The sequence below is a fragment of the Rhinopithecus roxellana genome, chromosome 18 (genome assembly GCF_007565055.1).
Source record: "Rhinopithecus roxellana isolate Shanxi Qingling chromosome 18, ASM756505v1, whole genome shotgun sequence".
In the NCBI taxonomy this organism is placed as follows: domain Eukaryota; kingdom Metazoa; phylum Chordata; class Mammalia; order Primates; family Cercopithecidae; genus Rhinopithecus; species Rhinopithecus roxellana.
In genome coordinates, this window is record NC_044566.1 from 28707596 (window position 1) to 28851774 (window position 144179).

Sequence of the window (144179 nt, forward strand, 5' to 3'; positions counted from 1 at the left end):
CAAGAACTCCGACACTGAAAGTGAACAGGTGTGGTGAAGCCAAGTTATTCCAAGCATGCCCAAGGCTTCCCAGTTAAAGACCTGAGTGAAACTAATGCCCAGCCTATTTGGCTACCTCCACACCTGAAAACATTCTTGAGTCAACCTCTTCACATTTGAGATTTTAAATTTTAGGCAGTCATGTCTGATTAGCATGAAGAGGTCTGAATTTTGCTCAATGGTTTAGAATTATCCCTTTTTATACCAGAGATTTGATTCTAAATGAAAAAACACTGGTTTGGCTTAGCAGTGTGGATGGTCTGGTGTATAAAGCAAGAGAAACCCTTAATTGCATGCAGAAATAATTCCTTGGAAGCTCAAAATTCATAACTTGGGCAGCTGCACTTTACTTCATTGTAAGATAAGAACTTATCTTTCAGGTTCTGTGTTTTATGAAGTAATATATTTCAACATTCTATAATGTAAATTACAACTTATCCCTACAAGGGAGCTCTTAAACTGTGTTTGCCTTTCATTTTGGCTAAGTTCTAAGGCTGAAGATCGCTTCTAGTTTATCTTTTGAGTTAAATCATATCTTTGTTTTTCAACTTTATCATTTGTAATATTAATGTTCAAACCAAGATTTTTGGGCATCACAGAAACTTAAAGCATATTTTAAAAATATTTTGCATGTATAAAATTCCATAAAAAGGCAGAGTAGACACATATATATATTTTACTTTGAAAGAACATTTTCCATTTTAGATTTCAAATTCCTCAGCCCAGAATAAGGGAGCATCAGGGAACATAAAGGAAGTGGTCTCCCAGTCACAATGACCACATACTGCAACTGCCTTGCTCTCCAGTCTGGGTTTCTGCTTCGTGTTACAGTCATTTCAGTGGGCACCACTCAGCTGCTTTGTAGTTTTCAGGAGCAGTTGTTCAGGGAGGATTTGGTTCATTGCTGGTGTGACATATGAGTGATGATGACCCAGGAAGTTCTGATGACGTGGCTTCTCTCAGCAATGTTCTGGGTTTGCTAAGCGTCCTCAAAGCCTCTTTGGCTCTTATGGAAGTTGCATTTCAAAACCTGTAACAGGAGTCCCCTGCCTAGGATGGCTCTTCAGTGGTACTCCTTCCTCCCAGTAGAAGCAACCTTTGTTTTTTTTTTTTGTTTGTTTTTTTGTTTTGTTTTGTTTTTCGTTTATTGAGATAGGGTCTCACTCTGTCACCCAGACTGGAATGCGGTGGTGTGATCACAGCTCACTGTGGCTTGGTCCTTCCATGCTCAAGAGACTCTCCTGCCTCAGCCTCCTGAGTAACTGGGAACAAATACATGCACTATCACACCCAGCTGATTTTTTATTTTCAGTAGAGATGAGATCTCTCTCACTATGTTGCTCGGTTTGTCTCAAACTTCTTGGCTCAAGTGATCCTCCCACCTTGGCCTCCCAAAGTGCAAGTGAAAGCCACTGCAACTGGCCAGAAGCAGCCTTTGACATTGGGTCTACTGCTGCCCTCAGTTATGAGAGAAGTTTCAACCATCCTTTTCACATTTTTTTTTTTTTTTTTTTTTTCTGAGAGAGTCTCACTCTGTTGTCTAGGCTAGAGTGCAGTGGCATAATCTTGGCTCACTGTAACCTCCACCTCCCTGGTTCAAGTGATTCTCCTGCCTCCACCTGCCAGAGTGGATGAATGGTTCTTCTTGACCATCTAATCACTGTCTACTAAGACTTTAAAACTCTGCATCAACATCACCTTCCAGGTTCTTCCTTCTCTCCCCTATGCGATGCCTGGCATTGAAGATTTCTGTTTATGACTTTATCATGGTATGTTACTGTTATTAAATATAGCTGGCTTTACAGGTGTGCACCATCATGCCCAGCTAATTTTTGTATTTTTAATAGAGATGGGGTTTTACCATGTTGGCCAGGCTGATCTTGAACTCCTGATCTCAGGTGATCTGCCTGCCTCCGCCTCCCAAAGTCCTAGGATTACAGGTATAAGCTACCACGCCTGGCCCTTTTTCACATTTTTTAATACATGGATAAATAAGGTAGAGATTAGAATTCTTACATGCTAGGTGTATTTTCCCTTTGATAGTTTTACAAAATATTCTAGGTGTAGAATGTGTGGAACAGACTTCTTTCGTGTTTTCTGATCCTAGGGTTCCTGAGTTTCTGAGAACTTGTTTGTCTTGAAGTTTCCTTTAAGCCATGTACTCTTTGCATGCTTGTCTGCCCCTGCCTTCCAGGTACTGTGGGCATATGGGGGTTCCTTCTGTCTTGAGTTTTCAGTTTTATTTTTTGAAAGAGAATGCAAAATAGGTTGGGTCCTATGCCACCTTGTCAGTGATATGGTTGTGCATATTGTTGATATCAGTTAAAAGGGTAATCACAGGAGCGTGTATATATATATATATATATATATATATATATATATCCGCATAACAAGGCCGTAAGTTAAAGAATTCACCAAACAAAGGCTGTAGGTTCATGAGTGAGACTGTTTTAACTGAACTGGTATTTGTACAAGGTGACACCCTGTTGCATACCACAGACCTCCTCCCTGAGTGACTCAGCTGCTGAGAAAGAAACCTCTGAACTGTTCATTAATACAGTCAGGTAGAGGTTGAGACTCCACTGAATAAACTCTAGGTTCCCATTTCTTTCAGTCAGATCCTCCCAGGGAATCACTACAGGCCGGTTAGCCAAAAAGTCCTGGTTTTCTTCTCAATAGAGGTAAGTAGAATTATACTTGCAAACAGAAATACATCTGCTGTATGTGCACAGCTTTCTCTGTGTTCCTTCCAAATGATTAAAATTTGGAAGTTACTTACTTACTATATTATCTTTGTATTTTCTTCCTGTAAATTTTGACAGCCTCCAGCTGACTGTTAGCTCTGCTCTTCCTTGCTGTACTTTTAGGCCACATTGCATTGAACTTCTTGGCAATTTTACACATTATGGGCATCACAGAAATGAGCACCTATTTGATTTTCTGGGTGGGAGCTGTCAGCTGGTGAATCCTGCCACACAAAGGATAATAAATTCTTTAAGTGAAGGGACCAGCACCTGCTGGTTTATTTTCCAAGTGACTATACAAACATTTTTTAAAGGAACTTTCTGTTTTCATAAATGATGCTTTTAGTGAAATAGTGAACTCAAACGTTGCTTTATAGTTAATAAGTCGTATTTTTTCTCTACTGCTAAAAATATTGCAAGTTGTTGAGCTATGAGAACGAGAGGTTTATTTTTATGAGGTTTTTGTCTCCACCCTATCTTCCCCAAATAAGAAAATCGCCATTTCTTACTTGAAAGTACCAAGGAGTAAAGGCAGGGTGTGGGGGCAGAATTAGCGGTACATGGTTCCTTACAGGGATCTGTGGACATCTGGCCAACTTCTCTACAGTATATTCTGCATTCTAACCTAAGGAGTGATTAATATATATGGGGGCAATTTTCAAACTTTATTCGTAGCTTAGTCCTGAAAAACCAGTTTTGGGAGACTTTTGGTAAGGATAGAAGAGTCCTTTTATAATGAATTGTTAAGCTGACTTGTCTGATTTGTGTGTGTGTGTGTGTTTTTTTTTATCATTTCTATTTATGATACAGAGCTGTGGAATTCAAATGCAGGGGCCACTCACAGCTTGCAAATTGCAGGTTTGTGTCCTCCAGAGAGGCGCCCCCACAGCATACTTGGCTCTATCTTTAGTTCTTGAGTTCTCATGGCTTCCTATTGCTGACCAGGTCACCTGCAGTCTGAGAGGGGTTTAGACACACCAGTGCTCAGTGCTCATTTCCCAGAGGTTTACCGAAGAATTTTATAACTTGGCTTTCAAGTGTTTATAGTAACCAGAAAGCTAAAGCATAGCATGTGTGGGCAATTTTATTTTTCATAACATGTGATTACATTTAAAACTGTCTTTCACTGTCACAGTTTATAACGTAGATATAGCCTTCCTAATATTTGCGGTGCTCCAGTGTTTAAAGTATCAGAAACATCAATTTGAGAAAACTGAGAAATGACAACAGTAAAAATTTTAGTAAAACATTCAGATGATCCTAAAGGTTGGGATATGCAGAGAATGCCAACAACAGGTCAGAATTTTTATTGGAATGTTAGCTTCATGTAAATCTTAGATCTAATTGACCGAATATTTCAACTGAAATGGAGCATAGGCCCATCTAGTCTAAGGCCTGAATTTTCTAGATGAGAAAAACAAAGCATAAATGTTAAGTAACTTGTGAAGATCAGTGTAATAGAACCAGAACATGAAGCCAGATTGCTTGTCTTTTGTCTTACTGAATTTTCTCAATATTTTTTTCAAATACTTTTTATTATAAAATATGTAGTAGCAATAAACGAGCCATACTGCATCATGGACTGTGGTTATCCAGCAATATGTGGAAATATTATACTGTGTATGCTGTGACTAAGACATAATGGAATATGTTTCCAACTTGTGGCTTGTGGAATCAGTGTTGCCATTTATTATATTTATGAGATTTTCATCTCAGGAGCCAGTAGCCCCTCAGCAGGAAGGGGATCTGATGTATGTGTGTTAGCTGTGGTCTGTACAGTCAGAACCCCCTCGCCCCGAATGCCATTCTGTAGATGATGCTTACCTGACTGCCTTCTCAGACTACCAGAATTATGATGAAATACCTGAGAAGTTCATATTCCTGGGGACTATGTAAACAAAACAAAGAATATGTTTTGAATGACTGAGCTCATACTGTGGAATGAACTAAGCAGTCAACTTAAGCAAACATTGTTTAACTGAGAGCATCCTATATGGTTCAGACATCAACTCCCACCATTTCTTAAGAGTGAGGGGATCAAATCTTTGGCCCTGAAGTCCAAGGGAAATCTTTATTGGTTTCACTTGGCTTCACTTTCTGTCATTATCCTGCTTCTAGACCATTTGTTGATCATTTTCCATTTTCTCTGGCTAGGGACTTTGAAATAAAGATTTTATATATTAATTGCTGCATACATAGCTGGAGTTGTTCAAAGTTCACTTCTGACTCAAAAGTCGTTTTTGTTGTTCCTTTTTTTTTTTTTTTTTTGAGATGGTGTCTCGCTCTTTTCCCCAGCCTGGAGTGCAATGGCATGATCTTGGCTCACTGCAGCCTCCGCCTCCCATGTTCAAGCGATTCTCCTGCTTCAGCTTCTCAAGTAGCTGGGACTACACGTGTGCACCACCACACCTGACTAATTTTGTATTTTTAGTAGAGATGGGGTTTCACCATATTGGCCAGGCTGGTCTCGAACTCCTGACCTCAGGTGATATACCCGCCTCGGCCTCCCAAAGTGCTGGGATTATAGGCATAACCAATGCACCTGGCCTTAGTCAAAAGTCTTTATCAGTTATATTCCTTAAGTGTTTCCAGCTTACCACTGTACAAATGGTAAACTGTGATTTTTCCATGAACTTGTGATTTTGGGGCTCGGGAGAAGCTCTTCCTTACATGGATGCTTTGCCAAATGACAGCTACATTTACTAGACTTTCATTTCATGTTGATGACTAAATTTTTTAAGGGCATGAGTCATCCTTTTATTGTAATACTTAACTGAAAGAGTGAATTTTATAGCTATCTATTAAATGACAACTGGTTTGCTTCTAGATACAAGAACTGATCGTCCTGAATCCTCATTATAATAGTATAATTGAGAGTTCTAAAAATCTAAATAATTTATTCTTTGTCTGTAGACCCAAGTTTCCCTGACTCTAAAATGTGATTACATATCCTTCATATGAAACCTCCTGGGGAAAGACAGTGAACTCTAAGCCGTGTTTTTCAAATTGAGATATATACATCCCAGGAGACTGTGTCAATGTCCTAGAAAATGCAATACAATTATGAAATAAGCATGGCACATGTCTGTATGGGGAGCTAATTGTAGTTAAAAAGCTTTGGAGAAAACTATCCCTATTGCCCTGCCCTCTCGCCAGTTGTCCCCAGGATTCCCTCTTTTGTCATTAGAAATGCTGTGTGTAAAAGTTTAAAAGAAATTTGTATACAAATGCATGCAGGGATCTGAAATCTAGATAGACTTGAATTTGAACCATGATCCCATGTGGACAAACGGTGACAAATATGAGTATGCCTAACTCACAGCACCAGCAGATAAAAAGAAAAATTAGGATTCTTGCTGAATAATTAATAGATACATAAAGTTATATAATGGTATATTATATACATATTTTATAATATACATAGCATATTACATAATGGGATATATATGTATAATATGATTCACAATAGCACAAAAATATAGAAATCTAGAAAAAATCTCTACAAGAAAAATTTAAAATCCAGATTTAGAAAAGAACAACATTTTATAGTAAGACATAAAGGTGAAAGTTGACCTTAAATGTCAGTTCTTCCCAAACTCTTTTGTACAATCTGTACAATTCTAGTCAAAAGTTCCAAGAGTATTTGTTTTGGAACCTTAGACAATAATTTAAAGTTATCTTAAAGAAATGAATAAATGAGAATAGCTGATAGAATTTCTAAAAGGAAATTAATGAAGGGTGCTGTGCTACTAGATATTAAAAATGTATGTATCAGAAAAACACAATAATAAAAGTAGTTTGTTTTTATTGTAAGAAACTAAAGACAGATATCTTGAGAAAAACAGCCACAAAGCACATTTGAGAATATGTAAGAATTTAAAGTGTGACAAAGGACGAATCATCTATCAATGAGAAAGGGATTTATTCTCCCATTACCAAAGTAAATCCACATGGATTAGAGAGATTACATAAAACAACAAAATACATTGTAAAAATTAAAAGAAAAGTAAATATTTAGTTAACCTCATGTTTGTTCAACAAATATTCCTCTAGAACTGATTATGTACCAGGTACTGTGATAAGTTTTGAAAATCATCTGTGGAGAAGATGGGCTTCGCCACTACTCTTAAGATGTACAGTGTGTGAGTGTGTGCGAGTGTGAGTGTGTGAGTGTGTGAGTGTGTGTGTATATGCACGTGTTGGGGGTAGGGGAAGATTATTCAGCCACACACACAGACAGTCTTAGGTGATGTTATGGAAAGAAACTCTGCTATTTGAACACACAGTAGGGCTCATAACTTAGCCTGGGGAGGAAGGAGTGGGGCAAGTGGCGATGGTGTCACGGAATGATTTCTGGAGGATATAGAATGTGTGATCTGGAAGGTGAATGGAAGTCTTTCCTGAAGGAAAAGGAGGGGTTGAGGGAAGTTCAGAAAGAAGAGTGTTTCAGGCATAGATAGAATAAGCAATAGCTCACAGGTGATCAAAAGGATGGAGCACCAGACACTGGAAGGAGTTGCTGTGGGGAGCGGGAAGCAATGAGGCTGCAGAGTATGGCCTTGTTAACCTTGTTAAAAATTCCATTTTATCCTGACAGAAATGGAACACCCCTGAACAGCTTTAAGCAAGGTGATGACTACTTTGGCACCAGTGAGGAGAATGGATTAAAATTGAGGAAGTCTGGAGACTGAGAATGTAGCTGGGAAGCCGTTGGAATAGTCAGGAGATTACGGTAGTTTGAATTGGTGTCTTGGAAATAGAAAGATACATAACAAGAGATGTTGAATTATAGGACTTGACGATTGCTTGGACTTCAAGGTCAGAAAGAAGACTGATGGATGGTCTGCAAAGATGGCTTTTAAAGAGTGAAAGTGGAAGAAATTATAAAGGGAAAAATAGGGAATGCAAAATTGAAAGCTTCTGATACAAAATTATAATTAGAAGCTAAATGAAAAACTAGGAAAGTAAAGATGAATGTTCCTGACATATAAAGAAAATGAGAAATCAGTAAGAAATATATAATAATTATCAATGGATAATTTATAAAATAAACAAAAAATGCCCTGTAAAGTGAAGACAAATATGCAAGTAAAACAAAATGATTCTACTTTCACTTATTATATTATTAAAAAGATTAATGAATGATAATTCTAAATGCTGGCAAATGCATGGACACTCATATGCTGCTGGTGGATGATAAACTACTATACGATTTATGGAAAGAAACTGGACAATAGGGATCAATAATATTTTAGAAATAATACATCTTGGCAAGTAATTGCACTTCTAGGATCCATTCAAAGAAAATAATCAGATATTTGGTGAAAGACTTTTGTATGGTTTTTTAGAAACAACAGAGGAATGATGTTACATTAATAAATAAAATGGGCTGGGCACGGTGGCTCATGTCTGTAATCCCAGCACTTTGGGAGGCCAAGGCAGGTGGATCACAAGGTCAGGAGATGGAGACCATCCTGATTAACATGGTAAAACCCTGTCTCTACTAAAAATACAAAAAATTAGCCGGGTGTGGTGGCGGGCACCTGTAGTCCTAGCTACTCGGGAGGCTGAGGCAGGAGAATGGCATGAAACCCAGGAGGCAGAGCTTGCAGTGAGCCAAGATCGCACCACTGCACTCCATCCAGCCTGGGTGACAGAGCAACACTCCGTCTCAAAAAAATAAAAAATAAAAAATAAAAAATAAATAAATAAAATGAGATATCTTGTAGCTGTAAAATAAATATTTAAATATTCTTAAATGGCATTGGAAAAATGCATACCAGTAGGCTCTAAATGGGCAAAGAAAAACCCTGGAAGAAAATTGCAGTGATTGATTAAAGGTGTCTGATTTTTTTTTCTTTCTTTATGCTTTCTTGTATTTTCCACATTTTATATATGCTTTCTTGTATTTCCACATAAGTTCTAAATATAGTGAGAAAGATTTATGTTGCGTAAAATTGGGATAGAGAATAGCTACATGCCAGAGCTTTCGTGAATATGAAATCCAGTAAAGTATTTAAGATAACTAACAGGGTTTTGGCTCATAGTCTATGGTCAAAATTGAGTTTTTAGTCATTTAACTCATATTTTCAGCTAGAACTGAAAATAGCCCCTCGTGGGGCTCAGGTGGTAGATAACTTCTATTGGATAGCTTTTTTATCAATGAATGTTAGACTAGTGTTTTTTGTAAAATGAAATAAATAATTATAGGTCACTATTCACATTAAAGCTTACTGTTATCATTCTGCAGAAAAGATGGGCCATAAGAAAAAGAGCTGGTGAGGGTTGCGTATTAAAAACCAGAATCAGGCAGAAGCAGGCGGATCACGAGGTCACGAGTTCGAGACTAGCCTGACCAACATGGTGAAACTCCGTCTCTACTAAAAATACAAAAATTAGCCAGGCATGGTGGTGCGTGCCTATAAACCCAGCTACTCAGGAGGCTGAGGCAGGAGAATAGCTTGAACCCAGAGGTAGAGGTTGCAGTGAGCCGAGATCACGCCATTGCACTCCAGCCTGGGCTACAGAGCAAGATTCCATCTCAACAAGCAAACAAACAAACCCCAGAATCAACAGTGAGAAAATTGTATGGTAGGGTCTTTCATTTGTGCTACATTCTGGACTCTGTTTCACCATCAGTAAACAAGTTTCCCAATGCTAAGCTTAGATTGTGAGGTTATGTGACTGAAGAAATAGCTGCTTTCTAACCATCACAGAAGGCTAAATGAATCTTTCCCAGCCTAATGATTTTTGCATTTCCTTTTAGGCTGTGTATTCAGGCTAAACACAGTTGTTTGTTTCTGAGAGATCATTTAAAAATGGATTTAAATAGACTTGTTAATATTACACTTCATGAAGCACTGTTTGTTTTCCCCTTACATATATTTCTTGTACTTTTAGGTGGTAATTAGTTGTTTGATGGTTTGTTTTATTTATCTTCCAAAAGATAATGCTTCTGTTTATTGGTCTGTAATTATAGAGCCCCTCTTATACTTCTACTGAAAATGGTTTTATGGCATTTGTCCTTTTCCAGTTCCTAGGGATTTTCGCTATTTCATTGATTTCTGGGAAACAAGTAATGGTGGGGTTGGCACTGTTACTGTGCCCTGAAACCCTCAGGACATTTTCAGAAGCAAAAGTGAATACCACCAGGGCGATTTGCCACCCTGTGTCATTTTCTAGACCCCTTTTCTGTATTTGTTCTACTTTAGCTTTTTTGTATTCTCCATCACTAAAGAGATTTGCCCTGGGCAACTATTGACATTTGGTCTTTCATAAAGATAGTAATTTATAAAAATATACTAGAAGCTTGATAAATTGATTGAAAGATTTTGGTTTAGTTAAAATATCCAAATGTCACTCTATGTAGATTTTATGATACTTTGGTAAAATGGTCAAAGAAAGTCTGCTCCAATTCTTCTTTTCCATTGAGCTCCACCATGGATCTCTATTGTTGCCATCTTTATGTCCATGAGTACCCAATGTTTAGTTCCCACTTATAAGGGGAAACACTTGGTATTTGGTTTTCTGTTTCTGCATTAATTCGCTTAGGATAATGACCTCCAGCTGCATCCATGTTGTTGCAAAGAACATGGTTTCATTCTTTTTTTATCCACCACTTTTTAGTCTAGTAAATTTCTTCCTGTTGATTCCTTCTTGTTTCTCAGGCTTCTAAGATAGGTACTCTCGTGTCAGGTTGATTTGAGTTTGAATCCCAACTGGGCGACTCACTAGTTATGTAACCTCAGGCAAACTACTTATCTTGAGACTCCTTCCAGAAAAAAAAACTGCCTACATTTCGCCCACTGCCCACATTTCCAACTCCTGCCCTATCCTTCTGCAAAAAGACTCTGACTTCACTGAAACCATTCATCATTAAGTTTCATGTAAAGAGCAAGTATAATAATAGTAACAACCTAGAGGCATGTAAGGCTTAAATGAGACAACACCTGTGAAATATAAGCTCGAAATAGTTATTATTATTGTGGGACCCCAAATCTAAACAGTCAGAATTGAAGTCCTTGTTTTTTCTCTTTTCTTCCATCATCCTTTATTTTGTTAATTTAGTTTCTGCGGCATGTTTTTTTTTTTTTTTTTTTCTTTTCTGCCTTATTTCTCCTATTCTTTTTCCTCTATGAGCCCTTCTTTAACCAATTTTAGTTTCTTTGTTCACACAATCTTTCTCTTAAGAAGGTTAGCAGGGAGTGCTAAAGACTTCCTCAGGTAAGCCAAGAGGCATTATGTCCTTGGGTGGGAAGGGAAGAGTGAGATTTTAAAAGTCTTCATGCTGAGAGAACCCAAAAGATGACGAAGATTCTAGCTGAGCTGGGAACTGGCCCAGGAAATTCTTGGCACTGGGACAGGAAGAGCTGGGGCTGCGATCCCGCTGGGGGACTGAAGTGAAAGTTGGCTCAGGGAATTCTTGGCATGGGGACAAGAGGAGCTGGGGCTCAGATTGGGCTGGTGGGGAGAGCGGCAGTTGGGTCACTTAATGGACGTAAATGCTCCCAGAGGAAGTGTTCTTATTAGAGATAGAAAATACTGAAGGAGGCCGGGAGCGGTGGCTCAAGCCTGTAATCCCAGCACTTTGGGAGGCCGAGACGGGCGGATCACGAGGTCAGGAGATCGAGACCATCCTGGCTAACACGGTGAAACCCCGTCTCTACTAAAAAATACAAAAAAAAAAAAAAAAAAACTAGCCGGGCCAGGTGGCGGGCGCCTGTAGTCCCAGCTACTCGGGAGGCTGAGGCAGGAGAATGGCGTAAACCCGGGAGGCGGAGCTTGCAGTGAGCTGAGATCCGGCCACTGCACTCCAGCCCGGGCGACAGAGCGAGACTCCGCCTCAAAAAAAAAAAAAAAAAATACTGAAGGAAATTGATTAAGGGCATAGAGAGATGAGGAGAAGCTGAAAAGAAGACAAATGTAAGAAATAGGAGATGCTGATAGTTTCAAATGCATACAAAAAGAGCTAAGAAAGTTGATTGATTTCATGATTTAGAACTTGAGCAGTGATTTCATGTAAAACCTAAAGACAAATGTCCTTGGGCAGAAGCATTAGGCAGCAGATAAAACTAGCTGTTTCTGGTGTTTGGCCACAAAGAGGAAATGAAAGATGGGCCAGTAATTGAAAATATTTTTTCCCTCTCTCCTCATAGACTTTGACGTTGTGATTTCACATCATGATTTTCAACACATGCGTTCAGTGCTTCATAGGTAAATGGTTTTCTACTTCCCAGCATAGGAGAGACAGTGTTCACACGTCTTTTCTCATAATATTACACTTCTAAAACACACTTGCTGGTGTCTGTAATCAGTAGGCATATGTACTGGCAACAGTCTTTTGAGAAGCCAAGATTAGAGTTTTATCTTTTTTGTGAGAAGCTAAAAACCTAATTGGAATGAAACTGAAATGTGGCACTTAGAAATAAATCCAGTTAGCTGAACCGGAGTCCAGTCGGGAACCATGTCAAGCCACTTCTGGCTGCAGTGTGGTCATCGGAGAGTGAGTTTTGAGGCTGAGCTGTCAGGAAATGTTGGGGCCGTCGTTCATTCCTGCTGTTCCTCTCACCTGTTCTCCCATGAGCATCCATCATCTGGGACTCCAAGCATTTCTCTGAGTGCCTGATATGGGTCATATCACATGGCACTTTGAGGTACATATAGTATCACTTATGGAAAAGAGCTCTGGTGCTGCAGTCACACAGACCTAACTGCAGTTTCTGATTCTTCCTCTAACTGTGTACTTTGGGCAGGTTATTTCACCTCTCTGAGGTTTGGACTCCCATAATTATAGATAATAGTACTGACCTGGAAGGATTAAATAAGATAATGTGCATAAAACATGTGGTACAGCAGGTGGTACATGGTAGGGGCTTAACATGTGACCCTTCTTTCTAGGAACATTGAACACATATCTTTTGTTGATAAAAGAATCACACATCCTTGCAATTACATATGAATTTTGAGGAGTGACATTCACCACTACCAAAACTAGAGAGAGAGAGAGAAAAAAAAGAATCACACATATCATTTGTAGACTCCTGTCAACATTTGGACCTTTTATTTGCTGCACGATGGCTTAGTGACATGGAGGAAGAGCATTAGGCTTAAGTAACAAAAAAAAAAAAAAAAAAAAAGAAAAGAAAAAAGGAAAATAAATCTCTTAAACAAATGAGGAGGTTTATTTTTCTCTTGGAAGGAGAAGCTCAGAGATAGATAATACAGGGCTATTGTGGCAACTCTATGACACTGTCAAGGAACCAGGTCCCTTCTAACTTCCTGCTCTGCTATTTTTCGTGTGTGAATTTAGTCCCTATGGTTGCCCACAGTCCCTAAGGTCCAAGAGGACTGCTCCTCCCTCCTGCAAGCCACCTTAGTTTCAGAAAAGAGTCGGGGAGCACAAAAGCACACATTCTTCCCAGGGACTTGCACTTCAATTGTAATAGTCAGAACTACAAATGTGTCTACTGCTAGCTTCAGAGAGCCTGAGAAATGTGGCTTTAGCTATCAGTAAGAAAGAAGGGGAGAATGGATATCGGATATGCAGTCATTGTCTGCTATGAGTCTCTACTTGGAAATCTCCAGATCATCATGACTGGACCTTTCCTTATTGTCGTCTCCCATTGGAACATACCGCCCCCCAGCCCCCCCAAAATTTAAGATAAATCTTAAACATTAAAAAAAATGTGAGTAACATTTGTAATTTTAAAGACAGAGGCATGGCATTCTGGAATAATTCTTAAAATAAAAATTTAGATTTACCCCAAAATCTATAGTAATGATTACTGACTGTTTTCAGAATGAAAATTCATTTTTAAAATAAAAAAATTCATGATGTTTCACATATAAGACTAATTATATTTTCAGTAATTTACTGGTTGACAAAAGGGTATGATGGATTTGGTATAAAAATGCTTGGATGCTGAGTGCAGAAGGATTTGCAAGCAGACCCTTTGCAATGAACTCAGTGCCACTGCCTTCCATCCCTCACTCCCTCATCCTCTGCCCATCTGGAGGTCTGCACCCAGAGTTATGTACCCTGCTGGGAGGGCTGAAGTCTTAATCAACTCTTGGATCATCAGAAATTCCTGCAAAAAGATGTGTAGAAGAAAACAGGTATCTCTTCATCATTTTATGTTTAGGGACAGCTCCAATCCGCCATAGGGTCTGATATTTCATGCTTTTGTCAGCTAGGTGTTTTCCAGAAGACCTGGTTAAATGAAAACCAGTGAAATAAGACGTTTGAACAAGCTCATGGGCCTTACCCTCTTTCTCTCTGTTAATGACTAGCCTCAGGTATCCTATAAACACCCCCACTGGCTTCATCCCAGAACCTCTGGGATATTCCCTAGGAATAGTTTCCAGTAAACCCACTTTCTTTCTCTGGGACATCCCAGCTGCCTCTTCCATAGTACATAGCTCTCTGGCCAAAAACCCAGATTTTGCTGTGTTTTAAATTTTCTTTGGTATTCTACCCATATCCCACCTCAGTCCTCCTCTGACCTAGGCTTCTGCTGCCCTTTTAGGGTCTGTGAGGTAGGGAGGAAAGTTCAAACAATAAAATGCTTTAGATGATTTTATAGGAATTTGTAATTTACAAAGCATTATCTCATTTAATTTCCATAACAACCTTTTAAGATTGCTATAACTTCCTCTTTGCAGAGGCAGAAGCAGAGACTTGGTCCAAGTAGCTAATGAGTGATGAAGCTGGGACACATACAATCTGGGACTTTCTTGCTCAAGGGCTGTCAATCATTTTTCCTCATATGCCACTGCTAACACATTAACATGTCACCTGTTCAGGCACATTTTACTTCAGATTGGCTAGTAGACAGAAAGATCCTGAGGCCTTGAGGGTCAGATGAATTTTGAGGGTTTGAGGGAGATGGAAAGTTCTGGAGCATAAAGGGAAGCTAAGGATAAGATGTAATGGGGAAAAGAAGGGTGTTGACATTAAGATGGGCAGGAAGTCTGTATAAAGATCAGCGTGTATCTTTAACTCTCTGATAGGATTTGGCTCTGTGTCCCCACCCAAATCTCACCTTGAATTGTAAGAATCCCCACATGTCGTGGGGGGGACCTGGTGGGATGTAATTTAAGCACGGGGGTGGGGTTTTTCTCATGCTGTTCTCGTGATAGTGAATAAGTCTCGTGAGATCTGATGGCTTTATGAAGGGCAGTTCCCCTGCACATGCTCTCTTGCCTGCCCTCATGTAAGATGTGACTTTGCTTGTCATTTGCCTTCTACCATCATTGTGAGGTCTCCCCAGACATGTGGAACTGTGAGCCAATTAAACTTCTTTCCTTTATAAATTACCCAGTCTGGGGTATGTCTTTATTAGCAGCATGAGAACAGACTAATACACTTTCTAAAAGAAAATAAGGGAAATTTTCACATGCACAGGATATTTATTCAGGGAGGTTGGCATAAGTAGCATGAGTGGAAGAATATGGCATGCATAAGATAAATTTATGTGTTTTAATAAGTATGTTTTCTAAAAACTGAATTCTAATTTTATAGCTAGAGGGATAGCTCTCCACTAAGACCTTCAGAATCAGCTATTCATGCAGCGAACAGCTTCTGGTCCCTGTGAAGGTAATGGTCGTAATGAATACATTGGTTCTTAATCCACATCTTAGGTTAGGTTTCCCAGAAGCCATTTCTGAGAGGCATTTGGGTGCTTGTAAATACTTATAAGTAAATTATTTATATATAGACTGTATTTACTAACTATATACTACATATATAGTTTATGTATTTTATCTTTTATTGATATAAAGTATTTTACATATTTGTGGTATACGTGTGTGTTACATGCATAGAGTGTATAGTGATCGTGTCAAGGTATCCATCACCTGAATGTTTAACATTTTTCTGCATTAGCTTCATTCTGAGTCTTCTGATTACTTTGAAATATCCATAATGTTGTTGCTTACTCACCCTAGCCTGATATCAAACATTAGAGCTATTACTCATAACCAACCTTTCTTCATTCCCCTTTCCACCCATACTCCTACCTGTCTCCGGTATCTATCATTCTACTCTCCACTTCTATGAGATTAAGTTTTTTAGCTCCCACATATGAATGAGAACATGCAGCACTTGTCCTTCTGTGCCTGGCTTATTTCACTTAACATAATGGCCTCTGGTTCCATCCATGTTGCTACAAATGACAGGATCTCATTCTTTTTTATGGTCAAAGAGTATTCCACTGTGTATAGTTCCATTGTGCATATATACTCTATTTGCTTTATCCATTTGTCTGTTGATGGGCACTTAGGTTGATTCAATATCTTTGCTATTGTGAATAGTGCTGCAATAAACACATGAGTGCAGGTATCCCTTTAATATACTGATTTCTTTTCTTTGGGATAGATACCTAGCAGTGGGATTGCTGGATCATATGGTAGTTCTACTGTTAGTTTTTTGAGAAATGTTCACACTATTTTGCATAGAGGTTGTACTGATTAATATTCCCACCAACAGTGTATGAGAGTTCTCTTTTCTCTGCATCCTTGCCAGCATCTGTCATTTTGGTCCTTTTAATAATAGTCATTCTAACTGGGGTAAGATGGTATCTCATTTAGTTTCGATTTGCCTTCGTTGATGATTAGTGGTGTTGAGCATTTTACCTGTTAGCTATTTGTATGTCTTTATATGTAATATATATTTTAAAATAGCATGTGCTCAATTGAAATAACAGAACACACTACCCAATGGTTCCATGTTTTGGTAACGTGGTAGAATATTACATTCTCTTATTGTCACATAATCTGCTATACTGCATTGTTAATTCACATAGACATGCTCTTGCCTGGGATTGACTTTATCCTTACAAGTCTCATTCTGCTTTCCTGTACAATAGTGTGACTCTTTTTAAACCACAATTGGGAACTAAGATCCAATCAGAAGACAGAAAGTTTTAAACTAGGATGTTCCTGAATATGTGTGTTTATATTATTTATGTGGTTTCTGTTTGTGAGTTCTGCAGAAGCCTAGGCCTGCTTGTCCCTATTGTATAAATTTGACAGCTTCCTGCATAGTTCAGGATCAGAGAGCATATTTTCAGGCCACAATGATGAATGATCCATCAGTCACTCAAGACACCAGTTTAACATTTAGGAGTTGATACAGATGCATACCAGAGAGGGCTCAATTGTTAGCAGTGTATGGAGGTGCACAAATCCTCATGGGACTGAGATAATCTTGTAAAATATAATCTGATTCCATTTTATTCTGGCAAAACCACACGGGACATATAAGAGTGTCTTTTCTACCTCTCTAGCTCAAAGACGGCCTGGCCTGCTGCCAGTTTTTGTTTTTGTAGTTGAGATATAATTTACATACCATAAAATTCACCATTTTAAAGTGTAAAATTCAGTGCTTTTAAAAAAATATATTCACAGCTGGGTGCGGTGGCTCACACCTGTAATCCCAGCACTTTGGGAGGCTAAGGTAGGTGGATTGTTTGAGGCCGGGACTTTGAGAACAGCCTGGCCAACATGGCAAAACTCCATGTCTACTAAAAATACAAAAATCAGCCAGATGTGGTGGCACACACCTATAGTCCAAGCTACTCAGGAGACTGAGGCACGAGAATTGCTTGAACCCAGGAGGCAGAGGTTGCAGTGAGGCGAGATCGTGCCACAGCACTCCAGCCTGGGTGAAGAGTGAGACTCTGTCTAAAAAAAAAATGTATATATATATATATTATTTATATCATAAATATAAAATATATAATATGGCATATTATTTTATATTTATCATATAATAATTACATATTATATATTATATTATTTATTAAATATATATTATATAATAAATAATAATATATTATATATTATTTAATAAATATAGAATATATTATATATTATTTTATATTTATTATGTTATATATTATTCGCAAGATTGTGCAACCATCACCACTATCTAATTCCAGTGTGTTTTAATTTTACCCCAAAAAGAAACCCATTCCCTTTAGCAGTCACTCTTCATTCACCTCTCCCCTTAACCCCTGGAAAATACTAATCCACTTTCTTTTCTATGGATGTGACTGTTCTGTACATTTCATATCAATGGAGCCGTACAGTGTGTCCTCTTCTGTGCCTGGCTTCTTTCATTTAGCTTAATGTTTCAAGTTTCATTCACGTTGTAGGATGAATCAGTGTTTTGTTCCCTTTTATGCTGAGTAATATTCTGTTGCACAGAGATGCCATGCTGTGTATCCATTCATCCACTGATGGACATTTGGGTCATTTCTACTTTTTGGCTGTTATGTGCTACCATGACCATTCGTGTACAAGTTTTTGTGTGGCCATGTTTTTAACCAAAGGAATATTGGGGAACACACAGAGAAGGCTGTCCTGTGAAGGTTTGTTTGCTGCAGCAGTTCATTGAGAGGCTGCCCTGGTACCAAGCACTTGACGGAGGTCATGGGACTTCCAAGGAGTGAGATGCCCAGCACCAGGCAAGCCCCTGCATCCACGTTCCTGCTTTCGCTCTAACACCAGGGCAGCAGCCTAGTCTTGCAGTGACTACTGATGGGCATTAGTGCTGTTTGCTGAGGAGGACGTGGCTTGGTTTAGAAGCCCGACACAGCCCCTTAACACTTTGGACATGTTTCATCCTCTCTCTGAGCTCCAGTAGTCTCACCTTGGAGTTGGAGGTACCAAGAGCCACCCTGCAGAGTTTATGTGAAAAATGAGAGACAATGCCTGGGAGGTACCCTGTTCAGGGCAGGGACTCGACCAGTGGATCTTTATTCTAATAGCAATTATCCTGTGCAGTAAACCATTTGAAGACACAGAGGGCACAGATCAGGTGCAGTGTGGACCAAAGCTCTTTGAATGACTTGGCTATCTTATAACTCTTCAAATTACTTTTTTCATAAGGATTCCATAGTTTGCTCAGGCTGTTATAACAAAATACCACAGATGGGTGACTTAAATAACAGAAAATCATTGTCTCACAGTTTTGGGGCCTGGGCACCCAAGATCAAGGTATTGGCAGATTTGGATTTCTCCTGAGGCCTCTCTCCTTGGCCTGCAGATGGCCACCTCCTTACTGTGTCCTCAAAGTGGCCTTTCCTCTGGTGTCTCTTTGTGTTTCTAAATTTTCTCTTCTTACAAGGTCACCAGTCAGGTTGAATTAATGCCCACCTTAAGGGCATTGTTTTAACTTAATCACCTCTTATTTATTTATATTTTATTTATACTTTAAGTTCTAGGGTACATGTGCACAACGTGCAGGTTTGTTACATATGTATACATGTGCCATGTTGGTGTGCTGCACCCATTAACTCGTCATTTACATTAGGTATATCTCCTAATGCTATCCCTCCCCCCCTCCCCACCCCACAACAGGCCCGGGTGTGTGATGTTCCCCTTCCTGTGTCCAAGTGTTCTCATTGTTCAATTCCCACCTATGAGTGAGAACAGGCGGTGTTTGGTTTTCTGTTCTCGCGATAGTTTGCTCAGGGGCATGGATGTAACTTAATCACCCCTTTAAAGACCCTATCTCCAAATATAGTCACCTTCTGAGATACTAGCGATGGAAACTTCAACATACGAATTTTGGAGGAACATGACTTGGCCAGTAACAAGCACCCGGGGGAGACCTACTCTCTCCCAGATGCTGGGAATGGAAGGAAAAGATTTAGGCCTTGCCCACTGGAAACACAGTCTCTTGGGAGGGACAGAAAAATAAGCAGGTAATTGTAAAACACCCTTTCTCCATTTACCCTGTCTTTTGTCTCACAATTGCATTACTGTCTCTGCAGATATATCACTAATTATGCAATCAGCATTTTGACCACCTGAGAATTCTAGTGCAATCAACTGAGAACTCTCCAGGTCTTTATCGGCTAAGAGGAAAAAAAATATATCAGAGCCCATTTAGAAACAGGAAAAAGGTTAGCCAAAAGTCCTGAGACACACTCCCAGAGAGAGGCAAAATAGTCACTAGTTGAGCTTTAAGTTTGCCTTTAGGTGCTTCTTTACCTTCATTTTGCCAGAGTTTATCTATGCAGCCTCCAAACATAGCCAGCCAGGGGATCCCTGACACTCCTGGTGTGCCCAGCTGCCCAAGTTCAAGTCTGTTCCATCCCTTCCCACATCCAACCATACTTCTCCTATGTCTTTGCTCTCTGCTTGCCAAGGTGATGGAGTATGGAGTTAAAAATTATCAAGCACCTACTGTGTGCTGGGCAATAATTAGACACTTTACATATGTTATCTAGTAATATTTGAACCTCATAATGTTCCTATTTCACCTCATTATACAAATAAGAGACCTGAGCTAATAACATACCTAAGGTGACATAGTCAGTAAACAGCATCACTTAGATGCAGTTCTTTCTAACTCCACTAAGACCTTCAGAATCAGCTATTCATGCAGCGAACAGCTTCTGGTCCCTGTGAAGGTAATGGTCGTAATGAATACATTGGTTCTTAATCCACATCTTAGGTTAGGTTTCCCAGAAGCCATTTCTGAGAGGCATTTGGGTGCTTGTGAGTTATTGAGGGTGTGCTTTCAGGAGAAGGGAGAGAGGCAGGGGAAGGCCAGGGAAGGAAGTGAGCAAGGATGTGCTCTCTGCTGGCTGATCTACTGCCGGATCCCAGCTCTGAAGTGCAAGTCACTGGATAAAATTGATTCTATCTTGAGGCAAGGGACTGACCTTTTTTATCCCGGTCAGTCAGCCACCAGCTCCAGGTTGTAGTGAGTGGGGAGGCTGTGCAACCAGCCAGGCGGAGTGAAGGGCAAATCCTCAGGAAAGGTGCATTCATGAGCCTGTAGCTGCCAAGCTTCAGACTGGCGAGGGGGAGCTGGTCTGGACACTTACAGCCTCCACCTCTGATCTTCTGCAGTGCTACTGACATTCTAAAAAGAGACCCCAAGGAAAATAATACCTTGATCCAGAGAAGTGTGTCTTTCCCGCTTCAGGTCCTATGGCAAGTTGTTGCAGGAAATACTTTCCCATTAGAGGACAGGAAGTGGGGGCTTTTAGAACCCCAAGTTATACCTATAGACAGTTGTCCAATAATATTTCCTTAAGTCCAATAGCATTGATTGTTTAACAAAGTGTTTTTTTCTGTACATTATTCATTTGATCATCACAGCAACTTAGGAAGCAGATGGCAGGTTTCAATAGCCTCATTTTGCAGGGAGATTAAGTGGTTCATTTTCTAGACATTGAATGTGATAAATATGGACCTAAAACTTGCTTCTGACTTGAGCTTGAATGCCCCTCCTATGTTCCATATACAGTCTGGGTGAGATAGACACTGGAAAGGACATAATAACCCCACGTAGGGTGACCAGCCATCCAGGTTTGCCCAGGACTTTTCTGGTTTCCACTTTCAGGAAGACGCAGGGTTAACTTAGGCTCACAAAGGCCCACAATACATTTATGATCCACAAAAGCATTCTAATTTTTATTTCTTTCAATAACAGAAGAAAAATATTGATATAACAATAATAACAATGAAGCCAGCCAGGATCATATTCATACTAACACAGTCATAAGATATAATTTTAAATTTGTGTGTGTGTGTATGTCTGTGTAAGAAGGGACCCTGAAGGCAAAAGTACCTAGGACCCACAAAGTCATAACTCAGTTCTGGGGAACTGGATCAGTCCTGGGCAGACTGGTGCTGTGGGTTACCTTAACCCCTTAACACCAGAAGAGTAGTTCAGTAACTTTGAGTTTTCCATGTGGCGGTTGCCTAAAATCACCAGTGCTTCTCAAAGTCTGTGATTTCCATGTGCCTGGCTGCTTTCCTTCTAATTACACAGCAATTTCCTGAGTTTGCTTTGGCTTTTTTCAGGAAGGAGCTGAGGAGCCCTTCTTTGGGCATTCATAGTGCGCTGTGGGTTCAGCACAATCTCTCTCTCTTCCTCTTGACCATGACCAGACACTTGTCTAACTCATTTTTCTGCCCCCAGCACCAGGCTCAGTGCCAGGGACAGTGTAAGCATTCCATGCGTAATTATTGATTGAACACATGAATTAATTGATGGCCTGATTCTACCAATTGCTTATGATATAACGCTGGAATCACAAAACGCCCTGGGCCTTATTTTCTCCATCTGTAAAATAAATATGTTGGAAGAGATGAACTCTCAGGGGCATTTTATGTCATGCATTTGTTATGACAGACCATGTGACTGTCACTGTTATTGAAAAGTGAATCTCAGTCATGAAACAGTCACTTACAGGTTCTTAGAGTCATTGTTGTGCTTTCTCTATTTCCCATTTTTCTTTTAGGTCCTTACTGGAAGGCAGCATGTCCAATGTTACCATGAGAAAAATGTCTCCCACAGGAAATGGTAATGTACATGATATTTCTCTTACTCAGAAAACTTTAAAATTTCAGAAAAACAACTCACAGATCTCAATTCTTTAATACAGACATTGAATGCTTAGAAACAACAGTCTAATTTAATTAGCATTGCAAAGTTAGGCTTAAGGAAAAGTATACATGCCACAGCTTTTAGTCATGTAATTGGAATTCATTTTTTTAAAATCAATAAAAATATATTTTTTTAAAATATGACCTTCTTTGTGTTTGGCTCTTACAGGATACAAGAATTAAGTTACTTAGAATCAAATGACCAGGACTTATTGACTATTACTAGGTATTATAAAAACAGTCTTTTGTGGGCTTCCAAGGTATATTTCTTATGGGGTAAAATGGCCAGCCCACTAAATCCTGGCTCGGTTTATCCCAGGCTGGGAGTTCTCCTTTCCCAGGAACTGGATGGGGCCTCATAAGTGGCACTGGCAGTTTCAGTTGGCACCTGAGCAGCTTTATGTGTTATCTTTGGTGATGGGGTGTGGGATCTGTTCTTTCTTGCTGGTGCATCCTACTTAGAATCAGTACTGGACTTGCCAGCCTAGAAGATTGATGCTGGCCAATCAGTTGTGCCTCTCAGGATTTTCAGGTTAACAAGCCCACGCTCAACTCCACAGTATTACATCTTCCAGTCTTTCATGTTTCTGTTGATAGAGATGAAGAGCACCACTCTGGGAACCACAAGGAAGCAGCAGGATTTTTACGAGGTGAACAAAAGAAGAACTTTCTTACAGGATAACAGTTGGATAAAGAAACGCCCTGAAGAAGAAAAGTAAGCTGGTGTGGAGCGTGGTGGGTGGATGGAGGGGCAGAGAGAGGCATTCTCTGTTTGGGAAGCTAATGCTCATCTGAAAAGTGAATGCTTTTCTCCTGAAACACTTTGTTGCATGGTCTAATTTTTGGTAAGACTTAGTAAGCATAAATAGGTTACACATCAGAGTTTCAAGAATATCTCTGCCATTTTAAATATCCACATACATAAGAGAATGTGAGTCATTACTGAGAGAGAGCCTGGTTATTACCTAGGATAGATGTTTGTGCTTACTTGGTAAATTGAAAAGAAAACACGACTTTCCAGTTTCCAAAAAGGTAACAGTTAATCTATGATTGGACAATTCCTGCTATGTTGATCATGTCAGCTGAAATAAACAAAAATAGTATAATTCCAAATTTAGTATATAAAATTTTGATATGTACAAGAGAAATTTAAAAAATTACCAACTTATTTTAATGTCATCTACTTCTAGGTACTGGGAAGGTGGGATATATGGTATTACTTTGTAAGTACTTACCACCAACAAAATTTTGTTTGTTTTGAGCATTACTTCTACTAGCTGAGAGGTTTAAAGATTTGAAAACTATGGCCACAGGCATATAGCCTCATTGCCAATATAGATTTGCAATAGGTGTTTGTCCAGCCCGGATATATATGATGTGTGTATGTTATAAATTATGTAGACATTTTATAATTTCTTTATTATTAAGCTTGATGTTGGATACTTTATGTATAAAGCACTAATAATTTTACAATAAAACACAAGGTAGGTGTTATATCTCCTGATTTTACAGAAGAGGGATCTGAGCTCAGAGAAGCTAAGTAACTTGTCTAGTGGCACATAGCTATTTAGTGGTAGAGATGAGATTTTAACATGGTTCATTGTTTTTCCATTACACAAATGTTTCTCAACCAGGGACAATTTTACCTCCAGGAGACATTTGGCAAGGTTGGAAGACATTTTTGTTGTTAAAATTGGGGAGTGCTTCTGGTATTTAATGTGCAGAGAACAGGGATGCTGGTAAACATCCTATAAATCACAGGACAGCTCTCACACAAAAAATTATCAAACCCAAAGTGTCAACAGTCCTGAAGTTGGGAAATCTTGCATTATAGGATACTTACTCTAAACTATCTACAAGCTGTGCAGATATGGTTATTTGAGGGTCATTCATGTAAATGTTAAATTTAAAATATCTATTAATTTCTGTTATTGAATATTATTATTTCAAGGAAATATACAGGAGTTTAGAGATTTAGAGACTCACACTAACTTCTGGAGTTAGCACTATTGGACAACAATCATTTCCTTCCGTGAAACAGCATTTATTGCTTCTGTCAGAGCAATTCCAATTTTCTGTGGTGATAGTGTCATGTCAAATGTAGACCATACATTTTGGATTGCCAATATTTACACAGACGAGTGAAGATAGAACGTATAAGACAAATCATAGTTGGGAGGAATGTTGCTTTTATACCAGGCATGCCTCCCCAAGAAAACCCAGGGAAGCCAACTTGGATGGCATAGGAGCTGCTGAATGAAGGGAAAATTGGCTTTGATGCTTCCCTGATTTTCCCTGGCCCAGTTCTGGGCTGTGTGTTATAATTCTGCCTCAGATAAAAACATGCCTGGTATCTGCTGCTCTTTCAAAAATTTCAGTAAGAGATATGGAGGAAGATAGGAAAGTTCTCTTGGGGTCTTTGAGAGTATATATTTGCTGGCATTGTTTCACTTTTACTGTTCATCTTTCTATTTAATTGTCTACTACAGTTCTTTTATAGCTTCACTAAAAATGGTACCAGAGGCCGGGCGTGGTGGCTCAGGCCTGTAATCCCAGCACTTTGGGAGGCTAAGGTGGGCAAGTCAGGAGTTCGAGACCACCCTGGCCAACATGAAGAAACCCCATCTCCACTTTAAAAACACAAAAATTAGCTGGGCGTGATGGCGGGCACCTGTAATCCCAGCTACTCGGGAGGCTGAGACAGGAGAATTGCTTGAACCCAGGAGGCAGAGGTTTCAGTGAGCAAAGATATTGCACCACTGCATTCCAGCCTGGAAGACAGCGCAAGACTCTGTCAAAAAAAAAAAAAAAAAAAAAGAAGAAGTACCAGAGGGTTGAGTAATGTTACTGGAGCATAACCAGGAAATTGTGGTATTTCAGGTTTGGTTGGGTTGACATGAAATAGGTTCAGGTACTTTCTGTCTTGGCTCAAATCCAAAGGCTTCACTACATGTTTTGACATTTCCTGAAAGGGCCTGTACTTTCAGTTCCACTGTACAAAACAAGAATGATATTACTTTGAGATTTTACATATGAAGGTTGATTGCAGGGTTGACCAGTTGGAATAGCAATGGTTTGCAATGAAAAGATCTGGGTCCTAAACCCATGTCTGTTACTTGCTAACCTTGTGGTCTTAGGAAAGCCACAAAATCCCCAATCAATTTTCTCATCTGTGAACTGGATATGACAGTGTCTTCACTGCCTAATTCATAGGATTATTTTAATGATTAACTAGAGCAAACTGTATTCTCATGGTTCAAAAATGGTCTAGGTCTCCTGTGAATTATTAATCTCCTTAACCACAAATATTGGTACTGAGTTTCCCACATTTTATGAAGGAGAACTGTCAAGTCCACCAACATATCCAGACATAATGAGCTTGCTTAAATTTCAACACAATTTGTGGAAAGCTTTTGTATTTGACTTCAAGCCAAAAGGGACTCTTCTAATACATATAAAGCAAATGGGCTCATATTCCCACAGTCTGATAAAACAAAACACATCACAACACTCATTCATTGTTGAATCATGTGCAAACCTCATGGGATAAATGATCATTTGTACTGACAAACTTGTTTCTTTTCTCATGCTCTTTCAAGTGGTGACTGGTTAAAATAGATACATAATTTTGTGTTCTCACAACTGAAGTAAAATGAATTAACCTTGCCAAAAATTGTGAGCTTGCCCTCATGTCTCTCATTTGGTGCTTAGCCAATATTGTGGTAACTTTCTATGTGACATACTTTTGTTCTTTCTTTGCAGAGATGAAAATTATGGTAGGGTGGTGCTCAACCGACATAATTCCCATGATGCATTGGACAGGTGGGTGTTCAGGTGTGTTACATCATGAGCAGAAACACAAAGATGATAGTTTTCAGAGAAGACTTGTTTAAGACAGCTGAATATTTTCAGCATGCCTCGGGCTTTCTCCGATGTTCTGGGCATGTGAAGGAGAATCTGTGATATCATCAGAGGTTTCCACAAGGAAACTCTGCCTCTCCAGAACCATGACTTGGAGGCAGAACATAACCAACCCTCTGTGCATCCCACAGAGGTGGTCCTCCTGACAGGCAGAGAAAGGACTCTCATAGAAACACGATCAGATCAGGCAGGGTGCCATGGCTCATGCCTGTAATCCCAAAACTTTGGGAGGCCAAAGTGGGAGGATCACTTGAGCCTAGGGGTTCGAGACCAGCCTGGGTAACATGGCAAGACCCTGTGTCTAAAAAATAAATAAATAAATAAAAATTAATTAGCTAGGTGTGATGGTACACACCTGTCATCCCAGCTGCTCCAGGGGCTGAGGTGGGAGGATTGCCTGAGCTTGAGACACTGAGGCTGCAGTGGGCAGTGATGCTCCATTGTACTCCAGCCTGGGTGATGGAAGAAGACCCTATTTCTCAAACAAACAAATGAACAAACAAACAAACAAACAACAACAGCAACATGACCACATTAGATATCTCTGAACCTTAGGGAAAGGAATCCTAAAACACAGAAATAACAACTCCAGAGTTCACTTGCTTTGTGGTACAGTACCTTTCTTTTTGGAAACTCCTGGGCTAGTGGGAAAACATGAACTGATCCTCAGTGGCAAATAGACTGATCAAAGCAACTTAGTAGAAAAATTAAGACAAAACAGTAATCACAACGATGTAAATAATCTCGGATTGATAAAAAATAGAGAATATTGTTACTAAAACACACCTGTACTCACATACATACAAACAACCACACCCATCAGAAGAACCTAATTATTTATCAGACACAAGTTTTATCTGGTCTAGTAGCTTGTGTCTGTTTGTCATTAAAATGTAATTAGAAAGGGAGTGTGGATGTTTTCTATGGCATGGATCTTAAAAAGTTAAGCAGACACCTGGGACATGTCTATTTTGGAAACTTTTGTTTATGAATTTCTCTCAACCCTTTTAAACTTTTTAATAATTTTGACCTGTTTTAAGGGTGCTGAGCATATAACCCTCTACACAGAGTTGCCATTTCATTTTCCCGATGCCAGCTTTTTAGTTCATCTGATTTACTGTTCTGTGATCTGGCAGACTCTGCCGAGGCCCTGTCCTTAGTCTTTATGGTTTTGAAGATCAGAGCCTGGTTCTCAGCTGGCTCTGATCTCACCAACAAAGGAGAGGCTCATCATTTGAGTCCAGCCACCCAGTGGAAATTGCTGCCTGTATGTTATTCACCTTTCTCTGGAATGATTAAAGAACACAGACCCTTGTGTTTTTTAAGTGTGAAATATGCTTCATATTCTTAATGTACATACAATGTGTTTTAGGTTAACAGGAGCATAATCCCTTTCATGCTTATTTCATATTTTAAATTGTATTGGTTTCCTGAACCCTTCCTCGTGGTGGCCAGCATTGTGGCTAAAGTAGCATATCAGTCTTTTAAGGAACAAAAATCTGTAAGCCCTAGACATTTCCCCCTTGACCTATAACTAACATCACAGAATCAATCTCCCTAAAAGAGTTGGGCAGATTGTTTTTCTCCTGGTACTTGCTCAGAGGGTGTCACTTGTCATTTTTCTGCTCTACAGAGGCTGTCTTTACCTTGATGCCCACCCAACAGCCACTTTGGAGCGCCCACTATGTGCCAGCATTGTGCCAGGTTCCAGGAATACAAAGATGCATAGAACATAATCTTTGACCTTAAGGAGCTCTTGTATTCATGAAAACATATCCACAAATGAAAATACTAAAGTTTGTCACGGGAAGTGCTATAGTAGAGGTGTGTGAGTGCACTATGGGAATAGAAAGGAGGGGAGACTAACTCTACCTAAATAATCAGAGACCTCACCATGAAAGTGGTCTTTGGTGTTGGTGATGATGCTTGAAGGATTATGAGGAAAAATTTCCCAAATGGGCAAGACCGGCTGGTGGGCATGGAGCAAGGAAAGAAACACTTCCAGCAGAGATGACAATGTGTGCAGAGAGCTGACATGAGTGGGGTCTGAAAATAAAGGAAAATAAATAATATACTGTCATCACCTTAGATAATACCTTCATATTATCCACAATTGGAAAGTCGCTGCTTTCACAGAACTTGCATCCTAGTTGAAAGTGAGGGAGGGGAGAGAATGAAAATAACATGTTGAAACTTGTCTTACAAGTTTGATAAGCAGTAGGAAGACAACGGCCACCAAGAGACATAGTGATAGTGTCTTGGGAGGGGCTGTTTTCTGGAAGGGGTCAGATGGCCCTCCAGCACCTGCTTGCATTTACACATTACACACTATGGTGAACCACGCCATGATTTCACTCTGGGGTTGTATTAAACTTTGGGGGAGTTGTATCTGGCATTTTTCTTCACTTTTTTTCTTGACTCAACTGATACTGTTCCCTCTACCTCTATTCGAAAATGTTCACATCTATTCCACATCTATTTCCCCTCCAAGGCCCAGCTCAAACTGCACTTCATTCCATAAAGCCTTCTCTGGTTTGCATACCTAGAAATCAGCTTTCTCGACTTAGAACTTCCTTACACCTTACCTAAACCTCTTTTATGGCACTCACTACTTTCTGTCTTTGGAGATACATTCCTGATTTGTTCGTCTTACTCTGTAGATGGCAGCTATAGTTATTTTATTCTAGATTTCCTTATATTTATTAGTACAACTGTGTTGATTAATATAGCAAATGTTACTTTCTCCACTACTAATACAGCAAATATACTTTTTGCACTATTTGTAGTACTTTTTATATTGAATACATCCAAATAGTTGCTTAGTGAAAATATGCCACATCAAGTTTAAAATTAAATCTTTAGTACCTAGTCTTAGTACTTCTTCTAATGCAATACTTTGGATAGGACGGCTTTAAATGATACTTGAAAAAAGAAACAATAAATAATGGAGAATTCTCCAAAAAGCTTGCTTGCTTTATATCATAGGGTTATAGGAGGCATTAAACAGGCTTTTTTATGTTTGATCAAGATCTTTCTTTTGCTTCCATGATCATGATTCCTTCTATTGAGCCTTCTATCCTCTTTTCTGTTATTTTCTAAATCCCTCCCCCCATTTTTGCTCATCTGTCTTGCCCTCCTCTCTTTGCCCTTGTCTCTCTTCTCCTTCTTCTTGTCACTCTTCTCTCTTCCTCTTTTCCTCCTACCCTTCCCTTCTCTTGCTTCCCACTTTCTCCTTTTCATTTTCCCCAGCTTTTCCTGTTTCCTTCCTTTCCTTTCTTTGCTGTCTTTCCCCTCCTTCTCCCTGTAAGTTCCCTTCTTTCAACCCTGTCCATGGTGCTGAATATTAAACAAAGCATTTATGGATTTAGTCCATGGTGCTGGTTTATGGCACTGCTAAAATTCTGCAAACAAAATATAGTTGAGTATAAAAGATTGAGTTCCTATTATGTAGAAATAAACAACATTGACAAGAGTACATATTAGTTATTAACCATTTTGCGTGTTGTGTTGTATGATTTACATATCCTTATCCCTAATTTGAATATGTTACATTGTTGTTTGAAATAATTGAAGCCAGAGAAGAATCTTTTATTAGCATAGGATATCGGATTTTCCATAATTTATTCCATCCAAGTTGGAAGATTTGGGTACTCCAAATCTATCTTTCCTTGGTAACGTGTACATTTCCTACTCAAATAGGTCAAAATATTGCCATATAGGTTTTATAAACTTTTTAATAATTATTTGACTTTTTTTTGGTAATTATTTTTGCTACAGGAAAGTAAATGAGAGAGATGTGTCAAAAGCTACAATTAGTCGGTATAGTTCTGATGACACTTTGGACAGGTAAGGTTCTTTTGAACCATGTAAGTAGAATGCATGACATATGAAATTCCTTTTCTTATAAAGTTATGAAGAATTTAAACGTTTACCAAAATAAGGTTTGAATTGCTGGTATTTTATTCCCAGGGATGGAGGGCTCTAAGAATTGAATTACTTTCTTCAAATCTCACTAAATCTTGACTAGATGCATTTCTAAAATCTTGCTAATAGTAGGTTGATGTGAACAATTCTTAGAGACACTGATTTGCGTACAGCTAGGGTGAGTACTGCGCGGAATCCGTTAGTTCAATTTAAAATGAAGAATATAGGGTTTTTTTGTGAATATGTGTAATCCTTGTTCCAACATTTGGTTCTTCCACACTGAGGGTGGAAAAACATCAGTCCGTGCAACTGCTTTATGGAGAGACTGTAAATTTTAATAATACAATAGTTTCAATACACTCCAGGACAGAGACATTAGCTCTTTACTTTCTCTTTAGAAAGTGAAAATACTCTTTCGACACTGGAGTCTCCATAGGGCTGATAGAATGAGTCCAATGTATGTGCCTGCTGTTAGTTCCTTCTTACATGGAGGGAAAGCGCTCATCTCTACAGGGAAAATAGGGCAACTTCTATTCAGGTTGAAGTATAAATGCCACAAATCACATTTTTAGTTTAGATTTGGTAGAGATGCTTAGTAAACAGAAGTAAAGGACGAAGTTAGCATCTTTAATAGGAGTCTTTTGGACTCCTATTAAATAGGTACCATGAATACCCAAAGCCAGTGCTAGTTGAGTTTACTCCTTGCAGCTGAAGATGTGCTGCAATTGTAGGCAAAAATGGCACCTACTGGGTTTTAAGAAAATACATGGTAACTTACAGCATCCAATAGATTCTAAACTCAGACGGTGCCAGTGTTGATTAATGTAGCAAATGTATATCCCTTCTGCACTATTCCTAGGCTTTTAAGTCAGTCACCCTAATAGAGGACAATCAACACTGGTATCCTAAAGAGTTGGTCTTTCTCTTTTAAAAATTATCATCCTTGTCAAAAATGAGTTTGTAGTATATGTACAAGACCTCATCTCCACAACGGTGCATAGAGAAGAGGTAGATAAAATACCTCTGTCCATTCATCCTGGACTTGCAGATGGTTAATTGAAGAAGGAAACCTTATTTCTAGGAATGAATTTTAAAGTGAGATAATTGAGCCTCAAGTAAGGTGGAAGACCTAAGCTTTTGTAGGCTATGTGTCTGAACGTTTATGTCAGGTCTGCTGAGACACCGCCTACAAATGCTGGAAATAGACTAGACCTCGCAGGCAATGTAGTTAGGTCATTCTCAGCCTTAGTTATAAATTAGAACCACTGACGGAGCTCTTAAACTTTATTGGTGCCTTCTATCCTACTACCCCTCACTCCTCAAATTCTGATTTAATTAGCCTGAGGTGGAACTCAAGCATTTTTTTCAAGCTTATAAAGTAATTCTATGTGCAGCTGAGATTCAGAATCACCAATATATCCCAAGCCCTTCATTTTATACCCTCGAAAGCAGGCCCAGAGATTACATGATTTATTTATACACTTTAGTGGTATGTTTGGAAAAAGTATTCTGGCAGCTCATTCCCAAGGTACTAGATGTGGAAATAGCTTTGAGGAAGAGAACACAGGCGTCAGTAAAGAAAGGCAAGTCCTGTTAGCAGGAGCCGAACTTCTGTAATGTGGGCCACTCCAAAATGTAAGACATGAAATAATTTTAGGAGGAGGATGATCAAATATATCCGGTATGTGTGCATTTGCATTTTAATAATGATGCAGATAAATTGTTTTAATGAATATGAGAAAATTACTGGGTTTGCATTTGAAAAGTTCCCTTTAAAATATACTTATGTGTGTAAAAGACGAGGTGTGAAAAAGAAACATAAACAAACGTGTATGTAGCATGCAGAGATAGTGGGTTATAACTAATTTGGAAAACCTAGGTTAGGAGGCCCCCTAGTGCTCCATTGTGAAAGTATAACTTTTCCTTCAGCTTTTCTGATCATGTTGCTAATTACATTGTTGGGTATTCCAAGTCTCCAAAACCGATTTTTATTAAAATAACCTAATTTATATCACTAGTTGACAGAAATTTAATTTCCAGGATAAATGCAAAATTAATATCCCCCAGCAATATGAAATCAACATACATATTGAAATGGTGGTTTAGAGTTCTCTCCATTACCATTGATAGACTTATCCCCTAGGTAGCATGAAAGTGATTGTGAGAGGTGAAGAATAAAGACTAAAGGAAGATGTGTTAACCTCATATATGAGTTTTGGGAACAATCATACTACAGAATCGAATATATGACATTGGATCCCAGTGAATGACTTGGGAGATAGACTACTTTCTATTTGTGTTGCCAAGAGAAAGCCACACAATGACTCTGAGACTCCATTTCTTTATCTATAAAATGAAAATCATTATACCTACCTTGCAGGGATGTTCTGGACAGTAGAGAAAGCATATCAAATGACCAGCAAACAGTAGTAGGTATGAGACAAGGAAAGAAGGAACAGGGGCCGAAGTTATGAGATCCCACCATTGGCAGAGAATGATAACCTTCCTTATTTGTCCTTTCTAACTCAAGAAGCAGATGAACACAGCTTTTCTAGATCTATGAGATTAGAATGATTAAAATCTCTAATGATCATTTGGACTCATTACATGTATTAGTCAAAGTAAACTAATTTGTCAAGGTAGAGTAACTTTTTAACAAGTCTGCTTCCTCTCTTCCAAATCTAGATGGTTTAACACACTATAAGGTACTGCTCGACACATCAGAGTCCAGTGTGATTTGCTGGAGTCCATGAAGTGACTCAGGGACCTAAGTTCTTTCCATATTTTAATGCTGCCATCTTTATGCTGCCATGCGTACCAAAGCCATAGTAGAAGGGGGAAGAAAGAACACGGAAGATCACCAGGAGGTTTTACAATGGGTCTGGAAGTGGCAGATAACACATCTGCCCACACTCTTTAGTCTAGAGCTCAATCACATGGTCCCAATTTAATTGCAATGAAGGTTGGGAAATGTGGTCTCCCTGATTGCTCAGAAAGAAAAGAAAATGTGTTTGGCAAACATATCATATTGTTTATGCCACAAACCATTAAAAAAACAAAAAAGTATTTCATTGACACCTTTCACTGACTTAGGAAGTACTGTCATTGACAAGATATATCATTAGACAATAATGAAAATGAAAATAGTTAATGAGTTAAATGCTCGACGAGTCAGAAAGACAAACAGGCAAAAGGCATAACACTTTTAATATTTCAGGCTGGGCGCAGTGGCTCACACCTGTAATCTCAGCACTTTAGGATGTGGAGGCGGGTGGGTTACCTGAGGTCAAGAGTTCAAGACTAGTGTGGCCAACGTGGTGAAACATCTTCTCTACTAAAACTACAAAAATTAACTGGGCGTGGGGGTGAGTGGCTATAGTTCCAGTTACTCAGGAGGCTGAAGCAGTAGAATAGTTTGAACCCTGTGGGCGGAGGTTGCAGTGAGCTGAGATCACACTACTGCACTCCAGCCTGGGCGACAGAGCAAGAGTCTGTCTCAAAAAATAAAATAAATAAAATAAAATAAAATAAAATAAAATAAAATAAAAAAAATAAAAATTTCAAACTCTATTAAAACAACGTCATAAGTAGATTTTGTCATAAGTAGTTTCTTTTTATTTACAAATTTTCTAAAATGTAACACTTGAAAAATAGTTCTCTTTATGGGAGAAAGGTTATGTTGTTAAGCTATTCTAGCATGAAAATGGTCTGAAAGGAGTTTGACAATTTAAATGTTTATTCAGACTTTTGTCTTGTTTCTTTATAAAGGATCTCAGACAGAAATGATGCTGCTAAAACATATAAGGCCAATACCTTGGATAAACAACTAACCAATAGGTACCAGTATCTACTAACTATGGGAAAGGCTCAAGTATAACATTTTTCTAAGTGTTACCTATGTACTTGCAATTCTTCAATCCTACTTGATATCTTTCTGTAAATTCCTAGTCTCTATATTTTTATTGCAGAAATTCAGGAGTAAAAATCATTACTCCTGTGCATGGCTAGAATAAAATCTTGTTGTTTAGCTTAAAAATCAAGAGCATTAGTAGCTCCAAATCACCATTCTTACCACATTTATGTTTCTGTTTAAGTTGTCCTGGTGGCAAAATTATGAAATAGGTGCAAATGCAAATTTTACATTATTATTGTTAAGGAAAATTACTGAATCCAACAAATAAAAACACTGGGCTTAAACGACACTAAATTTTCAGAAGAAAAAAAATTCTTTGGATTCTAGTACAAGAGACAAAATCATGAAATGATCTTACGAAATTTATTAAAATATAATACTTTCTATTTCTTTCTCTCACCATTGTCTAACTTTTAATAACTCTAAATTCAAGAATAATTCCAAATAGATGCAAATGTTCATTCTTCATTGTTCAAACTTTGCTTTCTTTCTCTTTTACCAGGAGCACGTCCATGTTTAGATCACCAGAAGTAACAAAGTTGTATGTATTCTTTCTAATTGTAGTATATTTCTTTTTATGTGTTCAAGAAAAACCAGGGAAAACCACCTCAGGCCAATTTTATTGGAATACAGCCATGCCCCTATTGCTCTGGCAGAGTTGAGTAGTAGAAGACAATACCAAAATGGTCTGCAAAGGTCCAAATGTGACTATCTGGACTTTTGCAGAAAAAAAGATTTCCAATCATTACTCTAACCAAACAACAAAACTTAGGTGATCCTTTCTTTCTTCTTCTTTATTAAAATCTAGACTCCTTATTTTTTCCCCCACAGGACTTTTCTTCTCTCTACTCCCACAATAATTAACCCTTCCTCCACATCTCACTTCCTTCCCTACCCACCCTTCACATCTACGCCTCCTCCTTCAGAGAAAATTGAGTTGGGAAATCATAGGGTGAGCTAAAAATCTATTTAAATGAAATACATTTTCCCTGGAGTGTACTACTGGTGGTTACAAGCAGCCCAAATCAGACATATTTGTAAACTTATTTTATTTTTGAATTCCTATTTATGTATAAAGTGATTTATACACTGGATCACACCTCTCAGAGCTTGCAACGGGCCTGGGTCACTTCCATTTTTGAGGATCTGCATATATGAATAAATGCTAGATAGAGACTTAAGATGGTATGATTTTAAAATTTTTCTAATGCAAAAAACTGCAACATAATTAGTCACAATACAATCACAGGAATAAAAGAAATCTGAATCTGTAGCATGCCAGAATTGATTGGTGTGAATTTCAGACAGTTAATGTCATTTTATGAATCACTTCTTTATTCCTTTAGTTTTAGCTAGTTCTATGAGAACCTGACAACTTCTAAAATATGTCAACTAAGGGAGAAGATTTTTGGCTGTTTTTCCATCCTCAAGTGAAACATTTTGTGATGAACAGAGAGCAGGCAGGAATATGAGTAGAATTTAAGACTTTTCAAAGGTAGGCTGAAATGAAAAAGTTTGAGAGTGTGATTAATTGTTGTTCTTGTCATTAAACAGGCAACCTGGCGGTTCATTGAATGCAAACACCTCCAACACCATAGCATCCACTTCTGCTACTACTCCTGTAAAAAAGAAGAGGTACAATGAACTCACTGTGTCTGCCTCTTGCTGATATACTATGAAAGACTGTTCTTTATTAATTTCTGAAGCAAGTCATCCACCAAACTCCCAGGCAGCATTAGAAAGCTTCCTCCTCTCTTTGGCGGGGATCCAGCATCTACATTCTGCTGTTCCCGAACTTCAGCTCTTTCCCCCAACAATCTCTTTCTCAAATGTAGAGTCTTGTTTTCAGTTCCTTTAGGGCCTTGAATTTCTGGAAATGTTTTAGATGATAGAGCTCACATGTTAAAAGGCAAACTACTTGAGGTAGCATGTTTCATGGAGAGTTGCTGCTGGGAATGCCTTAACCTGAAATAATGATGAATGTAGGGCCACATGCTGCCATGCTCCTGAAACAGGCCTGTATGTGGAGATGCCGCCTCCACTCTGTGGATTGGGCTGGTCTTGCTTCCAAATGCAGAGTCAAAGACCCTTTCTGGAGACATCCATCTGTATTTGTTTGATTCTTGCCTCCTCCACCGACCTCCTTTGCATGGTCTCCCACATTCTGCTGGTGCTGAGTCCTATGTAATTACCAGGCACGGAGGAGTAGTTGGACCAGTGGTGACCAAATATTCTTCATGAGACAGAACCTGATGGTGGAAGAGAGGTTTGCATGTTGAAAAAACCCCAGGGCTATGAATTGTGATGCAAATGGAAAATAAGCATTTACAAACATCAATGTTTTTAAATTTTCTCAATTTCCCTGTCTGTACCTGGGTCCAGGCTCTGTACAGGGTAGGTATTCAATGTTTGTTGATGGACCGGCTGACATTGCCATGGTGCTGCTGGAGAAAAATGACTGATTCTATTTTTTTCCTTCAACAAAATTCTAGTTGAGGCTGCAAAGTCTCAGAAATGTGATTCATCTTTCCCTTGAACCCAAATTTCATGCCCCTTGACCCTTTGCCTGGTAAAAACAGATTCCTAAGTTTGAAAGAGAAATTTTAGGATAGTCAGTTCAATCTCCTACCTAGTGCAAGAATCTTTCCTCTGACATTTTGGGCATAATTCAGGGTCACTGAAGCCAGCAATAAGACTCTCATTATTTTGGGACACATCTTTGACTTGCTCTCCTGGGTAGCATCTATTCCTTATCTGGAGCTGGGATCTGCCTTGAGTGACTCGTAACTTGTCTTAGTTCAGCTCTGCAGTGGCTCAGAGAAGAGACCTACTTAAACAATTTAAGGCCAGCTTTCCTGTCTGCCTTTTCTTCTGTAGTGCATACCGTTCTCATCTGAATATCTTCAGTTTTTGTTCGTATCTTGGTCTTTCTGCTTAGCTATTGCTACCAACTAAAATTATGACCTAGTGATGTGAGGACATCTTTCTAATTGAGGTTAGAACTGAAGCTAGTGCTGCTATGATATTCACTTACACTTTCAATATTCTTACTTGTCAGAGTTTTCTATCAGTTTCTTTTCTTTCTTTCTTTTTTTTTTTGGAAACAGAGTGTGCAATGGCGTGATCTCGACTCACTGCAACTGCTGCCTCCCGGGTTTAAGCAATTCTCTGCCTCAACCTCCCGAGTAGCTGGGAGTATAGGCACATGCCACCACGCCCAACTAATTTTTGTATTTTTAGTAGAGACGGGGTTTCACCATTTTTGCCAGGCTGGTCTTGAGCTCCTGACCTGGTGATTCACCTGCCTTGGCCTCCCAAAGTGCTGGGATTACAGGCGTGAGCCCCTGCACCTGGCCCACAGTTTTTAAAAAATTATATTTTGAAGCTGGGCGTGGTGGCTCACTCCTGTAATCCCAGCACTTTCGGAGGCCCAAGTGGGTGGATGACCTGAGGTCGGGAGTTTGAGACCAGCCTGACCAACATGGAGAAACCCCGTCTCTACTAAAAAATACGAAATTAGCCGGGCATGGTGGTGGGCACCTGTAATCCCAGCTACTTGGGAGGCTGAGGCAGGAGAACTGCTTGAACCTGGGAGGTGGAGGTTGTGGTGAGCCAAGATTGCGCCACTGCACTCCAGCCTGGGTGACAAGAGTGAAACTCCGTCTCAAAAATAAAAATAAAAGTAAAACTATATGTATTTTGAGTAGAGTGTAAGATTGTTATTTCTGTTGTGTAGTTCAGACATGCAAAAAAAACAGGGAGAATAACATGATAAACATATATGAATTTACTATCTAGATTTAACAATTGTCATTATTTTCTAGGTTTGCTTTAGATTTATTTTTAAAAGAAATGTCCACATTACTTAGTGCCAAAGGAAATGAGAAAAGAAGTTTACTTGGAGGAACAGATAGCCTAGAATATAGGACAGTTACTTCCTATTTCATTTATGAAATAGTGTTCATTTTACTTCCAAGGCTTGGTATAATCTCATTGTCTTTTTAACTGTCAAATTATTTTCAGACATGTGGGTGGGATCAGCCTTTCAAGCACCATGTTTATTACTGTGTCGTTTCTTAACAGGCAGTCCTGGTTTCCACCGCCCCCTCCAGGTTACAATGCCTCTTCAAGCACAGGAACCAGGAGACGGTAAGGGAAAGGTGTCGGGCATAATTGCTGTGCCATTAGATGGAAGAACATGTCAGACATCGACAACATATAATTGTGGATGCTTTGGGATAAATTGGAGGCAATCTCGTAAACTCTCAGCTCTGTACTGGAGGGTGTCCAGTGGGAGTAAGTTCAGGACTACAAGTATCCTGGTAGGACATCTGACAAACTGCTAGGAGTAAGTAGGTGGCTGCATTAGATTGCTAGGATTACTTACAGCCAAAAGAAATGAGTGCCACAAACTGGGTGCTGCAAACTGCCACGAAGTGCCACTGGGTGGCTTAAACAACAGGAATTTATTGCCTCATAGTTTTAGAGGCCAGAAGTCCATAATCAAGGGTTCATCAGGGTTGGTTCCTTCTGAGGACTGTGAGGGCTCCCCTAACTTCTGGCGGTTTCCTGGTAGTCACTGACATTGCCCAGTTGGTACAAGCATTGTTCTGATTGCTGCCTTCATCTTCACATGACCTTCTCCCTGTGTGCACGTCTGAGTCCAAATTTCCCTTTGTTATGAAGCAACTAATCATGTCTATCCTACTACAGTATGACCTCATCCTAACTGAACTAATTACATCTACAATGACCCTATTTCTAAGCAAGGTCACATTCTGAGGAGTTGTGGATTAGGACTTCAACATGTGAATTTTGGGGGCAGAGGGGACACTACTTAATCCTTAACAGTGACAGCAGGAGAGAACAGAGTCAGGCATCAGACAGGGGTTCCAATGTGGGCTCCTGGTGCCCAGCTGTCTCCAGGCTATGCAGAACCTGGAGAACTGGATGAGGTTATGTGTGGCAAGTTGTTCATAAACGTTAAGTGACAAATGAGTGTTTTCTAATTTTGTTGTTGTTGTTGTTGAGAGTAATAGTTATAACTAAATGATAGATCAGGTGGAGGACACCTTATTCTACTATTTCCATGCTAGGAATGCCAGCACCAATTCAATGTAATAAATATGTAATAAACACTGCTGTGTGCCAGATATTATTCTAGGATCTTGGGATATATCAGTGAACAAAACATAGAACCTACACTCTGGTCTTTAAAGAAGCGTGCTCTATAATCAATATCATCACTAACTCAGAAACAAAAACAGGTCTTCTATTTAGTTTACTCTTCAGGTATCCAAAGATGTTTTTATGTCTCAACTTCTAGAATATTCTCATGTTTCAATGGGATCAGTTTTTCTAATTCTGACTATTGGAAAACAAAATTCTATTAAACTATGTGCTCATTTAATATTAGATTGGCTTATTTTATAAAATTTTTATCTACCGTGCAGACTTCTGTCTCTTTCATTTCCAAGTAATGGATATATTTAGAAATACATGTATTTTGCAATAATTTGAGTGAGATCTATAAGGATGTAAATAAACTCTAGTTGGTCAATAGAAAGAGCTCGAGTTACTTTTTTTATACCTATCATTACATCTATCTATCTATCTATCTATCTATCTATCTATCTATCCATCCTATCTCTGTCTATCTATCTGTTTGTCTATCTGTCTATCCATCTATAACTACATCAAATTATATTTCTATAACATGTTGAGCAGTCACAACTTGGAGTCACATTCACCTGCTGTTACAATGTTTTATTTTAGAACCTGCTCATTTACAGATGACTTCCAATTACATGAACTGCCATGTATGAATTACATTTGGAGTTTAAAACATTCTTTCCCCTCAGGCTGTTATTAGATACTTCTTATGGGTGATACCTTTGATATAAGGAGCTATCTAAGTGGGGAAAATGTTAACTAGGAGTTCTCCTAGTTATTATTTTTTCTGAGTATTGTTAAGATCCATCCATTTTTGTCTTGATAGAGAATAACTGGTACTTTTCTTAGATCTATTTATTACCTATTTTTAAAATAACTTCATATTTGTCCTCAACTCATCATTCCAATTATTCATTATTCCAATATCATTATAAAAAGCAACTGGTTATATAATATTGTAAAAACGTGGATGAATTAACATCTCATGCTATCAACGCCTGTTGAGGTTGTGGATCTGTTTGCACAGAGCTGATGGGGCTTGGCTCTCTGCCCTCCCTCACAATTTATGCATTGCTGGATGTGATTTACATGGGAGATGAAATGAGTTACAATGTTCCTATTTCTGATTCTTGGCTCAGATCCATAGCTCTGGAACTAAGGGAAAGAGGAGATTATTAGGCTAGGTTGATCAATTTATATATCCATTCCTTTTTTAGAGTCACAGATTATTAATATAATGGCTAAACGAAAATACTTCTCTTTGAGCATCAAAAATATGTCATGCCAAGCCTTCAGGAGAAGGAGAGAATAATAACAATATAGCAATGCCTTTGATTTCTGAAGTGGTTTTCTTTGGAAGAGCTGAAAGTACAGCTTCTATTTCTCACCTTTAATGCCAGTGCATTCCCAGGGCTGAGAAACAGCCTTTTTAGTAAATGCTGAAAAATAGAAGCAATTATTAAATGATGAAAGGGAGTAAAGGCTTCACAAAGATATCTTTGTTCCCAGAGGAGCCCAAAGAAAATGAAAATAGGTCAAAAACAGATAAAAATGAGGGGCTATGATTGATAACACTAGCTAATAGCTCAATGTTAAACGTTTCCTTTATCTTTCACTAATACACTGGTGTTCACCTCTCCCCCTTTTCTCTCCCCTCCCATCTTCTCCAGAAGAATTTTCACTTAAGACTGACACCCTCACTTTTTCTGTTCTTAGTTTTGTGAGCTTTTTTTCACCACCTAATCTTTCCCTGAAATTTCATTTTCTCCCATACATCTTTTTCTGTGCAGCACAATTGAAAAGACCATCAAACTCCCCTGTCATCCAGGAATGAGTCCTTTTCCTAGAATTTCCTCCCTTGTCCTCTCTGTAGCCCTTAACACCATGGGTTATCCCAACTCTCATTTGTTCCTTTCTTAATTTATACTTTGGAAGAAATCAAGTTCAGATTAGAAACTTGTGTTGTATTGTGTTTTGATTAAAATCTATTACAAGCACAATGTAAACCACACCCAAAAGGTCTTAAACTTTTTTTAACAACAGAAGAGCTCATAATATCATACCTTTGTTTAAATGTATATCTATGCCTATAACTATGTTAGTCTATCTTTATAATTAATATATCTATTCCTACATCTACATCTATAACTATACTTACATGTAATTATATGTTTATAATTAACACAAGGCTGGTGAGGTTAAGTAGAGCTGAAATGAGAAAAGAGAGTTTTTTAAAATTATCATATTTTATAGCTAAAGAAAAAATGAAATTTTTCTGAGAAGTGTCATTTTATGTATAGTATACATTAGTTACCCAATGAGAGAGTTCAGACCTGGGTGATCAAACAAAATTTTGGAGTTAAGACTTGAATATCTTTGAAAGCCTCTTGTCCTATTTTTGTAAATGTTCAAGAGAGTAGCTGTAATTCATGACAGCAAGACATGGCATGTAAAGTTTTTAACTTAAATAAAACCTTTGGCCCTTCCAGCTGATTTCCAAGCTTGCTTCTTGGTCGTTGTGATTTCAACCACTGGGATATTGATGTTTTCTGTCTTCTTTCTTCTCTTGCTAAGAATGGAAATAACCAATACAGTGTTTTGAATTATCAAGATATGCCAAGCAGATTATCCTTTGAAGTCTTCTTATCAGAGCATGTTTTATTTTCATTTTAATCAAGACTGAATCAGAATTTTAGCTTTATAACTGTTGTTCCTTGTTACATTCCTCTGTCTCTCCTCCTACCTCTCTGATCAAAGTCCTGCTTCACTGGTTTCCCCATTTTCCATGTTCAAACCTCTTCCATCTTAAAAAATATAGCTCCTAAAAATTTGATAGCCTAATATTACAGACCTACTCAGCTGACACCCTTCCTCTCTTTCCATCTTGGCCAACGTTCTCAGAAGAGTTGATGCTGCTTTTCATCTCCATTTACTGGTTGCTATCACCATTAGTTCATTAGGAAACAGCTTTCCCTAAGTCACTGATGACATTGCTCATATCAGTCTGTATGACCAAGTCACCCTTCAAAGGGCACCACTGACTCTTTATGCCCTTATCAAATCTCTCTTGTTGTGTTTCGAGACCCAGCACACTCCCCCAACACGCTCTTCTGGATTTTCTTTCTTTTTCGATTTCTCAGCCCTTCTTCCTTAGTCTCCTCAGCTTCCTCATCATTTTCTACCAAGCCATTAAATGTTGATGCTCCTAAAGGCTCCAAGTCCCTCTTTCTTCTCCTCCTGTTCTGTGCTCTGCCTTTCAACAGCAGCATCCAGATCCAGGGTTTCAGTGGCCATTTGTGTGCTCTCCACTTCTTCATTTATATCTGCTCCAGATCTCTTCTCTGAGTTGCCTTTGGGTAGCCCACTGCCCACTGTCTCAAAGACACCAGAAACTCAATGTGTTCAAAATGAAATCCATCCTTCTTCATCCTAACCCGGTCTCCTATCTCATTCTCCTGTAATGATAGTTTAATGGGAATAACATTGACTCTCTAAATTACTTTGGGCACTATGGCCATTTTCACAATATTGAGTCTTCCTATTCATGAACATGAAATGTTTTTCCATTTTTTTGTGTCCTGTCTGATTTCTTTGAGCAGTGGTTTGTAGTTCTCCTTGAAGAGGTCCTTCACTTCCCGTGTTAGCTGTATTCCTAGGTATTTTATTCTCTTTATAGCAATTGTAAATGGGAGTTCATTCATAATTGGCTCTCTGCTTGCCTGTTGTTGGTGTATAGGAATGCTAGCGATTTTTGCACATTGATTTTGTATCCTGAGACTTTGTTGAAGTTGCTTATCAGCCTAAGAAGATTTTGGGCTGAGACGATGGGGTTTTCTAGATATAGGATCATGTCATCTGCAAACAAAAACAATTTGACTTCCTCTCTTTCTATTCAAATATGCTTTATTTGTTTCTCTTACCGGATTGCCCTGGTCAGAACTTCCAATACTCTCTTGAATAGAACTGGTGAGAAAGGGCATGGCCATGTGTATTAGTCTGTTCCAACACTGCTATGAAGAAATACCTGGCACTGGGTAATTCATAAAGGAAAGAGATTTAATTGACTCACAGTTCCACCTTCCTGGGGAGGCCTCAGGAAACTTATGACCATGGAGGAAGGCAAAGGGAGAAGCAGGAGCCTTCTTCACAGGGTGGCAGGATGAAGGCAAGCAGGGGAAGATACCAGACGCTTATAAAACCATCAAACCTCCTGAGAACTCACTCACTATCACTAGAACAGCATGGGGTAAACTGCCCCCATAATCCAATCACCTCCACCTGGTCCCACCCTTGACTCAGGGGCCCATGGGTACTACAATTCGAGGTGAGATTTGGGTGCGGACAGAGAGGCAAACCGTATCACCACGTTTTGATCTGATTTCCCTTCAGTATTTGACTTCCGACTTACCTCTGTCCTGTTCTCTCACTTCCACACTAAACCAGCTATAGTTTCCTTGATGTGTCCAAATGCCACTTGTATAAAATCTTAGTAAAGATATGGGATGGTGGGAGTGGTAGCAACATATTGCAGAAGCCTACACCAAACTATGTAAAATGAAATATTGGAAATCCCTGTTCATAAATTCTTTGGCCATCCCTGTTATTGGGCATTTCTTGTTGGCTGGTATTTCTCTGCAGGCCTTCACCTGCTGCTGTTTTCCTCAACAACCCCTCACTCCTTTCTTCCATTCGCTCTCCAGCCCCTAGTTCCTGTTAACTACTTACGTCGGGGAGGTTAGCTCCTTTCTTCCTGCACTAGCCTATTCTTAGAGAATCTTATTGTCATAACCAAACACGATGACATATTCACTTTTGAGAGGCATTCTATGCTATTTTTTAAAATTAAATTTTTCTTGTGTTATCGTAAGTTGAATATTCAGCCACACCCACACTTAAAACATCAAAGTTATCATGGACCTCTTTGTGTTCCTTACTGTGTTTATTTAATCATCATTGCAGTGAGTTCCAGGGATTAGGGTGCTGATGGAGAAAAAAGATATGACCATGAGATGGCAGAGGCATACCACAAGCCTAATTTGGCTGGTGCTTTCACAGGTTTTGCTTCTGAGGGAGTCACTCGCCACATGAGAACCTCCAAAGGCAACCGCAAAGAGACCACCACCCAGCAAGGGAGGAGGGTGAAGGGACTCCGGGGGGAGGAGGGATCAGAGAAAGGGCTTTCATGTCTAGGTGATATCACTCAGCATCGTGATGGGAGTCCCAGAGCAGAGAACTCTGAAAAGTGGCAGCAGCTTTATAGCCCCAAAAGTTGGAGAATATGAATGTACAAATAACCATACCATAAGATCAACTGTGAGGGCATAAGAAGAACATCCATCTTCTCTGGGAAATCTGATGTTGTAGGAAGAGCTTCTAGCAGGGAACTCAGAGATCAGGTCCCCATAGGAGTGTGGGATTTGGGAGAAGGAGAGAAATTACACAATGCTAGGTTTTCAAGCCCAGGGTGATTTTAAGCATAGTAATGCCACTAATCAATGTGGGAAGAAATAGGAGCAGAATGGGGAGTACATAATTGGTCTTAAGCAGCTGACACTGTGCTTTGTTTTGAGCAGGTAGAGTCTGGGACACTGGCGGGATATATTTGTATCAGTGATTCCCAAGCAAAGATAAACACCTAGAGGGGAGGAAGGAATGTGCTCCGGTAAAAGGCAGTTTCTGAAGATCCAATTTGGGGATGAACCCAGGGATTTAAAATGTAGTATCTTTATAGAGTAAAGACACCTGTTGAGAAAATATTAAATGAGAAGAAAATGGAAGTGGAACTTTGATGTGTATCTATACATCAGGTGTGGTGGGGGACTAAGGTTACATGGTAAAGGTAAGGTGTAATGAGAGGTAGATAGGGTGAAGGCAGTGCGGGTCAATGGATTCTACCATCTCAAACCAAGCCATCCTTCAAAAAGTCTGGCATGAATTTTACTTCCTCCCCAAAGCTTTCACACCCTAAGGTGTGACTTTTGTCATTTGGACTCAGAAGGCTTATCATCTTCGATTATCATTTAGCAATTAACTGTGCATTACTTTGACACATCGCTTACTATTGCAGTGTACTCATCAACTAAATGGCATCATCTTATAACTCTTTGAATCATCAAGTAAATTTATCCATAGTAGTTTGTCAATAAGTACATATTGACTGATCGATTATTTTAATATTTCTTCGTATCTACTAGACAATGAATTTCCCTCAACCTGTTATCTTATTTGTCTTTTTGTAGTTGTGCTGTATTCTATGTGCTAAGTAACACCTCTCTCTCTCCCTGTCTGTTTCTCCTTGTCTCTGTCTCTTTCCCTTTCCAAAACAATTGTCGAGCTCTGGCTATGTGCTAAAAAAAAAAACACTTTGCTAGATGCAAGGAGTACAGAGAGAAAACTCACCTTCTAGCAGGGAGTCATTTTGAGCCAGAATTGTTAAACATGAAGGCTGGCCCTCACCAAGGGAGGGTCCTCGGGAGTATGATAAATACAAAGGTCAAGGTAGCCACAAAATATGTGGAGTGTGGAGAGGGAGGCAGTAGACATTGTATCTGGAGTAGAGTAGGCTCAAAAGAGGCAATGCCAGAGGTAAGCCTTAAAGAACAAGCAAGAGTAAGCCAGATGCAAAGGGGAGGTATGGATAGAGGCGTTTCAGGCAGAAAGGAGAGGAGGAGCGAAGTTCCAGTGCCAGAGAGTACAGCGTATATGGGCATGTCTATGTGAGTGTATTTGTATGCGTAGAACTATGGGCTTCCCATCCATGGGACATTCTCTGCATTTATACTTTATCAATTATGTTTAGTGATAGCAGGAAATCCAGTAATTCCAAATCTGATATTATGTGGGAAAATGTCTTTTAATGTAAGACACTATGCGCAGGTATCCACTCATAATTTGTGGTGAGCCTAAGTACCTTTTTAGAATATCATGTTTGTTTTCAGAGTTAATGTTGTGCTGTTATGTAATCTGAGCTCTGACCATATGCCGTAGATTTGGAATATGTACAAAAGAAAGTGCAAGTGTCATCAATGTAGAAAATTACTAGAAAGTCAGAGCCATGTTCCCCTCTTCCCACTTCTTTTGTTTTATGATATGCCTGAAAGCCTGAGGAAAAGCAGTGTGTCAGCAAACACTTGGGGATGTCTTCATTTTTCAAGTTCTTAAACACTTTCTTGTCTCTGAGACTTTTAAAAGAGTGGTAACATTTGCCGGACGTGAGCCAATGGAGGGAATAATAGGAGCCATCTGGAGAAATATTCAGGTTCATCACAAGGAACTAGAGAAATAACAGTTCTGGAAAGTCGAATTTCTTTCTGATTTCAGAACCTACCATTAAATTTTTGTATTCTGTTTATGATAAATTCAAATGATTTTGACTGTGTATTTAGGTGACTTGGAGATTCAGTGGTTAAATGACATGTAAAGCTCATTTAAGAACCTCATGGAAGCCAAGCTAAAGTACTTGCTTAACAGACAGTATGAATATTTATGAATGTTATTCATTATTCTCATTTAGGAACAATAATGAAGCCACCACTAGAAATGAATGTGCTTTTTTTTTCTGGAATCATTTTTAAAGATAGAAAAGGAAATAATATTTGATAAAGCAGTAGAAACGCATCTAGGAAAATTACCATATAAATATTTTCTACATAATTTCTCATCCTTATTTGTTTCGACCTCTTCTCCTTCAGTGGTTATTTCACTTCCCGTTAGCTGATTGGTAGACTTGGAGGAGGAAAAAAATATCCTGATTGAGAAGTGAGTTGCCATGGCAACCTTGCACTACAGTTATATTTTTCTGTCTGTAACTATAAATGGTAAAATGTAACCTTTCTAATTATGCTGCAACATTTTTAACTCTATTGGTACCAAATCTTCTACAAAGTTTGATGTCATGCTAAATAAAAGCAATACATCCATCTCATTTTTATCTCAACAAAAAAATTTTTATATTAACTGGAATCTCTTTTGTAGAAATTAAGATTCTATGACACGCAATAAAATATCAAAATACAGTAATTTAAAAATCTTACCTGAATGCCTAGATTGCTCATTCTAAACATTCAAAATAATTAAAATATTAGCCTGAGTTTAAGTTTATTATTTTTAAATGTGTAGTTTGAACAGAACAAGGAGAAACCTAATTCAGAATCTGTAAATGAAGGTCTTAACCTTTATCATGAATTATAGTTTTTTCAGTCCTATGGGAACAACTTAGACAGTCCCTGATTCCCTAACACTAGTTTGAAGTAACTCATACATTCAAACAACAAGTACAAAGCATCCCTGCTTTGCCCAACCCAGGTTCCCACCTCCCCTCCCTCTCTTGGAGCCCCTGTTGCCTCTGCCCCTGGCAGGGGAGCTCCTGGAAATATGAGAAAACAGGGAAGCTCCAGGTTCAAAAGTAGGATAGAGAAAGAAGCTGTGAGAATCAGGATACCTAGGGTCAAGCACTCTCAAAAACGTCACCTTGCTCCAATCATAAAAAACAAATAATTTGATTTTTTTAAAAAAATTATTTCACCATTTAGTAGTATTGCTGAAAGTTCTATCGACTAGAGACTGTAAATTTCACCTCAATTAGAAGCATGACAGATTAAAGGGGCTATCTCTGGTCATTCAAATCTTAGTGTCAAGTATGTAAATCAGGTTTCTTTCCTGCTAAAACTGGGCAGGATTAGAGCATCCTGAGGGAATGGAGGCTTGCATTGTGTGGAGGGGAGTGGAAGATGGCTTTGGAGGAAGAAGACTGGGAGGCAGGGAGGCCTGACTGTGAAGTATAGGTGATGGGGACATGCTGTGGCATAGGGTTTGGGAGAGGACAATGGGAGTAGGGGATGGGGGTGAAAGGACCAGCATTTTGCTTGGGACTGTCTTCATACTTGGCAGCCCGTCTTTGTCCTCTCATCTCTCTGTCTCCTCTCTTAGCTATATGCAGAATGTCATATAAATGGAATCACCCATGACATACACCCTTTTCATATGTTTGCATGTGTTTGTTTGTCATCTGTGTATCTTCCTTGGTGAAGTATCTGTTAAATTTTTTTTTTTTTTTTTGAAACGGAGTCTCACTCCGTTGCCCAGGCTGGAGTGCAGTGGTGTGATCTCAGCTCACTGCAACCTCCGCCTCCTGGGTTCAAGTGATTCTCATGCCTCAGCCTCCTGAGTAGCTGGGACTACAGGTGTGTGCCACCATGCCTGGCTGATTTTTTGTATTTTTAGTAGAGACAGGGTTTCACCATGTTGGCCAGGCTGGTCTTGAACTCCTGACCTCAGATGATCCTCCTGCCTCAGACTCCCAAAGTGCTGGGATTACAGGTGTGAACCACCCTGCCCGGCCCAAGTATCTTAAATCTTTTGCCGATTTTATTTCTGCTGGTTTGTTTACTTATTGTTGAGTTTTGAAATTTTAAAAAAATACATTGTGCTTGGAAGTCCTTTTTCAGGTATGTGAATAGCAAATATTTTTTCCAGTGTATGACTTGTTTTTCAATTCTCTTAACGATGCACTTTTCAGAGCCAACGTGTTTTTTTAATTTAATGAAATCCAATTTATCAAGTTTTGTTAAATAAATTATGCTTTTGGTATTATGTTTAAGAACTCTTTGCCTAACTAATGATCACAAAAATTTCTTCTGGTTTCTTCTAAAAGTTTGTAGTTTTATGTTTGACATATAGATGTGTGATCCATTTTGAGTAGACTCCTTTTTAATGCGAACATTTTTTTTTTAGTTCACTTGATAATAGTTGGAATATTTTTATGTCTTTGAGAAAACATCTAAGGACAAAAAGCTGCTATGACTTATCAATACTTGAATTTGTGTATCTTTGTATCTACTGACCAATAAAAGTTGACTCATGTTCTTATAGAGCCAACTTAAATTTAAATTTTATTAACCACAACAGCACCTACATACATTTGAAAAGCACAGTACATGAACGTCAAGGTACTTGTGGAGTTGAGGATTCCTTGCAATAGCGCCACCCTCCCTCAGTCATGTAGTGGTTTACCATCCACAGATCTGGGCCAATCTCTTCCTTTTATAGGCAAATAACCAGAGTTTCGGAGGGAATCCGAGCTTTTTCCAGAGTCAAAGAGAAAGTTGGTGGCAAAGCTAGTCTAGAATCTAGAATCTAGATCTCTAGAATTCTAGTCCAGTGCATGCTCCATTACTAGGTTACGGTTTACTGACTGGCCACTAGAAAGCGAGGCATCATCACAGTAACCACTCTTGAACATGTGCCTTGCATTCTCCAAGCTCTTTGAAGGCATGGACTACATCTTTTCTTGTCTTTGACTGGCTAATTACATCTAATATACTGTTATGTGTCCTAACATTATAACTTGGGCAATTGTGGAGTAAGTGCTTTTTGAGCAAATGGCTCCTTCCTTGGGCAAGGAAATATTTCAGATCGATCAATTTTTAATAGATTTGCAGTGAAAATACCTGGAAAAGAATTGGTTCTCTACAGTATGATATAGAGAAAAAAGCAAGGGTTTAACCTCAGAAAGACCAGTTTGAAACCCTGGCTAAACACAATGAAAAGGGAAAACAAAATTCACAGTTAAATATTAGAGACAATGATTCTTTGTTCAACCTAGATTTGTGCTGCAGTAATAGACATGTTCACATGTCTAGCCAGACTAGAACAGAAGTCGCAGAGCCAAGCATGTTATGCAAAAAAGCCATGAGGAAAGATGTGATCTTTGCAGCAGCATATGGAAATGAAATAATATAGACAGCTTTCTTTACAGTGTTATTTCTTTTAGCTTTGGCCTTTGAGCTACAGTCTGCAAGTGTTCACATATTTCTCATGAAATTCACCTTTTATATTTCTGAAAGCTCATCATGATAGCCACTAGTGTGGTGGCATAAATCCTGCAGGAGCCTTGAGGTGTCTGGGGATGGGCGAAGGGGAGAGCCAGGGTCAACTTACCCGAGCTTAAACATCGCATCTCAAAGCAGAATTCAATGAGGATCATTCCAATGAATGTCTCTTGTTTCCTTCTCTTCAAAATATTCTGGCCACAGCTTCCTGCCTCACTCTTGCATTTTAATCCCCCTGCTTGGCATCACATCATGCTCCTGGCACGACATGAATGACTCCTCTCATTGCCCGCCCCACCCCAGGGCTTGAGTTCTGTCATCTGTGGCTGTCATTGCAGTGATGCAAATGAAAGCTCCTTTGAGGTAAATGGAAGTCAACGTGGCATTGCCTGGCTCCTGGCCCAGTAGGGGTGTAAATGCATCACCCTCAGAAATAAACATGCTCCTCCGCTTTTCTTGGCCTTCATAACCACATATCCATCTTTCTCTTTCCTGTGTATTCTCCAGACCATCTCAGATCTACTTCTACTCACCTCTACTCCCCTGATCCATGCAATGCATATTTACCCACCTCTTTGAGGCCCTAGACATTTTAAAATGGAAGAAATTGAGTATGTCATTAGCATGACTCTAACATAAGTAAAGCTTGGCACCATCCCATTTCTACTTTTTGTAATCCTCCTTTCCACCTTGTTACCTCTTTCCTGCCTGTCCTCAGACATCTAGTGTTCTGTACAGCCTCATTATTACCCAGGACTGATCATCTCCTTCCCCCTTTCCTCTGCCTCTGGAAGGAAAGCATGTAACCAATGAATCCACACAGATATATTAAAGGTTCTAAAGACTAAAGATCACTTGATACATACACCCAACACAAGAATATTCTCTGAGAAAAGAAGATGGTAGCAATACAAACAAAATACTGTGGAATCTGCCACTAAGCCAGGATGGGAAGACTATTTCCATGTAAGTTGCTCTTCCAGAAATATCACACAACACAATGACTCAGCTAAGTACCTGGCACCTAGTAGGTGTTCTCTAATGGGACTGACAGTGGATTTCTCTGAGGAAGCTAAGCTTGCACAGATTTTGAAAGTTGCAAATCCCTCTTTGGTACCCATTTCCTTTCTGCCGAAGAAATACAGCCAATCACTTCCTCCTTCATTCTTATGTCATACACAATCCTAGTACTTGGGATATAACTGTCCTTTTAGGAACTTTCAGTCCAGTGTGGGAACAGAATATCATGTGTAATCCAGAATAGTGTGATATGTGCTGTGAATAGGGTTGTTATGGGGGAATGTAGGGATGTACGCAGCATGGCTTTGGATATCCCTGGAGATAGTTACTCCTAAGCCAAAGTCTGAAGGGCAAGGAGAGAATTTCCAGGGGAAAGGAAGAAGGAGGTGCTCCACAGCGGGGACAGAATATGGTGGGGTGTGTTAGGAAGGGTAAGAGTTTGTCACATCTGCAGCGCTGGGGTCGTGTGGGGTGAAAACAACAACCACTACAGCAAAAGACACTTACTGTTTCCTGTGTGGAAGCCAAGCATGCACACCCTCTTCTGGCTTCAATGTCACCTTCAACATGAGAGCCAAGAAACCCACCATGCTTGGTGCTCCACTGTCCATCACCCACAGCCTCGTTACCACTCTGCTGAGAGGTCTCAAGACTCATTTCATCATGTCCTCCATCCCTATGTCCATAGTCTCTTATTGAAACCCCAGTCAGGTCATTTCTTATCACCCGGACCGTCTCCACAGAGCTCTGTACCTCCCTGAACCTGACCCAACCTAATATCACACTGAGCTCTCAAACCCTTCCACTCCACCTTGCTGAGCATGTCATTTGTCATTGCCAAAATCCTCCACTCTTCAGCCTCCCCTCTGAATGATCTCCCACCTTTCTGTTGTGCTCTTCCAGAGGACCCTGCTTCCACAGCCTCTCTCTCAGCAAGGGCTGTTTTCCCTCTGAACTGACCTATCACAGGGTCTGGAGGAAGGGAGGGGTCTGGTTTCTTCTCATCACCACCTTCTGTTAATTTTAACTCCCGCCTCCCTGAAACTCTCCATCTCCTTTGAAATCATGCCCTTGTGAACTTCTCTTCTTCGCTGGAGTCATCTGAAGGTCTCTGAGACACTCATGGTCATTCTTTGAAGACTTCAGCACCAGGTTCACCGTCTTTCCCAAACCCTCCTCTTGTCACAATGCTTGGTGATTTCAAAATCCATGCAGAGGATCCTTCCCCTCCCCGATCTCTCACTTTTGTGACCTGCCCGATGATCTTGTCCTTCCCTACTACTGCAGCCATTGATAGATCTTGCCCTGTAAATAATCACACACCCTACAAAATTACAAGACTTCTACTTCAAAGCTTTCCCTCTCTGGCTCCTGCTTTCTGTCTGTCCAGCTCACTCTCTTCAGTCCTTTGATTCCAGGAATTGCTCAGCCCCACCACAATCACCAGTCCATTAATTCTACCAGTTTTTTCACAGTCCCAACCACTCATATTCTCATTTCCCTCCATGCCCATCTCAAACTCCACGGCCCCCATTGTAACCCCTTCCTTGCAGACCCCTTCCACTCCCTTGCCATCATTCTCTTTGTTGCACTCACTTGGCTGAATTGTAAATGTGGCTAATGGTAAATCCAACTCCCAGTCTATTCTGTTCCTCCTCCCCAACCAGTTGAATATGGCAAGAGGAAACAATGCCAAATAACGTGATTTGTAACCCCTTCCTTGTAGACCCCTTCCACTCCTTTGCCATCATTCTCTTTGTTGCACTCACTTGGCTGAATTGTAAACGTGGCTAATGGTAAATCCAACTCTCAGTCTATTCTGTTCTTCCTCCCCAACCAGTTGAATATGGCAAGAGGAAACAATGCCAAATAATGTGATTTTAAGCCCATGAGTACTAACCTCAACTGAGCAATTGGTATGGCCCAAGGATCCTTCAAGAGACAGCACAGCATGTGGAGAGTTTATGCAGCCAGACTTTCCGGTTTAGATTCCCAGCTCTGCCCCTTATGAGCTGCATCATCATGAGATATTTATCTTTATGTTCTGTGCTTCAGTGTTTTAATCTGTAAAATGGGAAGAAGAATAATACTTATGTGTGGGATTGCGGTGAGGATTACATTAGTTAATATACGTGAAGTGCTTAGAAAAGTTTCTGGCACATAATGACCCTATATAATGGTACATCATCATCATCATCATCATCATCATCATCATCATCATCATCATCATCATCTTATTACATTTCCTGGGTCCACTTACTCTTCTGCTTGCCTAGAAAACCATTTCACACATTTTCTCCCCCTCTTTCTTTCTCACACTGCCCTAACCCCTACTCAACCTCCTCACTTTGAATCAATGATCTTGATTACTATTTTACTGAGAAAATAGAAGTAAACAAAAGAGAACCTTCTCCACTCTGAGTCAATGAACATACCCCAGCTATACCCATCTAGTTCTTTCCCTCTTGCTGCTGTGAATGAGCCCTCTGTACTTCTATCTAAGATCGGCCACTCCACTGTCTCTTAGGTCCCATCAATTCTCAAAGTCATCTGTCTAGTAATTTCCCCTCACTCTCCTGCATCAGTGATTCACTGGATCATTCTCGTCATCCTATCTACATGCTGTAGTAACCTTCCTCGATCCATCAACCTTGAAGTAGCTACCCATTTCTCTCTTCCTTCTTTACTGCCAAACTGCCTCAATGCCTCTATCTCCTTGCTTCCCATTTTTTCCTAAATCCACTCGTATAATGGTTTGTTTGTTTGTTTTGTTTTTGTTTCCCCCCCCACCATCGTTCCATCAAAACTGCTCTTATCAGGGTTACAAAGACCACTCTGTTGGCCAAACCAGGGTAACTTCCCAGTCCTTGTTTTTATTTGATTAACAGCAGCATTTGAAATGGCCAATTACTCTTTCTGTGAAACTTTTCTCTCTTGGCTTCTGGGATACCACGCCCTCCTATTATTCTTGTTTCCTTCTTGGCCACTCCTTCTGATTCTTTTGCTGTTTTCATCTCATATTCTTGACCTCTAAATATTGCAGGGCCTGAAGGTCCAACCCCTGGCCATCTTTTTGTCTTTACTTACACTGACTTCCTTAGTGATCTCTGCCAGTTTAAAGCATTAAATACCATCTCTAAGCTAATGATGGCTGTATTTATATGCTTTTTCTCCAGATAGCCTCACGGCTTACTCTGTTATTTCCTGCAGGTCTTGGTTCAAATTTCACCTGACAGAGAGGCCTTCCCAGTCCATTCTAAATAAAATAGTCTTCCCATCCCATCAGTCTATATCTCCTTATTCTGTTTTATTATTATTATTTGCACAGCACTTTTCTTCTTCTGACATATATTTATTTGTATATTGAAAGCCTTTGAGAATGAGGACATTATCCAGCTCACAGAGAACTTTGCACATAGAAAGCTACCAATAAATGTTTGTTGAATAAAAGCACAATTTCATTCAGTCCTGACAATACCCCAACAATCCTATTAGAAGGATTATTACAGATGAAGAAACAGAATCAAGTTAACCCATTACCACACAGCTGGCAATTCAGGCAGGCTGACTCCTACCCACATGCTTACCTACCTTGCTATGGAAGCCAGAAGGGTACACAGGATCAGAGGCTTCTTTCACTAGGTACAGAGTTTATGTTGAGGACAAATAGAGAACTGCTGGGGTGGTAGTGGTGGGGAACACATGGAAGTGACATACCCTAGTAAGGTGCTGACTCCATCCAAAATGTGCACAAAATTGCCCATCTCCAGTTCCTACGTCATTAAGTCCTGCCAACTCAGAGACTGCCATGGTGCTTCATTGGAAAGTTTAGGCTGACAGTAGATTATATGTATGCTTTGTCAGCATCAAACTGGCCTGTGCTGACAATGTTTAAGTCAGATTTAGTTAAGAGTTTCAAATCAATGCTACCTTGAGGTCTCTGAAATTAAAGCCTTTTCTTGCTGTTTCCATAGCAGCCTGATAGTTGACATAATCCCCAAAGAAGCTTATGTTAATACCCAAGGACCATTTACAGTTCTCATGCACTGCTGACCTGGATGTCATGAATAGAGCTAGATATACTAGCAAAATTTTGAACTATTTAAAGAACATAGGATAGTCCAAACTATAGTGAAAGAGGATAGGGTTTTCAAGAACCTGATTAAATAAACTTTTAAAATACACGTCTTTTAAATATTTGACTTCTTTAAAGTTTAGTGCTCCATGGAGTCTGACCTTTCAAGTACCTCACACATGGGGGTTGTAAGATGCAAAGGATATTTTTATGTAGGTAATAAATGCATTCAGTTAATAGATCTAAAATTTGCCATGTTACCATGGAGAATGAACTGCTGTTTTCTGTTTTAAAGGGAACCAGGTGTTCACCCTCCAATACCTCCAAAGCCCAGTTCTCCTGTTTCTTCTCCTAACCAGCTGAGACGGGATAATAGGTAAGACCTAGTACTCCAGAATTCCTTGACAAAATGAAGTTCAAGGGAAATGAAAGCAAATGGATTGTGACCCTCTGTGTGCAAAGCATGAATGTTTTGTGTGCACATTCCCTAAAGAAGCACCTGTAGAACTTTTTCTAATTTTATTTCCCAACATGTATGTTTATTTATGTTTGCCTTTAAATATTAATGGCTAACTTGTCTTAAGAAAATATGCCTTCAGGCCGGGCGCGGTGGCTCAAGCCTGTAATCCCAGCACTTTGGGAGGCCGAGACGGGTGGATCACGAGGTCAGGAGATGGAGACCATCCTGGCTAACACGGTGAAACCCTGTCCCTACTAAAAAATACAAAAAACTAGCCGGGCGAGGTGGCGGGTGCCTGTAGTCCCATCTGCTCAGGAGGCTGAGGCAGGAGAATGGCGTAAACCTGGGAGGTGGAGCTTGCAGTGAGCTGAGATCCGGCCACTGCACTCCAGCCTGGGCAACAGAGCAAGACTCCGTCTCAACAAAAAAAAAAAAAAAAAAAAAGAAAAAAGAAAATACGCCTTCAGAATAAAAATGGAACAATATTCATGTTCAGAAAGTGATTGTACACAGGCTTTTTATGTATTAGTTCCTAATATGCAAATATAAATACATATATGTATTTGGCATGTATTATATATAATATAAATATAAACCATATTAAAAGTGTATTTTTTGTTCATATTTGCTCCAAGTTAAGTTTCCCACTAAGAGATACAGATTCTGATGAAAGATGTTCTTGAAACTTTGTGTTATCACTCAAATCCTTGCTTATGTTAGAAATACCTTTGGATAGTTCTTTAATCATTTTTTTAGTGAAAGGATTTGTAATTTATTTCAAAACTATCACAAGTTTTGAAAGATGTTCTAATTGACTTGTCTCTGAATCAGGAAAAATAGACTTGCTTCTCAGCTTTGAATCTGTCACTCTATAATTAATACTTGGAAACAAATTCAGAGATCTGAAACTCTTCCCATGTGTTACATTTAAACTGTTTAATATATCTTGAACAATTTTTTGAGATGTACACCCCACATTTCCATTATTATTGTGAGATTAAAAATGGTAACTCAATGAAGATTGACTACATTAGATCTGCTTGATTGCCTACTGTTGCTTCTTTTGTATTTTTGCTCTTTGATGGTGATTTTTTTGACACCATGTAAGACACAATTATGAAACTATTCTTTAATAAGACACAACTATAGAACTATTTTTTAGTAGTCACAATTATAGAAATTTTCTTCATTAAGAGGGTAACTTCAGTTAGAAAGCTTTGACTGGGCAGCAGGACTATGTAGCAATAGGTGTTAAAACTCCAGGTTTGAATTTCTGTTCAGTGAAACTGCACGGTATCTTTGAAATTTTGTCCTTAGGATGAGAACATAATTTTTTTAATTGAGTCAAGAGAATATTTCTTCACTGAACTAATTAAAATGTAGATTAGATTTATAACTTTTTGTATGATGGTTATAATGATCTCTTAAAAATATCTTCTCAACTTTTTAATCTCACATTATTTTTCCTCTAACACTTCTAGTATTGAGTAATTAAATACCAATTTGAATAGAATTTTTTAAGGGGCTAAAATTAATTGGCCTTAGTACCACCGACATTCTAATCTAAAATCAGCGTCACTAGAACTACTAGCTTGTTTAAATTTAAAGGAAGCCAAATTTCACAGGAACTTACTATTCAAATTTCTTTATTCCACCAATGATCTAAAAAATAAAATTGGGACAACTTGCATGTTTTTTAAAATCCTGACTGCTTTAATCACAGCAAGATGATTTTAATGAAAGAATATGAAATGAAAGTGTTTTCTATGTAATTAACGCATGTCCTCAGGAGTACAAAAAATAGTTGAATATAGCTTCTTGAGAACAAGTAGGAATGTATAAATAGGTCAACCAGACACTTTTAAAAAGAGTAGAGGAAAGTCTTAAATTGTGCCAGAACCTAACATAATAAAATTTAATTCTGTCAGTTTAGTATGGTCATTCCCAATGTGGTAGGTGTACTTGAAACATAGACTTTTTTTTTTCCACCTTATATTAACAAATATATTTATTGATAGTATTCAAATGGGATAATTCTTTAAGAAAAAAAAATCCCTTTGATGCCCGTAACAAAAATTAATATTTTAAAATATTATATCGTTATCTAATAGAGAAAAGTATGACAATGCTTTATTGATGGAGAACAAAAAATCAACATAAATGTATTTAGAGCTTATAAGTCTAGATATATCCAGTGGTTTACAAATATGCGATAAAGATAGATTAAATTACAAACTCAGTATACTGGAGTTCCTGCCGACCCATACAGTTTAAGTTTGTTATCTCAGGTATGGTTCCAACAAACACTAATCTTTTTGTACATAAATTTTTAAAAATAAATTTAAATTTATCAAAAAAGTGTCTTCTTTTCTGACTGATGTAATCTTTAACTTTGAAAATATAGGCAGATACGTCCACCTAAACCGGGTGTATATACAGAAACCAACAGATCTGCTGAAAGAAATATAAGGTAAACTGATTTCTATCTCTATCTACATAACCGTAGCAATGATAAAGTATGCTTTCTCAGCACATTTAAAACTGCAAGGCAATTAATAATAAGGTAGACAAAATCAATTTTCCAACTGACTCCAAAATATCAATAAATGTTTTTGTAGGCACTTTCAGAATTTTGTTCCTTTTAATTCTATCCCAAACTTTCCGTTAAGAAAACTACCAAAATTGTGTGAACAAGATAACAGGATAAGATCAAACCCACTAAAGGCAGGAGAGCTTGCTCACCTCTTTATTCCCAGGACCTTCTCTGAGGTCTATCATATACTTGGTGTGGATGTATAAATAAAGAGGTGGAAATAGAGTTGTTCAGTTGAACTTCTGCTGCAAAAACTTTGTCTAGTGTTAGCTGAACATAGGTATGTCCAACTCCTCCTGCAGCATCAGGAAGAAGCACATTGATGCCATTTGGTAAAGGGACATTGACCAAATGTCTTGGGTGGGGGTAAGGTGGCATTCCCCAAATGTCCGGTGTCCCGATTTACATTTCTCATTTATACTTGTTGTCTTGCACTTCCTATTTAGTCTAGCATTTGTTCCGGATGTGTCTTGTTTTTCTCCCTTTTTTCAGGAAAAAAATATTTTTTTTTTGAAAATAGTTTTTAAACAGTGCTATTTTATAGGTCTATCAATGTGATAAACTATTTTTTCAGTCAAAAGATTTTTATCACTGAAAAATTATTTTGAAATTTAAAACTTATATCCTTTTCATTTTTTATATCATCCCCGTTTGACTCTCAGAAGAGTCCCATTCTAAAAGACACATCACATGGATTCTCTTCTTTGGAAAAAGTCATGTTTCCCTTGTTCCGAGGAGCTGACAGCACCACTCTTGGCATTCCCCAGCCTGCGTTCTATGTGCCACAGGATGTCAATGCATGTTCTGCAAAAGAAGGGTTCAGTGTTTCATTACATTTAGGAAACACAATTAAATAGAGTTTTCTGCCACAGAACTTTTCAGAATCTTTAGTGTGCTTATGTGTATTCCAAATCAGCAAAAGTCGGTTACATTTCCCAACTTGGCTACAGAATCCGTTCTGCATGGAGCCTTATTAACCTTCTGTCTATGAGATGCTGAGTTCTTTTCTTTTCTTCTTCTTCTTTTTTTTTGGACAGGATCTTGCTCTGTCACCCAGGCTGCAGTGCAGCAGAGAACTCATAGCTCACTGCAGCCTCAAACTCCTGGGCTCAGGAGATCCTCCTGCCTTAGCCTTCTGAGTAGTTGGGACTATGGGCACAGGCCACCACACCCAGTTAATTTAAAAAGAAATTTGTATGTGGAGATGGGGGATCTCTCTTTGTTGCCCAGGCTAATCTTGAACTTCTGGCCTCAAGGGATCCTCCTTCCTTGGCCTCCCAAAGTTCTGGGCTTACAGGTGTGAACCACCACACCCAGCCCACAGTTCTTAATTACTATAAGAATTTTCCTAACTGTTCCTTTTATGATCCAGGGATATCGGCATTGATCTGATTTGGAATACACAAGCCGTCTATGTGCTCAGGTGCTTCCACCTATTCTAGAGTCTGAGAAGACAAACATTTTCACCGCTTTAGGGTGAAAAGGAATAAATAATTGTATCTGATGCTTAATGCTGCTTGACTCTGGTGGAAAACCTTTTGAACTCACTTCTGTGTTTACTTGTTAGTTAAATGGATTTTGTTTTCTATGTCCTTTTTGTAACATAGAACCTGGGAGCTGGCAATACCAGTCTTCAGGAGAAAATGTAGTTATTTCAGTGAGCACTAGATGGCAGAGCCAACACCCAGGTGGAATAACAGAGGGAAGTGTGTGTGTGTGTGTGTGTGTGTGAATGGGGGATGTGCGTGTCTCTGTGTGCCATGAGCTGACATAACAGAACCATTTTGTCTTTCTGTTAAACTCAGTAATTCCTGAACACTACCTAGACTATTTACTTTATTTACTGAAAACAAATGAGAAATTTTAGCTTCTTCAAAAAATAGCTCCTCTGTCACCGACCTGTATTTATTTTTCATTGTTTGAAGGAGTCAGGATCTTGATAACATCGTCAAAGTGGCCACTTCACTTCAGAGAACTGACAAAGGGTGAGATCTCCAAGCTTTTGAGCTTGGGTTTTATCTTCTCTTGTGTTCAAAAAATGCTTAACCATACCTTTAAAAGTTTTAAATATGAGCAAAATCCTAGTGCTCTATATTGTATATAATTTAAAATAAGAAAGTGTCAGTTTCTCTAGATAAGTACTCCTGAATAGTGGATGGTGCTGACATTTACGGACACTCTTCCAACTCTGCCGCTTTTTCTGGCAATTTTACTCACCCAGTGACCTCAGCCGTCAAGCCTAATTCCACATATCCAGTCCTGTATTTATGTTGCTGGTCCAGATCTCTACTTATCTCCTAGCACCCCCGCTCAGGCTGTTCAAATTCCTTCCCAAATGTGCTGTTCCTGACTTCTCTGTTCTTGCATTCCTGCAGACTCACCTTTCTGGAATAATTCTTGATTCTTCTTTCTCCTTCCCCCAGGTAGTATCATGCATGCTTGAATTAAACATCTAAAATGTTCCTCATGTGTACACAGACTTCCTCTAGTTTAAACCCTCATTGACTCCTGCACAGATTATTAGAGTAGCTATCCAGCTTTACTTACGTTCTTCAGGCTTTCCTTCCACTAAACTATTATTTCCCATCAATGCCGGAATTTTTCCAAAGATTCTGCTCAATCACTGAACCAGATCCTCATTGCCCATTCAATGGCATATAACCTCATTCAAAGCCCTTGCCAACCTGGCTCCAGCCTCACATTCCAGTTATTTCTGTTTTCACTCCTGTATTTATCCCACATTCATATCAAGGGAAACCACTTTCTCTCTGTAGTTTCCAAATACTCTGGCTTTGTTCATACCACATGGTAACCTTTCCCAGTCTCAAGCCACCATGCCAGGCCATCCAAGCCCTGCCCATTGTTCAAGATCCGGATCAAGTGGCACCTTCTCTGTTGTCTTGCCTGAGTGATCCGGTGAGATGTGACTTCTGCCTCTATAAGCAATTAGAGTTGCACTATTCATATTTTATAAGACCGAATCATACTCAGTTTTGTTTCCTGTTATTTGCATAAATGTGTTACCTTCTCTATCATCTCTATAGTCTCTCAGGGCAGATGTTTTGTCTTATTTGCCATTTACATTGTGTGACATGATGCTTTGTACAAAGTAGGTGTTTAATAGATTATGGTTAAATCATAATATTCCATTGTTTAAATCCAAAGCTCTCAAAAAATATTCCTTGTTTAATAGATTTTAGTAATGCTTAGAGTGTTGTTAGAGATTGCAGTCTCTGTCAAAAGAAATGCAGAGAAGAAAATATGACATTTAGCTTTTCTGTGCAAATTCATAAACAAAATAGGAGCCCTGAATCCAGACGGAGTCTATAGAAATTGTCCTGAATGTTTCCTTTCCATGTCTTCTCTCATTGAAGTGTCTAGATCTCTAATTTTATTGATTTATTTTTGTTGCAGGTAATATTTTGTTTCCAGTAGAGATTAGATAGTGGTTTGGCGGGTGATCAAGATATCTGAGAAACAGATAAGTGAGTGACTCTGAAGGGAAATTATGGTTTGGTGTAAACCAAATAAAAACCGTGAGAGAGGCAGTTAGTTTAACTTTCCTGTCCCTGCTCCCTAGCCATAATGCTCAAATTCCACAGCCAGGTACATTTATCACAGAGACAAGTTGCTGCCTGACAGGGATCAGGAAAAATGTTCATGGTAGTGATCATAGAGTATTGTTACTTTGGGCCATCCCCAGAGAGTAGAAATGGCTTTAGTTATCGGAGCTGCTCTTTGTGAAATGGAATGTTACCGCTATCTGATTAAGAGCATTTAATTTGTTACAAATGCAATGGTGAAACTTAATATCCAAAGCTTTCATCAATTTAAAGTCATTTTGAAAGCTTAAGTCTTTTACTTGGAATACAGTATCTGTTTTATTTAATTTGCCACAGAGCGTCTTCTCATGATTTATGCTAATTTTCTTGGGATAAAGCAACTCCAAATCCCGATAATCTCATCATTGTGACTCATGCCAGTCAGAAAAGTCTGGGGCTAAGATTTATAGAACTCATGGGTTTACTCTTTCCCTTGGGGACATGAACAGATTGTTAGTCTCAGAGTTAGTGGGTAGAATTTCAAGCAAGAAACAGTAATGGGTTACTGTATCAAGGGACTGGGTAGTGTTTGTCACATGCAAGGATAGAGCATTAATCTTTTTTTTTCTTTCTTTCTTTTTTTTTTTTTTTGGTTAGAGGAAGCAACTTTTGTATTTCAGTATTTATTCTCAGGCATCAATTCTACCATTGATACCTAAAACTACTTGAAAGGATTCATCTATGTACTGGCTGTTAATTTAGGGTCTCTAAGAGGACTACCCTCAGCAGCTATTCTTGCCTTAGTGTCATCGTGCCAGGCATCTTCATGCACATAAGTGACTCAGCAATTGCATCTCTCTGAAGGCTAAGTCGAAGTCTTGGTGTTTCTAAGTGCAATTAAAAAATAAGTATAGCAAGCATTTATTAGGCTGGGCATGGTGGCTCACACCTGTAATCCCAGCACTTTGGGAGGCTGCAGCGGGCAGATTACCTGAGGTAAGGAGTTCGAGACAAGCGTGGCCAACATGGTGAAACCCCATCTCTACTAAATCTACAAAAATTAGCTGGGCATGGTGGTGCACACTTGAAGTCCCAGCTACTCAGGAGGCTGAGGCAGGAGAATCGTTTGAACCTGGGAGGCGAAGGTTGCAGTGAGCCAAGATCATGCCATTGAACTCTAGCTTGGGCAACAAGAGTGAAACTCTTGCCTTTAAAAAAAAAGAAAAAAGTATAGCAAGCATTTATTAAACAAAAAATTTAGTGTTTACATGGCATTATTTATTATAATGGCCCAAATTAATCGGGAATTTATGACTGACTAGGCGTTGTGCTAAGTACTTTATATTCATGAGCTTATGATTCTTTTCTGAGGTGGGTATGACTAGTATTCTCATTTTACAAATGGGAAAATTGAGTCCACAGAAGTTTGGGTAACTTGCCCAGATTCACCAATGAGTAAGTGATGAATCCTGGATCGTATTCCAGGTGTCCTTAACGAGGAAACTTGAATGCATAACTACTGATTTGTAAACAGAAAAACTTGCTGAGGAAGGCAAGAGAGGTGGGGCAAGGTGTGTGTGTGTGTGTGTGTGTGTGTGTGTGTGTGTGCGCGCGGGGGAGGGGGCGTGGTCATGAATAGAGAAGTTAGAGAAACGACATGCTGTGATGGGGAACTAGAGGAAGAAACCAATAGCACTGTGGTGAAACCCCCACCCCACCTCACCTAGGGTGCCCACTTAGGGGAGAAAGTTGAACCCATGTGGTTTAAACAGAATTCCTGAACCTAAGAGTTTAGATAGGTTGCTCCTGAAGCAGCAGCCAGAAAGGGCTTTGCAGTTCTCAGATGTGGAAACAGGCTAGCAAATTTAGCTGACCTGGAAATGAAGTAGCAGAGCTTAAGAAGGAGGCCAGACTTACCGATGGATGAACAAATGTTTTCTAGAAGCTACATGTGCAAGTACATTGCGCAATGCTGTAATTAATCAATGTACCTATGTGTAGACTCAATTAAAAGTGGGTATTAAGTATCTACTGTATGAAAGACACTGTATTAAAACACAGAAGTGTGTCTGATGTAAAATACAGTTCTAAATTTTAAGTGGTGTGCATACGTGTGCCTGTGCAGAGGTAGGGGCATTAACATGAGACCAGTGTGCAATGGCTATAACTCAAAGTATAGTAACAGATCTGTCATAAAGGAGGTGCAGAAAAAACAAATGCTGCAAGGGCTCCAAAAATGTAGAGAACTCTATTCAGTTAGAGTACTAGGAAAGGCATTCTGGAGAAAGTGGTGTTTGATGAGAGCTTTGAGGATCATCAGGATTTTCGCAGATGATAAAAGTGACATGTGTTGTATTTCAGAGAACTGTTATTTTAGGGCAAATGTACCCTTTGACCCTGGGCAAGCTTTTTACTAACATTAAACATTTTTTTCTCTTCCCAAAGTGAAGAATTGGATAATCTCATCAAAATGAACAAAAGCTTGAATAGGTAAGATTTTTAAATGTTTATTTTTTACTACTGAGTTGCATATTGTGACTTTTTATGCCTTTCCAGTCTTTGAGCGTGAGTACCCACATACCAGGGTAGTCAAAAATATCCTACAAATCTTGAATAAAAGCTTGCAGCAATCATCATCATTTCATTGTTATGATGAATGGTTATTGAAGTCTAAAGATACTAATATGAAAGTGTCGTTGATTTTCATGCTCCATTTGTTTATTAAGGCAGTTATATAAATAACCACTTTTCTCTTCCTGAAATATTAAATCACTAGAATGTAAACAATTTGGTTTGATCATGGAATAATTTTAGTTTAACCATTACAAAAAACATTTTATTATCATAGTTAATGTTATATTGTTTATTATTATTTTTGAGACATGGTCTCACTCTCTTACTCAGGCTGGAGTGCAGTGGTGCACACATAACTCACTGCAGCTTTGACCTCCTGGGCTCTAGCCATCTTGCCTCAGCCTCCCAAGTAGCTGGGACTATAGGCATGTGCCACCATGTGTGGCTAATTTTTAATTTTTTGTAGAGATGGAGTCTCACTATGTTGCCCAGGCTGTATCTTCTTGTTTTGAATCATTTATAATTGTATAACTTGAAATATGCCAAGAGAGAAAAATGAATAATCAAGGCTTGTGTTTGTGGTCTGTATAAGGTAAGCAAGCTCTCTATTACTTTGCATACTAACCCACTAAACAGCGATCAAAGAGAAGGAGAAAACAGGGCAAATGCCAAATGAATTGATCAGAGGATCATGAGATGTGTTTTTCATATCTTGTTCTGGCAATAATGCTCACTTAATTTGCTGCTCTTCAGTTTTCTCATTTACAAGGAGAGGAGGTTTTAGATCAGGAGTCACAGACTCCACGGCCCACTGAGGCCAGGCAGGTGTGAGTGGGTGAGGAGACAGACTATATGAAACACAGGCAGTGAGAGAACTGGGGCCAAAAGGAGAGCAAATGCCCTCTCTAAGCACACATCTGCTTCTCAGTTCAGCTCCAGCTGAGGGTCTCCACGGAGTCTAGTGTTGCAGGACAGCAGGATATTCTCAGGAGATCCTGTAAATCCAGCTTTGTTGTTTGTTTGTTTGTTTTAGAGACAGGGTCTCGCTCTGTCACCCAGGCTGGAGTGCAGTGGTAAAATCGTAGCTCACTGCAGCCTCCATCTCCTGGGTTCAAGCAATCCTCCTATCACAACCTCCCAAGTAGCTGAGACCACAGGCACCAACACCATGCCTGGCTAAGTTTTAATTTTTTGTAGAGATGGGGTCAGACCATGGTGCCCAGGCTGGTCCTGGGCCCCTGGGATCAGGTGATCCTTCCACCTTGGCCTCTCAAAGAACTGGGATTATAGGCATAAGCCACCACACCCAGCCTGAAAATCCAGGTTTCTGTGTGTCCTGACCATCATTGTAAACATGGGCTCACTTTAAAGCCCATGCTTGAAAGCTAAAAGGATAGAAATGCTCCATGAATCCAAGCAACACCTCTATGGACCTATTGTGGTTGGCAGATCTCCAGTTTATATCTTTTATTTTATTTTCTCTAAGGCCCACTACAATTTAAAATTTGAGTCTATGAAAATACCTGTTTCAAGAATTGTAGCTCATCTTCCCCAACAAGCTTCTGTTTCCTGTCTTAGATGTAAACTGGTCTATGTTCTTATAGAGTTAAGCATTGGTCATTGTCACTGATGAGGCTTTTCTTAATCAATACATTTAAAGGAATCAAGGTCTTGATGGTCTCTTCAGAGCAAATCCAAAGGTAGATGAAAGAGAGAAAAGGTAAGTGCATCTGTCTCAAATCTGAAAATCTTATCTTGCAGATTGCTCGTCTTATTCCTTCAGACATTAGCTGTGAGGGAGTTGAATCCTCTGGCATGGAAATATACTAGCAGATGGGGTAGTGCTCTCAGCATTGTACATTTAGTTCAGACATAATTACCAAGAAGGATTTCTGCTCTTCCATTCAATAAGAGTAAATGAGCAGTTCATGGAGAATTTTTATTGCATCTGACCTTTCAAGATACCACACAATTTCATTTCAATATGCAGTCTTTTATGTGAATTTCTTTGTTTTCAGAGCCAAAAGCCTTGAAAGTCTCATCTATGTGAGTACCCGGACAGATAAAGATGGCAAAGGGTAAGATTTTATTAAGACAGACCATTTTTATTAAGTCCCAGACAGTATACTATTTTCTGGAAGAGACCTCCTGCTTAGGACAAGGGTCAGGCAGGGTGGTGGAATAAGCCTTAAGACTGGGGTCCAGAGATAGTGTGTGTCTTGGTGCTAGCTCTGCCACCAACATCAATCTGGCTGACTCTGGGCAAGCTGTGTAATTTCTGGACATCTCTGTTTCCACATTCCATAAAATGAAGGATATGACCTAGATGATCCCCCAGTTCCCCTTTATATCTAAAATGGAAAGAAACACAACTAGCTGTTAAGAGTAGTGGAGAATAGGTTGATGTATAAACTAAATACATTTATAATAAGGCATTTAGGAGCATAGTCCCTCACCACTGAAGTCTCTCTGCTTTTTTTTTTTTTTTTTTCTTTAAGATAGTCTTGCTCTGAGGCTCTTCTTTGGCTCACTGCAGCCACTACCTCTGAGGTTCAAGTGATTCTCCTGCCTCAGCCTCCCAAGTAGCTGGGATTACAGGTGCCCGCTACCATGTGCAGCTAATTTTTGTATTTTTAGTGGAGATGGTGTTTTACCATGTTGGCCAGGCTGGTCTTGAACTCCTGACCTCATGTGATCTGCCCATCTAGACCTTCCAAAGTGCTAGTATTACAGGCATAAGCCACCACGCCTGGCCACCACTGAAGTCTTTAGAGTGTATAAGGCACTTCTCAGTTGGAATCTTAGTTGAGTCATTTCATATGCGTATCTCTTCATACATATTTGTAAATATCTTTAAATGCAAAACTAGGTTTTTATTTATTTTAAATCATAAAATGGGTTAATTAATTATTAGTAACTGAGCTGATAGCATTTAAGAGGTTACCTTGTAGTTCTAGCCTGACTGATACACTAGATAATTGACTTACATGACTAATATTATTTTTCTTGTTGAAAGAAACCAAAGCCATGCCAGTTTCATTAGAGAAAATCCCAGAATAGTCAAGAATGGCAAAGGGCAAGGATTTATGAGATCTCTACTATTTTTGCCTTCCAGATTGGCTGTTTACCTTGTATTTGGTTAGTCATGAAATTTGCCTTTCCAACATGAGAATTATTTCTGTTGTCACAGTTATTTTTAAAAACCATTTATCTGTGCCAGTCTATGCCCAGGATGGCATTCTAGCTTTCCAAGCCAATCTTGGCGATGCATTCTTAACCCTTTCTGATATAGAACACTTAACAAAGTCTATATGATAAAAAGCGTTGGCAGTAACCATCACACAGGCATTGAATGCTTATTAACAACTTATGACTATAATGTAAACATGCCAACATTGTAGGTGACTTTTTCAAATGTGGAATAGATGAAGTAGAAAAATAGTCTTTTGTTGTTGTTGTTGTTCATGGATATATGAGCTTTCTAGGAATAGATGAGGTTCCAGATATTTTTCAAAAACAGTTTGGAGAGTTCTGCAAAAGTGGTAGACAAAAGGAAAAGTAGGATGAGCATCATAAGTAGATCATTTTGTGGGCTAGGAAAAAGATTTATAATCTGGGATAATTTGATAACAGCTGAGTTTTGGTGCAGGAATAACTGATCTTGTCTGCATGGTAGGGAAAAAGTCCTAGTTCTTTTTTCTTCTTCCCTTCCTTCTTTCTCACATTGAAATAACTTAAAATATCGACAGTCTTATCACAGAGAAATCAGAGAGAGGTGAAAATGGCAAGGCTACTTGGAAGCTTGGGGGAATTTAAAGAGATTAGCTTTCATATTCGCTAGTGATTGTCAGTCACTGGCATGTGAGAGTTTTATTTCATTTATATAAAGTGCTGGCACCATAACGATTATTTTGACTTTACCAAGGTGACTTCAGACCATTTAAACACATCTGCTAACTTTTTAGGAGAAATGACTTGTCTAAATTCTCAAAGTATTTAGACTTAAAATATTGATCAATTGATTTCCACCCCTGATGTAAATGATTTTCATGCTTAAATAAGACAGTATCTCAATATATGTATTAAAATCAGTATCTCAATATATGTATTAAAAGCCTCCCACTAACCCACCTCCAAGAAAGCAGAAGCCAAGACGTTGGTTAAAACTTTTTAAGTTGACTCTATCATAACTGAGTAATGGTTGATATCTTAGACTCAGGCTGCTGCTTATGCATTTTGCATGATGGATAGAGCCACTTGAATTCAATATTTCCAAGGACTTCTGATCCTTTAGGCACTGATTACAGATTACATCTTACGAGATTCTCTGGTGGGAAATCTGCTGTTGTCATTACAAGATTCTGAATATACCACTGAGTTGCTCTTTCTCTTTTTCTCCCCCAATGTTGTAAAGAACCCAAAGCCTTGGAAGTCCGAGTAAAGTTAATCAAAGGACAGACAAAAACGAGAAAGGGTAAGTAAGTCTCCTACCTTGATGGGGCTCTTTTTATTCAGGTTAGCTTTTTATACCTCATTAGGAATGGGAGTGCTATGCTTTCCTTTGTGACAGTGAACTCTTGTACTGCTTTGACCCATCAGACCTAGCAGGCAAAAGGAATACGATGAGTGCTGTTTCCTTCATAGGACCTCTGATTTGAGTTACATTGAAGTAGGTGCAAGAAAACCCGCTACATAATCTCTTATTCCATATTTTCTTAAATAATTAAGAGATGAGTCAAATTTTAATTTAAATTAAGAAATATAAAGGACAAAATTGCACAGTGAGAGCCACATTGAGAAGTTTTTCTAAACTGATTTAGACTCGTTTAAATGAAATGCTGTTGTGGCAATTAATAAAGGTAAGTTAAGGATAATTACATCAAAGCTCTTCCTGGTCATTTTGTCCTGAAAACACCTGACACCACATTCAGGGACATTCTTGATTATACAGATTTCAGAGAAAATTGTACTGTAACCTAACTGACAAGTTTTGGTGTTTTTTTCAAAGAAGACAGGATCGCGAATCTGTTGTTAAAGTGAATGCCAGGATGAATAAAATGAGCAGAAGGTGAGAACTGAACAGATGTCTCTAAATATTGGTTATTTTCTCTCATATTAATTATGTGATATTGAGGGCATCACATCTTTGTTTGGCTTCTGTCTTCTGTGTCTAATCCCTGGTGCCCTGATCTTCACTTCAAAGAATCTACATACAGTATATTCGATCTAAATTTGCATTTACATATAACCCAATAAAATCCTAAGGATTAATTAAGCTGAGTTATTGATAGGCAATTTTTATCCTAAAAGCCAATTTAATGTCAGTATAATAATTTTCTCCAAAAGCTTGAATTAATCATTGGGAATACAGAAGATGTATGTGTCTAATATTATGGGAATGTTTTGAAACTGATATAAACCTTTTTTTTTAAAGAAGTGAAGACATTGATAATGCTATCAAAGTAAATCCCAAAGGAAATGAAAGTACCACTGGGTAAGAATAATTAATGTCTTTAATTATGGTTTCTGTTACATGTCAATCAGAAGATAAAATAATTTGACTTTTTAGCTTCATAAAATATTTTATTAGCATGGAATTAGACAATAAAGATAGGCCTCACGACCATCCCTCCTTGCCCTCAATAAAACCACTAACTTTTGAAGCATTGTCTTAACGTTTGATAGTAAATTGCCTTTTTGCCCAGAATTTGGGCTTTGATTTGTCTTCAGAGTAAGTGATCAAATTGAATTTTTTGTGCCTAAAGAATGCACAGTCTTGACAAAATCGTCAAAGCGTATTTCCAAAATGACAGAGATGGCCAAGAGTGAGCCATCATTGAAGCTCTGCTAATTCAACTTCTCTAAAGCTCTGCTAATTCAACATCTCTAAGGGTGGTGGTCTCAGGAGGCAGCCCAGGGGAGGCTGGGCTGGCACACACAGGGGTAGTGAGGACCTCCCACCATTTTGTCTCCTGTTCAGAGCTGTGTTGACATGGCAATGGCACCCAATCACAGTGCTTCTGCCTTCCCCTCCTGCCCCTTTTAGATTCTGCTTCTGCCTTTTATGGTATCAAAGTATTTTAATGGGGTGGCCTGTGTCCCCCTGGGGAGTGAATCATTAATTTTTCTACTATGTGAGCTGTTTTTTCTTGCCCTTTTTTGCTCACCATAATCTACTCTGAAGGAACTGATATTTAAAAGGGTTTGGGCTAGGTAGATAACTGAGTTTATATGAAAGTATACATTCTTATTCTTTTAGTTAATATTGTTAAATTATTGTTATTATGAAATTATGATTCTCAACATTATTCTTACTACTTAAAAACAGAATAGGCAATTGTATCCAGTTTGTTGAGTAGAAATTTATACTGTCTGGGTCCGGTGTAGAACTTAGTCTAACTTAATGTTACTTTAATGCTGCCTGCTTGGAGTGTTCTAACAAGATATATCTGAAGACAAAGTTGATTTTGTAAAATAACAAGTTTCATATATATTTATGCATTCTGAGAATAAAACAAAAAATCACATTACCAACAAATAAGCAACCTTAAATGGTCTTCATCTCAATTTATATGAGAATAATTTTCATTTTCATTTAGAGCTTTAAAATTTTACATTGATATAGAAAACTTGTATATTTACCACTTCTTAATTTTTCCAGCCATTATTCATCTGATTAGTGCTATATTTTAACGTCATTCATTAAAATTAATTTCCTTTTCCAAAGAAAACAAGACCTCGATGGGCTTATTAAAGTGGATCCTGAAACAAATAAAAATATTAGGAGGTAAGGCATTTAAAGTTCTCCTCTCCCCTTTGTTTGGCATTTAGAAGCACATTAGAATTTTGAGTGTTGGTATTCAGGACAGCAAATCGGAATTCAGGCCAAAACAAACTGAGCTCTTTTTTCTCTAAACACCTTATATTAAGTAATTCTGTGCAAGTGATACACCTAAATCTCTAGCATTTTATTCTTGGGTGAAGTTTGTTATCAAATAAATTTGAGAAATTAAATGAGATTTGGGCTGACCTTCTCTACTGAACTAAATGATTTATTTCTTTGTATGCTAGTGTGAGTACATGTATTAGTGTATGTGTGTGAATATATAAGTAGTGTGTTTATATATAAGTGCATGTATGTATGTGTAAGTGCATATGTATGTAGATGTAAGTAGTGTGTGTGAGTGTATGTGCATGTGTATCAGTAGCATGTGGATTTAAGTGCATGTGTGTATAAACGGGTGTGTGTATAAGTGTGTGTGTGTGTATGCGTAAGTGCATGTGTGGATGTGTATATGTATGATCTACATGTGCGTGTGTGGTGTATTTGTGTTTAGTGTGTGTATGTGCATGTAGTGTGGTGTGTATTTAAAGATGAAGAGCTTAACAAAGTGTACTTTGTTCTTACCCATGAGTTGTCAAGTAAGTCTTAAGAGCTTATATCTTCTTGCTTTTTATTCTTTATAAGGCAGATGGAATATTTTTGAAACTGAATTTGTTGGTATGTTGCTGGAAACAGTAACATATAATTGCATGTAGTTTCCCTTGAATTCCTTTCCATTCAATTATCTCAGTTCATATTATTTGTCAGTTCTAACATGTGTCAAGGATGCCTGCAGACCAGTTGGGAGGGCAAAGGCTTAGGTAGTTGAAAAGCTGGTTTGCACACTGTCAAGCCTGCCCTGTTTGTGTAGGTGTGGCATGGTCAGAGGCACAGCGACCCAGTGAGTTCAAGGCTTGCACAAGCTTGCAACCCATAGATGGAGAAGAAAGCATTGATTTCCTTCAGTACCCGGGTGGTTCAGGGAGGTAACCTAAGGTAGTGAATGCGAGCAGGGAATCCAAAAATCGTAGGTTCGAAATCTGGCTCTATCACTTGCTAACTGTGTCCCTGTACCTCAATTTACTCATTTACAAAAGAGGGATCATAAGATTCTCATGCCAGGCATATAGTAGATACAAGTAATTGTTGCAACAATAAAGATTCAAGTGAATTATATTTTCTTCATAATTTAGTGTTCAAATATTTAATATCGCCTTTCCAAGAAAAACCATGTTTCCTTTTCTAATTTTTATTAAAAATAATATTTCCAGGCTGAGTACGGTGGCTCAAGCCTGTAATACCAGCACTTTGGGAGGTTGAGGCGGGCAGATCACAAGGTCAGGAGATCGAGACCATGGTGGCTAACACAGTGAAACCCCATCTCTACTAAAAATACAAAAAATTAGCCAGGTGTCTCAACCACTCGGGAGGCTGAGGCAGGAGAATTGCTTGAACCGGAGAGTTGGAGGTTGCAGTGAGCCAAGATGGCGCCAGAGCAAGATTCTGTCTCAAAAAATAATGATAATATTTCCAATCAGGACTTATTTTTCTTCACATATTGGTGTGTGTATATGTGGGCATGCCTATGCTCAGGTGTGTATGCATGCATACAAATGTTTTTGTACATGTGTACATTCATGTGCATGCATATATGTATGTGTCTATATGCATATGTGATTGCCTATGTACATGAGTCTGCGCATTGCATGTGTGTACATTGTACATGTGTGTGATTGCATATGTATGCATGTTGCTTGTGTTTTTATGAGTATATGTGTAAATATACACATGTGCTTTTGTGTGTATATGAGTGCATATGTACATGGATGTGTATGTCCCTGTGTGTGTGTGTGAGCGTGTACGTAGCACATGTGTCTATATTTGTATGTGTGTACTTCCTGTGGGCTTTTGAGAATAGTAGTTGTTATTTCCTTTTTCTGAACATAATGAAGTCTGTAGGTCTTTTAAAAATAAAGCAATGGCCTTTTACTTTCTCAGTAAATCCTCGCCAAGCTGATATTTTTCTATTCCAGACTCATTCCTGCCTTAAGGTTTCAGCATATGCTGTTCCCACTTCCTGGAATGCTCAATCCCCATATCATCACCTTCTCCAACAGGTCATTTCTGACCACAGAATATAATTAAGTCACTGTCCTGTTCCCCACCCCCACTACTGCAAGCACCAACCACTCTTTTTTATTTTTCTCATAACATATATTGTTATTTGGAATTGTGGTATTCATTTATTTGTTTAATTGTATATTGCCTGACTCTTCCAAAGTTGAAATGGAAGCCTCGTGAGGTTTAATCCTGTGTCTATATTGTTCACATTTATCCCAGAGCTTGGGGCAGGGTCTGGCCCATAGTGGGACTTTCCAAAACATATATATATACTCTGAAGATATATATACTTTGAGGTATATACTCTGAGGTATGGATATATATACTATGAGGGTGGATTGAAGTAACCCATAATACTGAAGATACATATACTATGAGGTGTTGCTTTACATAAACTCACATATTATTTTACATTATTACATTAATAGTAGATTACTACATTAATCTACTCTTCTTTATGGACTTTATGAACTATGAGATTTAAATAACCTTGTTTTATTATGTGCTTTATTTAATATTTAAAGAGATCAAGTCCTAAAATACAGTTAAAGCAAATTCCACAACCAACACAAAGGGAGGAGTTATAATGCTTACCAGTTTTGTTATTTTTTTGAATACACAAGTCTGGAAATAGCATCCCGGGATTTTTTTTTTTTTCTCAGTCACTGGCCTTCAAATCCCACATACTTCATTTGGGCAGAAATCAACAAGGAGTAATCTGGAGTGGAGTGATTGCTTCTGTGGGGCTAATTGTTTCATTATTTGCATGACAAAGGTTCAAAGTAATTATTGCTACTTTGAGTCTGTATATCACATTATCAGACATCTGGATACAAATAAAAGACTTGAATCAACATGTAGTTGCTTTCAAATATCTGTATCTTTGATGTTGTATAGACAAAACCTTGGGGCTTTTGGACATGGCCTTAATAGAGTCACAGAGTATGGAGACGCAGTGCAAAAAGGCCTTCCTGTGGGTATTCTTTTCCCTATGTGGCATCCTCTGTAGATCAGAGCAGCATTTATTGCTGCTATTGGTATGCAGAATACACATGTAGATGCAGGGAGAAAAGCAAAATTCCACTAAGATCAGAAACCGACGTATGCTAAAGAGTAACAGCAAACTACTAAAATGTTTTCGATGACTGCATGGAATTTTATTTTATTTCATTTTATTTTCTTTCTTTCTCAGACAGGGTTTTGCTCTGTCCCAGGCTGGAGTGCAGTGGTGCAGTCACAGCTCACTGCAGCCTCAAAAGCCTGGGCTCAAGGGGATCTTCTCACCTTAGCCATATGAGTAGCTGGAGCCATAGGTGTGCACCACCATGCCAGGCTAATTAAAAAAAAAAAAATTATGGAGACAGGATCTTGCTATGTTGCCCAGTCTGGCCTGGACTTCCTAGGCTCAAGTGATCCTCCCACCTTGGCCTCCCAAAATACTAGGATTACAGGAATGAGCCACCATGCCCAGCCAGAGTGTTGTGCTTTATATTACAGTTGATAGATCTTACATTTCAGAATGTTTCAGAACTCTGTAGATTTTAATATTCCTATTGTTTGTTGCCAAATACAACTAGTCAAAATTCATAATTCTAACACAGTTATAAGTACCAGAAGCAATTACTGGGTTGCATATCATAGATTTTTAACAAATTGGTGTATTAATACAGTTTTGTGATAGAAAAAATCTGCTAATGAATGCCAATTTTACAAAATATGGATTCTCCAAAGCTGGTTTTAAAGTTCTACATGTTGAAGGTTGATAAAGAGTATCCCTTCTGGAATATTTCATGAAACAATATATAGAATAAGTTACAAAAATGTTTTGTGCACCTAAAAGCTAAAATTGTAGCATTTAGTGTGTAAAAGTAGAGAGAATCCTAGTGCAGTACTTGCTAGCGGCCAAATGGCTCTGAGACTAAAATACTGTCTCCCTGAGTCTCAGTGAATTTCAGAGATGTACAAATCCCTACATACTTCTGCAGTCACCTTTCACAATCTTCAGTCTTCAACTCCTTGGCATGATCTCAATGAGTTTTTACACTGCTTCTGAGTTTTAATGAACAGCTTTATCTTCTTGTTGTCAGTCTACCGTTGTTACATGTTGTCAATCTTACCATTCCTTCAATGTTTTAAAGGGGCCAGAGTCTTGACAATCTCATCAAAGCGACTCCTGAAGTAAACAGAAGTAACCAAGGGTGAGGACTATGTCTTACCTCTCTTCCTTCCTCTTCCCCATCCATTTGTGGTACTCAGGAAAGAAGATGTGTTGAAAAACCTTTGGATTGGGATCAGAAAGTCTGAACCCCATTACTTACTAGCTTGGTGTTCTTGAGCAAGTCCCTTGAATGCTGAGCTACAGCCTCCTTAGTTATAAAATGAGGATCGTAATATTTGTTTGGCTGGGTACAGTGGCTCACACCTGTAATCCCAGCACTTTGGGAGGTCGAGGCAGGCGGTTTACTCGAGGTTGGGAGGTTGGGAGTTCAAGTCCAGCCTGGCCAACATAGTGAAACCGTGTCTCTATAAAAAATATAAAAATTAGCCAGGCATGGTGGAGTGCACCTGTAGTCCCAGCTACTTGGGAGGCTGAGCCAGGAGAATCGCTTAAACCCAGGAGGTAGAAGTTACAATGAGCAGAGATCCAGCCACTGCACTCCAGCCTGGGTGACAGAGTCAAACACCATGTCAATAATAATAATAATAATGATGATGTTTGGTTTTTGTCACTTGATAGTTGTTAGGAATGAATGAAATAATGGATATAAAATCAATTTTTTAAAGAAGGATATTACAAATGGAAATGATTAACAAAACAGTTTAGTTATAGCTGTAACATTAGATGGAATGCTTAGGGGAACCAGGTGAGAGTTTTTAGCAGATTATTATGTCATTCATTAACTGACTTTTTTAAATGGAGTCTTGCCCTAATTATATGGTTTTATTTTGGGGGTAAATGAGAAACTACGTCAGTGTACCAGTGATTGGTAAGAAGGTCACAAAGTTTAGTCTTTTAAATTAAGAGCATAGTCTTGTATCAATTTATCTCAAAGCTTAATAGTAAAATTTATATCGAGTACATATATCCTTAAAATCGAAACAGCCAATTTATTTAATTCCATTTTTATTTATCATGTTTTTTGTTTGAAGTTCCAAAGACCTCAATGACTTCATCAAAGTGAATCCAGGAACAGAAAAAAGTACTCAAGGGTAAGATTTAGTAAGCTCCCTTTTTTTGTTTCATAGTAACCAATGCCTAAAAGTATAATTAAAGCCTCATTTTGGCTGACTGATGCTGAACCCAATGATCCTTCAAGAGAAGCCGTGTAACCCTGCCTACTTCACATCTGAAATGTTAAAAATTTTGGTCAACCAATTTCTGATACAATGAGAGTACTCTTTGACTAATCAAGAATAAAATTGTTTTCCCACCATGGACAGGACATTTTTATTCATTGATTTATTATTTTTCTCAAGCAGAAGGGATGACACAGTAGAGCGGAAAGAGAACTAGACCGGACCCTGTAGTTGTGGGTATAGGCCTGTCTCTGCTCCTCTTACCTGTGTGTGCTCAAACTAGTCACTTCTGTTCAGGCTTCAGTTTCTCATCTGCAAAGTGAGGAAATGGCACCAGGAGCTCTCTCAATACTCCCAAGTCTAATTCAGTTACTAAGTTCCAATAGATGTTTTGGTGTCATGATAAGGCACAGGCATTCTGCAGCCAGATTACCTAGCTTTAAATCTCAGCTCTGCTACCACTAGCCATGTGGGAAAATTACTTAAGCTTTCTGTGTCTCAGTTATTCCCTCTATGAAACTGGAATAATAATACTTCCTATGAATACTTCCTATGTCATAGGATTGATGTGAGGATTAAATTAGACAAATCATGTAAATCACTAAGAAGAGTGCCTGGCCTGGCACATCAAACATTTTCTATAAGTTCTTATTCATTATTTCTCTCCAGTTTTAGTTAGGTCCCTAAATGTATATTCACAGTCAACACTGAAAACCCCCAGCCCTCTGAGATGATCTCTAATTTTATTATTTTGATAAATATTTTACAATAAAAGTATTTCTCAGTTTTAACAAATACTTGAAACCATTAACAAATACTTGAAATCAGTGGTAAATCTACCACTGATCTGGTTTTCTATGTTTTTAAGGGGCCAAAGTCTCGACCGCCTCATCAAAGTGGCTCCTGAAAGAAACACTACTAACCAAGGGTAAGGTTTATGGAACTTCTCCCCCGTTTTTTTCCTAATCAACTTAAAAACATGATAAATTGCGCAGTGGCTCATGCCTGTAATCCCAGCACTTTGGGAGGCCGAGGCGGGCGGATCATGAGGTCAGGAGATCGAGACCATCCTGGCTAACACGGTGAAACCCTGTCTCTACTAAAAATACAAAAAATTAGCCGGGCGTGGTGGCGGCGCCTGTAGTCACAGCTACTCGGGAGGCTGAGGCAAGAGAATGGCGTGAACCCGGGAGGCGGAGCTTGCAGTGAGCCAAGATCGTGCCACTGCACTCCAGCCCGGGCGACAGAGCGAGACTCCGTCTCAAAAATAAATAAATAAATAAATTGCATCATCCCACCGTTGAGACAACCAATGATGGGACCCAAATCAGCAGATCCTGTGTCAGAAATTTAGTGTTCAAGCACGTGCTCAAGGCTCTCTGGCCATGGGAGAGAGAATTCCTTGAAGTACAGGAATGATCTCTTACCAGTATGAGATTTGTGTTCCATGCTGAGGATTTCCTTAAAAATTAACGGGAATTCCCCATGAGACAAAAACATCATCCCAAACAATTACCCAGATCTAAGTAGCGTAAAGAAAGGTCTTCATATGATAAAAAATTCTTCCTCCTTCTTCTTCCATCACGTATTCCCTCTCTTCTTATTGTCTACCACCCAAACAATTCTTAAAGTTGGGAAGTCATTTAAAAAATTATTCTCAGTTCATTGAAAAAAGAATGACATTTTTCTTTTATATAGAAAGAATTTTATCTAAGGCATATCATGTTAAGTAAATAAACAGGCATAATAAAATCACCAACTTGTAAATGTATATTGTTAAATTAATTTGAACATGAGTTAGATATAAAAGATACCAAAATATATATCTTCTCTCAGCAGATTTCCTATCTTACTTTGCGTATTTGAATACGGTCTATTTTGCAGTATGTGGCTATCAAACAGCTTATTTAGACTAGATCAGAGGTCAGCAACTTTTTCTTAAAGGGCTAATAGTAAATAGTTCTGGTTTCAGGGACCAAAATTGTCTCTGTTTTTAAGTAAGTATCTCTGCCAATAGTGTGAAAGCAGCCATTAGTACCTTGTGAACAAATGGGCGTGGCTGTGTTTCAATAAAACTTTATTTACAAAAGCAGGCTGCAAGTTGGATGTAGCTTGAGGTCCATAGTTTGCTGACCCCTAGACTACATAGTATTTTGTTTGAGCGGGTGAAGAGAGTCAAAGCTGAATGTAGTTGAGATGGAGTCTGAACTACAGCCTACTACCCTACTGCCTCCCCTGATTTGGCATATATTAATACAACTTTAGTTTTACTATTGAGGGTCAGACACTAAATCCAGAAACCATATAATTACATTACAGATTAAGATTCAGTGAAAGACAGTTGCCTTTTCCCTCTCCCAAGATGACTTAGTTTCTAAAGGTGAAGATGGCCTGATTATTCATGCCCTTTCCTTTATAATGTTTGAGGCTGTATTTTGGTAGCCACATGCTGCCATGTATTGCATTTGGTTGTGTGTCTATTTATTTTACTTGGTAGTGAGATTTTTTGAGTTCAGAGGACCTTTTGCTAGCTGTGTAGTCTTGGACAAATTGCCTAACCTCCTTTATACCTCAGCTTTTTTATATGTAATATCAGGATTGTAAGAGTTAATTTCTTCATGAGTTACTACAAAAATTAAACATGATCATGCTTGTAAAACACTTAGTGTTCACGTGCTTATTACACATTATCTATTAGTATTATTATTACTCTTAACAATTTTTTCTTTATTGTTAATTTCCCATAGCACTACTCAATGTGAAGAAGATAGCAAATAAATTTTCCTGAGAGGTTGAATCTTATGAAATTACTGACATTCAACTATTTTTGACCAACAAAATGGCAATTTTAAACAGTTCAATGTAATAGAATATAATAATTAACATGGAAGGATACGCACGTGATAAAATGAATCTATAGATTAGTCTTAAGGATTAGTTAAGATATAAGTCTTTCCAATTATTTTCTCTCCAGGATATATAACGTATCATCCAATAATAAAGTATATCAAATTAGGCTTCCTATTCAGGTCTTTGGTGTTAGGGTTGGTATCATTACTGTGACAACAGCAGCATCTCTGTAGAGCGATGAATGCCTATTTGAGTGTTTAGAATAGAAACATAAATTATATAAACTGATCCGTTGCTCTAATTTAGCTTTGCATGAAGTGTGATTCTGAAGTGATTTAATATCTTGGGGTAGTGTGAATATTACATATTTATATTATATATATTACCTACATAACTTAGAATCAGAAAATGACTTTCTTTTCTTTTCTTTTTTTTTTTTTTTACAAAAAATCTCAGCTTTTGTTTGTTGTGGAAGAAGGGGAGCAAGGAACATATGGATATAATGAATAATTTCATATTTTCTCTCGTTCATTATAACCTCCAGAAAATATTCTAAATGGTCTAATTCTGCCACACAGATAAAGTATGTAAAATAAAGAGTTTTAGGAATAATTCTGCTTTGAGGTTGACTTGAAAGAAACAAGAATACAACTAAATTAAATTATCATATACACAAATGTATGCAAGAAATGAATTGATAGTAGCTACCTGTTTTTACATAAGGCTAAAAATTTAAGTATAGATGAAGTTTTAAATTAGCAACAATCATTTGGTTAATATTAAGTCTGAAAAAATATACAAATTATTGGATTTTAGTTGACCTAGTCAGCTACTGAAACTTAACATTTTTTTAGGAACCAAGACTTGGACAATCTTATCAAAGTGATCCCTTCAGCAAACAAAAGGTAAGCTTATTAAGATTGTTGAAGACTTCTTAGCAAGTCTCCAATTTATGCCCCAAAATAAGATTAATTAGTTGACTAAAGACATTTTGAAAGGGGACGTGAAAAAAAATGAGAACAAGTTGATGTGTAATAATGCTGGATAGATTTTTTTTTTATCTATTATTGCCTTCATTAATTTCATTATATTATTGTTGAAGATGATAATATTGAAGGTAATTCTGTGTAATTACTACTTTAGAAATTCCTTTGACACGGTAATAGCATAACTAAATTATAATCATAAATTCATAGTAAATTACAAGTTCATAAAACTGAACAAATCAGTAAATATTGGCTTTCTGTTCTCTCACAAACCCAGAGATTAATATTTAAATGACTGGCAAGAAAACTGACAACATAATATTCTTATGTTTGATTAGAATATTTTTTGCATGACATTGAATTTACTTTTGTTCTTGAGAAATTAAGACCCTTTATACACTGGACACAAGTCACTAAAAGCATGGCAGAGAAACCCCAAACTATCACTCATTGAATTACTGTGAAGATAACGTAGGTGAAAAGCATTGTATGGATGTGAGGGATTGTTATGAACATGAGACAGAGGGAGGATGTTGGGGAAAGGAGTGTGGAGTTTGAGGTCCAGTTCCTGTGATTGGAATTTTGGTTCACCCTCAGCCATTTCTTAGGTATCTGGCCCCAGGGAATGCCTTAATCCCTCTGAAGTGCAATATCTTTGTTTATAAAGGCAGTGGGGGTGGGGTGGGGTGGTAATGTTGATGTCACTGAGTTGTTTTGAAGATTAAAAAAGTGGTAACTAATATATATAAATTGGAAACTCAGTAAACTCATGACTTTTTACACTAGGATTCTATTGAATGATTTACACCTGTCGAAACAAAAAAAAAAAAAGAAATGCTGGTATGAAATTTGCCAATTTCCTCTAATTTTGTTTTCGCAGTGAACAAGGTCTTGATGAACACATTAATGTCAGCCCCAAAGTTGTCAAAAACACTGATGGGTAAGAGATGGATGTGAGTTTTGTTATGTTTCTCGTTAAGTAAACCCAAAATTAATAGAAATGATTTAGAATTATTCTTTGGGCAAATTGAATGCAAATCTCAAAATATCATCACAGGTGGAAACCTAGATGTCTCAATATTTGTTAATTGCAAGAAACAGAGGCAGCTGGTAACAATGTATGGTGGTGCTTTCTCTTCTCTAAGCCTCCAGTAAAGGAATTGAACAGAGCAGTTAGAGAAATGGGCAGGAAGGAACATAGGTAGTCTAGGAGCTGTTGATATTTTGTTTTGTATGGTATTGAAATTAATACTTTTATCTTTGAAATTGATAATTTATTAATGGTAGTTAATTTTTTTGAAAAAAGACCTAGACACTTCATTAGACTAATCATTAGCAATATCATTCACCTAATTTTAGAGTTTTCTGGTAGTCAGTGGAAATTTTATGAGGTTCATTATTCTTGGGAGGTTTACTGCGCTCAGCAAGGTGATGGACCTGAAGTTTAATAATTCTTCTTGAAGTAATGTCAGTAAGATAATGAAATTCACTTTTTGTCCATAGTTTATCGAAGACTTAATATCATTACACATTACTGTTTTATATATAAATATATCTTAAGAACGGTTTCATGATTTCCCCTTTTAAGTTCTGTTGGTATGTATACAAATTGTAAAATTTTGGAGATGGAGGGAAGGAACCTTAGGATATCTTGGCCCAGTAGTTTGAATAATTTTGAAAACCAGTGTTCCAGATGAATCTACTCATTTTTCAGAAGAGGAAATTAAGACTCAGAAAGGTTAAGTGATTTGAGCAGGGCCACAGAAAAAATTAGTGGAAGACTGATAGTAGTTCTATCATCTCTTAGGCAGTGAATAATTACTGAGCACCTACTGGGTTCACAGCTTACAACCAGGTATCATTACTTGTACATTAGGTATAATTATAGGTTGTGGAAGCCAAAAAGAGAATTCGGTAGGCATATTCAATCTTATTAACAGCAGGCAATTAACATAGATTAAAGCTAATTATGTACCAGGGGCACAGAGATGTTACACCAAGACAATAATAAGTTGTCAGTTTAATATATTACATTTTGGAGCACTCATGTACTGCTTGCTGAATATAGAATATATTGTCAATGAGTTGCATTCTTAAAAGGGAGAGATATTGAAGAGCTAATTAATAAACACAGAGGCAGTAAAATTCGTATTCATGGAGTCCTAGGAGGAGGTGTTTGGAGATGGACAGAGCCTTGGAGATTATCCAATCCAACCTCCTAATTTACAGATGAGAATACTGAGACCAGGGGCAAAAATCTCACAGTCATCTGTGAGATCTTCTAACTCCCAACCCAACTCCTAGTCTTTACATCACAGCACACAGACTTTGATCTTAAAATATGTAAAAATTAATTAAGCACCTTGGGAAATAGCAGAGGCTGTAAAGATAGGAGTGTTGCTCTTGCTGTGGGATGACCAGGAGGTGTTTTTTACTGTTCTTACAGGGTCACTTGAAAGATTGCTTCATAGATTACAATGGCACAAATGTGCAAATGATTGCAAAACACTTTACAGCTTTTAAACTGCATGAAAGTAATAATAACCTAAATATCCTAATGTATCCTTTACTACATTCTTAAAGCTAAATAAATAAAAATAGTAACTTGAGAGAAAAAAATGTTACATTTTCCTGGATAAAATTTAGATATGCTTGCTTTGCAGGATCTATGGCCTGAAAAAAATCTACATATTTGTTGTTTGCAAAAATTGCATGATGCTATCAATCAAGGCAATTCCAGACTGTTCCTGAGATTTTTGTTTTATTAACACATGGTGTTGTCTCTACAGGAGTGGTGGTAGAATATAGCATATATTTATGTTTTCTAAGCTAGTGTTTCTCAAATGTGGGTTGCAACCCATTAAAGGGTCTTGTAATTAATTTAGTGAATGGCAATCGGCTTTTTTCTCTTAATTAAATAGAATGAACTGAACAGAAAATATGAGAGTTCTTATGTAGTAAGAATATTATTTCATAAAATGTATGTCTTTGTGTGTGTGTGTGTGTGTGTGGCTGTCGGTAAAAGACAGTTTTAGGCTGTGATGTAAAATGTATTTCTTATTGGGCTTTACGTAACAGTGGTTAGTATATCACTGTTCTAGAGTATTAGGTAAATTAAATTTTTGTGCTCAGTAGGACAGTGAAAATGGAAGTTATAGTGGATTTTGGGTTTTTTTTTTATGTTACTTACTCTTAATTTTGCTGACACATAAATATTATCTGTAGTTACACTAACCAATATTGTGATTAATTGTATATTTTTTTAAAATTGTGGCTTTTGAACATACTGTCCACTCTACAAAGTTTTATTATTTGTATTTTATAATAATATGTGAAATTAACCTCATTTTAAAGACTGTTGTCTTTCTGACACAGTTTAGTTTTATGACAGATTTTGTCATCGGTTTACACAAGGAAATTATGTTGTGGATAGTTAGTTTTCATATGTCAATCATTCTTCTAATAGTATTTATAGATATCAATTTATTATGTTCAGTTGAGAACATTATCATAGAAGAAAGCTCAAAATAGGGAAAATTCAGTTAGAGCCTTTCCATAGGCTACGGAGAGGTGAGAACCATGAAGAATAAATCAAACTAAATGAAGTCTTGAACATTCTATGGAAAGGTTGAAGGCTGGGGAAGAAAATGCAGACCTTTTCTCAGACGTTCTGATGATTCATCTCTAAATGATGCTCTTTTGGTCCCTGACCTTGCATCTTTTTTTTTTTTTTTTTTTTTTTGAGGAATAAAATGCATTTTATTTTTATATAAGGAAAAAGCACTGTTGCAGGGAGAGGTACATGTAGATTGCTTCCCAGATGGTACTGGAAGCAGGTGTTGTCAGTTCTGCAATCTCTTGCCATGGTAACTGCCACGTATTTCTCTGAATAAGTATTAAAATGAGTTTAGAGGAACACTTTGAAATTGATGGATTGCTGGAACTCTCTTTGCTAAGCCTTATATTAACAATAATCCCCATTTTAGAGTTTATTTTTTTAAAATTGATATCCTTAGTTGATTAACCTGATTTTAAAAATAAGGATATTAAAATCAGTTGGTATCTTCATAATGTTAATACATTCAAGAATGAACAATTGTCGGTTACTAAATGTTTGCTATGGCGACTTAACCAGCATGCCCTTGTAGATAGGCTCTGTCAATAAAATGTATGAAATTAGAGTAAGTTTTCTTCTGATAAAGCATAATTCTTCATCCCCTAAATTGTTTAGAAAACATATTTCATAGTTAGTCAATACTAAAACAATATGTCTTATACCATTATCTTTTCTTTCCATTTCCGATTACCTTAAACCTATGATTATCTCTAATCCAAGTTGCTTTAATATTTTTTCCACTTTAAGAAAACAAGATCTTGATAAACTCATCAAAGTGAATCCTGAAATTTTCACAAACAACCAAAGGTAATAAAACTATGTTGTTTTAATGTGCTTTGGTCAGAAAGAATATTAAGTTTTATTATTACTTCAAGCAGATTTATAACCTTAATGATATTACCAAAAGGACTTCATAATTAACCTGCTCTCTTTTTATTGTTTGATTTAAAGAAACCAAGATCTTGCTAACCTCATCAAAGTAAATCCTGCAGTAATCAGAAACAATCAGAGGTAATCAAATAGAAGCAGTCAATTCATGTTTTTATTTGTCTGTTGCCCTTAGATGAAGTAGATTTATAATGTTGCTTTATTGACCTAGCACAACCCCAAAACCAGTTACTAATCTGAACTTTTTTCTCTCCCTCTTTTAAGCAGCCAAGACTTGGACAATCTTATTAAAGTGAAACCTTCAGCTCTTAGAAACACTAATCGGTAAATGACCTTGACTATCTTGACATGTTTACAAGTTTCTAGGGTAGGAACTTCTTCCTCCCTCCTTGCCTCCCTGCTTCCCTCCCTTCCTCTCTTCCTCCCTTTTTTCTTTCTTTCCTTCCTTCTTTCCATTTCATTCTATCACCCAGGTGGGGGCACGGTAGCACAATCGTAGCTCACTGCAGCATCAAAATCCTGGGTTCAGGTGATCCTCCTGCCTCAGCCTCCTGAGTAACTGGCAGCAAATTTTTAAAAATTATTTTAGAGATAGGGTCTTACTAGTTGCCTAGGGTGGTCTCAAATTTCTGGGCTCAGGCAATCCTGCCTCAGCCTCGTAAATTCCTGGGATTACAGGCATGAACCACTCCTTCCTATCCTTTTTTTGTTTTCTTCTTTTCTCCTTTCTTCCTTCCTGCCTTTCTTTTGAAGACTTTTAGTTTTCTTTGGTGTGTTAAATGAGGATACATTTACAATCCATCCCATGTGACTCCTGTCAACAAGGAAACATATCGCACTCTTCTGGAATCAATTGCACTATTTTGGAATTAGTTCTGGGCTTCTTATTTGCACTAAAACAACTTAGTGTTTGTTGTCTACAGAAAATAGAGTTTTAGGACTGAAATGAAAGAAATGAATACAATTAAATAAGGAAAAAAGATATTTTGAAGACGTTGAACCAAACTAATGGTTTCTGTGGATGTCTGTAAAACATTAGAATGCATGTCCGTAGAACATTGGAAAGAATATTCATGGTCTTCAAAATCCTAGATCCACAGCTAGTGTGGGTCCACAAAATATTACAGATTTTAACCATAAACTTCCATTTTACATTCTTACGATATCTTATAATTTGTTATTTGATATATTTCACATAAATGCTTTATTAACCTATAATAAAGTAATAGACAATGCAAAAGAGTGCACTGTATCAGAAGTCCAAATTGCTCTGCTGATCTGAAATTGTATTATAATAAATACATTGCTGGAAATAGTAGTCCAATATTCTAAAATGACAAAAAGAAATTAACATATGATGAAGTACTTTGAACCCATTAGGAGAAACAGGAAAGTGTAATTCATGATTGGCCTAACTCTTACATCTCCTAGTTTGTTTTCTATCTGAGTATCATATTTTGTTCTTGCTGTTTTGAGCACCTAGGATATGACTGGTAGTTCACATACATTTAATATTCACAACAATCCCATGAGAAATCTATTCATGCACCCTATTTTGTAGAAGAAGAAACTAGAGCTCAAAGGTACTAAATAACCTTTTCAAGAAAGAAAAATACACCCTGGACTTAAACTCAGGGACTTCTGATGTCACTACCTAGAGGGAAAACAAAAGATCTGTGGTTAAATCAGCTCAGACTCTCTTGTTCTTTCCATTCTACATATTCCCTATGATCCTCTGCTGCTCATACACAGTTAAAGGACTATGATCAGATATATTTATTCTGGAGGATTATTGTTAAAATGACAGGGAGGAAAGAAAACTTTGCTGTATGTGGATTTTCTAATAACTGAAATAACAGTGGACTCTGCTGCTGAGAATTGTACGGAAATATCTTTGCGAAGTAGAACCCTTTCTTTATAGTGGCATTTGTTGGGTGGATTTTTCTTTATATCAGTAACAGTTTTAGGAAGTTCCCAATCATGTTGAAAGTGGTTAGGTTTAATAATCACGTTATGTAATAACTGACAGTGAAAAATTTAGTCTCTCACTTTCTCTCCCACATCTCCTCCCTCCACCTCTTTCCTCCCTCAGTCCTTCTGACAATTGTGCTTTATTGACAACGGTAACTTTCTCAGAAGGGATTTTTGCCTGTTATTTTATTAGAAGAGGCCAATTTGGTAAAAAGGTAGTTTATATTTCAGCAACTCCTAATCAAATATCCATAGAAAGAGGACATTTTCCGTACACAGATATGATTACTATAAAAAAATTAAAAAATATTGGCTATCGTGTTGTTTTAAGATGGTGGCTTGATTCACAAATCTAACCTAACCTATGTCTAATTATTGTTTACTAGTATGACAGATATGATGAGAATCAGCTGGGGTGTTCAAGAATTATCACAAAGCAGACAAACAGGAAAGACTGAACCATCTGTTTGAAAAAAGCGACTTCATTCAATTGGTTCAGCCACCCGTATCTATAATCTATCCATTCTGCCCTCTTGATTTTAATGTAGCTATGAAGGAGAGTATTTTAAAAGTGCCTCTCACTAGGAAGAACAGTCACAAGGCACTGTTACATCAATTCAGTGTGACATAAGCACTGATTATTTAATAGTGTAACAGCCGTGAATCAGAGTTCTTTCATCTGACTTTGCTGACATTTCTAGCAGCTGTATATTTAATTCATAGTTAGGGGCTGAATAAACTACTGCCATTGATCAGAATGTAAGCAGGCATCCTGGAACTTCTTCTAGGAAAAAATACAGATGTGCACAAAATTTTCATTTATTCAGTAAGAATTTGCATGACTTTTGGTAGTAACAGTTTCACATTTTCATCAACCAGTGTCAAAGAGAGATATTCAGTTATCTGTAGCCTATAAACTGTTGTTAGACTGATTATTAAAATGCTAAATTTCTGCTCCTGAATGAATATTGAAAAGCATCTAGTGACACCACGGTCTCTACAGTTAGAAAAGGCATCCTTCATCGAAAGTAGAAAAAAAATACTCTTAACTGTTTGTGGCATTATACTTCCATCTTCTTAAGGATTTCCTATTTGTTAAGACATCCCCAAGTTTTTAGTATTCCAAAAAGAGAAGAGTTCCTTCCTAACTACCTATTGCATATTTTTCATATTTCTGTTAACACAAACTTGGGGACAACCTTGACTCTTTCTGGTGTTTCATTCCCCATAATCAATCAATCAATCACTTTGGATGTGTCACCTAATTTCAGGGAGTGGTCCAAGACAGTTCATCATACCCACTGGTTCTGTAGTCCAGATTATTGTTCAGCCTCCTAACTTGCCCTTCTGCTGCCAATCTCCCCTTCTGCCCTTCAATCCATTTGCCACCCTGTAGAGTGGTTTTCCTAAGACACAAATCTGATCATGTCATTCTGATTAAACTCCTTCTGTGGCTCCCCATTGCTATTGCATAATGGCCATGATCCTCCTTAACCTGGTCTCCAAGCCCACCGTGATCTGGCATCTATGGGCTTTCCCACTCCAGTCTATTATCATTCTCCACCCAAAAGCAAACCCCACCCACACACACCCTCTAACTTGCATACTCCTCACTCCTCCTTCATCGCTATTGCTTGGTTAACTTCTACTTATCCTTTAGGTATCTGCTTAGGTGTCTCTCACTCAGGCTCTGGGAAGCCCTCCTAACCCACCACATCTGCATCAGATGCTTCTTCTAGATGTTCTCAATCTGTCTTTTCTGTCCCATAATGTTGGTCTCTTCAAGGGAGTTATTATTTAATCATCCCTTTTTGACTATAAGGTCTTTAAGGGTAACTACTGGGTCTGCCTTGTTTATTTCTTTACCCATAGTGCATAATGCAACGCCTGGCACATGTTAGGTATTTAGCAAATATTGAATTAAAGGATAAATCTCAACCTCATCAATGCCTTGTGATAGTCCACTTAGAGAAAGTCTAGCCTTCCAGCTGTGACATTCTGAGCCCCTATGAGTGAAACCAAATGAAAAGAATCAGATTTCTTGTGACTGGTCTCCTTGCTTGAGTCAATGACCATCTTTTGCTCATGACATAATCTCAATAAACTATAGTGAATTGGAGCCACTGAAATTCTTGGTCACATCTTATATTTAAAATACCTGAATTGCCCAACTGCTCTATGGACCTGTTAATTTGTTTAATACAAAATCTTTAAGACTCCCTCACTGAAAAGAATTATAAAAATATGTAAAAACATAAAGAGTTGGGCCCATTTTGCTATGTCAGTAAGTTGAGGAATTATACCAGTTCTCTCACTGTATTCTCTATTCCTTTCAGAAAGACAGATATTCCTTTTGAACTAACACCTAATACTTAAGATTTAGTTCCTGGCATAAAAGGAATACCATAGTACATTTTTTATATGAAGACTCTCAATTTTGTAAATATGTTTGCTACTCTACAAAAGCAATTTAAATGAGCTGTATGGTGAGAAACATATTGCGGCCTATTAATAAATACCTCCCACACCCACATGAGAAAGGAAGAACAGTTAGGAGTGAGCTAATAACTTTCTCATATGCAGAGCTTCTCCTAGGAAAAGTTGTATAGTAAAAGACATAATTCCTGGGTCTCTAGAATCTCTATTTTTTTTCCTTCACCTGCTTTGTATGAGAGTTTATGGTTTTTGATGTGGTAGTAGAAAATAAATGACATTATTATAACATGGATAAATTACTCAAAAATTGTCCTGTGGCTTTTACGTCATAGATAACTCATATTTCTCCCCAAATATTCTGAAATCTACATTTAAAAAACATTATTAGGCCAGGTACCTGTAATCCCAGTACTTTGGGAGGCTGAGGTGAGGGGATGGCTTGAGGCCAGGAGTTTGAGACCAGCTTGGACAGCATGGTGAGACCCTGTCTCTACAAAAATAAAAAAAAATTTAGCTGGGTGTGATGGCATGCACCTGTAGTCCCAGTTACTTGGAAAGCTAAGACAGGAAGATTGCTTGAGCCAAGGAGTTCAAGGCTGCAGTGAGCTATGAAACCACCATTACACTCGAGCCTGGGAGACAGAGCTGGACCCCACTCTCTAAATAACAAACAAAAAACATTATTAGTTGCAATAGTCAGTAACAATTTGCTCTTCAACAATTTTCTGTAACTACAGAAAGTTGGTGTTTTTTTTAGAATTAATTCCACCTGCCCATCAATGTATAATATTTTAAGGTCTGCCTGCCTTCTATGCCACTGCCATGAAAGGGGATTGGAATCAAGCCTCTGCTTAACCCTGCAGCATTTGGTTGCATTTCTATAAAAATCTATTTTTCACACTTGACTCACAGTTCTTCATCTTATACCACAGTGTAAAAGTCACCATGCAATTGACGTGGTCTTAATTAAAGAACAAAAATTTATTTTTATCTCCTTTAACTTTGAAAGCTTATGAGCAGTCTGTGCTTCTTTTACTGGATCTTCAAATGTAGCTGATGGCGTCAATCAGAGTGAATAGCCAAAGTAAATACACATTTTGTACTTTTCTTCATCTGGAACTTTCTATTTGGCATTAAATATTGGTATAGATTATTCAGAGTAAAATCTTGGCTGCTCTGAGTGCAGTGGTGTTTACTACTAACTGCTCACACCAGTTATAGATTTCTTTGTTCCTTTTCCACTTCCACTGCTTCACTTGACTAGCCTTAAATAAATAAATATTACTCTACTAAACCTGATATGTGGTAGTGTTTAATAAAATAAGAAAAATGTTATGAAACAAATAATAATATAGTTTACTTGATGATTTGCAACTGTATCTCCTCTTTGGAAATGTGTTTCTTTGAAGGCACACGTAGGTTGCAATTTTGAGTTATCTATCCATAGTTGTTTTACTCGACTAAACCTGATATGTGGTAGTGTTTAATAAAATAAGAAAAATGTTATGAAACAAATAATAATATAGTTTACTTGATGATTTGCAACTGTATCTCCTCTTTGGAAATGTGTTTCTTTGAAGGCACACGTAGGTTGCAATTTTGAGTTATCTATCCATAGTTGTTTTACTCGACTAAACCTGATATGTGGTAGTGTTTAATAAAATAAGAAAAATGTTATGAAACAAATAATAATATAGTTTACTTGATGATTTGCAACTGTATCTCCTCTTTGGAAATGTGTTTCTTTGAAGGCACACGTAGGTTGCAATTTTGAGTTATCTATCCATAGTTGTTGGATTTTTAAGATTCTGGCTTCTTCTCCTTTCTCGGATCCAAACCCATTCTTTCTCCCCCTCATGAAAACTAAGGTACAAAAGAGGTTGAGCAGTATGTGGGCAGTATCTACAGCAGTCAGGAGTTCAAAGCCAGGAGGAGTTGAGGATGTCCACCATAAGGCTGAGAAAATACATGTAATCACATTGTAAGGGTAGAAGCAGACCTGTATTTATTTGTTAGGGCTGCATAACAAACTACCACAGACTGGGTGGCTTAAAGACAAATATTTGTTGTTTCACAGTTCTGGAGGGCAGAAGTCCAAGATCAAACTGTCAGCAGGGTTGGTTCCTTCCACAGGGCTGGCTCCTTCTCAGGCCAAAAGAGAAATATCTGTGCCAGGCCTCTCTCCTTGGCTTGTAGAAAACTGTCTTCACCTTTTTTTTTTTTTTGAAACGGCGTCTAGCCCTGTCGCCCACACTGGAGTGCAATGGTGCGATCTCGACTCACTGCAACCTCCGCCTCCCCCGTTCACACAATTCTCCTGCCTCAGCCACCTGAGTAGCTGGGATTACAGGCACCTGCCACCACGCTCAACTAATTTTTGTATTTTTAGTAGAGACGGGGTTTCACCATGTTGGTGAGGCTTGTCTGGAACCCCTGACCTCATGATCCACCCACCTGAGCTTCCCAAAGTGCTGGGATTACAGGCGTGAGCCGCCGCGCCCAGCCAGAAAACTGTCTTCACTTTATGTCTTCACTTTATCTTCCCTCTGTGTGTGTCTGAGTCCAAATTTCATCTTAGAGACACTATTTGTAACTTGATTACCTCTTAGGACCCTTATCTCTAAATAAAGTCACGTTCTGAGGTATTAGGGGTTAGGACTTCAACATGTGAATTTGGGGGAGTGTATAATTCAACCCAGAACAAGCTCCAAATATAATGAAACAAAGCCAGGACTGGGAGCTGTGCAAAAAGGAAATAAATATAATACGTGCATTCAGGGGTGAAGTAAGGCAGGTGCTGGGTGATGGACAGAAATGGAGGTGAAATGTCCATAACTGGCTTTACTGGTCTTTTTTCCACATGAATTTGGTGGATACTATGTCCCTAGATATAGACAGACCAGACAATCTTAAAGGTTCATGGTCTAGGCTAATACTTTCCCTTGGGGTTTCTTTAATATCTTTTCTCAGAGCTGGGTAAGGTTGTAAGAGGTTTCCCCAAAAAAGAAAAGATAATTTAAATTAATAATTTAAATTGATTCCACAAATGGAATTAATTTGTGGAATTAAATTAAATTATGGAGCAGCTACTATGTGCAAGGCCATATTAGGCCATAATAATATGACCCTACTTTCAAGTTGTAACGAAAGCCACCAGTTTACCTATAAAACTAGCACTCAGTTCCTCCAGCATTAGCACTGGAAGGGGAATCACTTTGAGAAACAAAGTTCTAATTGCCCAAGATTCACACCTCCTGATGATCTTCCACTATTTACCACTGCCAACCATCCCAGTTTGACATTTCTAGGAAACTGGATCATGGAATACCATGATACTCCCTTTAATTTTATTCCACTATCCCCAAATATTTAGTAAAGTATTACTTAAAACATTAAGGGGAAGATCTCTTAATGGCTAAGGTTGTTAAAATAGTTTTGTGGCCCCTTATGCCAAGAAGATGGCTCTAGTAATTAGTGGAGACCATCAAGGATTAGGCAAATCCAAAGACTCTAGTCACCATTTCTCAGTTTGCAGGATTTAGGGTAGTAGATTATCTTACTCAGTTCTTGCAGTTACGTAGAAGAATTCAGTTTTGAATTTTACATCGTTCGGACTGCAGAGCCAATAATTTAATACTTCCGAACTACTTCTGAAACCTAGTACTTTTTACCTACATTAATTGGCATAGTTCCACTGTAACTCACTTAAAAAGTAATGTACCCTATTTTCTACAGTTTCAAAAGTATGCAGTTAGTGTTTTAAATGTGAGGCTTAAGTGTGGCTAGGGAATGCTGCCGAATTTGTATATTATACCAATATTGACAGCTTGGATTTTATGTAAAGAGTATTAAATCTCATCCCACGTAAACATGAGAACATTTTACCAATATCTGTGAGTGAGAGTCTATATACTGATTCCATGTATAATAACCTTATTTGAACCCACTATTTAGGACCATGAGAGGGGAGATTGTTAAAAAACAGAGTTAATTCCAAAGATGTGACAATTTAGGACAGAAATAAAATGTGACAGTGGCCTCTCAAAATGTGGAATCAACAGTGCCAACTGCAGGATCACTGCACTTCTATTTTTTTTTTTATGCTTCTTCAATTCACCCACAACTGTAGTCACTGTGTGTGTATTAGTCTGTTCTCATGCTGCTAATAAAGACATATCTGAGACTGGGTAATTTATAAATAAAAAGTGATTTAATGGACTCACATTGTCACATGGCTGGGGAGGTCTCACAATCATGGTGGAAGGCGAAGGAGGAGCAAAGGCATGTCTTACGTGGTGGCAGGCAAGAGAGCTTGTTTAGGGGAACTCCCATTTAAAAAACCATCAGATCTCTTAGGACTTGTTCACTACCACAAGACCATTGTGGAGACAACCACTCCCATGATTCAATTATCTACACCTGGCTCCACCCTTCACACATAGGGATTATTACAATTCAAGGTGAGATTTGGATGGGGACACAGTCAAACCGTATCATTGTGCCATGAATTTTATTTACATTAACTTACTCATTCTCACCACAATTGTGTGAGTTTTGACATTAGTGTCCTTCTTTACAAAATGATATGGTTTGGCTCTGTGTCCCCACCCAAATATTATCTCAGATTATAATCTCCACATCTCCACATGTCAAGGGAGGAACCTAGTGGGAGGTAATTGGATCATGAGGACAGTTTCCCCCATGCTGTTCTCATGAGAGTCAGTGAGTTTCCACAAGATCTGATGGTTTAAAAGTAATTTTGGTTCCCCTGGCTCTCTCTCCTGCTGCCTTATGAGGAAGGTACTTGCTTCTCCTTCATCTTCTGCCGTGATTGTAAGTTTCCTAGAGCCTCCCCAACCATATGGAACTGTAAGTCAATTAAGCCTCTTTTCTTCATAAATTACCTAGTCTCAGGCAGTTCTTTATAGCAGCGTGAAAACAGACTAATATGCAAAATGAAGTTTAAAATGGTTGGCTAACTTGCTCACAGAAGTAAGGAAAAAACTGGGCCTCATTGTTTTGACTTCTAAACAGTGTTCCTACCCTATGACAAAGACTTTTCATAACTCATGAAAAAAGAAAAAAAAAAGAACTATCAATGTTATACCTAATATATAAATAACATACCAGAGGATCTTGTGTCTCATGAAAGGGTGTCAAATCATTAATGCAGCCCAAGATATAAGAATCAAATCACTCCATTTGTCCCCCACATAATGAATTATTTATTCAAATTTTGAGTTGATTTCCCTTGTTTCTGTGATCCCCAAAGCCTAAATAAGGTCTCTGGGTAAACATCTAAGAATTGATTTCAGGTGGGCAGATGGCATCATCTCAAATCTTGACTCTTCCGAAAATTAATTGGCCTTGGAAAACTGACGTTGCCTTTCTGAAATCCAGATAGTGTTCTACAGGACTTTTGTGAGATCTGAATGAGATAACCCATGTGAAAACACAGTTAGTACTTCATGACACAGAGATAATACTCATTAAATGTCAGCTGAAAAGAAGTTGATTAATGGGTACAAATATGCAGTTTGATAAAAGAAATAAGACATAGTATTAGATCAGTAGGATGACTATAGTTTACAATTATTGATTACGCATTTCCAAATAACTAGATGAGAAGATGTTGAATGATTCTAGCATAAAGAAAAGATAAATATTTAAGGTGATAGATAGCCCAAGTACACTGATTTGATCTTTACAAATTATATGAATGTATTAAATCATCACACGTACCCTGAAACTATGTACATCTATTATACATCAATAAAAAAAGAAAAATGAACTGAATGTGAATAAAAATTATTGATTTCTTTTCAGATCAGATTTCCCAAACCTTCCAAAAAGTTAGTTCTTTATTTCTCTTTCACAATGTAATCCATACTTCCATGTTCGATCCATGAGTTGTATGGATCAAATAGCTCAATGTCAGATATTCAATCTCCCATAGCCTGATAGGTCACAAATGACTATGTCTAAGATTATGTGCTGATTTTTAAATGTTTCAGTATTTTCTTATTTCCTGTCATTATGTTGTAACTAAATCATATATACATGTATATATAAATAACATATTTTTTTCTTAGAGACCAGAACCTGGAAAAATTAATTGAAGTAAATTCTCATGTTTCTGAAAACAAGAATGGAAGGTAAAGCTTATTATAATTCACTTTTTTCTATGAATTCCATATACATCTGCATATATTGTATAGCCTTAGAAGATTAGATATATATTATATATTATATAACATATAATTTGGGTAGTGTGTGTGTGTGTGTGTATATATATGTAATCCAAATACAGAAATTTATATGGTGCTTAATAGCTAATAGGGAAAAAATTAACATAATTCTAATTCTGTAGAATTTCTGACTCAGGGCCTGCTGTTCTATTGCTTAGTGTAAATGACATCATGGAAATTCAAAGCTCTTTGGGGCTGTGAAGATTTATTTTTACTTACTGTTGCTTGGTAAGCTCTCAGCAGTGCAGAAAGCACTCTGGGAATCTCTTCCCTGGATGCCTAGTGCTAAAAGAATGCATGAATTTATCACAGCCACAAAACAGGAGCTAATTTTGAAATTTCTTTACACCATAGGGTATAATAGCTTTAAAACTGTGACACTTTATTGGCCATTACAAGAAAGGTTAGGACAGGAGCTATACTTCATTTTTGTCACAGACTGTATACTTTAGGAAAAATTAACTTTTCCATGTTTAGCAATTCTTACCCCTATATATGAGGGAATACTAAACACAATAGATTACTATTTTCAGCTTCATAAGGTGCAGTTGCCTTTTGTATTAATTTTTTTATGTAAAGAAGTGATATTGTTGATTTCATCTGCAGAGAATGGAAAAGCTAGCAAAAGAGCTGGCTCACTTTTCTTTTTCATATTGTCTATGAAAGATTCCTGAATCCCACAGGTAGATAGTTTCTTTCCATTCCTTTAATTCCCCAAATCATCTTCTTGCTTCTGTTTGTGACCTTGAGAAAGTCTTTGAGAGAATGAGGGAGGATAAATTTTCAGTAGAATCTGCTTATTCTGGAAATACATGAATTCTTTTGGGAATAGGACTGGGCTTACACTTAACTAATCTCATTCAAGTATTATTTGAAAGTGACTGGGGTGAAAAAAATTACAAGTAAATTATTAAGTATAATTAAGGAATTTCACATTTAATTTGAGAAGTGTTCCAGTTCCACTGGACTTGTTAATGTAATGGGATTTTTATCAGAGGGATTAATGAGGAAATGGAATTTCATGGAAGTTCAAGAGCAGGAATGGTGGCATTGCCAGGCCTCAGAAAGATCTCACTTGGAATATTGTTCATTCTTGACCTGAAGAAGTTTGGAACCCTTGGACATTAACTAGAGTTCTTTGTCACTAATGCAACTCAGCTAGTCACTAAGTATTGGATTTTGTCCATCTTTTTCCTGTCCTTCTCTGTACCTATTGGCTTCCTTATTCTCTGCTCTTCTTCTGTTTAATAACCAAAATTTTGTGTTGCCTCGCAGTTTTGGCTTCTTTGTAACTTCAGCTTATTCTACCTCTTCAGGTACTTTAATGAATCAAATTAAAAATCTAAATAAGCATCCCAGGAAAATCTGCTAAACTGAGACGTGATTCATTTTATGAATATATTCACTTTACATCATAATTGGATGCGCAAGCAAATATATGTTTTGTAATTTGATTCGTTAGGAAGGTAGGAGCCAAGGGGAAAGTTCCACTTTGCCCTCTGAAGCTTTGCTGAAAAATCAATTCCCAAAAGGCAGAGTAATTAGAGAAAAGGCGTATAAATTTATTTAACCTGTGATGGGAGCCTTCAGAATGAAGACCCAAAGATACAGGGGAAATTGTCCATTTAATATTTAGGTTCAATAAAGTACAGAGAGCCATGAAGAAATATGATTGGACAAAAAGAATATGACCTAATGGCAACAGACTGAGTGGGGAAAGCCAGCAAGGCCTGTGTCCCTAGATTCTTCTTAACCTCTTGAGCATGCATTCCTTCCTTCTGGGCATGGGGTAGAATCATTCTGGAATGGGGGTCTTATGACCTACAGTCAAACAAGGGATGTCAGATAATTTCTTTATGGCCAGTTTTTACATAGAAAGAAAGGTGAAGGGATAGGTAGAGTAATAATTTTAGGTTTTACAGCTGGCTTTGGGGAAAAGGGGTTTTGGTTTGTATGACTTGCCTTGGGGAAGAGGGATTCTAGTTTCTTTGGCTATCCTTGGGGGAGAATGAGACTGAGATAGGAGGGCAGGAGAAGGTCAAGGAAAAACTTTTCTTTCTGAGGCTATTTCTGAGGCTTTCGTTTTGGGTTTTTTTTTCTGAGACTCAACAGGAATAAGTTTAAATATTTTTATTTCAATTCTAAATGATAGAGTCTTTCCCTAAACTAAATGGTTTGTGACTGTGAGTGAAATTAATTTCATAGAGCCATTTCACAGATTTTAAGGACTGTAATACTTTTCAAATCATATAATGATGAGGTGGTCAGACAATTTTACTTATCTATTCATGACCTGATGGCATTTGGATTGTTTCAATATTGGGTTTTAATTCACTATTGTGAATAATGTTGCTATGAACATTCGTATATGAGTTTTTGTGTGAAAATGTGTTTTTGTTTCTCTTAGGTATATACCAGGCATGAAATTGATGGATTGTAGAGTAATTCTATGTTTAACCATTTGAGGAACTGCTAGACTGTTTTCAAAGCAGCCATATCATTTTATATTCTCATACGCAGTGTATGAGGGTTTTAGGTAAATTTTCAAGGTGAATTTCCACTGCAGGGAACATTTTCTCAAGTGTAAACCCATTTGGAATTCTATAAGATTCAATACAATGTTTGAGTTTGTATTTGTAGAGTCATTACTTAATTAAGAAACAAAACTGTGACCATTGATTGGAAATTACAATTCAGCAGTCTGTTTCAATGGAGGATAACTTCCTAACAATTAAGCTGTCAAGTGACATATGCTATGAGTCATGAGTTCTCCTTTACAAGGATTATTCAAGGCATTTGAGAGGAATAATTTGGCAGAGATTCTCCTATTACACTGGTTCCCAAACTTTTGGGTACATCAGAATCACTCGCTATTCCAGGGACTACGCTTTGAGAATCAATGCTCTTTTGAGTAAGATGTTGGACTTCCCAACCTCTAAGGCGATGATTCTCAACCTTGACTGTATAAGGGACTCACTGGAAAGCTTTAAAGTTTCCCAGTGACCAAGCTGTACCCCAAACCAGTTAAATTAAAATATCTGGATATGGGGCCCAGTAGCATTTTAAAAGGCACTATGGGCTGTTTTGTTGGTTGCCAAAGTGTTGTCTCCCCAACTCTATTCCTATGGTTCTAAATAACAAAAAATTAGTCTTACAACTTAATTGTCATTAAGATAAAATTTCTGTCATAAAATCTATCACAATCCCATGAAAAACAAAGACTTGGCAGACTATCACAGACCCTAGGCAGCCAAAGAGACATGATGGGTATGTAGATATGGTATCCTGGATTGTATTCTGAAACAGAAAAAAGTCACCAATGGAAAAACCAGTGAAACATGAATAGAATCTGTAGTTTAGTTCATAGTATGGTACAAATATTAATTCTGTAGGTTTGACAACTCTGTTATAATTACATAAGATATTAACCTTAAGGGAATTTGGGTGAAGGTGTACAGGGATTCTCCGTGTTATCTTTGCAATTTTTCTGTACATTTAAAGTTACTCCAAAATAATGGTTTATTTGTTTAAATTATCATCCTCAAAGTCTACATGAGGAGCAAAATCCATCAAAGAGTTTGTTGTACCACATTACAAACCTAGCATTTGGTTTTTGTTCACAGTTATAAAAATTAAATCTTCCATGAAGTCATTGTCATTAATCATATTATAAACACAACTGGGAAAAGATACCAGTATTAGTCAGCATGGGCTGCCTTAACAAAATACCACAGGCTGGGTGGCTTAGACAATGGACATTTATTTTTTCACAGCTCTGGAGGCTAGAAGGCCAAGAGCAAGATCCTATCAGATTGGTTTTGGTGAGGCCTCTCTTCCTGGCTTGCAGATGGCCACCTTCTCACTGTGGACTCTCATGGCCTTTCCTCTGTACACAGAAGGAAAGATATCTCTGGTAGCTCTTCCTCTTCTTATGAGGATTCCAGTTCTGTGGAACCACAGATGATCTTTATTACCTCCTTATTAACCCTGTCTCCAAATATAGTCATGTTGAAGGTTATGGCTTAAACATATAAATTTTGGGGGAATACATCTCAGTCCATAACAGTACTGTTGGCAAATCACTTATCTCTCCTGTTTGTGGATTTTGCCAACTGGTGATTTTTGATATTCTTTATATATATATATACACTTTAAGTTCTAGGGTACATGTGCACAGCATGCAGGTTTGATACATATGTATACATGTGCCATGTTGGTGTGCCATACCCATTAACTCATCATTTACATTAGGTATATCTCCTAATGCTATCCCTCCCCCCTCCCCCCACTCCACGACAGGCCCCAGTGTGTGATGTTCCCCTTCCTGTGTCCAAGTGTTCTCATTGTTCAATTCCCACCTATGAGTGAGAACAGGTGGTGTTTGGTTTTTTGTCCTTGCGATAGTTTGCTGAGAATGATGGTTTCTAGCTGCATCCATGTCCCTACAAAGGACACAAACTCATCATTTTTTATGACTGCATAGTATTCCATGGTGTATATGTGCCACATTTTCTTAATCCAGTCTGTCACTGACGGACATTTGGGTTGATTCCAAGTCTTTGCTATTGTGAATAGTGCTGCAATAAACATACGTGTGCATGTGTCTTTATAGCAACATGATTTATAATCCTTTGGATATATACCCAGTAATGGATTGGCTGGGTCAAAGGTATTTCTAGTTCTAGATCCTTGAGGAATCACCACAGTGTCTTCCACAATGGTTGAACTAGTTTACAGTCCCACCAACAGTGTAAAACAGACTTTAAACTAACAAAGTTCAAAAGAGACAAAGAAGGCCATTACATAATGATAGAGGGTTCAATTCAACAAGAAGAGCTAACTATCCTAAATATATATGCACCCAATACAGAAGCACCCAGATTCATAAAGCAAGTCCTTAGAGACCTACAAAGAGACTTAGACTTCCACACAATAATGATGGGAGACTTTAACACCCCACTGTCAACATTAGACACATCAACGAGACAGAAAGTTAACAAGGATATCCAGGAATTGAACTCAGCTCCGCACCAAGTGGACCTGATAGACATCTACAGAACTTTCCACCCCAAATCAACAGAATATGCGTTCTTCTCAGCAGCACATCGCACTTATTCCAAAATTGACCACATAGTTGGAAGTAAAGCACTCCTCAGCATATGTAAAATAACAGAAATTATAACAAACTGTCTCTGAGACCACAGTGCAATCAAACTAGAACTCAGAATTAAGAAACTCACTCAAAACCGCTCAACTACATGGAAACTGAACAACCTGCTTCTGAATGACTACTGGGTAAATAACGAAATGAAGGCAGAAATAAAGATGTTCTTTGAAACCAATGAGAACAAAGACACAACATACCAGAATCTCTGGGACACATTTAAAGCAGTGTGTAGAGGGAAATTTATAGCACTAAATGCCTACAAGAGAAAGCAGGAAAGATCTAGAATTAATTTTCTATTTCTGAGGACAATACAAATGCATTTCAAACTCATAGATAATCTTTGTCCTTTGAAGCTCTCTACTTGTTAAAGTGGGTTTTGCATTGTATATTATATGATCTGAACATTTTCAAACGATTCTTAGCTAGGTTTGTGATTCTTGGGATGACATATTCTAGTAATCATGTTAGAAAACCTAATAATATTAATTCCACCTTCTCATCACTTAGTAAAATTTTAGCTCACGTGGATGTTTTCTGAAACATCTGCCTTAAAACCGGATGGTTTTCTGTATGCCAGAGATAATATGTAAACAAATGCTTTCGTCTTCTTTAAGAGGTATCTGGAAATCAGCCTGTTTGAGAATGATAAGGCTTGATTAAGACCTAAACTCTCATTTAGGTTTTCATGTCTCTTCTATGTCAGAGTTTACTAATATGGAGGAGGAAAAGGAGCTAAAATTTTCTCTATTTTTGCATGAAGAATCTCCTCTCTTCCATAGGAAAAAGCACATATGCCTACATTTTGTTAAGTATCGTGACATTTTTAGATTAGCAGAAATCTAGGTCAGAGTTCTTCTGCCATCTTCAAGATATTGCCTTCCATTAAAAACAAAATGAAGACTGGAATTTCTCAAAGCAACCTCTGGATCATTTTCGATAAATTCTTAGATATATTAAAAATGGGAAGCTTTCTATAATGGCATTGCTGATGTGAAAATATTACAGGAACCAATTTCAGATGATTTCTGTCCTTGATAAAAAGAGCAATGTTAGGCCGGGCGCGGTGGCTCACACCTCTAATCCCAGCACTTTGGGAGGCCGAGACGGGCGGATCACGAGGTCAGGAGATGGAGACCATCCTGGCTAACGCGGTGAAACTCCGTCTCTATTAAAAATACAAAAAAAAAATTAGCCAGGCGTGGTGGCGGGCACCTATAGTCCCAGCTACATGGGAGGCTGAGGCAGGAGAATGGCGTGAACCCAGGGGGCGGAGCTTGCAGTGAGCCAAGATCAGGCCACTGCACTCCAGCCTGGGCCACAGAGCAAGACTCCGTCTCAAAAAAAAAAAAAAAAAAAAAAAAAAAGAGCAATGTTAGCTAATGTGGCACATACCTATAGATTATTCTTAAAGGTAAGGCAGAGGTTTCCGTAGAGGGAGTAAAATAGTACATGCATTCTATTTGTGTTATCCTGTGCAGAAGCCAGGCAAACTCAAAAAGATTCACATTGTAAAATAATGTTAATTGAGAAGAATTTTAATAACACAAAAAACTTCTAGTGACCTTGATTTGAAATGCCAAATACTTGTGTTTGCTTTATCAGGCTAGATGCCCAAGTCAGCGAGTTCACCAATCCTCTACACAACCAGTCCACAAGAATTGCTTCCCATTCTTATGAAGCCGGGAAAAATCTCAGGTACTGCGGCCAACTGCAGAATAAACAACAGGACTATTCTCCTTTTGTTTTATAAAGATACCCCACATCCAACTTGACCCTTTCTTTGAAATGCAGAAATTTCGAATTTTATGTGGGGTTACCTGTATAAACAGCTTTACACAAAAGTATTGAGTTCATGAATGTGTGACATCTGGTAGGAAAGTATCAAACGTGATTTTCCCTTAAAAAGTCTGCAATTTAAAAAAGCATGATTGTGACATTAGTGTGACATTCTTTTAGGTAGATCTAAAGGCTTGGTTAAATCAGATATTGTCATGATAGCTAATTAAGGTCTACTTTTGGTTTGAGGTTCATGAAGAAAGTTATGGTTTGGAAATATGAATGAGACATCAAAGAAAGAGATACTATAACATATTATACAAATACTCAAAAATAATCCTCATGTTCTATAAAAGAATTACTGAGTGATCAAGTTTTGTAACAATACTTAGGAAGTAAACCAAGACAGTGGAAGTTAAAAACAAAATGGGATATAAAAATTTTTGCAGTGCTGTGTTAATACTACTCTTAACATTCATGTTTCAACAATTATAGCTCAGAAGGAACATATATGCATTACATTTTGCTTTGAATTAGAAAATAGCCTTGTTTATGTTATCCTTGCAAATAAACTTTAAACATGAAGGTAAAATGATTTGTTTTGCAGCTCTAACATTGGAGCCAAACAGGCAGGATCAAAGGATACTGTTGTGTACACAAGGACATATGTGGAGAATAGGTATTCAAAATTTATTTCAAATATTTTGCTTCATTTTATAATTTTGAAAGGATCTATGTTTAATAAGAGATGCTATTGTTTTAGGGTGTGCTTCTTTCAAATAGAAGACCATTTATGAGTATATTGAGTTCTCCATATATAATTCTCTATAATGTTTCTGATATTATGTACTTGGGCTATAAATAATTATAGTCATTAGATGAACTCAATAATATTTTAATATAACACATGTATACATAATAGGGTTGCCATTTGAAAGTTCTCACATAAATGTATATAACTATATAGTTAAAATAAGCTTTGTAAAATGCACAACTATTCCTATACTAATTTGGAGTTCCACTTGAATAAAATGATTCTATCTACTGTTGTTTACCACCAATCTAAAATAAGGGGTATAAATTTGAGTAGTGCATCCTGGCCCAAGTTGTAGGATATTGATGTTTCAATTGAAATCTGCTGCTTGGAGTGATGGATATTGAGCAAAATGTAGACCAAGGTCAGGGCTCAACAATTCATTTGGTTTTCAAGGAATATAAAACAGGAATTGTCCCAATTGTGGAGTACAATAATGGAGGGGCACACAAATGCTGCTATACATGACCCATATGTTAAGACAAGCCCGTTTCAAAGAGGTCTAAGAGAAGAGTATTCAGGGAGGCTTCTGTGTGGAAGGCAGTCGTGATGGGGATCCAGGAAATTCAATACATGTCAGGAGGTGAGCGATCTTCCAAAAAAGGTTTCTCAAACCCATGCATAATTTACCTTGCAAAATGCAACATCAAGATTGATTTTTTCCTTAATCCAATTCTCACTCTCTGGTGTGTTCAAGTCAGTGATTTCTGCTGTCTTTCAATTAAACTAAAATTTAAAACACTTCAGAGAAAATTTTAAAATAGCAAGTAGTTACTAAATCTGAAATAAATTGATAAAAAGATGAGTACTATCAAATAGTATTATAGTAAAGGCAAGGAGTGAAATATTGGTGAACAATAGCATAGGCTTTTTTTCTATATTTACATAATCTCTCACATTTTTATCCTTACGGAATGTCACATCAATACATTTTGATTTTTAAAGAAATTTCTTATGGGAACTAATGCCAAACAACCACAATATTGATTTTTGAATAATGAATAATTTATTTAAGAATTAGGAATATTCTGCTAAACATCATGCTCTAGATTTTTTTGATTAATAGGATAGTTGGATAAAATAATATTAACTTGATTCCTGGAAGTACCAAGACTAAAACATACTTATTTTATTATGATGACTGATTTTTTTTTTTAAAGTACATACTGTATATACCCTGTACATATGTGTATCATGTTCACATACAGAACAGTAATTCTCAAAGCATAGTCTCTGGGCCACCACCATGAGCATGACCTGGGAACTTTCTAGAAATAAAAATTCTCTGGCCTCACTCCTGCCTGCTAAATCAGAAACTCTACACCTCGGGCCCAGCAATCTGTGTTTTAACAAACTCTTCAGATGTTCCTGATGTGCATCTGAGTTTGAGCACCATCATTATATAAAGATAATATTAATATTGTGTCGTATCAGGCTAATAGTCTGTTGGCCAGAAGCTCTGGAATGATTGGTTGCCTCCTGTACCTTAGCCTAGCAAGGATGGTGATGTACCTCAGACATCCTTAAGTTCCCTAAAATCTACATTGACAGGCAGTGTGATACAGTACGGAGTCCCTAGAGTCACATTTGAGGTTGAATCCTTCTTTGTCGTTTCCTAACCATGTAGCCTCAGTGATGTTACTCTTCCAGTCTCAGTTTCCTCATCAATAAAATGGGAATCATGACATGCATCGTGCATAAATATGTGCAAATTCTTATGCAGCATTGTGGGATTATGGTTTTCATAAAGTAGATTTTAGTTCTGACGGCAGTCTCCTCCACGAAATTTGGAGAGAGAGATAGGTTTCTCATTTAAAAATCCCAAGTGAGAGCCATGTGGTTATCACTCATTGTATGAAATAAAGAAACATATTGCTTCTATTCTTAGTATATGCCCAGATAGCATAAGTGCTTGGGAAGCAATTAAGGGAACCAGCTGGTTAGGACATTACAGATTTTATTCCTCTCCAGGAAAGAGTGGTGTTTAAAAGCTGGGACAATCTACATAATAGAAAAGAGAACACTTTTAAAAATCATACTTCTTTTGCTTTCATTCTAAATTATTCTTTTTTGGATATATTCAAGTAAAAATAAAAATTTTGGGTGCTTTTTCTAAAAGTTCAAGAATCTCGGTTTCTCCCTGTGAATGTGTGCTTTGAGTATTTTCTTTATCTACGTTACATTCTGTGTAGCTTTTTTTAGTAAACAGATGAGGTGCAAGTATAAATTTCATGAAAGATGAGGACTTCTTTTCCTGCTCACACTTGTTCCTGTATTCCTTACCCTACTCTCTATTTATTTTGATATATATGTCAATTTGGGGGTGACTTGTGTATCAATATTTCTACAGATTAAAAAAGGTGTCAGTACATCATCCTGGCTTGTAACACACACAAAGATAAAATATTATGAGGCTTCATGAGATGGTGTGAATGTGTTTTCTTATCTACATAAGGAAAATTGCCTGATTCTCACATGTCTATATATGTTTGTTCCTAGTAAATCACCCAAGGATGGATATCAGGAGAATATCTCCGGAAAATACATACAAACTGTTTATTCAACTTCTGATAGGTGAGTATGTCTTTATTTCCATACATAAAAAGTACACACACACACATGCATGCACACACATTTTTATATATATGTATGTATATAATATATGTGTGTATATATATATTTTTCATTCTGTCCTTTGTCCTTGGAGATGGTTCTGCTGATGTTTCTTGTCATGTATGTGCATGGACAGAAGTGCATCTCAATAACAACAACTTCTGCATCCAGGAATTTGTTTCTTGGCTTCCTGGCTGTTGCTGCTGTCTGATTTTGATGCATATTATCAAAAGACCTTTCTGTGCCTTACAGCTGCCTCTCAGGCCAGCCCCTGGTGATCCCCAGGAGGCCCCAGGGCTGCCACATTATTAGCGTTTAGGCTTCATTGCATCCATAGACTGCGCGCTCAACACCCGCTTCTTGTGCTTTTCTGCAACCTGCTTGGCTTACAAACAGCCGTGCACATATGCTGCTGTGACCCACTCTGGGCCCAAGCTCAGTTCCCAGGAGTGGAGTTACGATGAGTATTGATTGAGTGCTGGTGAACTGGCCCCATTCCAGGTTTTTGCTGTTAGTGATCCTCTTTTACCATTTAACGTTCAGTGGGGCACCTAGGTGACACTTACTAGATTATGGCTTGCAGATTTCCAGTGAAGTAAATGAAAATAAATAATTAGCATTTCAGCTCAAGCCCTGGAAACAAGCCATCATGCAAATGTCTGATGTTCCACTGATGGTGTTTCTTTATAGCAGGGGCTGGAGATATGACTCACTGAGGGTAGAGACATACTTTATTTTCTTATGTAGTCTCAGCTTCTAACACAGCGCTTGGTACCTAATGTGTACTTAGTACTTCTTTTTTTTTGAAAACACGAACCTATGTTCCATTTTCTAAGGGAAACATGGGTGAACCAGACATCAAAATTATATCCCTTTCTTGTCACTTTTCCAATATTTTGCCCATTAGCAATGCTTTGCTGAGTGTCTTGCCTATAAGTCACACCTCTTTAAGTAGTAAATTCATTGACACCAGCATTAGAACTACAAATACCTGGATAACCAATTGAAAAAAAAAAAAAAAACAGAGTTAGGTTTTCATAATGCTTCGAAAAGATCTTTGACTAACTGTATGATCTTAATTAAGATAATACCAACATCAAGTGCATTTCCTGAACTTGTATTTCTATTATTAACTTAAGGGAGGAAAACATTCTCCATAAAAGTACTGCTGTTAATAGAAAGACTTTAAACCCTATTCCTAAAGTGGCTTTGAAATTTTTCTTAGTCATCAGTGCAGAAGTCGATTCTCCATGAGACCAGTCAGTTCCACAACCTTTTGCTGTTGATAGTGTGTGAAATTGGCGATGTTCTTACAGTTCTTATTTAAGCAGGTCAATCCTGTTTAAAGTGGTTTCCCATGTAACAGGATAGAGTCCAACTTCTTTTGCACATTCTCCGTGGTCCTTCAGAACCTGCTCCTGCAGAATATTCGCTGATGCTGAATCCCACCAAACACCCTCCCAGAGTAGCACCTTTGTATGTTCTCTTCACTCTGCTTGGAATTCCTCTACCATCCCCTCATCCCTACCCCACCAAGCCCACCTTGAGAGCTCTTTCCTCTTCAAACAATGCATATAGCACTTTTTTCTGACAAGGCTTTCCTGACTTCACCCCAGGGGTTAGTGGTTCTCTTGGCTCTGCTCTCCTCACTCTGTCCACTTACCTGTATTCCACTGTGATCATTATATCATGCATCTGGTTTCCCCAGTGGAAAGAGCATCTTGTCAGAGGAGACTGTCCCACCACTCTTTGTATTTGCAGCGCCTAGATCAGTGCCTACGGAATGCACGAAGGACATAGAGCACCTATTTTCTACTCTTAAAGTGCTTACAGTCTTAAATGGGAAATTTAAGTGTATGCATACATATGTGTGTGTGTTTATGGATAATCCATAGGAAAATATTTGCCAGGTAGCTATAAGCAAGTGGGTACAGAACAAATAAAAGCAGAAAATATTCATTTATATGCACGAGACTTAGAAAGATGTTACTAGAATGATTAAAAGTGTAAAGCTAGATAAAGTTTATCTGCTATAATGCCTTTCTCCTCCCACTTTCTTTTCCCTTCCGTTCTCTCTCCTCTTTGCTCCTACTTCTGGGCTTGGTAATAGATTAGCGGTTCCTGGGTATGACTAACTCATTTCAACACAATGAGCGCAACAGATCTTTGGATTCATTGTGTTAGGACCACGCTGCCTCCATTCACATCTTCACTCTTCCACTCACTGGTTTCATGATAGTGGCAAGTTACTTATCCTTTTGTGCCTCAGTTTCTTTTTTAATAAAATGATGATAAAAATAATAATATTGGCTTCTCAGGAATGTTGTGAAGAGTAAGTGAGTTTATGTAAGTAACGTGCAGAGAAAAGTGCACTTCACATATCATATAAAGCACTATTTAAATATTGACTGCTTAATTTCACTACCCCATTACATATCCTACTCTGGAAATGTCAGGCCTGCATGCTAATACCCTGAAACTGGTACACTCTGCAGGGTGCTATTTAAGACTGTCCTAAGACCTTACAAAAGGAAAAGGATCCTTTCTTAAGGTTCTGGTGTGACTTAAGGTATTTTGGATTCTGCTGATCATATCTGTAGATCATTTATCATTGAACATTATTTTAACAAATATTTAATATTTGTTATTTAATAAACAAAACTCTCTTTTCTTCCCCATCAAATTTGTGGTGGGGTTATATCTTGCTGGAGGGTATAAATTTTGTCACGATAGGGATCCTTATATCCTGAGTCTTACAGTGGCACCAAGAGGAGTATTTTTGTGACTCTGGCCCCTACAGTCCCAGGCACTACAGACTCATCATTTTGTGAGTTTATCTACATGCTCTTGAATGGATTTCTATTTTGGGTCTGTTGAATATTTTGAGAGTTAAAAATTAATCTGCAGCATATTTTTTCCATGTAATCTGTAACACGATATATGTAAATTAATAAATAAAAGCCCTCAACTACTTCTGAGGAGTACTTGAGATATTTCCTAATTAGGAAACTGAGCATCTTTGTCCCACCCAGATGTACTCTTGATTTCTGATGAATTAATAATTTTAGACTTTCTCTCATGTTAGTTATTTGATATCATTTTGAGATAACTAGAAGAGTCAATTCTATTACTAGAATAAGTAAACTCCAAACTTTCCTTGATTTTTGTGAAATTTTCTAAAGTATCATCAAAATTAACATACTGTTTCCATGTGAGTTTATAGGGAATATAGCTGTCTTTTATGTTATGGCAAATTTATTTTTAATTGCTTACATCTCTATAGGTCTGTCATTGAAAGAGATATGTGCACTTATTGCCGAAAACCCTTGGGTGTAGAAACTAAAATGATTTTAGATGAATTACAGATTTGCTGCCATTCTACTTGCTTTAAGGTAAGGATGTGTTTATTTTACTTAACTAAATAAAAAATTGCATAATGACTGGAATAAAAATATTAATTTAATGTAATAAATGAGATGAAGCAAAAGCTTTCAGAAGCACTATCAGTCACATTAATAGTACACTACTTAAATATTTCTGAGTTCTGCAGCCTAAACCTCAAAGGTTTGTAATTACTATCTTGGCTTTAGACTTACAGTTGATTACTGACACATTTATTCACTCTTACCCTAGAGATTTAAATCTGTGGGGGAAAAAAAACACTTGTTCTTTTTATAAAAGTTTTTGCAACACTTTACTAAATTATGCATTACAGAAAATATGTGATGAAATCAAAACAAGAAAATAAATTGTTGAGAAGAAAGTTAGCAGTTTCTTACCTTATGAAATTAGGACCGATGGGTTTAACAATAGGTGAATGTCAGTCTGCGTTTGAGAGCATAATTAATTGTAATTAATTGTGACTCAATAAATAATAATAAAGTTTTCATTAGTAGGCTAAAACTTCATAGTTTGTGCTTTCATAGGATGCTTCTTTGCATTCTTACCATAACATTGGGTGGATCAACATCATTGTTTTTGGTGTAACTGCATAAGCACTAAATGGGAATCTGAAGACCTGAGTTCTAGTTTTGCCTCTGCCTGTAACTGTGTCAGTGTGACTTTGGACAACCACCTAAATTACCTTGGCTTCAGTTTCCATAACTGTAAAATAAGGTGTTGACTAGACCAGTGGATCTCAATCCTAGCTGCATATTATAATCATCGGGGAGATGAGGAAAAAAATAGAATGATTGGGACCAGCCCCAGTTAAATCATGAATCTTAGAGGCGATTATTGGGCATTGGTATTTTTAAAAAGCTCTTTGATTAATCTAATGTACAGTCAGTTGGATAAACAATGGATCAAATATATGGTTTCTTTCTAGTGCAACATTCTACAGTTGATACAAATGATCAAATCCAGTCAAATAATGCAATACTTTGTCAATTGATTGCTTCTATTTCTATTACTTTCAAACAGTGACACATAGCAATCAGAAATGTAGTAACTCATTTTGAGCAAAACATTTCAATTTTAGGGCATAATGTACAGAATTCTATATAAAGATATAATCTGCAGGTTGTATAGTTATGAGAACAAAGTTTTTTTAGTTATGAAATATGTTCAATTAAACAAAACTTAGTTTATAGCTTTTTATTTAAAATTACTATGCAGAAAAATTTAAAGCAAGAATATTCTCCTGATCATTGCTTTTAGTAAATAGAAATATTTTCATTTATTACATTTTAGATCATTTATTTCTATTTTCAGTGTAATTTCAATAAAACATTACTGAGAATAAAAACAAACATCTTCACTCTCTTAGAAAAACACTGATTGTTCTATAGCTATAACAATAGAGAGCCACATGAACTGGTTTAGACAAACCCAATTAATCAATGACAGTTTACTTCAATGAGTTGGCTTCTGAAAGCCAACCCATCAGTGACAGCCTCATGCTTTGAAGTCAGCCAATCAGCAGTGGATAGGTCTGAAGCAGAGGTCAGCCCTTTCCTACCTCTAACCGGCACAACTCAAAATAAACTTTTTCCCAAACCCAGTCAGATGAGCAGTTTATTTCTCTCCATTAGGTTGTGCCTGGACAGCGTAACTAGCTCTCCTTTAAGTTAGCAAACAATAAATGTACCTTTGTGTGTTTGTTTGAGATACTGAATGGTCATCTTGTCCTTGGCATAAATAATTTTTGGACATTTATATCTACTCCACTGTGAGTGAAACAGAAAACTTCAGTGGTAGACATCCCTTAAAGGTGCCTCGATGGTGGAGAGATGATGTCTGTTCCTCTAATAATTTAGACTTCATTTATAATGGGAAGTTTATATATATATTTTTTCTTTAGTGTGAAATATGCAAGCGGCCTTTGGAAAATCTACAAGCGGGTGATAGTATTTGGATTTATAGACAGACAATACACTGTGAACCTTGCTACTCTAAAATTATGGGTAAGTGTTATACTCTGTAAGCATTTAACACTTTTGTTAACCTTAATGAGCATTTGGTATCATTTAAAATGATGTATTTTAAATAAGGTAAAACATTTTATTAATTATATTTAGTTAATAATTCAGCTGCAGATATTTATACTATGGTAGTATTTTGTTTAATGGTGTGAAGTCAATCAACTTTTATATTGTCTTCTGGTATCAGATTAGATACAGATACAACTAAACCAAAAGGTCGTTCATTTTAGAAAATTTTCCATTTTTTCCAAACATAAAAAGATATTCTCTACTCACATAATTGTTTAAATTGAAGTCCATATTCATAAATGACATTTTATGCTTGCACTTGAATATTGTATAATTTTTAACTAAATTTGGTTATTGCCTTAAATGCTTTTGAATATTACTTTTAAATTGAAAATTTAGTTAATTCTGTGTAATTCTACAAAAATATAGCATTTAAGTTTTTTATCCATCTAAGATCAATGTTACTATAATTTGCACTCTTAATTAGCATATGCAATGTGAGAAAAGGATATTGAGGACCTGTGTTTTTAACTAACATTTTTTATAAGCTACATATGAAAGGTTTAAAAGCTAATTTAAGAGATGTGCACATTGTACCGTAAATTAGCAAAATTAAGTCCTGTGAAACTTGACTGGTTTTTAAAAGCTACTGTCCACATTTTACTTTTAGATTCAGTAGTAAGTAGATAAAATAACCAAAATGATATTGAGAAGATGGTCAACAGTACTGTGTGAAAGGCACTTTTTCCTGCTGTCTTATTGGTATGATGAATGAAAGAGGAACACTTGGGACCCCTACGTGGGATCCAAAGTATGGAATTTAATGACAAATGTGTGATATTAATGAGCTACTGGGAGACTGCATCTAGAAAATGCTCTGAAAAAATATCAGAAACCCACATTCCATCAGGCTGCAGAATCAATTACAAGAACATACCTAATTATATTCATACTTTGCCTTCCATATTCTGCTTCCCCCAGAGAGTTCTCATATTCACTTTTCTTCCTGAGTTAGTAATCTTAAGATGATCTAATGTTATATCATGGATCTTGATGTGCATGGTGGTAGCTCTAAAATTTTTATTCTCCCAGAGTTCATGATGTGGCTTAGCGGGTGTGATTACCAAAAGACTCAGAAGTTTTTGTGTCTTCCCCCCTATATGTACTCCATAGGCATTGCATGTTTTATAGTACCTATAAGTTGTGAGGAGATGACTCTCAGACATCTCATAAATATGCACACCAGGCATCTGGTACATCATATACACAGTATGACCAAAAGCCATAGTGATTATTTCAGAAGTGGAAGGAAAAGTGGAATCCTTAATCTACCACTACCCTTTGGGTGAATAATTGTCTGTAAATTTTTAGTGATGAGCTTGTTTTTGTACTGAATTTGCATATCTTTTTTCTTTTAATTTTCAGCAAAGTGGATTCTATAACTCTGGCACAAGGAAATCAAGATGAAAAGCACTCATTAAGGAATTAAAAATTACAAGTTTTATCTTAATAATTTGTAATCTAGAAAAGCTTTCACATTGAAGATCAACTCTTGTACAAAATTAATAATTCTGTTATTGCATAAGTAATCTAATTGTCTTCAATAAGGTCACACACATAAAAAGAGCCATCTGGTCTCTGGTTAGAGTTAGCAATAAAAAGTTCAAATGGTTCCAGATACCAATGTCAAAGGAATGATGCTTCTGATGGGCAGTGAGCATTACACTCCAGCCAGGTCCATCCCTGCTCCATATGTTGGCTGTGAGTGGTTTGCATTTAAACCAAGTTTCTCATTTCCTCACCTTTTATTCTCTAAGAATTCAGATTCATAGACATTGACATCCTGAAGAACTGTCAAGAAAGCAAAATATGTTTCCTTCATCTGCAAAAGAAATACTAACAACACTTTTCTTATACAGTTGGGCAGAAAGATGTTAACATAAAAAGTTTATAGACCTCAAAAATCACTAAACTTTCCAGATCTCTGTGCTATTATTTGTAACATAAGGGGCATTGGATAACATGATTTCTAAGGTTCCTTTTGCTTCCCAAATTCTCTGATTCTAAAGCAGGTTTTAGTTTGCTCTTGGAAACATGTATGCATATGTGTTTATTAAGCCTATTGAACTAGGTAGGACATATAAAAAATTTAGCTTTAGTGTCATTGTTTAATCACAGACATTGTGTTTAAAACTGTGTTTTAAAAACAGAAACAGATTGATGGGTAACAGGTAAAATCATATGACATGTATAGTTTACATGTAATTATTTGTTAAATTTTCTTTGTATGCATTTCAAAATCTGGGTATACATATAATCTATTAGAAGTAATGGTTACGGACTAAAAAGATATGTTCTTTAACATGTTATATATACTCATATTACATAGCACCTATTTACAAAAGGCTTATAAAAATAAAATGAACTATCAGTTACATAGAATCTTTATGTGAAGTGTTTGTAAATATAATTCACTAACATTAATTTTGTCAATGATAGTGATCACAATCTATTATATTCTCTGTTGCGCTGTTTAACTTATTTTTAACTACTCAAGCTATAGATTTTATTTTTAAGAAACTTTTCTGAAGAAATTGAACATGTAATAATCATGTGAGGAACTAGTATTATTAACATTGGGAAATTGAACTTTTAAATCATTTTATGTGCATATACCAACTGTTTCTAGAAAAAAGATGTATGGAACATGGAAATGGGGGCAGAACTCTAGAGAAGTTTTAAGGCAGTTGTGGAAAACTGCTATAAACTAGGGAGATTAAAATATTATCATGTATTTTCCAAATGTTAATACATTCAAAGAATTATTCTCCTGTGTAATAATTTCATGCCTCTGTTCCTCTTAAAGCCTGGTTCACAAAGTGTTAAACACAAAATGCTTATCAAAATACAGCAATGTATAATTGTTGTCCAATGAAGAGGGAGCCAGGAAAAACAATTAATAATAATTTTATATTCATTAATTCATGCTTGATGAGAAGCAGTGGTAATTGAGCCACATGTTTTATTGTTCTTTTATTATATGCTATCAGAGTGATCAAAAGAAATAATTTTCTCAGAGTTGAAATTCACTGCAGAAAAGGATGGGTGAAATAGTATCCCTCCCTTTCATCTAAAGTATATTAACATCTCAATGCTTTTGTAGTAATTAAAATCATCTGAATATCATTTAAAAAGTAAAAAACCTAAAAGGAACACATTTCTCATTTTCTATAGCTGTTTAATGGGCCCTCTCTCCTATAATAATGTATTAAATCAAACCAAAAGCTGTTGTAAAAATGGAATAGACATGAAATGGAGAGAGAAGTGTTTCTGATTCATCAAGATCACTTCATTATGTCTGGGTTTATTTTCACTATAGAAGTGACAGATTCCCAAAACAACTTACAAGATCTCACATGTTTTGCAGGCTATTAATTATGTTATGACTGACACTTTTCCTGGGCACAATTGCCTAAATCTAGGGGATACTAGGTCCTGAATTCTATCACCAATAAAAAGATGTCTCTAAAAGAGAATGAATAGCTTCATGATGACAATGTCCTTCTAAATAAGTCAAAGACATATAATAATCTCAGAAATAGTGTAGTGTAAAATGACATTCTCTCTTTTAATAAGTCCAAGAAATAAGAATTTATTCAAAAAGTAATATGTATATCTTAATGGTTTGATTGCAATCACTCAACTTATTAGATATAAGTGATGAGATGGTCCAGCTATCACTATTGTGCATTCCCTGACTTGTTTACTATGATGGAAAATTGTGAGTGTTTGGAACATTCAGCTTGATAAAGAGCTCTACCAAAACAAGTGACTGTTGGGTCTACATCATGGCAAACTAAAAAGGATGTTGATTTTTTTTTTATTTTGATACTACTGAATTTGCTAGTTATTTTGATACAATGTAAATAAATTGCTGTTAAAGTTCCAGCTATTCCCTAGTGCTCAACAGTTCCCAGAGCCACCTATAAATATGTATATAACGTGGGCAAGCCATATTCCCTTTTGGACACATTCCCTACTGTTTAAACTATGGGGTTTAAAATATTGACTTTCGAATGTTTCCACCAACTCAACCATCACATGACTATGAATCTATTCCTGTTACTTACCCGGTTCTTAGATGATATCTTTTATTAGATGCATAAGAGTTGTTGAATATTTTGTATGTACTTTAGAACTGCATGTTGACTTTATCCCAACACAGTTGAGGCACGATTTTAACTCTTATTTACTGGATCTTTGTCCTGCTTAGAAAGTATGCCTTCTGGCTGGGCACGGTGGCTCATGCCTGTAATCCCAGCACTTTGGGAGGCCAAGGTGGGTGGATCACCTGAGGTTGGGAGTTCAAGACCAGCCTTACCAACATGGAGAAACCCTGTCTCTACTAAAAAATACAAAATTAGCAGGGGCATGGTGGCGCACGCCTGTAATCCCAGCTACTTGGGAGGCTGAATCAGGAGAATCGCTTGAACCTGGGAGGCAGAGGTTGTGGTGAGCTGAGATCGTGCCATTGCACTCCAACTTGGACAAAAAGAGCAAAACTCCATCTAAAAAAGAAAAAAAAGTATGCTTTCTGAGAGATATTAATGAAATACTCAAATGTATGAGGTAGGTAGTGATTTCAATGTTTTCACTGTAAGAGAGGAAAGTGATCATCATCATTGCCTTATAAATGCCTTCTGGAAAGGATCTTTGTGTTCTCTTTGATACATTCTTCTCATCTAAACGCCCAATTATTCTAGGTTCCTTAGAAAAAAATGTATGGTTTATCATCTATCGTTGTTCATTCATTTATTCATTTGTTCTGTTATTCAATATCTTAAAAAACGACCTACATTCTAGTTCCCAGGTATAACGCAAACAATCAAGGTTCCTGACCTCATGAAACTTACATTCTAAAGCCAGCAGGAGGTGGAGAAGGAGTCTGAAAGTCAGAAAACAAATTAACACAATAATTCTGAAATTGATAAGACTTATGGACGAGTGAAACACAGTGACTAGATGAAGGGGTAGTTTTAGAAATCAGGTGGTCAGGTGAGGAGGTAATATTTCAGATCATCTGGATGATGGGAAGGAATCAGCCTGGGAAAAAGCTATCCAGGAGAAGATGTCTTAGAATTGGCCCAAATCAGGCCATTCGTCTGGGCTAAACTGAACCTTGCTTCTTTAAACGTAATGAGATGGAAGTTCAAAGCTGCCAGGAGACAGAGACCAGTCAAAAGATCTGTATGTTTCCTCTACTACATGGTTCCACAGGGAACCATGTAAGACAAAAATCAGATATTACTCAGACTGCTTTCAATTCTCTGCCATGATGGGTTACCCAAATGCCTGCTGAGTCCTGGACTTTAGGCTGAAGTTGCTCACCTGGGCCCAGGCAGGCTCTGGTGACTATTTTAAAGGTGGGATGAGTAAGATCTGAACCAACCTGCATCTTGAGGGGAAGTAATGGATCCTGTATGACATTTCCTCTCCTCATCTGAGGCTCTAAGGATCATATCCCTTTCTGTTTTCCAAATAGAAACATTAAACAGTAAGGCAGCATCATTTCACATTTAGGAGACTTCTCATAGGAATTTTGTAAATGTGTTATTTTCCTTTGTTGCAATATGAATAATGCATCTGGAAGAAAGAAACTTTTGATCCTGGTATTACTTTCTTAACAGCTAAAATGAAGGAATTTTACCTATTTTCCTAAGACAAAAGGAAAGATTGTGAGCTTTAGGGGTCCTTCAGCTCATAAAGACAAACCAAATTGAAAGTCTCCCACAAGAAAGTGTTTAGGCCCTATGTCCAGTGAAACTTCAGTGTGACTTAGAAGAGACTAAATACATAGAAAGACTGCCAGGAGGCTGGAATTAGGCTGGAATGGGCATGAAGAGATGAGGTTGAAGAAGCAGGCAAGAGTCTGGTCATCATAAATTCACAATGGATCATTAAAGATATACATCATTAAGTGAATGTTGAAATTTGGTAGAATTCATGTATGCCTTTTAGATTTGTATCATTAAAATATTATTGAGTATGATTGATTTCACAAACAGGTTAAAATTATATTAAGACAAATTTAGTCAACTGATATTTTGACAAAGGCACAAAGGCAATACAATGGAGAAAGAAATAGTCTTCAAAAATGGCGCTGGTGCTGGAAAAATAAATGCTCAAATGCAAAAACAACGTAAACAAACAACACCTACACACAGACCTTACACCTTTCACAAAGATTCACTCAAAGTGGATCATAGACTTAAATGTAAAATGCAAAATTATAAAACTTCTAGAATAATACAGGAGAAAAGCAACATGAGTTTTTAGATACATCACCAAAAGCATGCTCTATAAAAAATGGTTGTATATAAGTTGAACTTTGTTAAAATTAAAAACTTCTGCTCTGTGAAAGACATTGTTAAGAGAATGAAATATAAGCCACTGACTGGAAGAAATTACTTGCAAACACATATCTGATTAGAAACTTGTCCCTAGTATGTAAAAATAATTCTTAAAACTCAACATAAGGAAACAAAAAACTTAGTTTAAAAAAAATGGGCAGAAGACCTGAACAGACATCTCACCAGAGAAGATACACAGATGTCAAAAAAGCATATGAAAGGTGCCCAGCAACATTTGTCACTAGGAAAATGCAAATTGAAACAACAAGAAGATACTACTATATGCCTACTAGAATGGCTAAAATCTAAAAACTGATAATATCAGTTGTTAGCAAGTACTCAGAGCAATAGGAACTCTCATATTCATTGTTATAGGAATGCAAAATTGTGTAGCCACTGCCATAGTTCGGATGGTTGTTCCATCTAAATCGTGTGTTAAAATTTGATCCCCAATGTTGGAGCTGGTGCCTAATGGGAGGTGTTTGGGTAATTGGGGAAAGTCCTTTATGAATGGCTTGGTGTCATCTTTACAGTAATAACTGTGTCTCACTCTATTAGTTCCCACAAGAGCTGCTTGTTAAAAAGAGCCTGGTGCCTCCTGCCTCTTTTTATTCCTTTCTCTCTTGCATTAGATCTTTCACACACTGGCTACTCTTCATCTATTACCATGAGTGAAAGCAGCCTGAGGCTTTCACTAGATGTCTGATCTTCCAGCCAGCAGAATTGCAAGCCAAATAAACCTTTTTTCTTTATTAACTACCCAGCCTCAGATATTTCTTTATGGCAACACAAATGGACTAAGATACCTACCTCAGAAAGCCGTTTGGCAGTTTCTTAAAAAGCTAAACATAGTCTTAAAATATGATCCAGCAACTGTGCTCCCAGGTATTTACCCAAATGATTTGATAACTTATATCCATACAAAAACCAGTATATAGATATTTATAGCAATTTTATGTATAATCATAAACAACTGGAAGAAATCAAGTTGTCCTTCAATAAAGAAATAGCTCAACAAACTATGATATAGCTATACAATGGAATAATATTCAGCAATGAAAAGGAATAAACTACTTAGTCTATAGAAACATGAATATATCTCAACTGCCTATTGCTAAGTGAATGAAGACTCCATACTGTATGATTTCATTTATATAAGTCTGAAAAAGACTCCATACTGTATGGTTTCATTTATATAACATTCTAGAAAAGGTAAAAACATAGAGACAGTAGACAGATCAATGATTGCCAGGGATTCAGGGAAAGTGTGTGTGTGTTGGGGGTGGTGGTACAGATGGAGAGCTGAGTAAGTGAAGCACAGGGAGTTTCTTAGGGCAATAGAACTATTCTGTGTGATACTCTAATAATGAATACATGACACTATGCCTTTGTCAAAACCCACAGAACTTTACAGTACAAAGAATGAACTCTAATAGTAGGCAAATTAAAAATATCATTTAGGAGGCCAGGGCCAAGGGATGTCAACATGAAATGCAGAATGTGACAAAAAAGTCTAATTGTATTACAAATGTATGATACAGTATCACTAAAGAGGAAAGGGGGAAAAGGTCTTGACCTACGTAACTTTGAAAATGAGTAAAGATTGTAAGACTAAATGCAAAAGCAACTGTATACAGACATTGTACTCTAGTTGATAAAGTTCTTTCCCATGGGCATAAGGGTTAACAACTCTGAAACCACTCTACATGTATCCTGGAATTGAACAATTAAGTAAATGGACAGCAGATTGTGGGAGCCAGGCTTTTCACTGTTGCAATTAATGGTTACAGATAAGCAAGCAAAGGAGGCTGGCTAGAATGATTCATGTGGCAATGAAAAAGAGTTGGAATTATCAGTATGAACTCATGATAGTTTAATACAGATGCAGATGGTTATATACAGAAACATTTGTAGGTATGTGTATATAATATCTATGTCAGTTACCATACATATACATATTTTCTTGCTCTCTCAGATGAGAATGCCTAGAAGCAATGAGACTCCAGTAGCAGTGAGCATATCTTGCATTCAGGTCTTGATTTCTCATACTATCTCCCATAGAAGGAACCAGCACTCTTTGGCGATATGACTGCTTCTTGGACTACAGCAGGATGTACATAAGATAAACCTGGAGCATCGTATAGTGCCAGAAAATAAGAAAGTGCTCAAACACACACATGCACACACAAAATGATGTGAATATGTTAAAGGGACATAGAGAAGTCAACTGAAAGCGCTCACAATGGCCAAACTTGGGAAAAATTTGAGCAACAAAATAAATTATGTAGTATTGAATTATAATCCAGAGTGTAAAATAAATACCCATGAGGCTGTGATGGTGTAAGTAAATAATGGAACAAATAAATAAATGGAGGAGAAGACAGAAATCTCCCATGTGAAGAATTCCAAATAATTTATCTAGCTATTCCATTCTTAAGGAGATGGAACATAAAACTTTCCACTCCTGAAGTATCAGCTGTGCATAGTGACTTCCTTCCAAAGAGCACAGTATGGAAAGAGGGGTGAAATGAGTAACTTTATGTTGGAGAAACCTGACAAACACTTCCTCAGCCAAGTGATTAAGATTAACATCAACAGTAATAAATTGTGTCACTGGTACATACCCTCAATATGATGTGATAAAAGTGGCCCTATACCTCTGCAGTCTTTTTCCTTGAAATGCATAACTCCAGTCTAATCATGAGATAAATATCCTTGAAACCCATAACTCTAGTCAAATCATGAGATAAACATCAGAAATATGTTAACTGAGGGCCCAGTACTCCTCAAAATTATTAAGGTTATCAAAAACAAGAAAGTCTGAGAAACCGTCACAACCAAGAAGATGCTAAGGAGATATGACAACTAAATGTAATATGGTATCCTGGATGAGATCCTGGAATGGAAAAAAAAAAAAGACATTAGGTAAAAACTAAACAAATCTGAATAAAATATAGATTTGAGTTTATAATGGGTTTTTAATTATGACAGATGTACAATACTAATGTTGAATGTTAATAATACGGGAACCTGAGTGTAGGGTACAGAACCTCTATACTATCTTCACAATTTTTTTGTATGTCAACAACTACTATAAAATACAGTTTTTAACATAAATCAAATTGAAAAATTACTGTGAAAACCTCTATGCCATTTCACTATTGCTAGGCATGTAAACATTGTCAAATGTTAGCTGTTGTATTAGTTAGAGTACAGGCTAAGCTTCTATAACAATGAGATTCAGAAAGACCGTGGCTCCAAACACATAGAAATTTATTTTTCTCCCCACATTACAGTCCAGAATTAGGTTGTGGTCCAGGGAAGGCAAGCAGCTCTGTTTCTAGGTCATCCAGGGATGCCGGTTCCTTCTGTCTTGCTCCACCATCCCCTCGCAAGCTACTTTCAATACCAGGTCAAAGCAGGCTCTCCAGCTTTGCTTCTCCTTTCCAGCATCCAGGCAAGGGGGAGTGGAAAGCAGCCATCTTCCTTTTTAAGGATGTGACACAAAAGTTGCACATGACTTCCACTCACATCTCATTTGACACACCTTGGGACACTTGACTAGGTGTAGTTGCACAAGAGAATGAAATGCAGTCTCTAGCTGTGAGTTTTCATTACATTGAAGGAGTTTCTATTATTAAAGGAAGAAAGCAGAATGAATATTGGAAATAAAGAGCAGCATCTATTTAAAAAAACTGTTTCTAGAGTTGCTTGTTCAAGTACCCAAGTCCACCTTTCTTCCTACACACAGAACACTCCTCAAGGAGGACATCTCTAAATCCCATTCAATTACCCATCCAGCTAAGAGGCTAGGGATTCTGGTTGACCCCTAGTGCCCTCTGTTAGGTGCTGATATGACTTCTTCCAATCCAGAGACCTATAGACCGAAATGTGAGTTATCTGTCCTCCCAGGCGTCCAATACATCACTGTGGGGTAGGAACAAGATAATCACAATGAGAACTCTCATTCAGAAAAGGGAAGGATGGAGATTAGCAGTCTGTGGTCTGTGTTAGCTAACAATTTTGCCAGCCAGTAATTATGAAAAGTTTCCTCTGGTATTAAATTCCTGGGTTTGACCTGGTTCTGCTCTCTGGTAGGAACTCCCTTGTCCACTTGCCTCCATGGTCGCACCTGAGGTGGACGTTGGAGAGTTTGGCCTCCTTGTGGCTGCATGGCTTTTATGGCCTGCTTTCTACAGGTGTGGGTTTGGGGACAGAAAGGTTACTTCAGGGTGAGAAGAAGGAATGGCAAACTATCATAGCTTCTGTAAGTCAGGTTTATGTTTTATTTTTAAGCAGTACAATCTGCTCAAAAATGCAATAGACTTCTAGTCTGTTTCTTCTAGTCAGTTCCATATGAAGGCAACCTTAGCAAAGGCCTTAGGTGGTCATAGTTCTTCCATGTGCAGACTTTTTTATTTACTGGCTTCCATGCTTGGCTCATCCCTCTCTCCCTCAATTGAATGATCTTTGCAGGTGAGTTGATTCCCACTGTTTGAGGAAAAGCACTAAGTGGAAGTCCCTGCAAGAGTTTCTGAGAAACAGTGATATCTCTTGCTCTTTGTCATAAAGCTGCAGTTGGATTTCCTAGTGTATTAATCCATTCTTGCACTGGCATAAAGAAATACCTGAGACTGGGTAATTTATAAAGAACAGAGGTTTGTCTCACAGTTCCATAGACTATTCAGGAAGCATAATGCTTACATCTGCTCAGCTTCTGGGAAGGCCTCAGGAAACTTACAATTACGGAGGAAGGTAAGTAGGGAGTGAGGCAGCTCACATGGTGGGAGCAGGAGCAAGAAAGAGAAAGTGGGGAGGTACTACACACTTTTAAACAACCAGATCTCATGAGAACTCACTGTCTTGAAGACAACACCAAGGGGGATGGTGCTAAATCATTCATGAGAAACTGCCCCCATGATCCAATCACCTCCCACCAGGCCCTACCTCCAACACTGGGAATTACATTTCAACATGAGATTTGGTGGGGGCACAGATCAAAATCATATAATCTAGCTTGGTTAAATTCTCAATCACTGGACTCCCAGCCTATCTATATCTATATCTATATCTATATCTATATCTATATCTATATCTATATCTATATCTATATCTATCTATCTATCTATCTATCTATCTATCTATCTATCATCTATCTATTTATATCTGATAGATAATAGATACACATGTTTTCAGGCTACATGTGATAATTTGATACATTCATATAACCTATAAAGATCAAATTAGGGTAATTGGGGTATTGATCATAAATATTTATCTTTTGTGTATGTGAGGAATATTTGGATTATTCTCTTCTAGCTTTTTGAAATGTACAAAGACCTATTATTGTTAATTATAGTCACCCTACTGATCTATTCAACACCAGGTCTTATTTCTTCTATCTAACTGTATATTTGTACCTATTAAACAACCTCTCTTCATCCTCCCCTTCTGCCCACCCTTTCCTGGCCTCTGGTAACCACCAATATACTATCTATCTTCATGAGAACCACTTTTTAAGCTCCCACTTATGAGTAAGAGTATGTGATATTTGTCTTTCCACGCTTGGCTTATTTCACTTAATATAATGACCTCCAGGTCTATTCATGTTGTTGCAAGTGACAAGATCTGATTCTTTTTTATATTTGAATAATATTTTATATATATATATATATATATATATATATATATATATATATAATTTTCATTATCCATTCATTCATTGATAGGCTTTTAGGCTGATTCTATATTTTGGCTATTTTGAATAGTGCTGCAGTAAACATGGTAGTGCAGATATCTCTTCAATATATTGATTTCCTTTCTTTTGGCTATCTACCCAATAGTGGAATTGCTGAATTATATAGTAGTTCTATTTTTAAATTTTTAAGGAACCTCCATACTGTTTTCTAGAGTGGCTGTCCTAATTTACATTCCCATCAACAATGTAAGAGGGTTCCCCTTTCTCCACATCCTCAGCAGAATCAATTGGTCCCTGTCTTTTTTTTTTTTTATAAAAGCCACTTTAACTGGGGTGAGATGATATCACATTGTGGTTTTAATTTGCATTTCTCTGAAGATTAGTGATGTTGTGCATTTTTTCATATACCTATTGACCATTGGTATGTCTTTTTTTGAAAATTTGTCAGATCTTTAGTCCATTTTTAAGTCAGATTATTAGTTTTTTTCCTGTTAAGTTGTTTGAGCTCCTTATATAGTCTAGTTATTAATCTCTTGTCAGCTGGATAGTTTGCAAATACTTTCTCCCATTCTGTGGGTTGTCTCTTCACTTTGTTCTCTTTCCTTTGCTGTGCAGAAGCTTTTTAGCTTGGTTTACTCCCGTTTATCTAACTATGCTTATGTCACCTGTGCTTTTGAGGTCTTACACAAAAAATGTTTGCTCCAACCGATGTTACAGAGAATCTCTCCAATGTTTTCTTCTTGTGATCTCATAATTTCTTGTCTTAGATTTAAGTCTTTAATCTATTTTGATTCAATTTTGTATATGGTGAGAGATGGGTGTCTACTTTCATTCTTCCTCATATGGATATTCAGTTTTCCCAGCACCATTTACTGAAAAGACTGTTCTTTCCCATTGTTCTTGATGCCTTTGTTGAAAATGAATTAGCTGTAAATGTGTGGATTTATAGCTGGGTTCTGTATTCTGTCCCATTGGTCTATATGCCTGTTTATATGCCGGTTGATTTGGTTATTACAGCTTTGTAATGTATTTTGAAGTCAGGAAGTGTGATGCCTACAGCTTTGTTCCTTTTGCTCAGGATTGCTTTGGCTATTCCTGGGTTAGTTGGGGTCTTTTGTGGTTCCATATACATTTTAGGATTGTTTTCTCTATTTCTGTGAATAATGGCCTTGGTATTTTGATAGGGATTGCATTGAATCTGTAAACTGCTTTGAGTAGTGTTGACATACAAATTTAGCAGTATTAATTCTTCTAATCCCTGATCATGGAATAGCTTTCCAAATTTTGTGTCCTCTTCAATTTCTTTTACCAGTGTTTTATAGTTTTCCTTGTAGAGCTCTTTCACTTCTTTGGTTAATTCCTAGGTATTTTACATTCTTTGTCATTACTGTAATTGGAACTATTTTCTTGATTTCTTTTTCATATTGTTTGCTGTTTGTGTATATAAATGTCACTGGTTTTTTGTATGTTGATTTTGTATCCTGCAATTTTACTGAATTCATTTATCAGTTCTACCCAGTTTTTGGTTAAGTCATTAAGATTTTTAAAATATAAGATCTTGTAATCTGTGAACAAGGCTAATTTTACTTCTTCCTTTTCAATTTGGATGTTTTGTGTTTTTTTTTTTTTTTTTTTTTTTTTTTGCCTGATTGCTCTGTCCAGGACTTCTAGTACTATGCTGAATAAAAGTAGTAAAAGTAGGTATCTTTTTCTTGTTCTAGATCTTAGAGAAAAGGCTTTTAACTTTTTTCCCATTCAGGATAATGTTAGCTGTGGGCTGACAAGAGATATCTTGAGATATCTTCCCTTCTATAATCAGTTTTTTAGGATTTTGATCATAATGGGATGTTGAATTTTATGCAATACTTTTCAGAACCTATTGAAATAATATGGTTTTAGATATAGATATCGTCTATTCTGGAGAATGTTCCATGTGCTGATGAAAAGAATGTGTATTCTACAACATTTGAATGAAATGCTCTGTAAATGTCAATTTTGATTACAGGTCTCAGACAGGACTGAACTGCAACATGTAGGCATCTGTGCTTGCGAACTAACTAAATTCTGCTTTACTTCATCTCTCTCGTGGTAAATGCAGCGTCTTTGTCCATTTGAGTTGTGATAGCAAAATACAATAAACTGGGTAGCTTATCAACAGCAAAGCATTATTTCTCACAGTTTTGAAAACTGCAAAGTCTAAGATCAAGGTGCTGGCAGATTTGGTTTCTGCTGCGGTCCTACTTTCTGGTTCAAAGATGGAAACTTCTTGCTGTGCCTTCAAATGATAGAAAAACAAAGAAGCTCTCTGCAGCCTCTTTTATGAGGGCACCATCTCATCCATGAGGGTCCCACCTTCAGGATCTAATTACCTCCCAAACGCCCCACCTCCAAATACCATCACACTGGATAATAGGTTTTCAACATATGAACTTTGGAAGGATACAAACATTTGATCCATACCATTCAGTAAGAAACAGCTAAAATATACAAATATTCTAGGTTTTCCCAATCTCTTTTTCTAGCATGGGCTTCGTAGGTAGCTAAGGCAAGTGAGAACTTTGCCAAATATTTTGCCGTAACATAACAAGAGTCAGTAAACTTTTAGTTTTCAACATTTATTTCTTCATTCCTATTACAAAGACAATTAACTAATAGCATGTGTTTTATGCTCCTGTTTGATAGCACCTGATTCCTAGTAGCAATCTATATATAAATTAGGGCAGAGCTAAGTGATGTAGCAAAAACCTCTAAAATACAGTGGCTCAAACAAGATAGAATTTTTAAAAAAATACATATTTCTCACTTGAAAACAAATGTAGGCTCTGCCCAGGAAACTGTCCCAAGCACATGTTACACTGCCGTCTGCTAGTATCTCATGATCAAAGCTGAAGGCCTAGTGTGGTGGCTCATGCCTAATCCCAGCACTTTGGGAGGCTAAGGTGGGCAGACTGTTTGAGGACAGGAGTTGAAGACCAGCCTGTACAACATAGCGAAACCTCATCTCTACAAAAAATACAAAAATTAGCAGGGCGTGGTGGTGCATGCCTGTAGTCTCGGCTACTTGGCAGGCTGAGGTGGGAGGATCACTTGAACTCAAGAGTCAGAGGTTGCAGTGAGACAAGATCACACCACTGCACTACAGCCTGGGCGACAGTGTGAGACCCTGTCTCAAAAAAGGAAACAAAACAAAACAAAATAACCTCAGCTCACCAGCTCTGTAATTGCCCCAGTGAGAAGAGAAAAATAATGGATGTGATGAGGAAGCAGACCTATTCCTTTCACTCATATCCAATTGGCCACTTACATCCCATTTCACACCTAACTCCAAAGGAGGTTGTGAGATGTAGCTTCTAGCTACGTGCCTAGTAAAATGAGGGTCTTACAACTAAAGAAAGACTACGGGAGCTGGTAATAGTCTCAGCTATAGATTCCTGTGAGCCAGGGCCTCTGACCTGGCCCCTGTGATAGCTCATCAGCAGGTGGTAGCCCACAACCTCCTGTGAAACATCTCTTTGCATACAAAGATACTGTGATTCAATCCTCCCAACGATTTTTAATAATGTCTTTTCATGTTGAACAAAGGATTTAAGATCTGTGTGGTGATTTTAGTATGATTCTGGCCTGATGCCGTCAATTTACAGGATCTGGAGATGAAGAGAGTTGGGGACCTGACTCTCCCAGGTAAACAGCCACATTTAGCAGACAGGACATTCCAAGGACTTAGAAGTTATCTCCCAGGGCTCTAGGGCAAGGCCAAAGTCTGATAGCTTCCATGAGATAGCCAGTTTGTTAGTGGCAAAGCTAAGATTGGAACCCAGCATGTTGAAATTTCTTTCACTATATATGGGGTTTTAAAATGAATATGATAATCTAAAAATTATCCCACTAGAATAGAATACAGTGACAGACTTAGCCTTTATGCCATTCTCTTATTTGGATAATGCAGTATTTTATTAACTTTTAGAATTACAGTGACACGCTGCTAACTCCTACTTAACTTGTGGTTTTTATTTGTCTGGATGGATTTTATGCCATACATTTGCAAAGTAAGTTCTGTCCTAGCATGCATTTGTATAGATTTCTTCTTTCGTGAGTTACTTCTTGTACTCTGCATGTGTCACTATTGAATTAGTTAAATTTGTAGTCCTCTTGGAGGCTGTTTAACATGAGATGCTTTAAAACATCAAACCCTGGGACTAAATAAAAATTTTACTAAAGTAAATATGCATTATACCCATTCTATAAATATTTTAATTTACTATATTTATCACTACTGTAAAGAATACATTAAATCATCATTTACTCCTTTAGAAATTATATCATTTTCCATATTTTGCTATTTTGACTATGTATTCTAACATTTTCTCTGAAGTACAGCTTGTTGGTCTACAATTCTAGACTTGTTCTCCTCTGAATGTGGTTCCTCTTTTCACTTCTAAGCTTTTTCATAAATACTTTTATCTTACATTTGTGTGTAGAAATAAATTCTCAATGCACTTCTGCAAAGTTTTTGGGTCCCCACGACCACCCTCAGAGACCCTCTGAGTTCCAGGGTCTCTAAGACCACCTTCAGTTCTGACACAACTATCAGTTTGGGAGGTCCCAGAAGAAAACTCAGAAAAGCTGTTATATTCACAGTTTATTACAGGCAAAGGATACAGATTAACATAAGTCAAGGGAAGAGGAGCACAGGGCAGTGTTCAGGAGACATTAAGTGTTGAGCTTCAGTTGTTCTCTTCAGTGGGGTTGTGTGGACAGGTCCTATTTCTCCCAGTAATGCTGTGTGACAATATGCACTGCATAGGGGCAACCAGGGAAGCTCATCCAAACCTTGGTGTCCAGAATTTTTACTAGAATTTTGTCCTGTAGACATGGTTGAACACTTGCATGGCTGACCTTTGTCTCCAGCCTCTCCAGAGGTACTGATACTGTATGGTCCAAAGGCCCCAACATAAATCACATTGTTAGCATAAAATATCTGCCATGGTCCAAAGCCCCCAGGTAAACAAACTCACACTTAGCAAGTAGAACATTCCAAGGCCTTAGAAGTTATCTCCCAGGAGTCTAGGGCAAGGCCAAACCTCTGTTTGAGCAATGTTAATATTTTTCTACACAACTTTCATGTCAATAATGTAAGCCTTGTAAATCCAGACATTCTCAGGGTTCAGTCCCATAACACTGCTACAATCAAGAAGGGTAGTTTGACTCCTGAAACATAATTAAAAAGAATTCCATCTTTTATAAGATGCCTCTCAAAGGACAGTCAAGGGGATTCAAATACACACTCGACATCCGCTCTTATTAAAATCTGCTTTCCTTTTCTACTCCTCTTCACTTCAACTCCAACACCTTACCCCCACAGGCCCCTGGCCTTCTCTTCTCTTTCTCTTCACATGATTTAGTAGATTGGCTTAGGTTTAAATTTAGCACAAAATTATATTTATCCTTTAAGAGGTGAGAGGAGGTGGGAAATTGGGCTTGTCAATGCAGACTTTCTTTGATGGGTAGGAAAAGGGGGAAAATCAAAGGTACGCCCATATTAATGTTTTGACATCATTGTAATTCTACTCACTGGGCACCAACTGTGTTCCAGGCACTTTACATACCTGTGTTTCTGGTTCTAATATCACACCTTTTTAGAGATGTTACAACCTGAGAAAATTTTTGACAATCATTAAGTGAAGGCAGAATTGTTCAAGAAATGCTAGAGGAATGTACCGATGAAGTGCCTAATTCCATGATATTTTAATATGGTAAAGGAAATGTATACCACACAGGAAGAAAAATGAAAATGTATAAAGATCAAAATATTTAGCCTCAAAGATTCTTTTTTTCTTTGTTTTTTTTTTTTTTTTGTTTTTTGTTTTTTATTCTCATAGTTTTCTTCAATACTGGATAGTAAATGTAGGTGAAAAAAGGGAAAAATCTAAAGGTTCTACTAAATTTCAACAAACATAAAATTCTAAAATGGAGGCATATGGATATATATATATACACACACAGATATATATCTTTTTCATAAGATATTGAGACTTCTGTCAATTCTAATATATGTGGAATGCTTGAATTCATTATAAACTTTTCTCTTCTTTTAAGACAGGGTCTCATTCTGTCACCCAGGCTGGAGTGCAGTAGCTTGATCTCAGCTCACTGCAGTCCTGACCTCCAGGACTCAAGGGATCCTCCCACCTCATCCCCCAAGTAGCTGGGACTACAGGTGTGAACTATCATGCTTAATTAATTTTTGTATTTTTTTTGTTTGTTTGTTTAAAGAAATGGGGTTTTCTCCATGTTGATCTGGCTGATTTTGGATTCCTGAGCTCAAGCAATCTGCCTGCCTCAGCCTCCCAAAGTGCCGGAATTACAGGATTACAGGTATGGGCCACCATGCCTGGCCACTATGAACTTTTAATGTACTTTGTTTAGTAGAGAAAAATGAGCTAGAAGAAACTTATTCAATGATCTTTATGCCTTAACAGGTCACCAATTCATTTGTTAAGCTGTTCATATAGATGCTTCAAGTGAATTAAAACCAAATTTGACATGCACTTTATAATTTATTATCTGGCTAAAGAAAACAACAAATGTTCATTTCCCACCTCCATCAGCCTCCACTTTCCCATCCCTACCCTACTGCCACTTAACTGCAATCTTGGGAGACTGATGCAATGGCAGTTAATATATATATTTACCATAGTATACTTACTATCTGTATGTTTTTAGAACAGGGCACATATCACCAATATATCTCTTAAATTAGCCATATTTCCTTAATCTCCTCAAACATCCAGATAGTGCTCACATTTCACAATTTATTTATGCTACAAATGTTTTCTCCTTATTTAAGCTTATTTGAATTATGATTCAATCACTACACATTGCTGATATGTCATCTCTTTTAGTATATAGGTTCCTCCTCTGTCTATTTTTTTTTCCCCTTGCAATTTTGTTGTTGTTGTTGCAGAAGAAAGAGGATGAGTGGAGGAGGAGGAGAAGGACGAAGAGAAGCAGGAGGAGCAGAATGAAGTTGGGTCACTTGTCTTACAGAGTTTTTGCTGATTGTATTTTTTGTTTTGTTTTACACATGTTTCTCAGCCCCTGTATTTCCATGTCTTGAGATGTGATGAAATTCAGGTTTTGTGTTGGTGGTGGCGGTGTGTGTGTGAAGACCACTTAATCAGTGATATTGGGTACTTTCATTAGGGGTGCATAATATCTACCATCATTTTTGTGAGATTAGCAATTCATTAGATATTGCTAAATATGCTGTTTTCATTTTATTTTTCCTTTTTCATTTATTAGCCAAAATACATCTATGAAAAGATACTTTCAAAATAATTAGGTTATCTTAAATTTTTATAGAAAAGGTAGAATAAGAGCTTTATCCTTCATCAGTTTTCAAAATCATAAGTCAAAGCTTTACTATTCTCCAAAGGTGATTTATGTATTTAAGTATCATTTTAAACTATGGACTTAAATATATTTTGTGTGTTTCCATCCATGACAGTTACTGTTCTTACTGATATTGAAATGGTCCCATCCCTGGACAGTTGGGAGCTTATTTAAGCTGGCTCCTCTGTCCTTTTGACATAATTCTACTAGTTTTTGATAGTAATTTTCAGGCTCATCTGGTAAATTTTCTACCTTAGATCTCTAACAAGTGCCTTTTACTTTTTTCAAGAACACTGTTCTTTTAGTGGAATAGTTAAAGGACCACAATCTAACCACCAGGGTTGCTCACTGCTATTTGGTTATTAATATTTCTAGGCCATTTCAGTGGATAATACTAAAAATATTTTTTTTCTTAAAAAAGATAAATGACCTTGCACTGATATTCCAATTCAATTTATTTCAGGACTCTAAGGTCAAACTCATTGATCTTAGTGGATATCTGTTTTTTTCCATGCTATTAATACCAGTTGTCAATGACACAAACATAATGCTCATTTGCTTTATTCCACAGTGCACACATCAGCACACCAAAGTAACCACACCAACCCCACTATCACCAATATATTTCTGTACAAGTCAAAACCAAAATGAGATACCATTCATACCAGTTGGAATACCTATTCTTAAAAAGACAAAAAATAACAGATACTGGTAAGGTTGTGGAGAAAAAGGAATTCTTATATACTGTTGGTGGGAGTGTAAATTAGTTCAACAGTTGTGGAAGACAATGTACTGATTTCTCGAAGACCTAAAGACACAAATACTATTCTACCCAGCAATCCTATTACTGGGTATATATCCCCCAAAATAGAAATTGCTCTATTATAAAGACACATGCAAAAATTCAGTAGGGCATCATGGCGGACGGGAAGCAGTACTAGACTGCAGCTTCCACTCAGACGGACAGAGCAGGGTATGAAGGCTCGCATTGTTAATTTTAGCTCCAGAATGACTGCAAGAACAAACCAGGAACCCCGAGAAGATCCACAGACACTCTGAAGGAAGCAGATTGCTCCTGCAGGACCCAGGAGACACCTCAAATACTGTGAGTGCCCAAACTGTGGAAGTGGGAAAGGGAAATCCTCTGCTCCAAACACACATCCCCAACTAGGGAAACTGATGGTCTAGTTTGCAGGGGAAGCTTTTGACCTCACCTGGAGCTGAGTCAATTTAGAGAGCTCAGTGAAATGCAGGGGTAGGGGAAGCAGTGGGAAAAGCCCTGGGAGATTGTTGCAGCCACAGCAAGACCCACCCAAGGAAAGTCTGAGATCAGACTTGCCTAGCTCTACCCCCTCCTGATGGTCCCGCTCTATCCACCCTGATTGCTGAAGACAAAGGACATATAATCTTGAGAGTTCTGGGACCCCACCCATGGCCGGCTCCTCTCCATACTACCACAGCTGATGTTCTCCGAAAAGTGCCACCTCCCCACAAGAGACCAACCAGCACAAAAATAGAACATTAAACCACCAAAGCTAAGAACCCTCAGAGAGTCCATTTCACCCCCACCATCTCCACCAGAACAGGTGTTGGTATCCATGGCTGAGAGACCCATAGACAGTTCACATCCCAGGATTCTGTGCAGACAATCCCCAGTAGCAGCTCAGAGCCAGGTAGACTTGCTGGATGGCTAGACCCAGAAGAGAAACAAGAATCACTGCAGCTTGGCTCACAGGAAGCCACATCCACAGGAAAAGGGGGAGAGTACTACATCAAGGGAACACCCTGTAGGACAAAAGAATCTGAGAAACAGCCTTCAGCCCTAGGCTTCCCCTCTGACAGAGCCTATCCAAATGAGAAGGAACCAGAAAACCAACTCTGGTAATACGACAAAACAAGGCTCTTTAACACGCCCCAAAAAATCACACTAGCTCACCAGCAATGGATCCAAACCAAGAAGAAATCCCTGATTCACCTGAAAAAGAACTCAGAAGGTTAGTAATTAAGCTAATCAGGGAGGCACCAAAGAAAGGTGAAGCCTAATTCAAGGAAATAAAAAAGAAATTATGCAAGAACTGAAGGGAGAAATATTCAAGGAAATAAGATAGCATAAAGAAAAAACAATCAAAACCTCAGGAAACATTGGATGCACTTACAGAAACATGAAATGCACTGGAACGTCTCAGCAACAGAATTGAACAAGTAGAAGAGAATTCAGAGTTCGAAGATAAGGTCTTCAAATTAACCCAATCCAACAAAGACAAAGGAAAAAGAAAAAGAAAATATGAACAAAGCCTACAAGAAGTCTGGGATTATGTTAAGCGACCAAACTTAAGAATAATCGGTGTTCCCGAGGAAGAAGAGAATCCTAAAAGCTTGGAAACATATTTGAAGGAATAACTGAGGAAAAATTTCCTGGCCTTGCTAGAGACCTAGACATCCAAATACAAGAAGTACAAAGAACATCTGGGAAATTCATCACAAAAAGATCGTGGTCTAGGCACATTATCATCAGCTTATCTAAAGTTAAGAAGAAGGAAAGAGTCTTAAGAGATGTGAGGGAAAAGCACCAGGTAACCTATAAAGGAAAACCTATCAGCTCAACAGCAGATTTCTCAGCAGAAACCCTACAAGCTAGAAGGGATTGAGGCCTTATCTTCAGCTTCCTCAAATACAACAGTTATCAGCCACGAATTTTGTATCTAGAGAAACTAAGCATCATATATGAAGGAAAGATACAGTTTTTTTTTTTTTTCAGACAAACAAATGCTGAGAGAATTCGCCACTCTTAAGCCACTACTACCAGAACTGCTAAAAGGAGCTCTAAATCTTGAAATAAATCCTGGAAACACATCAAAATGGAACCTCCTTAAAGCATAAATCACACAGGAGTTATAAAACACAAATACAAGTTAAAAAGCAGAAATGAAAAAACCAAAGTAGACAGGAAGCAAAGAGCATGATGAACGCAATGGTACCTCACATCTCAATACTGACATTGAATATGAATGGCCTAAATGCTCCACTTAAAAGATACAGAATGGCAGAATGGATAAAAACTCACCAATGAACTATCTGCTGCCTTCAGGAGACTCACCTAACACATAAGGACTCACATAAACTTAAAATAAAGGGATGGAAAAAGGCATTTCATGAAAATGGACACCAAAAGCAAGCAGGAGTATCTGTTCTTATATCAGAAAAAACAAACTTTAAAACAACAGCAGTTAAAAGAGACAAAGAGGGACATTGTATAATAGTAAAAGGCTTTGTCCAACAGGAAAATATATCCTAAACATATATGCACCTAACACTGGAGCTCCAAATTTATAAAACAATTACTAATAGCCCTAAGAAATGAGATAGCAACACAATAACAATGGGGAGCTTCAATACTCCACTCACAGCACTAGACAGTTCATCAAGACAGACAGTCAATAAAGAAACAATGGATTTAAACTATACCTTGGAACAAATGGACTTAGCAGATATACACAGAACATTTCATCCAACAACCACAGAATACACAGTCTGTTCAACAACACACATAACTTTCTCTAAGATAGACCATATGATAGGCCATAAAACAAGCCTCAATAAATTTAAGAAAATTGAAATTTTATCAGGCACTCTCTCAGACCACAGTAGAATAAAACTGGAAATCAACTCCAAAAGGAACCTTCAAAACCATGCAAATACATGGAAATTAAATAACTTGCTCCTGAATGAGCATTGGGTCAGAAATGAAAGCAAGATGGAAATTAAAAAATTCTTTGAGCTGAATGATAATAATGGTACAATCTATCAAAACCTCTGAGATACAGCAAAGGCGGTGCTAAGAGGAAAGTTCATAGCCCTAAACACCTATATCAAAAAGACTAAAAGAGCACAAACTGACATTCTAAGGTCACACCTCAAACAACTAGAGAAACAAGAACAAACCAAACCCAAATTCAGCAGAAGAAAGGAAATAACCAAGGTCAGAGCAGAAGTAAATGAAATCGAAACAAACAAAAAAATGAAACAAAAAGCTGGTTCTTTGAAAAGATAAACAAGATTGATAGAGCACTGGCAAGATTAACCAAGAAAAGAAGAGAGAAAATCCAAATAACCTCATTAAGAAACAAAACAGGAGATATTACAACTGACACCACTGAAATATAAAAGATCATTCAAGGCTACTATGAACACCTTTATGCACAGAAACTAGAAAACCTAGAAGAGATGGATAAATTCCTGGAACAATACAACCCTTCAAGCTTAAATCAGGAAGAATTAGATACCCTGAACAGACCAATAACAAGCAGCAAGGTTGAAATGGTAATTTTAAAATTACCAACAAAATAAGTCCAGGATCAGATGGATTCACAGCAGAATTCTACCAGACATTCAAAGAATTGGTACCAGTCCTTTTGACACTATTCCACAAGATAAAGAGGGCACCCTCCCTTATTAATTCTATGAAGGCAGCATCACCCTTATACCAAAATCAGGAAAGGGTATAACCAAAAAAGAAAGCTACAGACCAATATCCTTGATGAACATATATGCTAAAATCCTTAACAAAAATGTTAGTTAACAGAATCCAACAACATATCAAAAAGATAATCTACCATGATCAAGTGGGTTTCAAACCAAGGATGCAGGGATGATTTAGGATACACAAGTCAATAAATGTGATACAACACATAAACAGAATTAAAAACAAAGATTACATGATCATCTCAATATATGTGGAAAAAGCATTCAACAAAATCAAACATCCTTTTATGATTAACACTCTCAGCAAAATCAGCATACGAGGGACATACCTCAATGTAATAAAAGTCATCTATGACAAACCCACAGCCAACATAATACTGAATGGGGAAAAGTTGAAAGCATTACCTCTGAAAACCGGAAAAAGACAAGGATCCCCACTCTCACCACTCCTCTTCAGCATGGTCCTGGAAGTCCTAGCCAGAGCAATCAGACAAGAGAAAGAAATAAAGGGCATCCAAATCAGTAAAGACAAAGTCAAACTGTCACTGCTGACAATATGATCATTTAACTCAAAAATCCTAAAGACTCCTCCAGAAAGCTCCTAGAACTGATAAAAGAATTTAGCAAAGTTTCCAGACACAAGATTAACGTACACAAATTGGTAGCTCTTCTATACACCAAGAGTGGCCAAGAGGAGAATCAAATCAAGAACTCAAACCCTTTTACAATAGTTGCAAAAATAAATAAATAAATAAAATACTTACGAATATACCTAACCAAGGAGGCAAAAGACCTCCACAAGAAAACTACAAAACACTGCTGAAAGAAATAATCGATGACACAAATGAATGGATACACATCCCATGCTCATGGATGGGTAGAATCAATACTGTGAAAATAACCATACTTCCAAAAGCAACCTACAAGTTCAACAAAATCCCCATCAAAATATCACTATTATTCTTCACAGAATTAGAAAAAAAAATTCTAAAATTCATATGGAACCAAAAAAGAGCCTGTATAGCCAAAGCAAGATTAAGCAAAAAGAACAAATCTGGAGGCATCACAGTACCTCACACTACTGGTACTAGTATAAAAATAGACACATAGATCAATGAAACAGAACAGAGAACCCAGAAAGAAACTCAAATACTTACAGCCAACTAATCTTTGACAAAGCAAACAAAAACATAAAGTGGGGAAATAACACCCTTTTCAACAAATTGCTGGGATAATTGGCTAATCACATGTAGGAGAATGAAACTGAATCCTCATCCTCACCTTATTCAAAAATCAACTCAAGATGGATTAAGGACTTAAACCTAAAACCTGAAACTAAAAATTCCAGAAGATAACATAGGAAGAACCCTTCTAGACATTGGCTTAGTCCAGGATTTCATGACCAAGAACCCAAAAGAAAATGCAATTTAAAAAAAGATAAATAGGTGGGACTAGTTAAACTAAAGAGCTTTTGCATGACCAAAGGAGCAGTCAGCAGAGTAAACAGACAACCAACAGAGTGGGAGAAAATCTTCACAATCTATACAGCTGACAAAGGACTAATATCCAAAATCTACAATGAACTCAAACAAATAAGTAAGAAAAAAACAAACAATCCCATCAAAAACTGGACTAAGAACATGAATAGACAATTCTCAAAAGAAGATATAAAAATGGTCAACAAACTTATGAAAAAATGCTGAACATCACTAATGATCAGGGACATGCAAATCAAAGCCACAATGTGATACCATCTTACTCCTCCAAGAATGGCCATAATCAAAAAATAAAAAAAAAAACAGTAGATGTCTGCATGGATGCAGTGATCAGGGAACACTTCTACACTGCTGGTGGGAATGTGAACTAGTACAGCCATTACAGAAAACAGTGTGGAGATTCTTTTTTTTTTTTTTGAGACGGAGTCTCGCTGTGTCGCCCAGGCTGGAGTGCAGTGGCCGGCTCTCAGCTCACTGCAAGCTCCGCCTCCCGGGTTTATGCCATTCTCCTACCTCAGCTCCCCGAGTAGCTGGGACTACAGGGGCCTGCCACCTCGCCCAGCTAGTTTTTTTTTTTTTTTTTTTTTTTTTTTGTATTTTTTAGTAGAGACGGGGTTTCATCATGTTAGCTAGGATGGTCTCGATCTCTTGACTTCATGATCCGCCCGTCTCGGCCTCCCAAAGTGCTGGAATTACAGGCTTGAGCCACTGCGCCCCGCCGGAGATTCTTTAAAGAACTAAAAGTAGAACTACCATTTGATCCCGCAATCCCACTACTCGATATCTACCCAGAGGAAAGGAAGTCATTATATGAAAAAGATACTTGCACACAAATTTATAGCAGCACAATGCGCAATTGCAAAATAGTGGAACCAGCCCAAATGCCCATCAATCAATGAGTGGATAAAGAAACTGATATATACTCAGCCATAAAAATAAATGAATTAATGGCATTTGCAGTGACCTGGATGAGATTGGAGACTATTATTCTAAGTGAAGTAACTCAGGAATGGAAAACCAAACATCATATGTTCTCACTGATGTGTGGGAACTAAGCTAGGAGAATGCAAAGGCATAAGAATCTACAATGGACTTTGAGGACTTGGAGAAGGATGGGGGGCGTGGTGAGGAATAAAAGACTACAAATAGGGTACAGTGTATACTGCTCAGCTGTTGGATGCACCAAAATCTCACAAATCACCGCTGAAGAACTTACTCATGTAACCAAATATGACTTGTACCCCAACAACCTATGGGAAAAAAATTGAAAATTTTTAAAAAGACACATGCACATGTATGTTCACTGCAGTCCCATTCACAGTAGCAAAGACATGGAATCAATCTAAATGTCTATCAATGATAGACTGGATAAAGAAAATGTGGTACATATACATTATGAAATACTATGCAGCCCTAAAAAAGAATGAGATCATGTCCTTTGCAGGGACGTGAATGGAGCTATGGGTCATTAACCTTAGCAAACTAATGCAGAAACAGAAAACCAAATACAGCATGTTCTCCCTTATCAGTGGAAGCTAAATGATGAGAACACATGGACACATAAAGAGGAACAACACACACTGGGGTCTATTTGAGGGTGGAGGGTGGGAGGAAGGTGGTGGGAGGAGGGATCAGAAAAAATAACTAATAGATACCTAATACCTTGATGATGAAATAATCTGTACAACAAACTCCTATGACACACATTTACCTATGCAACAAACCTGTACATCCTGCACATGTACCTCTGAACTTAAAATAAAAGTTAAAAAAAACAATGTATTTCTGTAATTTCTCCAACTCAAAAGTATCTCAAGAAAACAATGGAATCTGTGAACTGGATCATTCTTTCTTAATCAAAGACTAATTGTTTGACTTAAACGTATTTACTTGGTGTTATTTAAGACCTGCCATAAAATGTTGAAATACTGTAGTTTGCATGGAGGTTCACCTCAAGAGGTTGGTAGAATTTTCTTCTCAGAATTAGCACCTTGTAATTCAAATGGCTTACAAAAATGTCTATAGCTAATTCTTATCTCTGCTGTGCAGTAACCAGAAGGCTAACATATTTGCAGGGAAACTCTCTTTTAATGTGATGAGACTCACAATGAGTTGGTCTTCCTCCATGAGAAAGGCACAGTAGGGGTCAAGCCATACCCAATTACACCATGGTTCTGTCTGGTATCCCTGAACAGTTACCATAGACACTTTGAAGTATTGAAGTAACAGATGGTAAATTTAAAAGAACAGCTTCTTAAAATTTAAAACAAGTCCAAATGTAAACCTCCCTCATCTTCTCAATTCCATTCTTTGCCAAAAAAAGGGAGAACAACATCACAAGTATGATTCTAAGCTGTTTATTTTTAAAGTATCATTTATCTTAGATTTCAAAATCCATTATAGTTCCTATTAAACAGTGGGATTTTTGGTGGGGAGGAGGGTAAGCCAAGGCTTTATTTTTATAGGCTTTTCCTAGTTGATGACCAGTATGTGGAAACAATAGTCATGAGGCTACAACTTTTAGGAGGCAGTAGCAGAGAGGCAAGCTGCAACCTCTGCCCACTTCATTCTTCCAAACTGATTCAGGACATCAAACCACTATATCTGAATGAATGTGGAAAAATGTAATCTTTCTTTTATGTGAAAAATGTCTTATGTAATTTATCTTTTTCTTGTTGTATAAGAGGGAGAAGTTTTTTTTTTTTTTTTTTTTTTTTTTTTTTTTTTTTTTTTGAGACGGAGTCTCGCTCTGCCGCCCAGGCTGGAGTGCAGTGGCCCGATCTCAGCTCACTGCAAGCTCCGCCTCCCGGGTTCACGCCATTCTCCTGCCTCAGCCTCCCGAGTAGCTGGTACTACAGGCGCCCGCCACCTCGCCCGGCTAGTTTTTTGTATTCTTTAGTAGAGACGGGGGTTTCACCGTATTAGCCAGGGTGGTCTCGATCTCCTGACCTTGTGATCCGCCCGTCTCGGCCTCCCAAAGTGCTGGGATTACAGGCTTGAGCCACCGCGCCTGGCCATTACAAAATACTTCTAAAAGCTTCGACAATAGACTAGACCAGGTAGGAGAAACAGACACAAAACTTGAAGACAGGTCTTTTGAATTAATCCAGTCAAAGAAAAATAAATAAAACAGTACTTCAAAGAATTTTTTTAAAAACCTTCAAAAAGTATGAGACTACATAAAGTGACTAACTTACAATTCTTTGGTATTCCTGAGGGATTTTACAAAAAAAGCAAAAAGTTTAGAAAAACTACTTCAGGAAACAATTGATGAAAATTTCCCTAGTCTAGCATGAGATTTAAACATTCAGGTACAGGATGCCCAAAGATCACAAGCAAAATACATTGCAAAACAGACTTTGCCGGGACATACAGGCATCAGACTGTCTAAATCAATGTGAAGAAAAAAATTCTAAAATTGCAGAAGTGTCTAGTTAGTCTAGTTACCTACAAAGGAAACCCATCAAACTAACAGCAGATTTCTCATTAGAAACCTTCCAAACCAGAAGAGAATCGTATGCTATTTTCAAAGTGCTAAAAGAAAAAAGATAAACAAAACAAAACTATCAGTCACGAATTTTATATACAGCTAAAACAAGCTTCACAAATGAAGGAGAAAGAAGGTCATTCCCAGATAAGCGAACACTGACAGAATTCATAACCATTAGAGTGGACCTACAAGAAATGCTAATGGAGTCCAATATATTGAAACAAAAAGGTGATATTTGCCATTATAAAAATATGCAAAAGTGAAAACTCTCAGGTCTCATACAACAATTACAAAGCACAGGAGGAAGACAGAGGAATCAAATGGCACCATGACAGAACTCCACCAAACCACTAAGCAAACAGAGAAAAAAAAAAAATAGAATTTACCAGACAACTAGATAACAATGAACAATATGACAGGAATAAAACTTCACCTATCAATATTAACATTGAATGCAAATGGATTAAATGCTCCACTTAAAAGATATATATTGGCAGAATGAATTTAAAAAACATGATCTAACTATATACTACTTACAAGAAACTCATCTTATTGGTAAAAATATAGAAACATTGAAAGTAGGGGGATGGAAAAATACATTCAATACATATGGAAACCAAAACTGAGCAGGAGTAACTATACTTATACAGATAAAACAGACTTGCAATCCAAAACAGTAACAAACAAACAAACAAACAAACTATACTTATACAGATAAAACAGACTTTCAATCCAAAACAGTAAAATGCAAACAAACAAACAAAAAAGAAAGTCATTAGAAAATTATGAAGGATATATTAAATAAGAGAATAAAATAATCTTAAATATGTATGCTTCAAACACCATAGCACCCAGATTCATAAAACAAATATTACTAGACCCAAAGAATAAGGTACAATAATAGTGGGGGACTTTAATACCTCACTGACAGCACTAGACAGATCATTGAGACAGAAAATCAACAAACACTCTACTTAAATTAGACTTTTGACCAAATTGACCTAATAGATATATACAGAACATTTTTCCCAACAAGTATAGAATATACATTTTTCTCATTGGCACATGGAACATTCCATATGTTAAGACAGACCATATATTAAGCCACAAAAGTCTCCATAAATTGAAAAAAAATTAAAATCATATCAAGTATCTTCCCAAACAACAGCAGAATAAAACTAGAAATCAATACCAAGCGGAACTCTAGAAACTATATGAATACATGAAAGTTAAGCAACATACTCCTGAAGGAACTTTGTGTCAATGATGAAATTAAGACAGAAATTAAAAAGAAATTTTGAAATGAATGAAAATGGAGACACACAACATATCAATATCTCTAGGATACAGCAAAAGCAGTACTAATATGCAAGTTTATAGTGTCAAATGCCTACATAAAAATAGAAAGATTACAAATTAACAACCTAATGTTGAACTTCAAGGAACTGGAAAACTAACACCAAACCAAACCTAAAGCTAGCAGAAGGAGAGAAATCACAAAGAACAGAGCAGAACTAAGTGAAATTGAGACAAAAATTACAAAGGATAAAAAACCAAAACAGAAGTTTGTTCTTTGAAAAGATAAACAAAATTGATATACCACTAGCTAGACTAACCAAGAGAGAAGATCCAGATTAACATAATCAGAAATGAAAAAAAGAAACGTTACAACTAATACCCCAGAAATACAAAATATTATCAGTGACTACTATGCACAACTACATGCTCATAAACCGGAAAATCCAGAGAAAATGGATAAATTCCTGGAAACATGTAACCTCCCAAGATTGAACCAGGAAATAATACAAATTCTATACAGACCAATAATGAGTAGTGAGATTGAATTAGTAATAAAAAAAAAATCTCCCAACAAAAAAGAAGCCCCGAACCAGGCAGATTCACAATCAAATTATATTACGCATATAAGAAGAACTGGTACCAATCCTGCTGAAATTTTCCCCAAAAAATACATAAGAAGGGAATTTTCTCTAACTCATTCTATGAAGCCAGTATCATCCTGACACCAAAGCCAGGCAAGGATACAACAGAAAACGAAAACTATAGACCAATATCTCCAATGAACACAGATGCAAAAATCCTCAACAAAATACTAGCAAACTGAATCCAACAGCACATCAAAAGATAATACACCATGGTCAGGCATGGTTTATTCCAGGGATGCAAGAATTGTTCGACATACACAAATCAATAAATGTGATTCATCTCATAAACAGAATTAAGGACAAAAAGCATATGATCACCTCAATAGATGCAGAAAAAGCACTTGATAAAATTTGGTATCATTTTGACACCAAATTTCATGACTAAACTAGGCATAGAAGGAACATTCCTCAAAATAATAAAGGCCATATATGACAAACCCACAGCTAACATCATAATTAACAGGGAAAGGTTGGAAGCATTCCCCCTAAGAACTGTAACAAGACAAGCATGCCCACTTTTACCACTCCTATTTAACATAGTACTAGAAGTCTGAGCCAGAGCACTCAGGCAAGAGAAAAAAAATAAAAGACATTCAAATAAGAAAAGAGGAAGTGAAATTATCTCTTTTTGCTGATGATATACTCTTATATCTAAAAAATCTTAAGACTTTACTAAAAACCTCTTAGATTTGATAAGTGAATTCAGTAAAGTTTCAGGATAAAAAGTCAATGTACAAAAATCTATACACATTTCTACACACCAATAATAAGTAGGATTTCTATACACTAATAATGATCAACCTGAGAAACCAAATGGGCAATTCCATTTTCAATAATTATTTAAAAAAAAAAAAAAAAAAAAAACAAGGAATATATTTAACCAGGGAGGCAAATGATCTCTACAAGGAAATCTACTGATGAAAGAAACTGTGGATGACACAAGCAAATGGAGAAACATCCCATGCTCGTAGATTGGAAGAATTAATATTGTTAAAATATCCAAACTGCAGAGAGCAATCTACAGATTCAATGCAATCCGTGTTAAAATACCAACATAATTTTCACAGAATTACTAAAAGATAGTCTCACATTCATATAGAACCAAAAAAGAGCTTGAATAAAATCAAAGCAATCCTGAGCAAAAAGAACAAAGCTGGAGGCATCACATATCTGACTTAAATTATAGTACATTGTTACAGTAATCAAAATGGCACGGTACGGGTATAAAAACAAACACACGGATTAATGGAACAGAATCAAGAACCTAAAAATAAACGCACATATCTAGAGCCAACTAATCTTTGACAAAGTTGACAAGAATGCACACTGGGAAAAGATACCCTTTTTGATAGATAGTCCTGGGAAAATTGGATTGCTATATGCAGAAGAATGAAACCAGACCTCTATCACCGCACACAAAAATCAACTCAAGATGGATCAAAGGTTCCAACGTGAGACCTGAAACCATAAAAACAATAGAAGAAAACCAAGGAAAGAGTCTTCTGGACATTGGTCTCGGCAAAGAATTTATGACTAAGACCTAAGAAGTACAAGTAACTAAAACAGAAATAGGCAAACTGGACTTAATTAAACTAAAAAGCTTCTGCACAGCAGAATAAATATTCAACAAGTGAACAGACGACCTGTAGAATGGCAGGAAATATTTGCAAATTATGTATCTAACAGGGGACTGTTATCCAGAATTTACAAGGAACCCCCAAAACTCAACAACAACAATAAAAATAACCCCATTAAAAGGTGGACAGAGGACGAGAATAGGCATTTTTCAAAAGAAGACAGAAATGACGAATAAGCATATGAAACAAATGCTTAATATAACTAATCATCAAAGAAATGCTAATTAAAATCACAATGAGATACTATCTTACATCAGTCAGAATGGCTATCATTAAAAAGTCAAAAATAAAAGATATCAGCAAAGATGCAGAGAAAAAAATGCTTATACAAAGCTGGTGGAAATGTAAATTAGTAAAATCTCTACAGAAAACATTTT

At 37.5% G+C, this 144179-nt stretch overlaps 1 protein-coding gene across 7 annotated transcripts; it reads left to right on the top strand.

Annotated features, from left to right (window-relative positions):
- Window positions 1–2569: 2569 nt before the first annotated feature.
- SCEL (sciellin) lies at window positions 2570–114080 on the top strand. Of its 7 annotated transcripts, none has more exons than XM_010360531.2 (34): window positions 2570–2720; window positions 22049–22110; window positions 22791–22908; window positions 25956–26015; window positions 29892–29960; window positions 33807–33875; window positions 34454–34492; window positions 35506–35586; window positions 38035–38100; window positions 55343–55423; window positions 57912–57977; window positions 60026–60085; window positions 64088–64132; window positions 65877–65936; window positions 66235–66294; window positions 68631–68690; window positions 69225–69284; window positions 69651–69710; window positions 70944–71003; window positions 75299–75358; window positions 76311–76370; window positions 77326–77385; window positions 80162–80212; window positions 81174–81233; window positions 84657–84716; window positions 84861–84920; window positions 85062–85121; window positions 95297–95359; window positions 102222–102314; window positions 103003–103074; window positions 105709–105783; window positions 109106–109214; window positions 111125–111227; window positions 112680–114080. In XM_010360531.2, exons 2-34 carry the CDS (start codon window positions 22068–22070, stop codon window positions 112694–112696), a joined length of 2160 nt encoding a protein of 719 aa, XP_010358833.2. In that variant the 5' UTR covers window positions 2570–2720; window positions 22049–22067; the 3' UTR covers window positions 112697–114080. The 7 variants fall into 7 exon arrangements, with proteins under 7 accessions (XP_010358833.2, XP_030778235.1, XP_030778237.1 ...); XM_030922375.1 differs by having other exon boundaries at window positions 85065–85121; XM_030922377.1 differs by having other exon boundaries at window positions 69654–69710.
- Window positions 114081–144179: the final 30099 nt, after the last annotated feature.

Excerpts from the sequence above, each read along its gene's own strand:
- SCEL (XM_010360531.2), top strand. The coding sequence starts at position 22,068 with ATGTCCAATGTTACCATGAGAAAAATGTCTCCCACAGGAAATG. Across the intron at positions 22,909-25,955 it reads AAACGCCCTGAAGAAGAAAA|AGATGAAAATTATGGTAGGG; the intron begins GTAAGCTGGTGT and ends CTTTCTTTGCAG. Across the intron at positions 68,691-69,224 it reads ACAGACAAAAACGAGAAAGG|AAGACAGGATCGCGAATCTG; the intron begins GTAAGTAAGTCT and ends TTTTTTTCAAAG.